The sequence below is a fragment of the Falco rusticolus genome, chromosome 3, assembly GCF_015220075.1.
Source record: "Falco rusticolus isolate bFalRus1 chromosome 3, bFalRus1.pri, whole genome shotgun sequence".
NCBI lineage: Eukaryota > Metazoa > Chordata > Aves > Falconiformes > Falconidae > Falco > Falco rusticolus.
This window is the reverse complement of record NC_051189.1, coordinates 107,846,557-107,972,480: the sequence shown is the minus strand read 5'-3', so window position 1 is coordinate 107,972,480 and position 125,924 is coordinate 107,846,557. Positions and strand designations below refer to the sequence as shown.

Here is a 125,924-nt window from a genome sequence, read left to right as displayed (position 1 = left end):
AGAATGCTTGGAAGAACAGCCATGCCTCACGGCTGCTCAGAAGTGGGGAGGCTGATAAAATGGAAAGTTCTGGTATCCCAGAAAGACATTTGATGTATCTTTGGGAAAGCAATTTCCCCACGTCCTGTTACCAACAGCCATGTAACAGTGGGATCAGGAGAGGATTTTCTCATAGGTACTTTCAATGGGCAGGTTTTTTTCTTTAGTTACCTCATGACTTGGCCATTGAACTCATTGCTGCTTCAGATAACCAAGATAGGTCTCTCAGCTTAAGTACTGAAAAAACCAGGAATCTTTACATCTGCCCTGAATAGAGAGAACTACCCCCTAGGCCCTTTACTAGTTTTTCAGTCTCTGTAGCCTGTGAAATTGGAGGATCAGTCAGTTACAATGCACTGCCTTACTTTACACGTCCATAGAATGTGTTCCCTGATATGCATCGTAGTGACACGACCGATCTAGTAATTTTTGTTTGCTGTCTAAAGCCACGGCTAACCGGCACCGTGTAAATATTTTGGATGTACAAAGGCAGAATTTGCTAACCGTGAAGAGCTTACTGTCACAAGCACAAGATGCATCAAAGAAATCATTGCCAGGTGAATAACTGCAGGAGTGTCCTGTGGTCTCTCCTGCCTGACTACCTCCTAGAACAGGGGGCTTCAGGGAACTGAAGGTGCTCGGCAAATCTGCCTGGCACCTTGCTCCATTAGCAAAGATACAGCCAGGATTCAGGGCAATTAAAAGCCACAGGGATCGGTAAAGAAGGAGGCTTGGGAGTGTTACACCCAAGTAGGAGAGAAGTGGGTGAACCAAGGGGACTGTGGCAGCCTTGATCTGAGCGGGCTGGAAGAAGTCAGGCACGGGGCTGAACATTTGCAAAGCCATAGGGAAGGAAATAATGAATCTTTAGGCTGTTGTTGAGGAAGAAGTAGCAGCTGGACAATCACCTTGAAAAATGCATCCCATGAGTAACAGGTGATGTAGCTCAGGAAGCCACAGACACATCTTCTCTTACTGAGCCAGGGAGCAGCATTTATTAGCATGGCTATTGTCAGTGTTGGCCAAAGACGAGGCAGAGTTGCAAGGTGCTCAGTGATGCTGGTGAAGCCATTTTTCATTTATGCTAGGCAAAATTTGTGTTCCAGGCACTTACCTGAAAGGCCTTAGTTAGGATTTTGGTTTTATACTTTTTTTAAGCATTAATAAATATTGCTGAACTGTATTTACTCTTAAATTTTTAAAGTGTATTTCTTCATTTTGGGGGAATGCAAAAATTAGGTTTGGGTTGGGGTTTTTTTTTTTTCTTTTCTTTTTTGGGAGGGGCTTTCAGCAAAAGGAATTTGGAATTCTGAGGAATTCTGAGGAAGAAGGATATTTGCTGTTCAATCTATAGTGAATCTCCATCACTGATACCTGAACGTGTTGCAATTATAACTACCTGCATGGGGATGAGAATGGTGACACTGAGAAACCAGATCACCGTCCCAGGGCCCTGTTTGTAATAAAGCACTAACTGATCACATGTTTTCCACAGCCTGAGCTTGCACTTAAACCAAAAGATATCCTTGACCAATAATCCTTCAGAGATCTTTTTTATAAGAATACAAGGCATTGATGCTAATGTCTTGGCCAGATTTAGTTCAAGTAATTGTATCCTGCCTTCCTGAATTCCCTTCCAATTCCAAGTGTATATGAGAGGCATCGCTTCCAGGTCTGAACTATGAGCAATGTCATTTGTATTAAAACAAATTAAAACGTTGCTGCTTCCCAATCTAAAAGTTCCATTTCATTAATGGATGAAACGACGTAGGGGGGGGTTGGTTTCTTTTTCTCATAAAGTGGCTCTTTGTTAATCTTTGGCCAAAGGGCAATTTAGAGGTTCTGTGCGTTTATCTGTTTTTCTTATTTTTGGTTCTTTGTCCTTTTGTTTTATTGCTTTAACTACCATACTGGCTTTTGTTGAGTAACTTTCCTTCAGTGACTGTTTTGTCACTATAGTGCATGTTTGTTTCATAGTATTCCAGAAGTATAGTATATTATTGTCTAGCAGAACTATATTATTTTGTAGAATTGCCCAAACCCTTTGATTCTCTAGAAGACCGATCCTCATAAGTGGGGTTTTTTGGGGTTTTTGTTGTTTTTTTTTTAATGGGAACTGGTAACTTGTTCACAAGTAGCTTCAACATGACTGATGATCTTGAGTTCCAGAGAAGGGCTGTGATGGTTCCTGAATCTCACTGATTCATTGTTGATCATGAGGAAATCATCCAATTGTTTTGAAGCTCCATTTTTCTTCTTGTGTAAAGAAAGGGTAATATTTATCGAGCTTTACTGAGAGCATGCATGCTTAATCATTTGGTGAGTGGCATCTATTTTGAGCTCTCTGGACTAAAGGTTCCACATCAGCAAGTGCCAAACATGAATCATAATCTTTGTTTTCCATAATCACTGCTGTTGTGATAATGATTAATGTTGTTCATTTATAGGCCAGATTAGCATTTCCAGACATCATACTTTTTGTGACTTATTTCATTTTCTACTGTCTGAATTGGAGAGGCAGCAGGCAATCAGACAGCCTTAGGTGACCCAAATAAAATGACAGGCAATTTAGCCTAAGCACTGATAAATAAACTTGCTGAAACCAGAGCTTTTTTCTCTTTGATTTCCTCCCCTGCCTGGCTAAGGACGGGTGTGACCTCCTTTATGATGATTGACAAGGAGATAGTATTACTTAAAAAATAATTCTGACATGTTTCTGAGTCAGAAAGAGGAAAGGTCAGTCCTCTTCCTTATTTATTCCACCAGTACTAGGTAAGGAACTCCATCACCAGGATCCAGTTCCCATTTACCTCTCTGTATTTCCCAAACGATAATTGGTACACGGCCATCAGTGGCCTTCGAATGACATCACCTTAAGATGCAAAGACAAATAGTATGACATGCCAGTTTCTCCTTACTGTTCATCACTTTCACTGCTTCCGCATGCCCTTCTTTAGTATTTGACATTTGTATGATTTCATTGCTCTTTGTATCCAAAGTGCAGCATGCCTCGTATTAGAACGTTATTAAGCTATTATCTTGCAAGATGGATGTATGCCTTCAAAAGCCATTATGATGGCTGTGGTTTCATTGCTGCTGAACTTCCTTTAGAGCCAGGCAATCTCTACACAGATCTCTATAGATAATCATTCTTCGTGAAGATCATTTGCAATTTCACGGCAAGTTTTTCTGACAAAATATTTTTTCTTAACTTGCTTGAAGTATTTAGTCCTACAGGGAGATCCTGGCTGAGCTGACCAGTGGTTTGTTTTCTGGTGGTTAGACACAAAATGAACCTCACTGAATGGGCTGCTTCGCTCAATATGACAAAATTTGCTAAATTTGACAAATATGCCTCTGCCTCAACTGAGAGGAATTGTCTCCAGTGCTGACAGGAGGATTTGAACCTTTCAATGATAACATGTTTCCTTTAAAGAGCTTACTAAGCGAGAGAGTGCCTGCTAAACTTAGCCTGAGCTGTAAATCCTTGCTCTCCCACTCTACCTTCCGATCTGTTTTTTCCTTGATGTCCATGAAGAGAAACTGGCAGGCACTGAATGCCACCAGAATTGTTGGAGCAGACAGGGTGTAGAAGCACATGCAGTCTTCTACAGCCAGATTCCGATCAGTCCAGGTACAGGTAAGCAATTCACTTACTGATGCAAACTTTTGGAGATGCTGCAGCCTTGCAGGAAGGCACACCTTTGAAGAGGAAAGGGGAAGCCTTTTGGAACTGTTGGTACAAATAATGCTTCAAATCTACGTCTGCCAGCATAGTCTCTGGGTAATTTAATAAGAAATATATGCCAGCTGGATTATCAGAAATAAAAGCAAGGCAGCATGATTTCCTGTGGTGCCCAGAATAACGGAATGGTGTTCCATCTCACAGTTTACACTGAGTACTCATGGCAGTGTGTCCTAGAGAGTCTTCCCCAGAGGTTTGCTCAGAACATATTCTGAAACCTGTAGCAGGCCAGAGGTAACCTACTTTTGCTCATCCCAACAGAACACACACACCCCCCATTCTTACCCCTTTTGTAGCTCCAGTAATGTGTTTAATCTGTAGTGCACAAGTGTGTGTAGTACACAGTGTTCTTTGACAAAGGACTAACCTAGCTGCAGTGGCACAGGGGACGTCTCGGATGCAGCTTCACAGGTGATTGCTGCTGCTCTGTCAAGTCAAAGTCAATGGTCAGATTTTTAATGGAATCGAATATGAAGTTGGCGTTTGCTGCCAAAACCTGCCGGAAGACTCCAGTCAAAGATGCCGGGGATAATAATGGGGGGAAACTGGGTCTTTTATGTTAAGACACTTTTCAAAATGAAATCATACAAAATGCATTACTTGCATTGCAGGCCTGTGTGTGTGACAAGTGAATGCATTCCCTCAAGCTGGAAAGAGAATTTCAGAAAAAAAGATCAGGTAAAGGATATACGCCCTCATGATGAATATCCACTTCTGGAGGCGTATTACATGGCCCGCGTGGCAAATGCAAATTACACGTGTTCTTGATCTATAGACCTCCTTATGACAAATAGGTCTGGAAGTGAAAATAATCTTGATCTTATCCTTTCATGCTGATGGAGTGAGAAGAAAGTCTGTTATCTTAAGCAATGGGCATTGCAAGGAGCTCATTTGATGAGGCTGAAAGCTAGAGGCCAAAATATATGGGATCTGATGTAGGCAGCACCCCTTGCATATTGTGGGAAAGTATCTGCAGGATTGTTAAATGCACAAAGAATTCTGTCACCTGTTTGTCTAATACGGGAATACGCACTGATCATCTTAAAATATCAGATGAGATCTAGGAACATCTCTTAAAAACATATTTTTAAATATTGTAGCATGACTACAGCCCTGTTGCAATTAACAAGCAGTATCAAAGCAATAGTCATCATCATGCTTACATGGCAGCTTACATCATCAAAGCTTTATACAAACACCAATTAACCCTCTCAACAGTGCTGCAAAGTGTCATTATGACTGTTTCAGGGATGAAGCAACAGAGAGAGAGAGGCAGAAAGATTTGTCCAAGATTGCACAGCAAGAGAAGAGAAAAGTTCAAGAGTTTAAGGCTCTCAAGTTGGTATTTCTTTGTCCATGTTGTGGCAGACTCTGCCCTTCTCTGCGGGTGGAGTTTTGGGTTTATTGCCATTGCTTCTGTGGTTCTGGTGGATCAGGAAAATTGAATTATCTTCTTGTTGCATTTGGTTTTCATTTTGGTTGGGTTTTTGTTGTTGTTGTTTGTTTGTTTTTTTAAATGAGCTAGACTGGACACAATCTGCTGGCAAGCCGGGACCCTCCAGCAAACAGGACATCGACTTTGAACAAATGGTTGTGGAAAGTTTGGAGACTTCTGCCTTTGTTTGGGTTTTCTGTGGTTCTGATGGGTATATTCAGCGAGGAAAACATCACTAGGCCAGTTTAGCTCCTTCTGGTGACAAACCATTCCTGATCTGACTTTTGGAGGTTGCTTGGGGACTTCTGTGGAGGGTTTCTGTTAGCGCTGAACAGACAGGTCAGACCAGGAATATTTGTGCTATTCAGGTGGACTGATCACTCCACATTACTCATGGTGAGGTACGGGTCGTGGTAGTCACATGGCTCAGCATTGGCTAGTAAAGCTTTCCTGGGCATGAAAAAAATGAAAAACAGGTGATTAATAGCAAATCTCAGGGCTTACTGGCTAAGTGCAGTGCTTTCCTTGTGAATAAGCACGTCCCAAATATCAGAGCAAGCAGACCTGGAGCACGGGGACATTCATGGGTCTCCCAGATAATCTGCTGCAAGTTTGAATGAATCAAGAGTAAGTCATCTATGCAATCCTTACACCAACCTAGCATCTTGGATCGCCTTTGGCATCATTTAAAGGTTACAAAAGTATATCTTTTTTTAAAGCCAGGTCTTCTCTTCAGCCACAATGCTTCCCTGCGGGTTTATCTGTGTTCAGAGGTTATTACTGTGCTTTCTAAAGCTTTCAGCACTGGTAGCCCGAACGGAGCTGTTTGTATGTTTGCCGTTGCGGCACCAGGGCTATGACTTTTCAGTTACCAACTCAGGCATGGGTGGAGCTGTTTGATGAGAAGGTGAAGGAATCCTTCAGAGGTTGCTGATGGAAAATAGGGGATTGCACCTGAATTTAACCCAAAAAGCATCCATCTAAAGAGGTATGACAGCTGACACAGCCATTTATGTAATAGCTGGTTTCAGTTACTGATTTGCTAATGACTGTTTTGCCCTTGCGCAGTTTGTTCCCGGTTTCTTCATCCCCCTCCTTCCTAGGTGCCATACTGTAGTGCCTCTTCCTCTTGTTGACATCTGTTCTAGTTCCCAATAGGAAAGCCTGAAGTTATTGGATTGATTAACCCCACTGACTTGCTATCAAGCATTGCACTGCAGTTTCTTTCCTGGGTACCAAGAGGAGTGGGGATCACCAGGGGAGATCCGCTTGCCTATTGCCAGAAGACAGGAGCCGAAAGTACTATCTACCACTTTCTCCAGCAGCTTGGACAACAGCATGGGGAGATTTGGGCATCATTTATGATGGAATTATGGTATCTGTGATTGCAGGATGGTGGCATCTTGTGTGTCCACAGAACAAGAAGCTTTTACTGATGTTCTCCAACCTCTGCCAGTCCTGATTGCATCAGCATTCCTACAGATACTGCGTCTGAGCTGGAGTAGGATAAAAAAAAAAAAAAAATCCACTGGCAAGCAGGATTTCACCAGCCTGTGAATCTTTGAAATTGGCTGAGGGTTTAACAGGTCTGAACAGGTGGAACAGCATCTATGAAGGCTCGTGACTAAAGAAACAAGACCAGAGAACAGGAAGAGAAACAAAAAAAGCAGGTGTTATCCCAGAGGGATGACAGGAGCTGCTACAGACATCTTACTCAGAAAGGTGAGTGAGTGGAAATGAATGCTTGGTCATACTGGAAGTAAGCAGGATTTTGCTACTGAGGCTGCATTTTTAACCCTATGCGCCTCTGGTGGAGGCTTCATGGAAAGCAGGGGTTATGTGGGGCCTCTTCGTAACAAGGGGTGTAATTAAGGAGTATTTAAATGGCTGGTGACTAGCAGAATGTGCATGTCCTCATTGCTGTGATTTCTGGGTTTTTGTGAGGATGTGCCAGCCAGCATTAGTAACCTTGCTAACTCAGGCACGGCTGGTGATAACACCAGAGTGCTAGCAGCTCAGCGCAAGTTAAGGAGTGTTTACCAGTTCCTTGAGCAGGTTTGGCAGCCTTTGCAGCTGCCTTGGCTAGGTGCAAACCAGTGCACAAGGGACGCTGAGGTACACCAATGCTATCCTATTTCTGCAGGCATAACTCACTGTGGTTTCAAGATAAAGATCCCCTCAGCCACGGCTCAAAGCATCACACAATCAAAGCAATGAATGTTGGCATTCCCAGAGGAAATTTTGGTGAGCTTCGACACAGATTCCAAGAGAGGTGGAAAACACCTGAAAAATCAGAGTCAGTTTAGGACCATTTGGGGCAGGATCAAAAGGAGATATTAAGCAATGTTTGGAAGGTCTCGCGGGCAGGGACTGCCTTTGTTCTGCCTCTTGCATAGGACTGAACTGAACAAGCTGTCAGCACCTCCATAATACCTCGCAGTACTGCTCCTTTCTCCGGTAGGACAGCAGATTTACAGACAACAGAGTAACAGATTTGTGTTCTGCTTTGAAAAGATGACAGAGTGGTTCTGGGCGAGTAAGAACTGGGGAAAAAAAAAAAAAGAGAAAAAAAAATACAGGAGGGCAGAGCCAGCTGCGTGCCAGTTCAAGTCCATGCACAGCCCAGCCAGCCAACACATGGGAAGAGGAAACACGGGGAGTTGAGTTTCCCTTTTCTATAGTTGCCCACAGAAGTTTGTCTGCCTTTGAGTGGGAGGAGGAATAGACTGGCTCATCCAGTGGCCATGAAGAAAGCACTGGGAGGGAGTTTCCACACAGCCAGAGGAGGCAAGTCATGCTGATCTCAGAGAGGAAGACAGGGTTGGTATGCTGTGCCCCGTGTAATGAGAGAAAATGTGGGAAGATGGTTTAACAGAGTAACCTGGGGCATTCCAGAAGAATAAACGCCATCCATGCAGGAACAAGTGACGTGAGTAAAGCAAGATTTGCTAAAAATCAAGATTAAACCGTAGCTCTACAAAGCTTGCTGAATGCAGGAGGGTGCAGGATGTGCTCCGCATCCCTTCCAGTGCAGGAAGAGGTGGATGCCAGAGGCTGAGAAAAGCAGTGAAAAGAACAGAATAAAGAAAAACCGTGGGGAGCCTCCAGAAGACGCAGGCGAGTTTAGAAAAGGAATGCAACACTTCAGTGGGAGAGCGCACGATAATATGAAACAAATGCAACGAGGGAGAAAGTTAATAACTGAAAGAGAGCTTGTGTGGTTAGTGGAGAGCAAATTACAGTGAAGTTCAGGGTGGTGTGGCAGCAGGGAAAGCTGCTGCAAGGGTGGTGGTGGTGGGGTTGCCGTGTCATTTCAGTTTGCTGATTTGTTTTAGGCCTCTCAAGGCAAACAGGTTTCAACCATGACATTTTAAGCCAAAAAGAGCGTGATTTACAAGATGAGGAAAAACACTTTTATCTGCCTGGTCAGACTCCCCTCACTGTAATTCGGTGTTCTCACAAAAGTCCAGACACTGTGGCACCTCTTGTTTTGGACATTTAAAACGCTACTGGGCAAAATACTAACATTTGAGCTCTAGAGGACTAGCTGGTCACAAGAGGGACTAGCTAGAGATCATCACTAAGCTTTTATCACCCGTGCCAAGTCTGCACTATGATCAAGGGTAGCGTAGGGTCAAGGTGGCCGTTTGGACAGTGCCTTGAATATGTGACAGCAAGGTAAAAGCTTAAAAGGAAAAATGACGGAATTCCTTTACCTGTACCGTCTTTGTCAGGGAAATGGGATGTGACTCCATTCATCTCAACCGGTGAAAAAATTGCAATTCGGGGAAAGGAGCTTGAAAACGTGCTGTGTGGGAGGAAAGCACGACACGTCCAGGGCTCGTATTCAACCATGACTTTCGCTGCTGCTATATGGGGCGTGCGATAGACTTACTCCTTCCCACCATTGCAGTGCTACAAGCACCAATAAACATTTTCTGCCCCACTGAAAATAATTGGAGCATAGCCTTTTTGCAACCTTAAAGGACTTTCTCATGACTGTTATCTCCATAATCTGTTGCTGTATTTGGAAAGAAACACCAACTTACTTTTTTAACCAGCAAACGAGTTCTCTTCCCCTCTCCTCCCAGCTCGGGATACAGGATGCCAAATCAGCAAGTGCCGACAGAAACGGCATCTTGCTTGAGGGACAGCGTCGTCTGCACATCCAGTTCTTCTCCATTTCCTGCAGGAAAAATTCCTGGCTGGCTCGGAAGGTATTGTTCTGATGTGTCGCCAGAAGATCTCTACACTGAGGCCTGCAGCCATAATGAAGCAACAGAATTTGTCTTGTGCATGTTCATTGTGCAATAATTTCATTGTCAAGGATTTATTGTTGCCATTTTCTATTGCACAATATAAAATGAAGAGAGAATGAAGGGTGGGGGACAAAGAAATGGACGTGACAGAATTAGGTTTTCAGCGTTCTGGGGTTTTTTAGTGAGAATTCAACTATTTACTTCTTCACCAGTGACAAGGGACTCTGCTATAGCTGTTCAAGAGCCAACTGGATTTTTTTTAGAACAAAAGTTTAGTTTTTACACCTCAAAATACTGGGTATTTTTAAATCAGAAATATTTTCCAAATATTTTCTGTGACATTTAAAATGAAAGACAAAGAGGGGTAAAACACATCAATAGCAGCTGTCTAACAGCATTTGCATCTTTTAGAATAATTGTTCTAAAATTTGAGGTGCATGTTCTGCATGTTTCATTTTTATGAAGCAAAATCCAGCATAAAGCAATTGTTAAAAGCGTAAACAGGATTTAAATCAGTCAAAAGCAGAAGAGTATGTTTCCCCCGACTTTTGTCCTTTCTCTCCTTTGTTGTTTTTTTTTTAAATTCAATTTCACAAGAAATTTCAATTGTCTTTGCAAATGACAGTATTTCGCAACTTCAAATGTAATAGAAAATCCGGTTCCAGCCAATTTGAAAAGGCAGGCAGGAGCTCTGCCCGTCTCATCCGGGGCTCTAAAAATTCTTCATATCCAGAGTATTAATATTTTCATACAACAAGCTTCTTGCAAAACCATCGCAGGGCTGTTTTCCACCTGGGCAGATGTCAGTACTAATTATACGAGCAATCTGATGTGCTTGTGTTTTAGCAGTCCCAGAATCTGCTTCTGCATTACTTAGGCAGACTTTTGCAAGTCTTGACTGAACAGTATTACAAAACAAGGGTGTTCTGATTTAAAGTGAGTATCGTGGTGGATTTAGTTTATTCAAGTGTCTCTATTTGAGGGTTAAATTCTTAACGGGTATGGGATAGCCCACTGCAGATAAGCAATATTCTTGGAAAAGCAGGAAGGAATCCATTGCCACGTGTGCTTTAGACTGAGTAGCTGATCACTTTGGATTACACGGAGGTATTTAATTCCTCAAGCACACCTGTGGACAACTTAATGGCTTCAATTACTAATGATCATGCAAACCTCCGGAAACCATGAAAAGGCAGCAGAAAGCTACTTCCTTGATGGGAAAGTTCAGAGTGGAAAGAACTTTACAGGATCCATGGGGATTCCCTAGGTATTTGCAGAAATTATAGCTGAAAAGCTATTCTAGCCATGGCGGGGGGGGGAAACAACAAAAAACCCACCTCCCACCACTCAAACCAACTTTAACTCAAGCATAACCTTAATTTTAACTTGTTTGTCCAGTTCATTCGGTTCCTATTATTCCCTGGATCATGCTTTGAATAATTTGCATGATCTGTTGCTGAAGTCCTGCCCCTTTTGATGTCATCCATTCGATCCATATAGGCTGGACAGCTCCAGATACATCCTCAGTTAGAAAAGGCGACACGAAAGCTGGGGACCAGGACTTGCCTCCTGGTCAGGATCAAGCCGAAGGCTGAGTTTAGTGGCTACTCTAAACACTCAGAGGTTCCGCCAAGGTACAGTGGGGTCTTTTGCCATTTTACTGTGTATTTCTGTGTATATATGTGATGGATATGTAGCTATAGATTCCTATATGCTTAAATATTTGACTACATGACCTTCGTGTGTGTTTAGTGTGTGTTGAGCTGCTGTGAGGATAAGGAAGATACACCTGTTTACCACCGCTGTGTAACTTCCACTGACTTTCTTACAACCTGCAGCCTCTCTCCAGGCTCTGACCACAGACAGGCAACTGGTCACCGTTGCTGTTACGTGTTTGAAGTCCCCAGCTGCAATTGCTATGTTAAATAAATTAGTGGTAGGCTGATCTGGGAAACCAGTAGGGAGGACGTGCTGTAGCCTGTGTTTTGAAAGATTCCCTCTGGGCTGTGTTTTTTGGTTGGTTTTTGGGGGTTTTTTTGTCTGTTTTTTGCATTATCATATGCTTTTTTCATTCTAGTTATGTTAAGAATGCAGATTCAAATGGTATGAACTAACTAGCCATAGCCTTAAAAGCCCAGTCAGGATGTCTGAAAACTGTGGGTTGTCTCTGAAAGCCATAGTTTGAATGTTTACAGGTGGGGTTTTAAGGTTCAAAATTATGCATAAAAAGGTGGGGTTTGTAGATTTGATTTAGCATTCACTTTTGGTGACTGTTATCTTTTATTCTACTTTTTCTCGTAAGGGCAAGGCTGACTAGTGAGATTAATACAACACTAACAAATTAAATTTTCCTGGTTTGGTTTCACACAATTTTAATTTCTACCTTAAACCACCATAAACATTTAAGGACTCATTCAATATCTTTCTTAATGTACTCTGCGGGCTTATTTGCATTTATTCTCATCTAAACAAAATGAGAAAGGAAGAACTGAGTGAGATGAAGGTTGAACATATAATTTAGCATCTGAGTTTAATCTGAAAAATGTGTAATAGGAGGTAGCAAGACTACCAGATATTTGTTTCTGGAGTTTGCCACAGATCGTCCTTTTTGGACTGGAGAAGGATTCGGATGTAAAGCTGTAGCTGTAAGGTTGGCTGGTAAAACTGGTAACCAGTGGCTCTGTGCAGTCGGTGTGGGAGCAACAGCTTAACTGTATATGCACTGCGGGAAAACAGTGTTTCCTTGTAGCAAAAGTGGAATCGCTTCTTTCCCGCTTCAATTTTTTTATCACACAGGTTTTCTTTTAATTGTTCATGCCCTTTATTGAATAGTTCACTTGGCTTGGGCTTCCTGTACTTGTTCAATGGCAGCTGTAGCTAAGAAATTTGAAAAACCATTTGTCATGTTTAAATATAAAAGTTTAAAAGAGGTACATATGCCTTTGAGGTTTTTTTTAATAATATAGAATATATATTTAATATATTTAATAATATATTAATATAAAAATACATAGTATAATATATAAAAATTTGTATTATTGTTAAACAATATTCTTATGCCCTTTGAAATAAAGCCATGTTTTAAAATGAGATCTAGCTGAGGATGAAGGCATTGCAGGTCAGGGCTCTGGTGTGTATCAGCTGAGCTGCAGGAACCTCCCCAGCACCTCCAGCTGAGCCACCACCAAACACTTCAAGGCTCATAACTCAGTAGAGAGCCTGAGCTTTCATTTTGTGATCCCATAGCCCACTCACAACAACTCTTTAGTTATTTCTGTGCTCCCTGTCTCGGCTTCAAACCCTGTTGCTGTATTTATAAGGTTTTTATTTGGAGTTAAGGTTGGACCTAAGTGTTGCACTCGGTAAACTTCTCTTAACAGCATAATAGGTAGGGTGATTCAGAGTGCTGCAATGTTGGAAACTCACAGATTACAGGACTTGATGTCACGTTCAGTAAGTGGAAGTATGTCAACATTAGTCCAATGTCCCCAGCTGCTACTAAACCTAGGAAGATGTCCTCAGCCTGTGCTGGCTAAAACGTATAAGCATAAATGATAAATTCATGGTCTCATCAGTATAAAGTCTGAAATTATCTAGAATAGCATAGCAGGTGTTTTACTTACTGTGACAAGGGAGAGATGAATTTTGGTTTCCAGTTGTGCCACTCTTCTTGGGCGGTTTTCAGTTTCTATGCTTCATTTTTGTGTCTGCAAAATGGTAAAAACCTGGAAGAAGGTATTTATGTAGGAGACAGGTGGTAAAATTTCTGTTAATAGCAGTAATCAATATTTCTGTGGTCTTTGGAAGCAATCCAAGAGCATTTTATTTGAAGTAGTATCTGCAATGCTTCACCCACATCCTATTTTGGGTAATCTCCTCTGTGGTTTCAGCCGAGGTGGTGGTTTTCCCCACTTTCTTTCCTGAACGCCCGATTCTGCTCATCTGAACCGTGCAACACCTACTGCATTTCATCTTGGAAGAGGCTCTGTTTCAGGGATGACAGAAATGAATCCTGTTTTACCTCCGTTCTGCAGAACGGGAGATCACACAGCAAAAATTAAAACCAAATCCTAATATGTCCCTTGAAAGTCAGATTTATCCTGATTCCTTGGCGTAAGGATGAAGCCATATGGCTAGTTCTGAGGCACGTGTTTCGTGCCTCGAGCCCAGCACGTTTCACAAGCAATATACTCGTAACAAAAAATTAGTTACAGACCTGTATTAATGCCCGACGACAACGTTTCAGAATTAAATGCTGGTCCTTGGTGTTCTTCGAAAGAACACTACACACCCCTTTGGCTGCAAACTGCTCGGCAGCTGGTGCATTAGTCACTTCACCTTTGCATACCCGTGCTAACGGGGAAGTCATAGTGGAAGTGCGGCAGCACGCCCCGAGTTACTGGGGCAGCGCTGCGCGGGATGTTTGACCTCTTGGTTGCTTCCCTGTGTCCAAACTCTGGAAAGACGGATGAGTCTCACCTCACAGTTATTTTCAGTTTTGCTCATAACAAACTCATCGGTGCCCTGTTTGAAAGAGCCCATCGGTTGGCTGTGGTCTTTCTAACATGCTAATAAGATTTAATTTTTTATTGAACAGAAACAGACTTAAAGGATGGAGCCGGAAGCGGCAAGAGAAGAGGAGAAGAAAGAAGGCTTGATCGAGTTTTACGATTCCTTCAAGGATATGTTTGAATTCTTCTGTAAGAACACAACGATCCACGGCACTATCCGCCTCGTGTGCTCGGGCAGCAATAGGATGAAAACAGCTTTTTGGACTCTGCTTTTACTTGCCAGCTTCGGCATGTTGTACTGGCAATTTGCACTGATGTTCAGCCAGTACTGGGCCTACCCTGTTGTCCTGACCATGTCAATGCATTCCGAGCCCAAGATGTTTCCAGCAATTACCATCTGCAATCTGGACCCATACAGGTAACCTGCACTCTCCCCTTGGCTGCAGCCGTATCTTTACGGTCCACGAGGGTTCAGGGAGCATCAGCATCCTTATGGCTGCAGCCCTGGGAAGGCTGAAGGTAGAGGGAGGTCTCTGTGCCTCACAGAGGTGGAAAGGGACTATTGTTACTTCCAAACTGGTTTTAAGATAAAAATCTTGTTGGGAATTGTGCAACAGCATGTACAATTTATTTCACACACTGAGTCAGGATAGAGGGAGCTCTACCTTGTGACTTGGTGCAAGCTGCTAACTGATTTTATGCTCCGATAAAAACAGCCTTTCCCTGAAAAACATGGGTACTTTGTGGTTTTATTCCTAACCGGACTACGGATTTCTGGAACCATGCATGTTAGAGCTTATTCTGCTTGGTTTCTCTTATCACAGAATGGCTTTAAGGAAACAATATACTGTCTGTGGAAGTCTGTGTGGCTCTGCTTGTCAAACAAGGCTCACACGGTAGCAACAAATTATTGAGATGTTTCAAATTACATACTAAAGGAATTATGTAATTTCCTTTGAATAATTATTTAACTGGCTGACAGAAAGGCTAGTTTGTGCACAGCTACAGGTTCTGAGGTTTTCAGTGGAGAATCCAGCAACTGGAAATTCACCTTTGGAGCTCCTAACAAATAAATTTATTGAGGTTAGGTATGCTAAGCATAGGCACTGTGACTGCTGGCTTTTCTCACACAGACATCAAGGTCCGCAGAGACCAGGAGAGCAGCCTTTCCATAGGTGCTGTCACGGTACATAAAATGAAGTGCTTTGGTCTAATAGAAAATAGGTTTTCACAAATAACTAATATTTCTTTTCCTTGCAGGTTTGAACTGGTTAGTGAACATTTGGTTCAATTGGATCACATGGCAGAGGAATCGATTGCTTTTTTGTACGGCATCAACGTATCAGCCAGCTTATTCCACGTGAACGAGAAAAACATCCACGTGAAAGACCTGTCAAGCATAGGCAATCTCAGCAGATCTAGCTTCAAGCTGAGCCAAAACTTCTCACTCTTGAGAATGCCTGACCACAATAACAGGGCAGGGAAGAAACATTCCAGCGTGGGCTTCAGGCTGGTAAGTGCATGTCCTCTTTGGGATTTTAACCTGGCTACAGACAGGAGCGGCGAGGGCCGGCTGCTCCCCCAGGGATGGGGCAAAGGAGCCTGCCGGCAGGGCAGAGTGGGAACCCATCCCATGGTACCCAAGCAAGCAAGCAGGGAAAGCTCACGGATGGTGGCTGGGTCCAACAAGAAGTCCATCTCATCAGACAAGTCCACGGTGATGAGGCAGGTTGAGGATCAGCTAGCCCACTGGATCAACGGGGTCCACGGTGAGGCAGGAGCACCGCAGGAGCCTGGCTGGGATGCAGCAGCTCTACCCCCCAGCACAAAGAGGGGCTGCTAGCCCTGGGCTGGGCTTAAATGAGCTCCTGAGCCCATGGGCAGAGCCCAGGTGAGGCTGCTCAGGGCCGTTAAGGCATAACAGGGCACTCAGAGCCCTGACATCTCACTAGGTGCCCTCAAAGAAGAAAAAAAGAGTGAAAAAAAATATTTCAGTGCTGTGTAATGACAGCTTGGAGAGTCCACCCCTGCCTCTAACAGTCTGTGCTGATTGCTAGGATTCTTGGGATGTGAAACAGCAGCAACATCAATGATCTTACACAGCCCACCCGCTTGTAAAGACCTTCTGGCAGGGACAAATTCGGTAGGGGGTGGTAGCAGCAGGCTATGGAAATCATTGTACCCCTTTCCAAAAATACACAAAACATCGAGGCTTCGCAGGTGAGCCTAGAACGGACAGAGAAACAACAAGGGAGGGTTCCCTCGGTGTCTTAACAGCTGCGGTACTGGGGGCACTAGAAATGCTGCAGGTAAAAAAAAAATGCAATAACAAATCCAGAGGATGAATACAACAAATACGTATCTGTGACTTTGGAGAAGAATGGAAATGCTTCAGGTTCTTCATATCAAAAACAGGGTTAGTGTAGGTAAGAGCAGAAGCTATGAGAGAGAGATCAATGTGGCTAGAAAGGCCAGCAATTTTTGCCTGATTATAATCATCTTGCCCTATCCTGAAGTCCTTCACCAGGCACACTGCCACCAGAATCTGGGGGTGTTCATCTGTCTAAGGCCTGAGAAAGGACAAAGAAAGTGTCTGTGTCTTAGGACGTGGTTCATGATTCATGGGTTGTAGAGAATTCCCACCAGCCCTGTCCTTCCTTCTCCCAAGTTACTTGAGTTTGCCCGTCTGCTCTCTCCTCCTGCCTCTTTTCCCCTGCACTTATCCCCTCCAGGTGAAGCAGCACCCCTATATTCAGCTTCAAGGAGAGAATGTGCTTAGCATGTAACAAGATGCTCTCCAGAGGTCCCTCCCATTCAGTGACTCTTTGATAAATACAATGATCAAAACCTTTGCTTTCTGGAAAAATAGAGGTTCCCCTTGCCCCTGTATCCAGTATTGCCTTTACCCCCAACCCCTGTTGTCCCGTGCTGAATGGCTCCATCTCTTCTTTTCTTCCAGTGCGACGCCACAGGTGGGAATTGCTTCTACAAGACGTATTCCTCCGGGATGGATGCAATTCTTGAATGGTACAGATTTCACTACATGAACATCATGTCCCAGCTACCAGTTATAATCAACATTTCTGATCATGAGGAGCACATTGAAGATATGGTCTACTCCTGCCAGTATGACGGGGAGCCCTGCAGACCCAGGTATGGTATTTTTTGAGGTGTTCATTGAGATTTCAGCAGAACTGAAGGGTGGGGGGGACTGAGCTGACCCCACGCCTTCAGCAGTGCAGGCGCTGAACCTCGTGGCGTACTGCACCGCCTGGCCCTTGTTGGACATCTGACTGAAAGGAAGAACAGCCTTTCATGATCGGAGCACGGGGCTAGGAACCTGGAAATTCGTGTTCTCCCACGGCTGGCTTCTCTGGCTGTGCGTGAGTGTCTTAGGGTGGCAAAGAAACCCAAGAGAAATTCAGCAGGAATTAAACCTTTAGTGGTACAAAGATGCATTGAGTGGTAAATGGTGAATGTTGAGCTGCATGGGAGGAAAGGAGCAGGAATCCTCAGCTATCCAACAGATGAAAGTGGGATCTCTTTTTGCTGTAACTATGAAAAGCAGGAGGGAAGTGGAAGAAGGCTCTCATGACTCAGATGTAGCACTTGGCCCCTGAGCACAAGGATTGTTCTCAACTATTCCGCCCGAAGAACGCGGTGAATACCAAAAGGGTCAGGTGGCCTTTTGCATCCGTTTGTCCCTAGAGGCAAGGAAGGGAGCCTGCTGCATGCACCGGAGGCTAAGGTGTGACACCGTGTTCCTGCATGCTTACGGTCTCTGCTGCTGGAAGCTCTTGCAGCTGACACGCACCACCCAAGACAACGCTGTGCCTCGGGCACGCGAGCCGTTTGCTGGCCTGCTTGCTGTCAGCTGATGACTTGTACCAAGAGCAGTGCACTCATCGATGACACAGAATAAGCAGAAGGCAGATGGAAGTGGTTTTCTGAGCACTTTCAGCAAAGAGGAGAGGGGTCCACAAAGTTTTTTGTAGATCATTTTATGAGTTAATGGCCTGGTTTAGCTTTGCTGGAGGCACATTCTTCTGCACTTAGTGTTTCTGATGCTCTCATGTAATGTGTCTCCATCTGTGCACTTGGTGGTGAGCATCGTCACTTTTGTGCATATGTTTACCCAATTCTTCTGTGAACTGGCGGAATGTGGAGGCTGACTTGGCCAGGAAAGGTCAGCATGATCATAAGTGGTGTAATTTTAAGAAAACAAGGAAAGAGAGGATCTGTTTCTTCTATTGATTAGAGCACGGAAATGGTGTTTCTCCTACTGATTAGAGCACAGAACTTCAACCTGCCTGGTTGTTGGAACAAGCAGGGGAAAATTTAGTCTACTGGGTGGAAGGAAAACAGGTCAGAGCTCTGAATTTGTCTCCTGTGTTTGCTGCTCTGGCTGTAACCTTAGGTGAGCAATGAACCCCTGGGCACCTGATTTTTTTCCTTGTCTCCAGTGAATTAACAACTCTTTCCCATAGACACTCCTGTACCTACACACACACACACACAAATCACATCCTACATAGGAGTAGAAGGATTGCTACACTCAGAATTAAACCCCATCAAAATCTCTTTTGATTTCAGTGACTATGTTCACTTTCACCACCCAGTCTTTGGAAGCTGCTATACTTTTAACAGCAAGGGAACGGACTCTTTTTGGACAGCTACAAAACCAGGAATTCCTTACGGTACGTTATTTGGCAAAAGGTGGGAGGAAGAGCTACAGTTAATATCGTTTGGCTATGGATTAAATATGTCTTCTGTACGTGACTTGCTGACATTAGCCCTCTCTTCTAGTCTGGTGGCATAAATTATATATAACCATGTGTATATAATAGCCATATCAGCTATTATCCTCACTGATATCAAGCAGAATATTATTTTAGTTTTCAAGCAGAGTGTTATTACAGTTTTGGAACAGCCTCGGGCAGTCGCTACCTGACCACTCACCAGGTCTCTAAGGAGAAAGAATGGCTCTTGTTCAGTCCTGAGAATTCCAGATGTAGCAGTATTCCTACTTTGGCTCAAAACGAGTTGTTCTAGGCTTCCCTTTTCTGTGGTTTGCAGGCCTTTCCCTTATCCTGAGAGCAGAGCAGAAGGATCACATCCCACTCCTGTCTACAGTAGCGGGGGTGAAAGTGATGATACACAACCACAACCAGACGCCATTCCTCGAGCATGAAGGCTTTGACATCAGACCAGGCATTGCAACTACCATAGGCATTCAGCAGGTTAGCCGCTTGCCCAAGAGCGTTGTTTCTTTTCTTTCTGGCCGCGGAAAGCTGCGAGGAGCTGAACACTGACTCATATGACAGACTTGTGCGACGCTTATGTTCGCTTCTTGGCTGCGTGTGTGTATTTATGCAAGCCCCTTTTCTCTCTTCACTGTGCTCAGGTTCCCACGGGTAAAACAAAATTATTCCAAATGTGCAAGTGGCCTTTAGGTCCTTAATACTTTGGGGACTGGTTTGTTTTACACTGAGCCTCTTACACCTCTGACATCTCGTTCTTACAGCTCTACGCAGGGCGCTGCGTGTGTATATTAGAATGAGAACAAATACTTGGAAGTGATTTAGTTATTTCGACACGATGAGTTACAGCTTGTCAGCTGAACCATAGCGACTGACCACCTGCACCCTCCTGCCTTTGCCCTGTTCATATGTTTTATATGCATATGTATATGTTTTATTAGCAAGATATAGCTCATGTATTACTACACTTCCTGTCCTTTATATGATGCTCCATCCTGATCAGTTTTTATGGTGATGGCTAGGTCCAATTACAGCTCCTAATCACTCAGGCCTCTTTTCTGTGTCCACAGGATGAGGTGAATCGCCTGGGTGGCAATTATGGGAAATGCACGACTAATGGCAATGATGTGAATGTTAAACTCCTGTACAACAACTCCTACACCCTGCAGGTACTGTCAGAGTGGCTGACTGAGGCCCCAGCTTCTTCAGAGTGGATAAATAGCTAGTGAGTCACACCTTACTCTCCAGAGAGCTTTTACAAATCAGCAAGTTCATTGCTGGAGAGAACAGAGAGATTCACGCCCCTCTGAAAAGCAGCTGACAAATGGGGTGTCACAACTTGAAATGTGTCTTGTAAGACAGAGTGGGGGTTCCTCAGTCCCAGACACTGGGGCTCTTCCCTTCTGGTAACACAAGAGCCATCAGGCAGTGAGACGGTGGAGGAGCCAATCTGTTCTCCTAGTACGTTCTTGGGCCTTCAAGTTTTTATTTGTGTCAGTAGTTGCTCCTGGCTCTAGATGTTTGGGCTGTTTAACTGAGATGTTCCCAGGCGTAATGATAAAGGGAGCTGGGGAAAATTCTGTCTCGCTGTGTTCAACACTATTTTCAGAGGTAAAGGGATGAAAAGTGAAAGCCTTTTCCATCATCATGCTCGAGTCATGGCTGGCATCTTTTTGCAGCAACAGAATCCGTACGGTGTCCCCTAGGAGCTGCGTGCTGCAGACTGGAAATTTAGGCACTTGAGATTTTCCAGCTTATCCAATCTTTTATGCTTTCTTTATTTTCCAGGCTTGTTTGCATTCCTGCTTTCAGCACATAATGGTTCAAAAATGTGGCTGTGGCTATTACTACTACCCGCTGCCTCCCGGCGCTGAGTACTGTGACTACAATAAGCAGCCTGCATGGGGTAAGGGCAAACGGCTGCTGGCTTGTCCCGGTCGGAAGGGGACACCGTCCTACAATACTTGCTGCTGACGGGACTCAGGTCACTGCCCTGCTACTTGGTGCCTGTTTTCTGCTTAGACTATTTCCTCACATCACTGAATCCAGCCAGAGGGCAGCCACCTCTCTGGGCGTTTGCATGGGTATCAAGAAAACATCTTGATGCTATCAAGCATCCCATTACAAAGGGCGTTAATACAGCGTTGAGCTCTTTCATGTTACTGATCTTGGTGGCTGTGCTGGTGTAAAACAAAGCTTTGAAGAACTTCTCTGGGTTTTCTGGATGTCCTGTCCTCAGCAGATCCTTCCAGGGAAGGCACCTGCACTACCCGGAACCATCCTAAAGTGACACTGAGGCAAAGCTGGGTCTCTCTGGAAGGGTTCTGTGTGCTCAGGAAGGCCACGTGAGGGCAGAGGGTTTGGTAGCCTTCCATCTGGTAGCCTTCCATTCCCTGAGGAGATGTCTGAGCGCCTTCCTCCCCTTTCTTTCACCAGGTCACTGCTTCTACCAGCTGTACAACAGGCTCAGAAATCACCACCTGAATTGTTTTGACCAGTGCCCCAAGCCTTGCCGGTAGGTCACAGAAGGAGAGCACAATAAACACCAGCTTGCAGAGGAAAATTCCACCCGTGGAAATGTAGGGAACTTCATGGAAAATGTATGGAGCGGCTGGCCAACTGGATCTCGGCATTTGCTGAACCAGAGGTTTCAGTTTGGTGTTTGAACCTCAATACTGAGAAAATGAAAACAGGACAGCATTAGATAAGTTAAAGAAAAAATCTGTGTGTGCATGACAGCAGAGAGGGAAAATTATTTTAGTCACACCGAAATATTTTATTAAGCCCAAACCAAACTGTGTCATTTTTCAATCTATATTACTTTTCTCCATTCACCTTTATTGTTGTAGGTCGATTTCAAAATGGAAAGACATGATTTTAAAGCAAAATATCTAATATTTGGGGGTTGAATGCATCAAAGAAAAGTTGTCAGCGTTTTGAAACCATTTTAGTTTTCCTCCTGACCTGAAGAATTTTCAGGCAACCGCTGGGTTTATTTTCTAAGCTGACTTACAAAGCTTTTTCCAAGGTTCTCAGGAGCTGCCGCCAGAGCTTCTGCTCTGGGCAAGTCGTTAGTATTATTAAACTCCTTCTTCTACTCACTTTGAAGTAACAAAAGTCATAGTGATCGTTACCTCCGTTTTTATCTTATCAGGGAATCGCTGTACAAGGTGTCTGCCGGGACAGCTAAATGGCCATCAGCCAAGTCTCAGGTAGTCCATACAGACAGCTGCTGTGCTCAGATGGGATAACTGTGTTTACTGGGGCTGTTGGGACATTGAAGTTAAGGGTGAAAACTCAGGCAGCAGCAATGGAAGCAGCAAATAAAGCAACCTGGTCCAAAACCTGAGCCCAAGGGAATGACCCTGTAGTTGAGATGCCGGACTAAGATGCTAGAGAGGTACCTCTAACTCCAGTTCTGATCCAAACGTCCGTCTGACCTTCAGCAATTCACCTCACTGCCTTAGTTCCCACCTACAAAACGGTGTGAATGACTTCTTCCAGCGGGTGCTGCGGTCTAACAACCCGCTCATCACGGTTTGAGGGGCTGCAGGGCTGCGGTGGGAACTGAGGCAGCGCGTGACCTCTTGCCGTTTCACACGGTCTGACGGTAAACGGGCATTCAGCCTGTGCGACCGGGGAATTCATTCCCGTGAAAGAGGCGACAATGTAGCTGTAACTACAACCGATACATTTTAAAAGAGGAAATTATTTGGTGGGGTTGCCATTAAAGGCAGAATTTAAGCGCCAGAATACTGTACACACCGAAAATATCGGTGTTTCCCTGTTAGTCTGGCAAATGTAGTTACCACTTGATAGCTCTCACGGTGTGTCATAATCCAGTCAATTACATCCTTTTTTATTATTTGCGGTAGTAATTTTATTGCTTATGAATGCCACATTTACAAAATATTAAACGTCTAAAAACTGGGGAGACATGATTGCCACTAACGTATAGATATACTCTGCTGCAGGACTGGGTCCGCCAGGCTCTGAGGCATCAGAAAGGGTATAACTCCACCAGCAACAGGTCAGTCCCTGCGGGAGGGTGCTCCTCTTAAAACTATGGATTAACTCTTCATCCTTGCAGAATTTGTAGACGTTAGACTGGGAAGGGAGGACAAGAGAGCAATGTGCAGGGTCACCTGATCCATGTCCCATCTTTCCTCACCGCGCTGCAAGCCAGTCACTTCGGTAACCTTTTCCCAAGCTCGCGTTAAACACCCTCAGGAAGAAAGTTTGAGTGAGTGGGGAAATCTGTGTCCTGGCAATCAGCATGTAAAATCCAGATGGGAATGCCAGCCGGCCCTTCCACCAGGGGAATGACACGTGGAAGTCCCTCCGTTGCTAACTGCTCCCTTTCTCCAACGCAGGAAGGACATTGCCAAGGTGACCATCTTCTACCAGCAGCTGAACTACCAGTCTGTGAACGAGTCGCCTCTACTCTCAGTAAGCTGCCCTGCACCAGCTCACAACACGGCTCAGTTAGGGTGTGCTGTGTATCGTTGGAGCCTTATTTACAGCCCCCGGGGTGGGATGATTTTTCAAAAAGGATCTTGAAAACGTCACATTTTAACACAGTCACAACAAATTGCTCCCCCAATGGCCAGCAGCTAACTGACCTGCTGGCAATATGCCACCATTTGATGTTCCCAGAGCTCTGCAACGCAACCCTTTGATTCTTTCCACAGGAGAATCTGCTTCTGTCCAGCATGGGAAGCCAATGGAGTCTGTGGTTTGGATCCTCAGTGTTGTCTGTGGTTGAAATGTTTGAGCTGCTTATAGATACGCTGGTCTTGTCTCTCCTCTTCTGCTACCAAAGGCTGAGGTCAAAGAAGACATTGAAAGTAGCTCGCACTCCTACCATCCCCAGCATGAGCTTGACTCTGGAAAACTACCGAGTTGTGCAAGAAGAAGCTGGAAAAGCTGACGATTCTGCTCATGATCACCCTTCTGGAGTCACTATTGCCATGGACACCAGCACTGACCTGCATCTTGCCCCACTCCCCAGCAAGGTGGAAATGCCAGAGGTGCGCCCAGATGTGGTGCTTAATGGATATGGGTGCACGAGGGACAGCTCTGTGGAAGGGGAACGCAGTAGCTGAGGCTGATGGTGTGCACGGAGGAGTGGGAGACTTGAAACTCCCCTAATGCTCAGGTGCTGTCAGAAAGGTTGTGGACAGAAACATTCTGGATCCAGGATCTGCGAGCACCTACACCCCTGAGCTTGGCAAGCCTCCCCCAGCTCATCCCAGTTGATTATTAAACCATCCGTCTGTCCTGGCTTCAGGCACCGTGTGATGCTCTTGTGTTCCTGACGAGGCTCTGGGGAGGGGAGAAGTGCGCTTCTGCTCCCCGGACCGTCCTCATTCCTAGCTTTTCACTTTTAAACCCCGGTGAGGAAATCAGCCTGTGCCTTAAGGCAGGCCCATCTACATTTCACAGACGTACTCAAGAGCAGAGCCAGCCCGGCTGTCAGCGGAGAAGTTCCCAGTGGAGGCTCAGGAGCGGGTGCTGCTATCAGTCAGTGGTGTCCCGAGGGTGACAGAGCAGGTGACGACAGGAGGTGGCTCTGATGACAGCTTTGCTCCCGAGGCCCCTCTCTGTCCTTGACCTACGACTGTTGCACATTGAGGACAACGCACAGAATGATGCTGCTGAGATGCTTTTCGACTTAACCCGGATTATTTCAAATGAGACTTACAATCTTAGAAGAGAAGAAGTGGGGTTGATAACTTTTTTTTATGTCACAGGTGAAGCATCTGATTTATTTAGATTAAAACAGTGCTGCGTTTTTGTTGCAGTCCATTTATAAACAGAGATGTTTTAATGTTAATATTTGACGGTAACTTATGTGTACATAAAATAGCACATTTATTTTTGATTATGATGCTTGCACAGGAGCATTTTACTCTATTATAATCTTGTTTACGACTTTCTGTAGAAGACAAGAGTTAATAATAAATCAATGAGCTTTGTTTTGTAACTTTTTTAAATAATAAAATGCTCTGAATACAGGCTGTGACTGGGGGTTTAGTTTGCCTTTTTTTTTTTTTGCTTTCAACCAGTATTTGAGTTTGTTACTGCCCACTTCTTATTTCTAGGTGTTGGCTCTGGAAAAGACTTTTTCAAAACACCCAGACTCACTTACAGAAGTGTAAATGCACAAAGCCAAATCACAAAATGAGTTTTGATTCCAGGCATGGAGGTGGGATCCTCGTAGCCTTCAGTTTGCTGCTGACATCATTGGAAGCCGAGCATCAAGATGCTTTTGAAAGTCTTACTTTTGTTTGATTTGCCAGATGATTTTTTTTTTATTTATTTTTTATTCACAAGGAGAACTTGCAGAGATATAGACCAAACCCGAATGAACTGTGCATTAAAGCATTTAACGCACTGGCCAGGTTACAAGGAATGGGAGCATGTGGGCTCCTTCAGTGCGTGATTCAGCCTTTTCTCTGGGTCTTCTGCCCTGGGAAATACAGCTTCTTTGCTGACTGGCAACAGTGATTTTATGCAATAATGCAGTCCAAGGGACCCTGTTGAGAAAGGATAATGTGAAGAAAAAAAAGCACTAAGGACAAGAAAGAGAGAGAAGGAATTCAGAGTCTAAGCAGAGCATCTGGGCACACCCTGGGAGTGCAAAACTCCGGCAGGCGCCATGCAGGCATGGATACACACATCTGTGTGCATACACATACACTTTGCTCTCAAAAAAAGCCCCTCTCAGAATTCCCAAATCTGTTACCACTGGGCCTAAATGGGAAAGCTAAAGGTTAGCTGAAAAGAAATAGCAGAAGGAATCTTTATACTGGTCCTGCTGCACAAAAAAAAAAAAAATAAATAAAAATCACTGCAGAATTCTGTATCATGTAATGGAATCGCCAGGAGGAGCCAGGTTTGGGAACGGAGGGGTGTGGGATCAAGCAGCAGCATCTTGTTCCGTGGTCAGGTTTGGAACAAGAGGGATGTGGCAATCCAGGACAGGGATCTGTTAGCAGGGGTGTGTGCTTCAGTTTGTACACGTGCAGACCCAGAAGAGCGAGGGGTGTTGCAAGCCAGGAGGGAGATGCCTTGGCAGCACGGTGTGCGAGTGGGCAGGAATGGCTGTGGTACAGAGGGGTAGGGCTGGAAGAGAAAAAATTGCGTGGGGTTTGCTATGGGGTGTTGAGAAAAACTGCTTCGCACCTGCTTGTGCCACCTTTAGTAGAATAAAATAATGATTTCTAAGCTAGTGGCAGCATGAGTAATAGGCACCCAATTCAAAGGTAGCTTAGAGCAGTCTTCTCTGAGGGTGTGGACTAATTTTCAGCTTAGGAGCTACCTCTTTATTACAGAACATTCCCGTAGCCTGCTATAGTTGAGAAATCAGCCACACAAATTTTGCACTAGGGTCACACTTCAGTGCCTGAGATCATCACTGACACATCTGTCCTGACGGGAGCTCCTTATATCAGAGCCATGCGCTTCCAGCGTGGAGCAAAAACCGAGGTACAAATGGGAGTCATTATTATACTCAGAATCACACAGCAATCTGTAGAAAGGTATAAGGTACGTGAAGGTGTATAAATTCAGAGCCCCAGCTCCCTACTCTAGCTGCCAGGCTATTCTCCCCCGATGGAAAGCTGCTATGGCTCTCACAGAAATTTAAAGAAAGCAGCAGGGTGGGTCGAGCCCCTTCCCTGCCACAAGCTCCACTATCACAGCACTCTCAGAACTATCAAGCTGCAACAAGGCTTTTACCATCACATCCCAGGTTAACTTCAATAACTAGTTAGCACACCTTGCCCTAGCACAGCCACCGATCCCCCCCAAGTTCATCTACCGCTCGTGCTGTTTCTTCATCCTCTTCAGGCCAGTCCACCCTGCTTCTTGCCTCTGCTGCATCCTTCTCCTTGTCTCTCCTCCACCCAGGGCTGGCTCTCACTCTCCTCCCGCTGCTTCCTCCAGGCCTCTCTCCATCCAGAGGTCCTCCTCCATGCCCCTCAGAGCTATTTAACTACTTAGCAGGAACCAGCCACAGCGGCACCTTATCCACGTCAGCCAACCCACCGCCCCTGAAGCCAGCCCACAGCTGTATATTATCAATGTTAATTAACCTGCCTTCATTCCCCTATAATTCCCTACAGCTGCTCAGCAAGCTGCTCTGTGGGCCTCAGCAGGAGGCTGCCAGCAGCCCCCCAAGCCCATCACCTGGGCTCTGCCTGGCCGGGGCAGGGGGTCCAGCCCCCCCGAGTCCCACCGCACTGTGCTCGCCTGGCAGCATCTCCCCCGGCTGCCAGTGTCTGGGGGGGCTTGTGGAAGCTGCATTCTGTTGTCTGGTCAGGGAGGTGTTTGAGGGCTTCTCTCTGAGGAGAAACACCTTGTCTGAAGGGCTGAGATGTCTCTTACGTTGCCACACCGCTCATGTGTTTCATTGCATTAATGAAATCAGAATGTGTCTTAATCAGATCAGACAGAAGGGCTACCAAGGGAGTGAGAATCCTGCGTCTCTTGGGGGGGAAAGTTCCTTTAGCTGCTTCTTTTCAAGCCATAAACCTGTGCCAAATGAATTTCATATTTTAAACCTTCTCATACTAAAGTGCTTTGCTGGCTTGTAAAGCTCTAGAATCAGAAAGAACGAGGAAATGTCCATACGAAGAGCAGCCAGCCCCAAAGCTCTTTGGACTAACGGCCCTCAGCATTGCCCACGGGCAGGTGGCAAGGGCTGGTAACGCCAGGCTCACCGGCAGGCAGGCTTCCACCCGCGGCTGCTGGTTTTGGGCACGGCGATGCTCAGGAAATCTCGGAGGTTTGTGCCCACCGCAAACCCAGCTTGACCTACCTGGTACCTTCTGACTCCAGTCACTCGAGCCCCTCCTCCCACTGGTGGGACTCTGCCTGTTCCCACCGCCCCCGGCAGCACCGTCCTGTGCGTACCAACGCATCCACCTGGACTTCTGCCTCGCAGCCGCTCAACTGCTGTCCCCTCCCAGCCCCCGCTGTGCCCACGCTGTCACCCCCTGCGTGCATCACCCCGGCTTCCCAGCATTTCCACCAGCTCCCCACCGCCGATGCCCCCCCACCTTCCCTAAATAAAACGTACTCCCTTTCTGGGAGGAGAAGAAGAAGAAGAAAAAAACCCACCTTTCTGCACTCTATAGAAATCAGGTGGCTTTCCTACGAGGACAACACAGACTCATCTCCCCAAGGTTTATTTAGGACGAGTTTGCTGTTAATTGCTAAGCACACCTGGCAGCACCAGGGAAGTGGGTGCTGACTGGGCTGAGCTCCAGTCTAGACACCAGCTAAGAGCTGCTCCTCCTCCTCCTCCTCCTCTTTGATCCCGACTTAGTTCTGACACCAGTGGGCTGGTGGCAAAGTGGCACTTTGGTAGCGGGAGAGAGAATTTCCATCACCTCCTGCCCTTGGTAAAATGATGAAACCAGCCTTCCTCAGTGAGCTCACCACCCCTGCTGCGTACCGGTGAGATACTTGCTCTGGCAACACCGAGGTGTAACTCCGATTACCAGAATCCTGTTGTAGTAAAGTGTTAGTCCCGGATTTGTGAAGATATTTAAGCATTTAATCCTCTTTAACTAAAGAAAGAGTCTTTTCGAGATCTGGGTTTCTGTAATCGCGTTTCGGTCTTCAGGTGTTTATTCTTGTGAGGCCAGTGAGACCCCAGTCTCCATTTTAGACAGTAAATAGGTGGTAAAATAAAGGGGTGGCAGAGGGGGTCAGTGACAGGGTGGGAACAAGCCACGTGTCTCCCAAGCTCTGTGCTTATGAATTTACTGTGAGACCACGCAGCTCGCCGTCCATGAATGACCGTAATGCTGCTGATTTCAAAGTATCTTCCCTGTTTAACTCCTCCACTGAGCTCATCACTTGGGATCTGTTTGTCCCTCCAGGGAAAAACAGGGATTAATCCACAATTTTCTTTTCCTGCATTTGCTTTCCATGCTCAGTACGATAGAAATCACAAGGCCAGGCCAGTCTTTCTTCTTCTTCTTTTATTGTTCCGCCACAGACACACAGTATGAGAGAAGCCAGCAGGGAAGGTGCACCCTGGTGTGTGGGACACGGTGGTCCATGCACAGAGGACCCATATTTTCACCTGGTGCAGGGTCTCCTTTTAAAGAGCCCATAACACACCAAGCACGAACTGATCCAGGTACCCTGAAGAAAAGTGAACGGGTGGGTCGGGGCGGGTGTGTGTGTGTGTGTGATGTGAGCCTGTCACCTTCACCCCAACCTTATTCCAAAGCACCCTCAAATCACACCATCGCAGAAACCCAAGCAGAAATGCAGAGTATTTACGTGGCATTCCAGTCCATTCACTGCCATAAAACTCAAGCTGTGGGTTGCAGAAAAGAAGGAAGGGGGTTAAGAAGGAATGGTTTTCTAGATCCAGTTAATACAAGCAACAAGGGAAGGCATCCTACGTAAATAAATCAAGCCAAAGGAGGAGGAGGGAGGGAGTTTATCTAGATTTTTATTAACAGTGTTTCAAGAGACAATAGAAGAGAAGGGAGGGGGGAAAAAAGGCAGACACCACAGCAACAGGTTTTAAAATTGTACAAAGATAATAACATACAGAATATCTGGTTCCATAGTTACAGTCAGTACAGGCTGTGTAGGGAAAGGGGGAATTAAAAAACATGTTACAAAGTTGTACTGAAAGCAGGCAAGTGAAGGAGGTTAATAGGTTATAGCGTATTTACAGCAAGTGTCAGCCCCTGGCGCAGCAGCCCAGCCATCCAGCGTGTGACGGGTTAATATTAATTAACCACACCGCAGCTTTGACTTGGCTAAAGAACTGCTTTCTCGTGCTGTTTCGATAGGAAGGTGCGGGAGCCTGAGCCAGGAAGAGTTGGCTGGGGGTCACCCCCAAGGTTTTCGCTCCAGGCTGCCAGCCCGCGTACCCCTGCGGAAAGGCTTACTCGATTCCTGTGATCCAGCAGGTCTCCCGGCCCCGGGGAACCCACGCAGACATTCGTGTGCTGCTGGAGGGACATGATGGGTGGAAGTCAACAGAGACATCTCTACAGATCTGTTGGCAACCTGAAGGCAACCACCTGGATGCTCCCAAAACGTCACCTGTCGGAGCACGGGGACATACCAAGGTGCTCCCTCGTGGTCCTCACCGCGAGTAAGGGGCCAAGTGCCGAGATGTGTTTGTGGAGCAAACACTCCTACGTCAGCTAGCGGCTCTAACCATCTCGGCTGCTGCACTAGAACCACACCTGGTCCTCCTCGTGCCTTGGAAACTCTCTTGGCTACTACACCCACCTCCGTCCCTCATTCCCTTCCCGTAACCACTCAGCTGCCCCATCTTCCCACTAACCCAGCGCTGGGCATACAGCTCACAAGGGATGGACCCCAGCCCAAATTCCCTACAAGGCTGAGGAACCAGCAGGCAGACTGATATGAATCACATTCCTATGGAAACAGCACTCTGTATTTTGGAATCTAAAAAAAAAAAAAAAAAATCAAAAAAATCTTGTTTCATCAGAACTCCCACTCTCCCTTCTGCTCAGTCACGCCTTCCCCACGCCCCCTCCTCCATATAACAGCACCTCACTCACATGCACACTCACGCAGGCATCTGTCATCTGCTAACCAACGGTTCCATATCACATTTAATCCGTTCATCCTGGTTTGTCTTTGGTTGAAAGCAAGAATGCTCGGGCAGTGAGGAGAGAGAAGTGGGCTGAGGGACGGTCGAGCAGCGCAGGGACAACCCAGCCGTTCAGCCGTGGCCACCAGCTGTGTTGTGGCCATTGGACAGCGAGTTAATCAGTGCATTTCGTTAGGAGGTCCTGGGTTTCTTTTGCATAAATAATGGCCATTTTTGCTGGTCTGAGAGGTTACTGATCTACGTCGCACTGATCACAGTCTCAGCTTGTCAAATCTTTTTCGTTAAAGACATAAATTCTTCCAGTTCCACGTCTTTCTTCTAGACTGCTCAAAGAAATTCCCCATTGCAGAGACTATCTCAGCGACAACAGTACTAAAATAACCTGAGGCTTCCCTGGATGACACGTGGAGAGGGAACACAGAGGGTGGCAGATCAACTTGCCAGCAACCTGAACTCATCCCATTTGGAATCAGAGGTTCAAACCTAGACTGCCTGTCCAGGCACTTGGTTAGAGGGTTTGGGTCAAGTCAAACAAAAGCTAGGACAAGTATAGAAATATTCACCCGGATCTCAAAAACTCAAAAGATGACAGAATCTGCGTGGCTGAGGCAATGGTTTGGCTCCGTTTGTGTTGTGGCAATGCCTGGCATGTTGCTTTCTAGACAAAGGCAAATCTCCTCATGTTAACTGTGGTTGCAAACCAAGTTACCGTCGTATAGGTAACATACACACTCTTGGAAAAGAAGAACGAAAAGAGAGTAGTTTTGGCATCAGATATTTCAAACAAGATTGTACAACACAAATACAGCTGTATTTGAAGAAGGAAAAAAAAAAGAAAGAGTTCAATATTGAGTCTTCCCTGGAGCCTGGTTGGCTGTTTACTTCGCCAAAACCAAATTTTCCGTACAAGTTCCCCACTCTTCCTTCCAAACCTCTAAGCGCACACACACACACACGTACACCCCAAGCAAATAAATCAAATAAACACAGAAAACAGTGAGAAGTGCCTCCTTAGCATTTTTTTTCCTGGAGAACCTTATTGTTTTAGAAACTGCAGGATGTAGTAAAGTGTTTGATTATATTTCAAACCAGAGGCATTTAATGCCTCATGATCTGTATAATGAGAATAGAAAAAGGGGGGGTGGGGGTGGGGAAGAAAGGAAAATCATGGGGGGGGAAAAAGGCAGGTTTTGAAAAATATTCCCTAACAATGCTACAAAAAAAATCCTGACATTAAATACAGACAAACTGTATTGAATAAAAATTGCACTAGTCCTCTGGGCACATCAATAATAAATTAAATACTTAACAATTTCACTGATTAAAAAAGACAGCACAAAACCCATAACAAAAGAACATAAACCCCCCCAATACTGTATGTAGGAAAAGTGCACAAAGTTGCTTTATACATTGAATCTAAATAAAGTACCAATACATGTTAAATAGATAAATTGTCTTGCAAGACACTGCTTTTTGCTTCAGTATTTACATATGCTTGAACTTCATGTACTTCAGCAGTGAGTCTGAGCTTCAACGGACATAACTGTACACGATTTTTTTTATTGTCGTCATGAGCCGCTAATGCTGACGGTGAAATAAAATGACCCAAAGTGGAAGCCATGTCTCTAGTTCTCACTGGCTTACAGAAAAGGTCGGTCCTATTTCTAACTCCTCATAAAAAGCTGGAAAACCAGTTGGGGTGCTTGAAGGTACATGTGAAAAACCTCGCTAGGCAATGATGGTGCTGGGATTCGTTAACAGAATAGGACCGTGGCAGTGGTGAAAGATCTATTTTGCTTTCAGGACCTCTGCAGCACCCCGAAAGATGCCAGCTCCGATTCAGTGTGGCCTTTTGCTGGGGGAGGGCACAGCTCGAGGGGATGTCAGCACTGACAAGTGTCTAAATCAGTGCAGATGAGTACAAAAGGGGACAGGATTATCAAAGAGAACTCGTTACCGAGGTTCCGTTCCTAACCCGGGGAGCAGAGTTCTTGGCTGAATACTGGTTCCTGTACTGAGCACTCCAAGCCCTGGTCTGGATGCCGCAGGGCGATGGGCATGATCCAAGCATGGCACAGCCTCACCGAAGTCAAAGACGTGCTGGAGGGCTTTGCTGTGCCGCTGGCAGGCTCAGCACCACCGCTCCTCGCACCGGCCAGCAGCACCCAGCACCGCCTGAGCTCTGCACGGAGCACGGGGGTCTGCGGGGCATTTCACACAGGGCATGTATAAGACTACAGATTTACTCCTGAGCCCACTCAGACCGACAGCAACGCTGCCACCAGAGTAAGTGGGCTCAACTGACGACAAGGCAGGGGTGCTAAATGGGGCAGCAACGCACAAATGAAGGCACCACCCTGCTCAGTGGGGAAGCCCATTTAAATTTAGGGTGACCTGAACCAGAAAGAAGACGAACTCCAGCACAAAGGACCAAAAGATGAAGCTCCATGAGAACATCAAGTGGTAACCTTCTGTAATCCTGCACAAGAAACAGCGAGTGGGCAGCAATGCCAGCTGTACCTTCACACAGGTATCGGGAAGAGATATTTAACCTATGGTATATTAAACGTAAACTGAAGGAGACCGTGTAGCAGCACTGCAGCCACAGCTACGCACATCTGCCAGCACCCGGTATCACTTTCAGGGACGTGATTCCGGAGTTGTACGAGGGAGCTACAATCAGAACATGGGCCCTACGCAGGATGAAACTGTCCTCGGAACTAATACACATCCTGGCATTCCTCTGAAACCCAACTGCAGTGATGATGACATTGTAGGTCACAGCGCTTCATCCCACAGGCAGTCTGGAATCGCTCTCGAGGGCGCCAGAGCTGAACAGGGCACGAACAAACCAAGCAACCTGCCCACTGCTGAGGGCACGTCCTACAGCTTCTGCTCCGAGCAGAGTTGAGAGGGAGTAGTGCCCGCTCAAAGACTACAGGGTAGTAGTAGACTACAGGCACTGGAGGGCTCAGAAGGGAGAACGCATGTCCCGCTCCAGCCCCTCTGCGTGCGGTGAACTGGCAGGTTCACACAAGCCATGAGTCACATCGTCCTGGCACAGCAGCAGCAGCAGCAGCAGCAGCAGCAGCAGCAGCAGCAGCAGCACGCTCTGTGTACAGCACTGGGCTCCCAGGACAGAGAGCAGGGTGATGGAGAACACCACAAAAGGCGTCACCAATGATAAAAAGGCTGATGGAGCCAAGCTCGTTAATTTTTATTTTCCATGATTGGTGGAAGGAGATAGTCAGTTACTTAAGGAAGCGTGACAGGTCTGGGGGCAGATTTTGTGCTGCTGTCGACACGCAGCGGTTTCAGCACAGTCACTAGGACCATTTGGGATCTGCAACAGACTGAGATCAGAACTTGGCACTTGGTACCGTGCATCCCAAAGCTCCAGAGGGAACAAGAATGAATAAACAACAAGATAAAGATGGACTTCAAGACCCAGACCGCACAGACAGAAAAACTGTGGTCTGGCTGCAGCAAAACTTGGGACAGCACTTTCCTAAGGAAGCAGGGACTCTCCCTTGTCCTGACAGGACACCCTACCAGAGACCAAGTGGAGTTTCTTTATCGTTCCACTTTTCACTGCGTGGGTGGACCACGAGCTGTTGGTTCAGTCCCTGAGGGCAGTATCCCGAGGGAAGAGCTGGATTGCTGCTGCTCCAGCATCTGAGTTGTGTCACAATTGTGTCAGCAGGAACAAACCTGCAAAGGTTTGACCTTGGATGGGCTGCAGCACGACAGCAGCCAGCACACAAAGAAAGGTGTAGAAATCACATGTGGGTTGGACGAAAAATAACGCGACCGTGTCTCACTGCTGATGTAACACAGGAGGATGGGGAACTCTGCCTGGTGTTCTTGCGTTCCTTGTGAGATCTGGATCCCCTCGAGATCCCAGCAGGACCCGTAAGGCACTATGGCCCAGCCTCGGAGCCAGCAGCCGAGGTGCCCAGGCGGGTTAAATACGTGGACTGCCAGCCACGAGTCCCGACAAACTCTGATGTCAGCTGCAGCTGAGGGAACTTTGCAGAGGCTCTTAGAGGAGCTCCCCTCAGCTTGGCATCCAAACTCCCAGCCAGAGGACAACCTGCCAGTGGTACACATGCTCTGTAAGCCCTCCTGAGACGGGATGACGTGGCTGCAGCATCCCCGCAGAGCTGCTGTAGCACGATGCCCAGAAGAGACCGTATAAACACAGCAACAAAGTGCTCCAAGTAGAAACACATTCCCCTACTCCAGCAAAGAATACAAGAAGAAGGAAAGAAACAGAAAAAAAGAAGATTCTGCCGGTCATTGGAATTGGAGAACTCAAAAGCCCCTGGGCCAGCTACGGAGATGCCCTACTCACATGCTTCAGCGTGCGGGGGGAGAGCACAGAGGGATACACATGCAAGTAGATGTCTCCTTCACACAGGTGCTAAGTCAGAAATCTGAAGTGACCAGGAAACAAACCGAACCAGGGTCAAATCGCATCGTGCAGCCAGCCATTCAGGCAGTGGGAGTTGGACGTGGCTTTTCTTCCCTGACACAAAGCCCGTCGCCAGCGACAAGCTTCTCCCAGCCTCAAAAAATTAGCACTGCTGCTTCCATAATGCCATGCAGATCGCATCTTGGCCCAGGAAGCAGGCGAGCTATGGCTTTGACCAGCTAACCACCAAGGGCAAACAAGGGGGAGCGTGGCTGGTATAGTCCTGAGAGCAATTAAGGTGAGTAGCCATCGCTCTCGATCCTACCCCTTCCGTCGTGACGTCTGGAGCAAAACCTCTCTGCCCCACAAAACAGCCTGTTCCTGACTTTGAGGTCATCTTTTAGTTCTCTAAACGTGCCCCAGCAGCTCCCAGATGCTGCAGCAATCCCGCGAGCGAGCAGGCTGCTGGTCACACTGCCAGGACAGAGGGCTCCACGTCAGAATCCCTTCCAACCAAACTGTCCAGACGAGGACTCAGTGCGTGGGACCTACACTGAAGCAGAGACAGGTTCGTCTGATCGTATCGTTGGTGGGTTTCTCCTGGTGATAGAGGGTTTCCTTTTCTTCTCTTTTTTTTTTTTTTTCTTTTCTTTTTTTTTTTTTTTTTAAATGCTAAACTCATCTCCCATACTTTCCACACACTCAAGTCCACACGCCATGGTCTGTAGTTATGCCCTAGGAATCTCCTACACCAAATCAACCATCCAGTAGTCAAGCATGAGAAACGCTAACAGGAAAGACCCCTTTTCCTTCCTGCGTGCATCTCAACCTATACGTGCAGGCATCCAAAACAGACCAATCTGCAAGAAACACCAATATACCAAGGACGGGGCTCTCGGGGCTTCTAGAAATTCAGCCCAAATTCAAGACAGCAAAGGAGACGTGGGGGAGTTGTCACTAACACTCATCTATATTAAGGCTGATGAACTCCTGTATACACTTTCTGTACTGCAGCTCGGTAGGGCTGTTGCTGGGATATTGACCTGGTTGTCCAAAGGGACCTTCTGCTTCTCGCATCTCCTCGTTCATCCGAGCCAGACGCAGCCTAGAGCGAAACAGAGAAAGCACAAGGGAGAGAGGTTTGATGATTCCTTCCCCCAGGGCTCTTTACGGGCAGTGCTCCCGCAGACACCGGCTGCACTTACAGGGTAACGATGTCTGCGTTGGCCGCCTGGACCGCGATGCTGAGCGGGTCCTGCCCGTCGCCATCCACCGCGTGCTGATTCGCCCCTCGCTTGAGGAACAAGCAGACCTGACTGCAGAAGGGAAAGACAAGACCGTGAGAGCAGAAATTCCAGCATCCCCAGCCCACGCCACAGTGGGCAGAGGGCAGGACCCTTCCACGGGCAGGCACGGCTTCACTTGTGCGGCTCTAGATCAGGGAACGCTGCGGCGGCACGGAGAAGTGGATGGATCTAGAGGGGCCCAATTACCCCCCGTCTTAAGGATAATTGCCCCCCTGATGATAGACAATCAAGCTGCTGATTTATATGTGATATAAAAAAGCATTTGCAAATATATATTATTTGCAAATATGCCAAAAAAAATTTAAAAAATTTGCAAATAAGCAACCCACCCCCAGCCAGCTCCCTTGCGCACCCCGGTGCTAACGCTGAACCTCGGTCCAAGGGTGATGGAGCACGTCACGGCAGCGTGCAAAGGACTTACCCGGTATGGCCCAGGTACGTGGCATGATGCAAGGGAGCTCGGCCTCGGCTGTCTCTTTGGTTAACATCTGCCCCATTCTGCAGCAGGAATTCACAGGTTATCAAGGAGCCCTGGCAAGGTAAAGGGGAATTTTCTAAATACGTTCAGCCAGCAGCACCGAGAGGATGCACGAGCACGTGGCAGGCTGTAAGTCGCCCACTGTCAGCGCACTCCGAGCCAGAGTCAAGACCTCACATTTCCAACCCTGGCCTCCCAGCCACTAGCACACCATACCCCCATCACAGCTTGAATCAGAGGAGTTTTGTTCTCATCTTCATCATTCACCCAGTTGATCTCAGCACCATGTGCAAGCGCTTCTGCCATGAGAGGCAGGTTTCGGGCGTGCGCTGCCTTGTACATCAACAAGCCAGGATGCAGCTCCCTCAGGTCCTCCAGATCCGATGCCTCCTGTTCGATCTCCGCTTCACCGCTTGACTCCTCCGACACCTCACACTCTAAGGGGCAGAAAAGGATGGAGATGACCCAAAAGCTTCTGGTGTTCCCTGTTGTTGGCACCAGAGAGCACCAGATACCCACCTTCCTCTGTCACGCTGTCCACCACAGAGCCAAACACCAGGATATCAGTGCTGCCGTCCGTGCTGCCTCCGAGCCCGCTGTCACTGCTCAGACCTGCAGGGCCAACAGAAGACAAACCAAGGCCATTTTAATACACAGGCATTCCAGTACCAGGCACAGCTGAGACCGCAGGGGAAAAGGGCTGCGCAGAATGTCACACACACATTGCACCGGGCACTGCTGGCACGGGAGAGGGGGACCGCTATCCCATTTAGCCCCACTCCATACAACTGCCCAAGGAAAAATTGCAAAGCCTTATGGTGTCCATGTCCCCACGCTGCCCTTCATGCAGGGATGCTCCAACACTGCCCTGGCACTTTGGACGGCTGAGGACAGCCCTTGCTGCAATCCATGAGGATGCTGTGACGGAGACTGGAGCAGAGCAGCAGCAGAGACAGCTTTGCAGCAGGTTGTGCAGTGTCATAAGCAAAGACACCCCTCTACTTTTACCACTAATGATCTGTTTCCACTCTATCCATGCTCTCCCCAGAGCTTTTTGGTTGTCACTGGGGCACTTGCCAATACATTGCTCTTGTGTCACAGATTATTGACAGTGACTGGGCCAAATAATACCAACAGTGTGTATCTCAAGCCAAACTTAAAGCATTGTCCGTTGGCTCACTCACCTCCACAGACATCCCTGCCCTCTCCCCGCAGTGCTTCCCACCTTCCCTGTTTAGCTGGTGAATGCCACAAGACAGCTGACTACATACAAGAAATGGAGCCACGAAGAGATGAAACAACTTGTTCAAGGACACACAGTGTGTCAGCGGCAGAGAATCTTTGCACTTTTTCCAGCTTGTACCCAAAAGCGGTCAAAAAAATGACAGAAAGGAAGAAGCATGTGCAGGAATCGTCCCTGCAGGAACAGGGATGGCACATCACCTTTGTCCTGGGGGACGCCTGGCCCCCTTGGAAACTCTGGCTGGATTCAGCTTCTTGCTGCTTTTAACTTCCCAATGACTGTAAGGGCGGGGGGTGCCTGTCCTCCAAGAACTCAGGAGGTTAAGTCCCCACGACCTACCTCAAGACCTACCCTCACTCAAACCACTGCGATTAGAAAGAAAAAAACAGCCAAGTTGTAGCTGACAAAATGTTTCTAAAACATGAGCAGAGTCGTCTTTGCAAAGAGTCGTAGCAGGAAAGCCTGCAAGAACTAAAGATCTGAGCCTGGAAAACCACAGCAGAACAAGACACCTTAACCTTAAGGCTCTCTGTTGAAATCTTCAGAGCAGCTACAGCTAGGTCCCAGATAACGAACAGTCTCTAAATTAGTGGTCCTGAAATCAGGGCTCCCAAGTAATCCTTCAGCACTGTTCAACAGCCAAAGAAGATAATGAAGCTACAACAGGAAAGGTCTGAAGTGGCACATCTCAGGCATATATCTTTTTTTTTGGATTTGCTGTCAGAAAAATCCCTGCTGGTTTCTGAGGAACGCAAACGTACTGCTTGGTGAGACTACACTCTCTGTCACGTCAGTACAAGTAGTGTGGCTCCAATGAGGCCACGTGGCACTACTCTAGATTTACATCAAAGCAAGAAAGGAGGATCTGGCTCATATCACATTAATATTAACGCATCAAATTCCCAGTTCTGTTCCCACTGAATCAGTGATAAAATTCTTATTCTCTTCCACTGGAGCAAGGCAAGGCTGTTGAGCAACTCTGAAGTCCCACATCTCCCAGGTATTGTTTCTGTGGACTAGTAATGCTAAAATCCTCGAAACTGGAGTAGCCCTCAAGGCACTAATTCAGACAAGCACTAAAGCACCTTCTTCACTGATACCCAGAGACAACATGTACTTGTAGGAAAGCCTGTGGTTTTCTGCTGTGCTGACTCAGGACTATAAATACTTCTCTTAAGTTCACACAATAAAAGCCAGCTGAGCTAGTAAGTTTTAAAAAGTTACCACTCCTCAGCTCCATATGACAATGGACCCACGACTAGTCTGTGACCGGTGTGGGACACCTGAAGCAAACATTTCTTGCTTCTTATTTGCCATGAGATCCCACCTGTGCAGGATTTGACCCTTTAGCTCATCCGAGGGACAGGTGTTCCTTTAAGATGTAGTAACTTGACTGCTGGAAACCCTAGGAAGCTTTTTGCCTTTCAAAAGCTTTTGCCAGCCTCTTTGCCACAAGGGACAGGTAACGTATGGAATTCACTCGTTTGGCTGCAAGAAAATACATAACTGCCTCTGACGCTTGGTGTGGAACAAGTAAAATTTGGGTGTCTCTTTTGCTGCTAGCTGCCAGAGCGTCACCTTACCTCCGTCCAGGAGGAACGGCATACCGCTCCCACCGGGACCAATGCCACTGCCACTCCATGGGCCACCTGTTAGCGGATGCTGCATAGAGATGTGGCTGGCACCTAGAGGAAGGTGGACGGAATATGAGGGGAGTTCATCGTCACAAACACAAAAAAAGAAAAATTGTCCGCAGTAAGACTTGCTAAAAAAAGGAGAAAAAAAAATTAAAAGCCAAAACAAAAACCAGAAAAAAAGCCAATGGAATGCATAGTCTGGGCGTAAAAGACGTTGGGAAAAAATCCCATCCACCAGAATGCAAACACCAGGGACTGACTGGATAGGATATTAAAATAATCAGTGCAATAAAAGAGCAACGGGTTGGAATTTGTGCAACTAACTCCCCGTCACTCTTCTGAAATATTTACCCTCTCTCCAGTGAGGCCGATACCGTGCCTTGGGTCTGGTGCAATGCACATGCCCTAGAAGAGCTGGGAGGCCAAGCGTGCCCGGAGCAGACACTTTGTACTTACTGCGTGGGCCAGAGCCAGCCCCGGTGTCGAAGTAGGAGAAGAGAGAGTCCAGCTCGTCAGGGCAGAAGAGGGAATCTCGACGGAACTTCCTCTCCAGCGTAGCTGCTATTTTATACAGCAAGATGTTGAAATACATAGTTAATAACACGCAAATGAACAAGCGGGACACATTCTACAGCTGTATTTCCACAGGCTGAGCTTGCCTGTCCAATGCACCCCACGTGTCCAGTGCCATACTCATGCCCCTGTACACCAAAACGTGTAACACTGAGCTGACCACAGGTGGTGACACGCCGCAGACCGAGTCACCCCACAGCGTTTTGAGCAGCCGGAACCCTTCGTATGCACGGCCTCCCTTACAGACCAAGCAGGTAAAACCACAAGGATTTGAAACTTATTAAAAAGCAGAAAGCTGGAATACAAACAGAAGTGCACAAAGCAAGCTTAGAAGCTGCTGGATCACCCTGGTGTAATAATCTCCTCCTTTAGCCACACGAACCTCCTTAAACAGATGGAAAGCATTAGGAAATGGCTCTAACGACCTGTCAACTGTGCAACAGCATGTTTGCTTATGTTTCTGGAAGGCTTGCAGATCCTAGAGAGAGACAGGGCTGCACACATTCGGGCAGCCGCGCACACACCTACGAAGGGCAGTGGGCAGGTGAGCCCAGCTCACTGGGGACCGGGGCCAGGGGGGTTCCTACCTGATGACAACATGGCTGGTGACGCGTTGCCTGCTTCGTGGCGGTACTTCCTCCGAGCCGTGGGTGCTTTCGTGGTGCTGTTGTGTCTCTGGCACTTCTTCACGCACCAGCGTCGAGGTTTCCGCTCGTTCTCTGTTAGAGCCTCCCCATTCGGCAGCTTCTTCAGGAATTTCTTCTCCACATACTTCACTTTGATCCAGGCTTCCTTGTCCTGCCTAAGAGAACACCAGTGTAAAGCTGTGCACAGGGTCACACAGTTCACCTAAAGCAAACAGCCACAAGGAGATGGAGCTGCTCTGGGTCATTTTTTCAACCTGGTTCGGAGTCCTAATAATCATTGAGGCCTGTATTAAGCAAGGAGGGTTTCTCAAACCTGAAAATATCTCCCATTTCAAAGCAAAACTAAGAAGTGCAGGGTGCAGCCAAGAGTGGAGTGACACGTTCAGCCCTAGGCAACACCGTAGCTTCAGTTACAGGTATTCAAAAGGTCTCAGAGCAGGCGCAAACCCAGCAAGCCCTGGTTCCCAAGCACGTTTCACCAGGTTGCTGGTTGGTAATACCCCACTGGCCTTTCTGAGAGCCAAGCTCAGGCTAGCTACAGGGGGAGTGGGTTGGCATAGGTGCACCTGAGGTATTTTGGGCCAGCCACACTCTTAACCTGGCTTTCCGGAGAGCGTAGGGTACTGGGTTTGCTGTGTGGATGGAGAGCTTTCCACAGGACTGAGAGGACCAGTGTGCGCACTCGGACTCACCTGGAGCTCCCTGCTGTTGGTTTCTTAAGTCCCAGCTCTTCACACTGCGCCTCATAGATCTGATTCATGGTACTGTTCCCCAGCTCGCACATCAGCTGCAATACAAGGGAATGAATGAAATCCTCAGGGAGGAGTTACCGTCCCTCTAGACTAGCCTGCCACCAAGTACGACTCCCTCCAAGCCCACCACATGTCTATCCCTGGCTGTTAAAACCCAGCACTCACTTTCAGTAACTCTGGCTCCCAGGAGTCCAGTGTGAGAGATCGGACCTTGGAGCAGTGAACACCCAGGCTCCTATTTATGCAAAAGGAAGAAAACTGATATGGTTACATCCCTCAGAACAGAAGTTCTCACCTGCCATAAGACGAAGAAGATCAATCCAGTTCTTACGTATTTATCTATACAGATGTAGCTACAGCAGCGAGTTTTATGCCTGTGCATACACAGATGTACCTGCACACACACAGGTACCGCAGCAAGCGATTACTTTTGGATCTATCTGTACAAACGTTATAGTCAGTCGTAATTCAGACCCCACCGTTTTTCCCAGCAGCTTGCAATCCGTCCCTGGCTGGCAGCACAGAGCACACACGCACGCAGTACCTGTGAATACCGGAGCACTCAATGCACAGCAGAATGCCCAGGTTGATACTGGCCCAGCGAGGATCCGGCTGACCACAGTCACAGCACTGGTCATTCCCAGGGATGCTCTGCACTCTCTGCAAGATGGTCTCTCCTTTCACACTGCGCTCCCGGGAGTCAGTAGCAGAATCAATGCTGCTAGTTGATGGGGAAGCAGTCCGGTCCAGTCTCTGCAGGGAAAAAAAGGGTTCCAGGATTCTGCAAAGCACTGTGGAACGGACCAGAGCTTTGCATAGCAGAGGGATGGATAGGAAGCATTACCCAAAGAATAAACTAGGCCTAGTTTAATGAGGGCTGTCCTCATTAATTTGTATTGTTGCCACAAGACTGTGCTGCAGCCCAGCCCAGCCCCGGCAGCGCGGGCAGCATGCAGACTATTGTCTGGCAAACTACTTGCTATCAAGTGCCTTGCTTGCACTTGTCCCAGCTAGGGAGCAAGCTCTTCCCAAGGGAAGATAATTCCTAGGGGAACATCAATCCAGAGTGATGGCAAGCAAATGAAGGTGTCAGGACAACACCGATCTGAAGCCTTGCCTTCCCCCCAGCCCAGATCTATAAGCATGGCTTTGGTTAGTAAATGATTGTTGCTTCTGAGTTAGCACTGACACCAGCTCCCCTCCTCGGGAGCAGAAGAGTATTTCCAAATGGTCCACCCACACTGGACCTGCCACAGCGCGAAAGCCCACTATCAGGGCTCTGAGACACAATTATGGATCTTTTGTGACACCCTCACTCACTTCAATATAGTAGCTGTCAGGACTCTCCCGGTATGCAGAAGCAATGCTAGCTTGAACAGCCTGAATCCAGGCCTGACGCAGCTTCTCCGAGTCAGCCTGCAGCATGCAGCTCCTGCCAAGGAAGGAAAGGAATTGGAAAGAGCAAAAGGACAGGGTGCATGTTTTGGTCAAAACTGTTGCACTTCATCCTCAGCGTAGATGTTCCAGTGGGGGCAGCATCTTGGTTTGACAGGTAAAGAGGCAAAAATGAATCCTACAAGCTTGCGCTGTCAGAGGTGTTCCCTTTTAAAAAAGTCCAGGCAGGTCTGCTAGCTGCTTTGAAAAGCTGCCCTTTGCCCATTTCACTGTCTAGATGTACATTAGGTATGCATGGCCAAGCTCTGGCTTATGCTGATGTCTCACAAACTTCACGGGGAGTCTGCAGTACAGGCAACAGTATCTCCCGATAACATTTAACAGCCCAGGGCAGCACCTGCTCAAATCTACGATCTCTCACAGTTCCGTGCACAGCCCAGCTCCCCTGAGGATGGCCTAGGGAAGCCACCAAACTTACTTGGTAGGTGAGACGACCTCAAAGCAAAACCTCCTCTCTATGTCTTCACACGGCTTGACAGTACAGAGCCGCAGGTCCTCCACCACTACCGTGAGGGCATCCTGGAAGGGTGAGAATAGGTGGCTTTGTTGGCTCCCTGAATCCCTGTCATAATCAGGCCTCCCAGAAAACTCCTTCCCCAGCCCTGCTGGTTAGCATACGTGGAGTCTAGAGAGAGCCGAGCCAGCCCACCACTGGATAAGGAGGGCAACAGGAGGGGGTTATACAGAACCAAAGCACGGGACAACACGCACGTGAAGCGGCAGGCTTCGCGGGGACTTCAGCTTCCTCTGCTGAACGTGAATATTTACATCACCAACACCATCTGCTGCCACTTAGTTCTCAGTACAGTCTAACTCTGGAGCACAGTAACACTTGAACGGGCTTGCTGTCCCTCTGACCCAATCCCCCTCCCCCACTCCTCCCACCCCATTCCCTTGCCACGGTGCAGAAGTCCCCCAGCAAGGTAGACCAGGACACCAGACAAGCTGGCTAACCTGCCAGTATCAGCCGCGGTAGCCTCACTGACCTTTAGCTTTTTCTGGTACACCAGCTGACTGTTCTGGATGGAGAACCACCTCCTGAGGGAAGACAGACACACAGACATCAGAAGAAGCACCCAGCAGAGCTACAGAGAGGCATTCTGCTCTGTGGCAGAGCAGGATAGCTCTCCATTTAAAAAAAATAAAATAAAATAAAAAAGCGTAGTTTGTTCCAAGAAGCTGGAAAGTAACATCACAAGAAAAGCTCGCACGTCTCCAGTGCCCTCCCTCGGAGGGCAAACAAAGGATTTACAGCCTTAAGGAACGACTCCTGGCGCCGAGATGCTGCGATGGCAAGTGTTCTAGATATGTCAATGTAAAGCAAGAAGGAAGCAAAGACAAGAAACAAAGGAATCGGGCAGTCCCATCTTACTGCCTACGATTTCTGGGGCAGAAGGCTGTGTGTGCAGACTGACCCTGGCGCAGGTAGTAAATCCAGTGCCTGTGGGACATGTTGCACTCGTTAGGGCATACTTGCATACGTGCACAGTGGGCGTACTTGACATTTACTGGCTAAGTTGGATGACTCGCACGTGCCATGCCAGATACAGCGTGCCTACTGCCTCTCCAAGCAGGCTGTCCTAAGGCAAGCCAGAAATCCCTTAACATCATCAATAAACTTCCAGGTAGGAAAAAGAAAAATCCACCTCAGAAAACCCTGCTGACTGGCAGCTCTACAAACACCGTTGGAGAAAATAATAGGAATGGGTTGCACATCTTGCTGTTTATACAGGCGATGCTACCCACCAGGCAGGTTTTTGGGACAACCTTCAGGAGGCCAAGAGATGCTAAAGGTCCTGCTCCCTGTGGCTGCGGTATGGACAGGTGTGCGTGAAGGGAATCTGCCTTCTTAGGAGGCAAGAAATCACCAGCTAGCAGCTTTCCATTAAAATACAAGTGACAGAAGGTCCGTGCGCTGCTTATAGCAGAGGTAATTCCCCGGTGTCTTAATCTTCGGTGCTAAATCCAAACCCCCGTCCCTCCCTCATCATTCTAAGATACAAGCTAAGATTTAGCAACCTGATCATCTTCATGGAGGGCAATGGAAACGGTTTCAGGAATACCTGAGCATAAAGAGTCAAAGAGGCTTTGCAGCAAGATGTTATTTAGAGCATGTATTACATTCTCTGTTTGCAAAAGAACGAGGCTCCCTGGGAAAATGAGACAAGACAGGGTTCTCTTTCTTTTATCATTGCTGAAACGTTAAACAGATAAAAGACAACAAAAGGACTTGACATGCCTGGGGAGAAATGGGAAAATACAGGTAACTGGAGGCCATCCCATCCATGTGGGAGCCCGTTTTGATGAGCTGATATGCTTCTGCATCATTCTGAGATGCTTTGACAGTAGCAGTCTATGCTCCAGGAGCTCTGCTGTCACACCAAGCTGGGCAGAACGTTTCTCTGTCAGGTTCTGGTCGCTGCTGCTGCAACTCACAGCTGTGCTCTCCTGCTCGCCACCCCAGAGCAGGCGCTTCTGCCTGGCGCTGGCTCCCAGCCCCACGGATTTTGCCGTTCTCTCTGCCTGCTCCCTCCCGCTCACACGAGGGGGAGGCACTAACAGTGAAGAGCTGGGTGACGGAGAAGGTGATGAGTAGGCTACAGAGCCGTGAACAGCCTAGACAGATATGGCAAGGAGTAGGTGGGACTGAGGAGAAAGAGATGCCTGTGGGGAGGCTACAGGCTCTCCATGACTGGAATGTAGGAGGACAGCTGGGATTTGGGGGACACTGAAAACCTGGAGCCCTTGACACTAACATTGCTTCAGACATCAGGAAAACCAGGAAGTCCCAGACGGTCATGGACAGGTGCCCTTTGGTGGGACCCACGAATTCACAGCCAGGGTTGCTGCTCAGAGAAGCGAGCTGCCTGGAACTGTTCCTCTCTATCACAAGAGTCAAGCACAGGTCTTGACATTAACTTGACAAACTTTGAAACGACCTGCTACTCCACATAAACCAGTGGTGTCAGTGAAAAGAGCCATGCTACAGACCAAGGCTTTGCTTAGGAAACAGCAAGCAGGAAATTCTAAAAAAGATTGATAAAAATTCAGCTAAGATACCCTTCCAGTGCAACAGCTTGTGAGCACGGAAATCACAGAATCATTTAGGTTGGAAAAGACCTCTGAGATCATCAAGTCCAACCATTACCCCGCACTGCCAAGCCCACCTCTAAACCACATCCCTGAGTGTTTTTTAAACACTCCCAGGGATGGTGACTCCACCACCTCCCTGGGCAGCCTGTGCCAGGGCTTCACCACCCTTTTGGTGAAGGACTTTTCCTAATATCCCATATAAACTCCGCCCTGGTGCACCCTGAGGCCATTCCCTCTTGTCCTGTCTATTATCTGGGAGAAGGGACTGACCCCCCCTGTCTACAGCATCCTTCCACGTAGTGGTAGAGAACCAAACGCTGATGCACTGTGTTGTAGCTGCTGTTGTGGTTTCTGGTTCCTCCAAGCACAAACTTAGTACTTAACTGTCAGGGGACTGGACAGCCTGAGGGGTAACAAAATTCTACCAGATTTGACTGGAATCTCCTTAGTACTAGGGGAAGCTTCAGAAAGAAGGAATCACTTATCTAACCAATGCAGGGATCTCTAATAATTTCAAGTGTTTCTTCCATGCAAATACAGGCAGTTTCTGTGCATAGCACAAACTGTTCACTGAACCATTTAGTGTTTATTTATTCCAAAGTCTAACAGCAGCACATTTCAGCCTTGCTGGGGTGTATACACTGAATGTATCCCACAGCCAAGTAAAGATCCCTTAATACCGTATCATCTCCCTGTTAGGTGAGATGAGGAAATGTAGGTCCAGAAGGCATTGATCTCATGCATTAGAAACTCACGGGAAGAGCTTGAATCCTTTTGCACAACCGTGTATGAAACCCTCAAGGGAAACTAAACACACAAATATCGAGCAAGGCTAGAACACGAAACCTTTGCTTCCACTTCCCCAAGGTCTCTGGCAGCCGCAGAGACTCCTGCTGATTGCAGGAGGCATGTGTGCCTGGTATTCCCAGTGACCTATCAGATGAAATATTTATAAATTATTAAGAGCACGGTCAGTGCCATTTCTCAGCTCCAGCAGCACAGTTGATATTTCCAATCTCGCATATCTCCCTGCCTCAAAACAGACAGGTTTGATACCCATGCCATATACTGCTGCATTAGGGTATTTCTCTTAATTGTTATAAATTTACAGCTTCCCTAGGGCAAGACGTGATCTGCAGTGCCCCATCATCCCTACGTGGAACCTGGTCATTCTTCCACTGTGGAAGGCACACCTTTTTTTTTCCCCTGGCATCTGCTAAGATGCAGCAAAACATGAACTGGCTCATTCCATGATGCAGCTTAGGAGAAACCTACAGCTTCACAGAAAGGAGCATACCTGCTTTTGAACAGGAAAATAATAATCATATAGACTACACAGCACTAGCTCTTTTACTGATTAACATATGTCTCCAACACACCAGTATCAAAGACTTGCTGGCTCTGCAAGCTCAGCACGTGAGTTATAATATGCTGGTAGAAAATTTATGTGGTCTTAAAACATCAGTGCAATGAAGCGGATTCTTACTTTTCTTTTGCTCAGAGATGACTTCGCGTAGGGCTACATTAATCTCTTGAGATACTGCTTCTCTCAGGAGCACTTACTCATCTGCAGTTATGCTAACACAGCTTCAGGTTCTGATCTTACTGGCAGCTGACAGGTTCTGAGCAGAATCACAGTCACTTTGGTCGAAAGGGACCTCTTCAGTCCAACCCTCCTGCTCAAGCAGGGCCAGGCAGAGCACTGCCCAGGACTGTGCCCAGGTGGTTGTTTAATATCTCCACAGACGGAGACTTCACAACCTCGCTGGGCAATCCTCACAGTGAAAAAGCAGTTTCTTGCGTTCTGATGCAATGTCACATTTTTTATATGTGCCTCTTTCCCTGTCACTAGGCATTGCCGAAAAGTCTGGCTCTCTCTTCGTTCCCTCCCATCAGGAATTTGTACACATTGACAGGGTCCCGTCCCACCCCACCCCCGAGCCTTTCTTCTCCAGGCTGAACAGTTCCAGCTCTCAGCTTTTCCTCATATGAGAGATGTTCCAGCCCCTTAATCATCTTTGTGGCCCTTCACTGGATCCCCTCCACTAAGTCCGCATCTCTCTTGTGCTGGGGAGCTCAGAGCCAGACACAGTACTCCAGATGTGGCCTCACCAGCACTAAGTAGAGAGCGAGGACCACCTCCCTCAACCTGCATGCAAAATGCTCCTAAAAGAAAAGCCTTTGTATGCAAAAACTATCAAACCAACCTCATTTGAACTATTTAGCTTTTAGCTACTTAGCTCAGAATCCTTCCAGTGGTGATAACAGTTGCTAAGATCTCACTGAAAGTTAAGTGTGCTGCTGTGGGGGCAGTTAGCTGTATGCAGAGGTTTAGCCCAAATATCAAATGGAATATGAGTTTTACTCACCGATTCCATGTTTTGAAGGCATTGCTAGCTCTCTTGAAGAGGTAGCCTTCCATCACCACTCCATTTGGGGCATCTACATTAAACTCCACCTTTGAGTCATCACAGGAGAAGTCCTGCAAATAGAAAGAGACTGAGACTCTAACATGACTGCACTCTCTAGGACCAAGATGGAGATGAGCCTAATCAAAACATCAAGAAGAAAAAAAAAACATCTACGTCAAAACGCGAAGGTTCAGGCAGAGCTTTCAGAGCATATCCCTATGCCTTAGTGCAGGCGTGAACAGCAGTCACAAATCATCCTCATTCCAGCAAGCTTATCTGTTTGCAGGGAAGTGTTATACATGCTTTATTTCCCCCTCTGGTAGCTGATAAGGAGAAAGGCAAGTTGCTTATCATCATGAGGGCTAAAAATTCCCAATATTTGGGTCAGTCTAAAGCAATAAAGGTGCTTTTCACTGGCCAAGTGAGTGAGCAATGCTGCTGCACCTCTCTGTTCTGCAAGGAGCCAGGAGCAGAACAAACCCCAGCTTCTTTACACAGGGCGAACAGGCATAATGATTTCTAGAGGGGAAGACTTATCAATTCCATTTTCATTAGCTATCATCATACGCCACCTCCAATCTGAGCTCACTCAATTCTCTATGCTATGCTACCAGTCAGAGCTGATTTTTCAGGTTTGCCACTGATTCATCAGATAGATCTCACGGATTCTGACAGCTGGCGAGCAAGACACAGAGCAGAGGGAATAGCAGCTGCTCTCACAGAACATGGGATCCTTTTCCCTGGGGAATAGTCTGCCTCCTTCCCAAGAGAAACTAGGTCATGAAACCTAAACGACTTTCCCCTCTAACCTGCGGAATTAAGGCACATTGTCTCTTTGCACGCTGATTCCACTCCAATGATGCATGCTACCCACACCTCCCCCTCTCTGGAGTGCAAATATTTCTCCCTGTACTACTTGGTTCAAAGACAAAACAGCGCAGTGCAAACAGCCCCATTAAGTTAAGTGCCTTTCCTAGCTCAGCGTATGAAGACCCTTGTGATGCTGTGTTGCTAGGCAACATGCACTTCACTCTCATTAAGATGAGTTATTTTCATGTTCAGAGATGCAAGCTTGCCTGGGAGGTGTCACAATAATAATAATACTACTGATACAGAAGGAGGAGATATAATGGGACAGGACTGAGTCATTCCTTGGAAAGACAGCATGATGCCCAATTAGACACTGGAAACTGCTATAAGGCACCCAATTAAGAGTCCTGCTCAGCCCTAAATTTTCTTGCCATTAGAGGGTGAATCCCATGGGGGTCCTCTTCTGCAGATGTCTTTTATGTACATATTGCAATCAAAGGCTCGAGGGAATTTTCCTCTAACTCACAGAGAGTTACATCTGTGATTTTTGCAGAGCCGCTCCACAGTGACAATTCTACAGTCAATGCGAATCCGCGTTGTCTTGCAATAAATAATTCAAATATCCAAAAACGTGGAGCTTGTTGAAAAGCGCACAGCAAGCGTAGGGCCGAACCCTTCCGAGCACATCTTAAAAATGACCACTTAGCTGGATCTTGCTTTGTAGAAGAGGTAAAAATAAGGGGGAGGGTCTAAATATCATCACCTGACTTCTTCAGCTGTCCTTAGATAATGAAGCTGTGTGACGGTAAGAAGGATATATTGCCGATGAGTGCGGGAGGAACAGATGGGCCATATGCGTCACTACAGTAAATCCACTAAAAACCAGCGGAGTCAAGCCAGGTGTGAATTTAACCTCGCTGAGGCTGTATTGTATGACACCTCTCTACCGACCCGAATGGCTCAAGCAGACGAGCTGAAGGCGCATGGGTTGTTCCTTGCCTTTGAAAGGACTCCACCATGCACCAAGCCCAAAAAAGAGAAAATGACACACAAAACCCACCAAGTGCATATGAAGCTAAGAGAGAGCCATCTGGATGATGTCCAAACATAAAAACACATTACTGGGAAGAATGGCTTGTGTTTGTATTTCTCTTCCTTGTCTCGTTGGTTAGGAAACATCCCCAGGCCAAGTGCTGCTCATATTTTTGCTGGTGTAATTCCTGAGCAACTCCACTGCTATCAACAGAACTACTGAAGGGCAGCTGAGGGCAGAATACATTGACCTGAGTTGTAAGTGGGTTTTTGCTTTCCACTTGCTGGTTTGAAAGCGTCTGCATTAATATCTTTCTTCTCATCCCTATGGATATGTCTCTTGGAACGTATTACTTTATATAACAAAAGGAGAGATACGAGGGATAAGGACCAGTCTGCCTTTTACGCCCAGGGCACGCAGCAGTCTGATCCTCAGGGGAACTTGGTTCCATTCCATCCTACGCTGCTTGGAAGCACCTGAAGTCTTTGCTCCAAAATTATTGAGAGTGTTGAAAGGCTAAGTAAAGGGGAGAGTGAAAAAAATCCAGTAATTAACCCCTTGATCAGTATCATTTTTCCTCTCTCAGCCAGGCAAAGGCCAGAAGAGGGATGTACAGAAATGGCCTGAGTAGCTGAAAGGCAAAATCACAGCAAGTGCAACTGTGAAACTTCCAGCACACCAGAGCAAGCTTAAACTACAGGCTTAATGGATTCCTAAGCACATCATCTTGCTGCAGCCCACAAAGGGAACTTTCTTACCACAACCACTGAAAAAAGGAGAAATTTCTGGGAAAAAAGTTACAAGAACATCTGTTGAAACCTGCTTCCAGGTCAAAGCTAGCTTAGAAACTGTCCGAGGGGATGGATCACTTTGCCAGCGGTGTCAAAACATCATGATAGTGTGTGGCCACAGCTGGATGCACGCAGATGGGTGACAATGAACGCCCTTACCTGGGTGGCCTCCCCTTGGGGTGTCCCTCTATCTGTTCTACTCACTGACACAGATTTTAACCCTGTTCTTCCACAGAACTGAGTAGAAAGGTCCTGGCTGACAGGACACACATCACAAACTGTGCCCCCCGCCAGTCCCTCTGTGACCCTCACGGGGAGGCAGGGCACAGAACTAGGAAATCCAACCCTTCCAGCCCCGCAAGCCAAGCCACGATGTCTGGAAGGTGCTGGTGAAGAAGGAACACGTCACCCACTCCACAACATTCCAAGTAGGTTTCTTGATTCAAATCTTACCCTTGATAAAGCAGGGTAAGAGAGTGAACATAGATGATTTCTCTTGTCCCCTCTTTTTCCATTTTCTGCTATACATGAGATTGTACCTTAAATGAGATTATTATTTTAATGCATGATTTTAATAAACTACCTTTTGCAATGATGGGAAGCATTTGGTAGTGTACATGGAGTAGGCGAGTCTGCTCTAAATGAGTTTGGACTGATTAATTAAGCCTGCATTTAGCACCTCGTTGTCTCTGTAACATGAAAAAAATGCTTGACATGGGAAACGCTTCGTAGGATTGGGATCTGAATGGCTTTGGCTGCAACCGCATACACGGTCCAGATCAGTGACTGTGCTGAATCACACATGGGTAAAATAAATCTGACATGTTCCAAAAGAAGAAATCAGATCGCTGTCATCACCTGCTTCTCTTTCCTTCACTGGTTTTCAGTCACACCAATTTTGTCTCACTGTCCCATCCCCTTCCCGGTCCTGTCACTCTGAGTTTACACACGAGGCTGCCTGGGAACTGATATTCTTTTAAAAATGACATCACAATGGTTTCCATGGGAGCACACCAAATGATGCTGAAGCAACAATGAAGTAACACACTCCAAGAGACACATCCATAGGGATGAGAAAAAGGACATTAATGCAGATGCTTTCAAACCAGCAAATGGAAAGCAAAAACCCAGCACAGGCGCAAACAGATCCATGAAAGAAAAAAGAAAAGGGGGGGGGGGGGAGGGAAAAAAAAGGAAAAACCCCTATTTGAAGGTTGCCTCATGGCCCACTCAGTTAGGAACTCCCCCGTCCATCTCCACACAGCACACCCGAAGACTGCTTGCATTGCAGACGCCAGACAAACTCTTCCGATTGCTCCTGCAAAGGAAGCATTTTGTGCAGAGAAGATGGCTGATGAAATGAAATAAAACCTCCAGCTTCTAATGTGAAAAGCGAAGGTGCCCCTCATCAGCCTGGAATCCTTGGCAGGGGGGAGACTTCAGAGTAAGGAGCCCTGCCCAAAAGCACACCCGCTGAAGTAGGAAAGTCTTGTTTATGGGCTCATTCCCATCCCAAAGGGAACATCACCTGGCTGAGAACAGAGAGAACCTCTCTCTAAAATACCAAGATTTCCTTAAAATTCTTTGAAATACAATCACTGTGGCAATGGCCCTCCCTGAAAAGCCACAGCATTACTCCCTCAGTGCATCAATGCAATGTGGACATAACAACACTGTCCTTTTCCGTACAACATTTTGATTTCTACTGATAGAAAATACTGTCAGAACCAGGCAATCACGACCAGTGAATCATTACAGTCCAGGTGGGTTTAGATATTCAGAGAAATATATCTTATTACCAAGCTTCAATGTTAATCTCTTTTCAATCGATACCACTTAGGGTAAGTGACAACACACGCGATACATCCTTTCCCCCACAGAAGACAAAGGCTTTTATCCAAAAGTGCCCTCTTTAATTATCCAATTAGAATTTATAATTTAACAATAGTATTATGTATGCTCCCAACAACATCATGTATACATCCATGCATTGGAAACAACTTCTCCTGGAGGTGAGTTTAAAATTGCATTTGACTAGTTCAGCTATTCGGTTCTGAAGGGAACATAATTCAGAGGAATATTCACATTCCCTAAAGACGCACGCACATCCCTTCCACACAAACACTGGTGCATGCAGTCTGTTCTCTTCTGGTGCCTGAATATATTTGGAGCTTTTCTCTATCTGGCTATTTTTACCTCTGTGTATATACTGCGAACAATCCGAGACCCTCAGCAGCAGATGGAATTTGGAGGAGGGCTCCCCCACCTACACTCCGCTCTGTGCAGACAGCTTTCATTCATTCTGGCCAAATCCCATTTAGAGACCTTTTGTTTCTTGAATTTCCTAATGCCAAACGATCTCCCTGCTCTGCAGCTTGCCAGCAGATGATGCACAGAGCTCCATGCCCTGCCCCAAAGCTTTTCCAAGCCAGAAACAGAACCAAGCACGTTTGCTTTCATAAAGCTCTACTTGCTTTTGGGTCACAGCGGCAAGGTCCTACACCACAAATCCTCGCCCCCCCCCAGGGAAAAGCACCCTCTAAACTTTCTCCCCAAGTCAAAGCAACCCTGCAGGAGTCTCCTTACCAGGAGGTATTCAAGCCTGCTGAAAATCTTCATGATGCCAGCTGCAAGGGAGGTTGTGCTGCTCTTGCCTAGAGAGAGCAGGGAGCAGCTCTGCGGTTCTCGCTCGCTCTCCGTTCGCTCTCTAGAGTAGCATCTCTGCTAAGCACCGTGGGCTGGCAGGGAAGGAGGGATTTCTTTTTCAGCCCCTTCTCTTTTACCCCTCCTACTCCTTTTTGGGAGCTAAAAGCTCTGGTGGTGGCTCCTGTCAAAGCAAGGGGCACTACGAGAAGGAAGCCTGTCCAAGGAAGCCTGCTGGCCTCTGGGGACCACCTGCTTACCCCCTCCTTGTGCCTCCTATTCACAGTCAATCAGCTTAGAGCAAGGGCTAATTATCATACAGCTGTCACGGAGGCACAGGAGGGAATGGGAGAAGCCAGGCAACACAGAGCCAAGTTGACAGGAAGATGCTCACCGAATGCCTCCCTGACCTTAACACAGGCAGGCTCGCCTGCCTGTAGCCGGGTCGGCTTCTCCCAGCTTCTGGAGCAGAGCCAGCCTTTGGGCAGTGATTCCACTCCTGCTCCGCTGCAGCCGCAGAAATGAGGGTGTTGAAGTGCCATATGGCCCCCAGTTGATTATCTACCAGCTGGACTGAACGAGGCAGAGAGGTCAGCCTTGGCACTCCATCCTCCCTTCCCATGCAAACGGGCAACAGGAGCACAGCTGCTTCCCCGCCTGCTCCGGGCTGGGGAACAGGCAGGAGGCTGCAAAGAGGTTTTTATATAGATAACTCTGTATCCTGCCACTTGCACTGTGGCCTGTCAGTTTTGGTGCAGTGGAAGGATTCAAGAAGGTCAGGATCTGTGAGGGAGGACTGGTTTAAATGCTACCGGTTTCTCTATTCATTTCCCACTGGCAATAATTCCTAGGACTGTGTGTTCTGTGCTAAGTTCTCCAAAATCTTTCCCCTCAGTGGTCCAACCTACACCAGGTCCTGTGTGTCTTTGTGCATCCATCTGAAGGAACTGAGCCCACCTAAAAAATACGAACTCATCACATCTGTGGTTTAAGACAGTGCAGTTCAACATGCAGAAGCAACGTGGGAAGCTACGAGACCCTCTCCTCAGCCTCCTCCAAAATGTATCGCAGAGCACGGTCCTCGCACACGTGCATCCCACACACAGGAGAAAGGCACCCCCAGCCTTCATCACGCCGAAGCTCTGCACAATGGGAAGATAACCCAAATGTTTATTGTAGGTTTATTTATTTATTTTTTAAACAAAAAATATTTAAAAATGGGAGACTCTTCCTTCCTGCTCACTGATTTTATTGGAAACCTTTTTGTATAAGCAAGTGTTATTTTTATATGAAGTGTGAAGCCGCAAATGGACATCTTTAAGGTTTTGGAGCTGGGAAGGCAGGGAGTGCCATGGTTAAAATGACAGCTTGAAATGACAGCTGCCCTAGAAATCTGCCCCAAAGGTGGCAGATGTTCCATGAGGGAAGATGGGGAAAGGGTGGCACAGGAATAAAGCATCTAAATTACAGTATCAAAGAAAATATTCAAGATTTATGCTGAGTTTTTCTCTCCTACTGAATTTATTTTAATTAAAACAATAATGAAACAAAATGCCATAGACCATTTCCTTATGAATTTGGCTTTTAAAAGGCTGCCCTCCATGCCTCACAAAGCTGCCCGAAGGCTATTCAATTCCCTGTCTTTGGAATCTGGGCAGCTCTCCCACCCCAAGAACACTTCAAAATGTATTATTTCAACTAGATTCCCTTCCTTTCCGTCATGCCTTAGCAGGCTGTTCAGGGAGGACACTCTGTTGAGGTAGAAAGGATAATTCTGACACCACTCTAATGAAGCACAACTAAATCTCCAAATTTTTCAAGAGACCAGAGGGTATTCTGGGCTCAGCATGAAGACATATATTCAAATACGTGCTGTGCTCCCTTTGGAGACGGCAAGATGCTCACCAGATGCAGAGTGCCATGCTCCATCGCAAAGGGAGGAGCAACACTGACTCCGAGCAGCTGAAAAGCTGTCTCCTAGCACTTTAAATCCTACATTGCAACAGGGATGCTCAGCTCTCTTACAAGCCTACGGACCCAGAGAGCCACTGCTCTATGCATATGTATCCCGATGAAGAGTAACTGCTCGTCCTCCCTCTTGGAACCTGTCCTCTGCTTCACCCCGTTAGTCCAGTCAGCAAAGCCACGAAAAGGGATTTAACCGAAATGCACTGTGCTAGAGAGATTTTTCCATGTTTCCTTGAATGAAGTCATCACTCCAGCAGAGCCCCAGGGGACCTGAGGGTTCAGAAATGGATTTACCCCTCCCTCAGAACACTTAACCAAAGGCAGCATATGCACAGGGCATGTCTGTCATTAGCTTTCAAATCTGGTTATGTTTCCATTTCATGGGTTATGACATTTTTGAGAGTAAGCATTAGAAAGGAAACCATGGCCACTTTGATTCCTCCTGTTGAGAAGTATTGATCCCCACAAGTGCCTGCCAGACGGACTCCTCAGCAAACCCTACGCAGGGCTGCGTTCGTGAATGGTTCTCTCTTAGGGCTCTCTGAAATCCCTTCTTACTACGCCCACAGCGTGTGACAGCGAGTGTCAGAGTGTGCTGTGTATGTCACAAGTCCACCAACACCCTCTGCCAGGAGCCTCCCACCAGAACTGTGGTCCTCAAAGCCCCCCAGGCACTAAACATGCACCGAGTGCCAGCCAAGCACTGCTGCCACTGCAATACTGACCTCTGAGTCAAGACTGACCGCCACACAAACAGAGGGACCTGAAATCTTATCTTAGCACAGGACTGAAAACACCTTTGATGAGGATGAAATCCAAATCACTTGAAACTGGGCTTTAAAATTCCATCTCCAGTGTTCAGGTTACACCACCAATGCTATGACAAGGTTTCTTTGTTTTGCTTTCAAAGGCAGGACTTCATAAATATCCAGAGCAGCAAAGTGTTAATTCTGAGAAATGAAGATGCCAGAAGAAGGAAATACATGTGGGTACTCACCTGTAGGAGGGTCTGCAGGGGCAGGTCAGCAATCCATGAAGAAAAGAAGGAAAAGAGAAAAAAAAATTAACTGATGTTTCTGTAAGCCTTGGATTTGGAATCATTGGTCCAATCCAATGGTCTGGAAAATCAGAGCCCATGTTAACCAAAGATGCCTCCTTACTGAAGGCTCAAATTTTTTTGATAATAAAGCCTATTATCTTGCCAGTTCATGGTGGTTACCCCCAACTACAGCAGGTGAGAAGGCACACATGGTGGGTTACCATAGCTCAGCTGAAAATAACAGCTTGCTCAGCCATGGCAGCTCTATGGCTTGGGTCCCCGCAGATCTTCCCAAAGTTACGCTGCTCAAGGCTGTGGCCACGTCATGTCACAGGAGCCAAGCAAGAATCATCTGAGCTGCAGTTTGGAGCACACTTGCAGGAAAGAAGTTCCCTGCAGCACACTACTCTCTCAATAGCAGCATGGAGTCCTGCCCTCTCTCCCCCACGACCCACGAGCATCGCTTCAGTGCGGTGTGAGCTCCCCAGGTACGAAGAAAAGGCTCTGCAGCAAGTCCTGCCTACGGGGACCAAAGGAGTGCTCATTTATCTGCTGGGTGCTGTAGCAGGGGCTCTGGACATCTGGTTGGGTTGGGCACTCAGGCACGGTGCCATGCTGCTGCCTCACCACGGGGCAAGGCACGGGAGAAGCGTTAGAATGGACACATCAATACGGCAGTAGCTGCAGGTCATGGGGCTTGCCAGATAAAAGCTAGCTTGCTCAGCCAGAGGAAGGATGCAAGACTAGGGGAGAGAAAGAGAAAGAGAAGAGAAGAGAAGAGAAGAGAAGAGAAGAGAAGAGAAGAGAAGAGAAGAAAAGAGAAGAGAAGAGAAGAGAAGAGAAGAGAAGAGAAGAGAAGAGAAGAGAAGAGAAGAGAAGAGAAGAGAAGAGAAGAGAAGAGAAGAGAAGAGAAGAGAAGAGAAGAGAAGAGAAGAGAAGAGAAGAGAAGAGGAGAAGAGAAGAGAAGAGAGAAGAGAAGAGAAAAGAGGGAGAGGAGTGCTCTGATCTCTCCCCAAAAGCAGCTCTGCTGTGCAGTCAAGTTACTTTCACAGGCAACTACAAACAACTACAGCCACTCCTCTATCTCAGAGCCATTTATAGAATATGAACCTTTGTATCTTCCCACACCCTCAGCAGCACAGAGGGAGACAAAGCGTAGAAGGCAGGCTTGCTCAGAGGAGGAGCAGGTCAGCGGCAGAGCTGGGAACACAGCCCAGGTGCCCCGAGCCATGGGGTCCTGCCTGTGTCCCTCTCCCTTGTGTACCTGGATCCGTCAGCAGCTGAAAGCCCTGCGTTCCGTCAGGCTTACCTACTACTAGCTAGGTCTCCCAGTGTCCATCCGGTTATTACTTTCATCTCAACAACTTCTGCTGTGACTGCTCCAGGCTGTCAAAGACTAGCCCAGCCAGGCCCCTCATCAGGCAGCAGTTGCCACTTTGAGCCAGACAACCACACTAATGGAAAGAAGTGCTGCTTGCACCAAGCTGCAGCTTCAGGACTCACCCTCTGCTGTATCAGTGCATGCTTGTGCTCCATCTCCCTCTTCTCCACTGCCGAATCGATCACCAGCTGGTCCAGCTAAAGGCAGGGAGGAGAACAGCAGGTACAGAAATCAGGAAGGAGGTTTTATTAGCCACCGTCCATCTCTGCTTCTCTGCTCCGGGATTACACCAGCCCTACCTAATATCCCGAGTCCCCACAAGAGGGGAAAAGGGCTGTGTTTGGGTGTGCACTGGAAGTAACCATAGCTTTTGGCTGCCACCCCATAATGCAGCATGGCTCATCCAACAAGCATGATGCTCGGACCACTCCCTGACTACCAAGTACAGTAGCTGAAAAGGGAAGAGGATGTCCTCTCAGGGTGAAGGGGTACGAACAGGCAGGTCGAGTCAAGCATACCCCTGGCCCCTCACCTCTGTGGCTAGTTTCTTCATGTAGGGATCCAGTTCGTGGAGAAGACTGTAGCCCTGCTGGAAAAAGGCGTACTGGGCGTGCATGAAGGACAGCATCTGGGGAGGGAAAGGATAGCAAGGTCAGAGCAGGTTCTGGGACAAGGCGAGTGTGAGAAGTCCTTATTATCCCTTATTACCCACAAAGAAGTCTCTTCAAGGTCTAACCCTTTCCCTTCCCAAAGCAATCTATCTGTTAGATGCCTCTCCCTCTTCTCCTTTCTTCCTCTCACAAATCCTTCCTCACTGTCAGGCAACCCCTGGTGTGAGCATAAAGCAGTACAAGCAGTGTCCTTCACCCTCAAAAGTCCTCTCCAGTCCTGGCCTGTGGAGCATCCTGCTGGTCCTTCATTCTCCCCTCGTTAGCATACCTGCAGCCCCCAGAGCAGTCCCAGACAGTATCTCCAGGGCAGACCGAGGAGTCGGTATGTCGACCCATGCAACCTGAAATGGAGAGGGCTGCCTTTCATTGAGTCACTGAGAGCAGCCACAGAAAACAGAGAGCGCCCTTACCGCATCCAGTATTTCAAACTTCTTCTTGGCCTGGAGGACATTGATCTGTGAAGGAATGGAGATAAAACTCTCAGCACTCGCAGCGTTAAGCAGTCTGGTGTGGAGATCCAAGTAGGAACAACTTGCTGTAGTAACCCTAGCAGCAAACCACAAACTATTCAAGGACACTTCCAGAAAGTTAAGTTTTTGAAAAGACAGTCCTGGTGAGTTTGAGGCAGAATAAAAAGGGGAAGAGCACACGTGTACTTTCTGACCTGGGCTGCTACTGATTAAGGTCGCTGCTAGATGTCTGCCTGTACATAGGCTGACAGCAATGACCCCAGAGTGCAGTCTGGCATCACATGAAGGAGATAATTACTCTCTCAGGTCACTGCTTTGATTTCTCTTAGGCTGAGAGGTACCAGTTCAGTAATCACATTCAAGCCAGCCAGGAAATTGTGGTACCTGTTAGGGGCTTATATTCCCAGTGTGTGCATCCTTTACACACCCATTTTTCTTGGAGAAAAGTGTATGGCTGACTGCCCCAGAGACCATCACATTCCTTCCACACAGAAGCAGCAGTAGCTCAGGATGTCCTGTGCCAGCCCTGATGGGCTTGGGCTCCTGGGGTGGAAGAAAAGGCCTTCCAGCACATTCAAGCTTACACCTCTTCCCTGGTCAGGGAAGAACTGCAGTACCTCTTGCAACAGCAAGACAGCATTGCTTTGGAAATGCACCCTGCTACTGCAAAAGAACCAGTTTGGAGCATTTACTGTGATGAGGGGAAAGCCTGGACATTCCTTGAGCTCTCCAGCAGGTGCTTAGCAGAGTGGCTGTAGAAGCTCGTCTTTGACTCCTCACAGTTCACTGCCTGCATCTTTGATCGGCGAAGTCCCACCTAAAATCCCTGCCATAAAACCTTGGGCACAATACAGCAAGGTGCTACATCCCAGTTCTTTCTCTCTCTCCAGTATTGTTCTATGCCACTGGGACAGTGAGTGCTGACCCCTGCCCCCCACAATCACGCAGTTTTGGAGTCAACAGCAATCTTTACCCTGAAAGGAAGAACAGGAAGACTGGAATAATTCAGTATTATGAGGTATGTAGGAAGAACAAGAAAGGTAGTATCTGTTTCTAATGTTCATTACTCTACCAGTGAAACTATAGCCATCACCATCTCTTGGGCACGAAGATAAAACTATCGCAAATCCTCTTTAACTGGGGACAAAGGCAAACTCTGAGAGACCTAGTACATTTCTCTGATACAGGGCCATGGATCTGGAAGTGAAAAATATCCTTAAGAATTAAAAATAATTTAAAAATTTTATGTAAGGCCTGAGCACTGGCCAGGAGAATATAATTTCAAAAGGAAAAAAAAATTAATAGCACATAGTTACAATAGCTTGCCCATAGATTCCATGAGTTACACCGGGAAGTCTCACAAGTGCTGCAATTAGCGCTGAAGAAACTGTCAAAAGCAGCAGAAGGTTTCAATGGGGATTCAGCTGTCAGTGTCACAAATAATGCATTAGCATGACAGCACACTGGTTCCAGTGTGTTAATAACTCATTTAGAAATGCAGCACCCGTTTGTTCAGAAACACTTTGCTAAAGGAACAGCATCCATGAGGCACACCATGATCCACCTCCTGACTGTGTACTAGGCAACGTGGTCATCAGCTCCAGCAACACAGGAGGGGAGACAAAGTAGTTCAGGTATACCCCCAACCTCCTAGAGACCTCCTTAAAAAAAAAAACAAACAAAAAACAAAACCAAAAAAACCCAAAAACCTGAAAGTAGTAGTGCTGCTTTATAGCAACAGTTTCACTCCACAGCAGTAACTCCTCCGGGCCATGTATAGCCATAAACCAGTCACTGTAATAATGGAAATATGCTACATATTACAGATATAAAAGAATAAAATGATAACTCTCATCGCTATATCCTTAATTAAATACCAAAGGGTACCTGGACAAGTTCATGTCTATGCATTTTAAAACTGATGGGTTTAGTCTGGTAGTTTGCAGTGGACCAGCAGGGAAACCTCCCCAGCATTGGATCAGCACGGTCAAGGAATTCTTCCTCTTCCTCAGGGGAAGAGACAGAGGGAGCTAACCGTAGTGTGACCCTGCCAACAAACACAGTTGCATCCATATCTAAATCCTAAATGCAAAAAATTTCAATCCTAAAGGAGGATCAACGACATGCATGATTTATACTCCAAGGGGAAAGCATTGCCTTTCCATCCGCGGCTGCCAGAGCATGGGACTTCAGAGACTGCCTCACGGTCAGACACAACATGTTGGCAAATGGCCTTAGATCAGTGCTACAGGAGTGACAGCTAGTGGAGACACACAGGGATCAATATTAACAGTGACTCTGGCTGCTTGATACACCTATTGCTTGAAAGGACAGACCTGACATGAAGCCTATGAATGATTCAAAGAACGATCTTTGACCATCCTGGGGGCACCAAGTGAGCGTTCCCACAGGGAATGTCCCTCTGGGAAGAGAATGCAGCCTAAGGCAGTGTGTTTAATTACTCCTACTGAAAAAAAATTATTAAAATTTCCCTTTTCAGGAATGCCACAGCATTTTTAGGAAGGAGAACACGTCACAGACCTGAAGAGTCACGTCAGTGCCATGCACAGGTGTAAACACAGCTAAGCACACATTCCCACACAGACGCAGCGTAACGCAGGTTGGAAGGGACCTGCAGAAGTTATCTGCCCAACCGCCTGGGCAAAGCAAGCCTGACTTCAAAGTTAGACGAAGTGGCTCAGAGCCTGGTCCTGTTGACTGTGAATCTCTCTGGGTCCCTCTTCAGCGCTGCGTTAATTCTGAAAACTGTTTTGCCTTCCACTCAGCTAGAATTGCCACTGTCGCAACATATGTAGCTACGCACCACGCACATACGTACATGTACACACATACATCCACCCAGATGGGTATTTGCACATGCACACACATCCCTCTGGAGTTTCAGGCACAGACACAGGTACACACACATGGATGTTTACATGTGCACACAGATCCAGACCTTTGCCCTTCAGGACACGTAGGGGCAGACAATGATTTGCAGAGAACACTTGACAGCATTGCGTTCTGTCTCTCACTTTCAGTAGTTTCATGACCCTGTTTTACCAGACTCTCGGGAGAGTTCAAAGATCAAAGCAGCTAAGGATTTGGGGAGGCACCTCCACTCTCTTACACCACTTACATTGACATCCTGTGACTATTTCAAGCAGATGTGATCAGCTACAGACCTCAGCCCCACCAGGGAAGGTCCTCTCATCCCAGCACAGCCTACCCTTCCATACAGACAGGCTGGATTATGCCAAAAGGCAGCTCAAAGAACCCTGGGACCTACTGCAGCATGGGGCTTTGCTGAGCTAGGCATGGGTGCACAGCCGCACCCCTACACCCACGCCGAGAACTACAGCAAACCTTGGTGGTTTCATGCTCCATCACACACCAGGAGTAAGCACTCCCTGCCACAGGGGGCAGAGAGAAAGATGTCCAATGGATTAATAATCCAGTACCCTTTGGAACCTGGTGGTAAACACCTACTTGCCCCCACTCATCCCTCAACTTCTTCATTTCCTACAGCAGATTATTTAGCAATTTGCTTGTGGTGTCTCGTTCCGCGCTGGGAGATCCAGTCAGAGCTGGGGCACAGACACCAACCTGCAACACATAGTCCAGGGCCAGGTGGCGGAAACACTTTCTTGTTATGGTCAAGGTGCCTGTGGCCTCTTCCACTTCATGGGGCTTGTGCCGAGGTGCCTGGGCATTCTTCACTAGTGAAATCTCCATGTCTTCTCGCACCTTGTCAAACTGCTTCTTGGTTTCCTTGAATTTCCGGACATCACTGGAACACAAAGAAGAGGAGATGGTGAGAATCATCGTTACCAAGCAGCCAGAATATTGCTGATCCCAGCAGAGGATGGAGAGGTGCAACCAGGTACACTATGATCTCTCAGACATCCTGCTCCAGAGGCCACTGGGATCCTAGCCCACCCCACCAAGCTCCACCGTGTCCAGCTGGACAGGCTCCAGATTAACTCCAGAGACAGCTGGTAAGGAATTATATTGAACCTTGCATACTGCCTTCAAAGCCTGAAGGAAATTCTCCAAGGACAGCATCCAGAAAGCCAGGCCAGATGGCATCCAGCCCTAAAGATAGCCCACAATTGTCCTCAGAGTAAGTGGGGAGCAGAACATTTCGGAACTTACCTGTGAAAATACAAGTTTCACATTTCACTTAGAGAAAAGAATAAAACCAGTTACTTTTCAAATTCAGGACAGGGCATTCAACTGGGGCACCCAGGCCATTCATGTGCATCTCTAGCTGATTCTGCCTTGTCTGACTGTAAAATCCAGGCATTTGACTATTCTTTTCCCCTTGTATAATAGGCACATTTATTAACATTTGCATTGGGAAATACATGCATTCACAGTATGAACTGTCGAAGGGTTTTTATGCCTAGAGACCTCACATGAGATCAGCGGTCTGCTCTGCAGGGGCAGAGGGGAGGCTACAAAGACAGAGCAAGTGGTAGACTTATTTTTTTCAGTTTGTTTTATCATTTTTTTTTTAATAAAATAGCAGGTACCATTCAGGCAGGACTCAACTTAAGTTGCATGACCACAAAGAACTGAACACATCAATTCCTGAAGCTCAGCTCTTAAAAGTGGCCTTGGTTCCTCAGGAGCTGGCAATAACAATGCTGCTTTACAGCAGCTGCAACACACTTATCTTCTGTCCAGGGGAGCTCTGTTTACCTCAATTATAAACTGTTATAACTGAAGGTAGTTAAAAACTGTTAGTAAATAGTAGCGCCCACTTATTCTTTGCCCTAGGGAAGATGAAGAGCTTCAGTTGAACGTGACAGTCAGAGAGCAAATGCTGAACTCTGCCCTGTGGCAAACTGTTTGAAGTTGCATATACTTCTGTAGGGATCAGCCCTTGGCCAAGAGAATCTACCATGCGACAGGTTCAGCAAGGATAAATTAACACGGAGGTGGCTGGATTCCTGTCCTGGTGGTGGTTGTTGCTTTGCCACGTTGCCCTCAGTGTTCAGGGCTGCCCAGTGACATGGCCATCTAGCTCCACTCGCAGGAAAATTAACAGGGTCACTTTTTGCATTTTTGGGTCACTTGCAGCAAAGGGCTGTGGGGATTTTACAGAGCTTTTGATCCAGCTTTGGAGAGAACAGCTTCCTCTTCTGTGCATATCCCCCATGGAAAGGAGCAAGAGTTCGGAGCCACGGTGGAATTTCCCAGCTTTGCTCTAAGCCAGGCTGCAGCAGCATGACTGCAACCTCAGGAGTCAGCTCCAAAAACCCTCCTACTCAGCAAGGGCTGTGGCTTGGAAACGTGCTAAAGCAGACACAGAACATTTGGCTACTGGCAGCATGGGCAGGGCAAGCTGACCCTTCCTACATGTACCATGTAAATAATCCAGGCAAAGACCTTGACGGCTGGGGGACAGGGAGGGCAGGTTAGAGGGTGAATGTTGCCCTCAGATCTGGATGAATCACCATGCAAGGGCACAGTTCCCCCTGTCCCTTTATTCCCATCCTCAGCCAGGAAGTCACAGATTTGCTCTAGCTGGATTATTCAAAAATAAAAAAAAAATAATAACATGGATTATTCAAAATGGTCCCAAGGGTAGAATTTATTTTCCAATCAAGGGTGGGAGCAACACAAGTATCAAGGCACCAGGGCCTGCAAGTGCAGAGGTTGAGCAGTACAAGTGTAAAAAGATGAGGAAGTTGCAAAGATGCTGAAAGGATGACAGACCCAAAATGAAAGTGAAATTCTCCTTTCTGACTGCCGGCCTTAAGCAGATTAAATCTGAGCTCATCAGAGAAATAACTACAGAGAAAGTGGGGGTAGGGTGACTGCTCAGCAAGAAGATGGGGATGAGGAATGGGGGGGTCAGCTAGGGACCCCCTCCCTCCCCATCAAACCACACAGCTGCTGAGGGATTCACAGGCAATTACCAGTTCCCATGGTAACCAGCTCCTGCTTAGCTGAAGCCCTGGGTTGCCTCTCTGACCTATATTCAGCTGACATGGGATCCAAGGTACCTGCCCTGGGGACAAGAGGCACTCAGAGGAACATGGCAGGGACAGCCTGCTGAGAGCCTTGATCTCAGTGCAGGCTGGTCCCATCCCATTAACTTCCCAGCTCTTCTGCACCTCAAGCCTGCCACGTGCTAGTTCACATCCTTCAGATGCAATATTATGCATTGCTCACACCAGGGCATTGTAAACCTGCTTTCCATTAGCAAGTAACTCTGAAGCAGCGGCCAGGCTCCAAGCTGAAGGCTCAGTGATGATCGGCTGCTCCCTCCACATGAAGAAGGGCTCTCCTGTCTGTCATCTGTCGCACCAGGGGAGGTTTAGATGGGATATTAAGGAAAATTCCTTCACTGAAAGGGTGGTGAAGCCCTGGCGCAGGCTAACCAGGGAGGTGGTGGAGTCACCATCCCTGGAGGTGTCTAAAAACCACATGGATGCGGCGCTCAGGGACATGGTTTGGAGGTGGGCTTGGCAGTGCTGGGGTAATGGTTGGACTTGATGGGCTTAAAGGTCTTTTCCAACCTAAATGATTCTGTGATTCTATGATCCTCCCAGACAGATGCTCAGGTTACTCCAGAAGAGAAGGGCTGCTGTAATTTGGAATGACTAAGCGTGATCCGTATGGAGCTAAGAATGTAGTAATTCTGCTGGACCCCGAAGTCACTGGGCAGTAAAGTTCCTTCCTTCTGCAAGCGTGCACTGCTTTTAAATCACAAAGGAAACTCTGCATCAATTGTAAGACAACATACGACACAGAGCTGGCCCTGCTCTGCGGGGATCTGAACTCTGGGGTGTGTTTGACCTAGAGGATTGGCTCCACAGATGAACTTCACCAGACTTCAGGATGATGCTCTGATCTGGAAGCATGCCTCATGTTGAAAGCTGGAGAGGGACTTTTTACAAGGGCACATAGTGATAGGACAAAGGGAAATGGCATTAAACTGAAAAAGGGTAGATTTACATTAGATATTAGGAATACATTCTTTACTGTGAGGGTGGTGAGGCACTGGCACAGGCTGCCCAGAGCAGCTGTGGGTGCCCCATCCCTGGAAGTGTTCAGGCCAGGCTGGACGGTGTTTTGAGCAACCTGGTCTAGTGGAAGGTGTCCCTGCCCGTGGCAGGGGCGTGGAACGAGATGATCTCTAAGGTCCCGTTCAACTCAAACTGTTCTATGATTCTGCACTGTCCAGCTTTAACTATGAGCTGGCAATAGGATGAAGACATCTGGTTGACAACAGAGCAACCAAATGATAGTGTAGCACGGTGCCAGCAAACAGCACCACACAAACCAGATCCTTTCCTCTGCCCTCCAGTACCTCTTCTGCTCCAAGCTTCCGCAGTTGTGCAAAGCTTGCAGTTCTGATTCTAGTGCACATAGAGAGGTGCAATGGAAGTTGAAGAAGCTGAAGACCAACCTGGTTAAGACAAGTACTCACTCTTTCACGAAATTGTGCAGCTGCTGCCGGACTGACCTCTGAGCCTGGTCAAACAGGATCTGAAAGAAAAGAAAGGGAAAAGAATATCAAACAGTGTGGCAACATGGAAACATTGAGGAGTCAGAAAATCCATGAACACTCTCTAGGGGATTCAGAGTGAGGGACTCCAGGGCTTAGCGCTGTCCGTTATTTGATCGCTATATAACGGATAACAGCTTTTCTCTGTAGCTACAGCACTCCGTTACTCGAGCAGAATTCCTGCACTGCAGGTTCCACAGCCTGTGCCAGGGCTCTGCATAGCACAGAGAGACCTATGCCACCAACACACCTTCCTAAGAGGAGTGTTTGTAGGAGCAGCTGCCTTCACAGTCCCTACTCTCTCTCTCCACAGCCTCGCATTTCTCCTTTTGCCAGAGGAGGGCACTGCCAGCTCAAGGCTACTTCGGGCAAGAAACGGGAGCGATCGCTGGAGGTGCTTCACAGCCTGATGGTACATCACACCGATGATGTACGCTGAAGGTATGTCACACACACTGATGAACTTGGGTGAGAGATCCAAGCACACAATATAAAGAGAAGCTTCGTTTTTACAAGTCTTTTAAATTTTACTCTCCTGCCTGTGCTTCACAAATAAATGGTCCCAAGCCCATCACTCTACACCCTCTGTCCATCTCATCTCCAGTCCTCCCATCTTTAAGAGGTGTTTTCCCCCTACTGCTGTGTCTGCTCGGCTTCCTCCCATCCATCTGATGGGCACGATTACTAACAACTCCGTATTTCACAGGATGACACAGCATTTGGGCTAACAGGCACCAGATGGGGAGAGGCTTGCAGACCACATAGCGACTGCAGCAGGATGTACGTATCGTCCCAGGGTTACAGAGAAAAGCCACTGGCACCACGGCAGCCAGCAAAAGTGGCCCACAAAGAACGGATGGGGCTCCATTTCATTCCACCATCAGGAACACATGGCCTGGGCACTGGCCCAAAACTTAGTGATGCCCTGAAATATCACAGTGCTGGGCTCCGGCATCACTACAGCTGTTCGGCATGAACAACCCTGGCTGATTTGCTCCTATTTAATACTGTGTCCTGAGCAGCCAATTTAACCTCGAGAGGTCCTGGAACACACAACGGGAACTGTGTCTGTGTTCCTGAGGATTCAACCATCATTTCCCAGTCCAGCATTGGCCTTGCCTTCTCTCCTGAAACGTCAAAAGCCCTTTCGGAGGAGGCTTTGAGCCCACCATGTGAGGGACTGTTCTCAACCAGGGAGCGAGAGGCAGACACAGGACTAGGTTGAGGCAACTTTTCTCAGCGAGCAGACTGTACAAAGCCCTTTGGATCAAAACAAACAGCTTTTTCAGTTTGCCTTTTTTCCCCTCCTCCTTGTGGCAAGCCTGGATTTCCCAGTGGGAGCTTTTTGGGCAGCTTCCCTTGACACCCCAGCCACCACCTCTCCTGTCCCTCTCTGGCCACCTTCTCCGCTTCACTACACAGTTCAGGTAAGACCCAGAAGCAGTGAGCACCTCTGGGTCTCCCAGCTTTTCCAGGAAGCAGGAAACATCATCTGATCATCAGAACATTGACAGGGCAAAAGAGCTGGCATTGCCTAAAGCAGCAGCTTTTTGTGAGGAGGTGGTGGGTTAACCTTGCCTGGTTGCCAGGTGCCCACCAAGCAAGACAGTGCCTCCTCAGCAAGACAAGGGGAGAAAATCAGATGAAAAAGCTCATGGGTTGAGATAAGTACAGGGACATCGCTCACAAGTCACCATCACAGGCAAAACAAACTTGGCTGGGGGAAGATGGATTTAATTAATTGCCAATTATGAATAGAGGATAGTGAGATACAAGAACAAAACTAAAACTGCTTCCTCTCACTATAGCATGGTTAGGATTCCCAGCCTGAGCAGTACTCTGTCCATGACACTAAGATCCTGGCAGGCACTGCAGAGATCTGACATGGGATACACATCATGCCCCACAGTAATCTACTCGCAAAAACACCCCGGTTCCTTCCTGACCCTTCCTTCCAGTGCCAACAGACTCGTACAGGCACAGATGTCCTCCCTACCGAAGATCTCCTGCTAGGAGATAAGCCAGTCATGCTTTGGACGCTGCACAGGTGTACTGCTCCAAGCAGAATGCCAAGCACCCTGCGAGGACGCGGCAGCGCTGGCTGCAGAGCCTCGAACGCGTTCATTGTGTGTATCGCTGCAGCCAAGGACAGAGCAAGAAACATGCCAGGACTAGCTGAGTATAAACAGCCACGAACGGCGTCTAAATATGAACAGATGCAAAGCAAGGGGGGAAGAAAGAAAACCCCAAGACCACCCAGCTTTGTGTTTTTACCAGTGTAAATTATTTACTGCTCTTGGCATCCAGTTGCTCTCTCCAACAGCAGTCCAAGAGGCGTTGGGCTGCAACTTTTTCCAAGGAGCAGCTTCCCCAAGTGATGTTTGGGCATGGACAGTGTTTCCCTACACTCGTGATACCGTGCGGGGATAGGCAAGCAGCAAGAAAGCCATCTGCTTCCCACCTGCACCTACACCTGGCAGGTTTCCATTACTGGTTTCCGCCAGGGTGACCCATTTGTTAAGGATCAGGGAAAGGAAGGGACACTATCAGGTCACACTCAGCACTGCAGACAAGTACTCTGGGACGTTCTGGGGAAGAATGGATTGCAGGGTACATAAAAATCAAACCACACAGCTCAGGAACAGGGCTTCCTCAGCTTGGTAAGTAGCAAATCTGGGCTACACAAAGCTACAACACGGACAGGCACCGGTGTGATTGAAGAGCTCCACAGAAATGCAGGCTGCTCCCTGTTGGGTGATGACAAGCAGATACCACACCAGGCAGTGCTAGTGTGGGGCACCTACCTCCACCTTACCATTCCTGCCTGGAAAAACCACCTCCTAGCTGGTGCCTTCAAGTACTGCACTGAAAGAAGCAAGCAAAAATCTGCTGAGCACCCAGGTCCACAGGAAAAACGGAGAAAGGTACCAGACCAGGCAGATCACCCTGGAAGTAGGATACTGCCCTCGCTCTTTTGTGGAAGCAAGAAAGGCTCTGCTCACCAGTGCCTAGCTGGAAAAAAAAAATCAGATGCTTTGAACAGGGCAAGTGAAGCATCTACAGAAGGTCTCTGCCTCTAGCAGGGAGGCACTCTCCCAGCACGGTGCTGCCAGGCATCCGTGCGATGCTTGGCAAAGCATGGGCTTGTTCTCCGGCTGCCTAGGAAGAATTAACTAAGGATCCAGTCCAGGTCTAAAAACCAGAGCTCATAAAACTGCTCCTTACTGAAGCTGTTTGCTGAGAGGGTGATCTCGTGGTGATCATGAGCAGTATTCCTATGCCTGTGGTACAAGGACCTTTCCATGTGGAATTTTAATGTGAAAGTATCTGTATCAGAACAGGAATCTGCACAAATGAGGAAAACAGGCCATATATATATATATATATGCATATATATGTATATCTCCGTCTCCGGCTCTATCCATACTCCTCTCCCCTGCTCTGGTTATCCATGCATTGAGCCCCACAGCACTCTGATGGTGCCCTTCCTTCCAGCCTGAACTGATTTATATAGTGCAAGCCTGGGGCAGGGAATGCCAAGTGGTTTTGAGAGGATATCGGTAATGAAAACGCTTTTCCCTGAGAAGCATCCTATGATACCAGCATTATTTTTATTACTTTTTCATTAATTTTGCCAGGCAAGATCACCAGGGGAATATTTTCAAGTGTGTCCTCCATTCAATTTTCAACGCAAAATAAATAAAGCTTTAAGAGGTAGAGTTTCAAATAAAAACTCATCCCTTGGCTTTTCCTCCTTTCCCAGACATACTTGGAACAAATAATTCATTTTAAGATTTTCCAGACCAAATATCACCCCACCCTCGCCCTTAGCTTGCACCAAGACATGGGAAGTCCTGCCTATGACTCACCCACATCTGGCCTGAGGAGGGTCAGCGTGATAGAAGGGAGTTAACGCAGCTCTCACCCAACAGCAGCAAAAGGCTAGATCCTGTATTTCACTTTCCCAGCATGGGCTTCCGAGGCAGCTGCATCAACCCAAACCCACCTTTGACAGGGGGCTTAGGAATTTCCCTACGAAATAAAGCAAGTTCAGCGGCCTAGGATGTTATTCCTTGAACTGCAAGCCCAAGATACATCAGAGATCCAAAGGGATGCCACTGCTGCAGCACTCCCACATGACCCCCTCCAGCACTTACAAGAGAAGAGTAGAGAACCCACCAGGCTGCAAAGCAAAGTAGAAGCTAAAAAAGAAGTGAAATTGCCTGGCTGTGAACTGCTGCTCTCAGCACTTACACGCATGGAGCTCAGAAGTAGGACACCACAGCTGCTCATGGGAGCAGTGCTTGAGTAGAGATTAAAGGTGCATCTGTGGTGGGAATTCGTCAGGGAGCAGCAGAGGCCGTTGGACCAGGAGCTGAAGAGGAATAACGCAGGGCAGGGGCTTCACGAGCCGAGGTTCCACCCCACCAAAAAAGAAGGGCAGGTTCAGAGACGGTGGCCATATTCCACCAAGATCATCAGTGAAGTCTGTGGTGATGAATCACGTCCAAGGCCAGGCTGGGACGTCAGTCCACATATCAGGGTCAGGCCCAGAGATTGCCAGGCAGATCCCTAACAAGGCAGGTCCAGCATCATGCTGGAAAAATCAGTTTCTAAGTCGGGATCACCACGGTGCATGGTTGGGTATGGCTGAGCTGGAGACCTGTGCTCCTACAGCACAGCTCAAACCAAGGCTGAAGGCCTCAGGCAGAGCTCCAACGGAGTGCCCGGGGCTGGAGGGTATGGGTGGAGGCGGCAGTGAAGCTGGTGCAGGCTGTTAAGGTCTACTAGAGAGCCATAGCCCAAGATGAGCTCAAGATCACAAAGGGAGTCAGCCCTTCTCCTGCAACAGCTGGCCCCAGATGATGAGACGCAGGGTGTGGAGCTTCCATGCAGCTGCCTGACACATGGCCAAGGGCAGCTCTCCCTTCCCCAGCTCCTCGATTCACCACCCCGGCCACAGCGGTCAGGAGCTGGGTGAGTCACTGCTCCACACTTACCTCCCTCATGGCCAGTCTGGAGGCCCCGTTCTCACCGATGTCCCCTGGAACAGTCTGGGGGACTGGTTTGTGTTGCATTTCAATGAGCATTGGTTGGTTGGTGGTCTGGGAATCAGAGTCTGATCCTCTTAGCCAGTCTTGGGAATGCTGTCCCATCAGCAGTCTCCCACAGAGTGTGGCTGCGAGACGAGGCAGCTACAGCCAGGCTGGCAGGGCCACCTGCCCAGGTACACAGGTACAGGTACAGGTACAGGTACAGGTACAGGTACAGGTACAGGTACAGGTACAGGTACAGGCTGCCTGCCCAGGTACAGGTACAGGTGCAGGTGCAGGTGCAGGTGCAGGCACAGGTACGGGCTGCCTGCCCAGGTACAGCTGCAGGAACAAGTACAGGTGCAGGTACAGGTACAGGCACAGGCTGCCTGCCCAGGTACAGGTGCAGGTACAAGTACAGGTACAGGTACAGGCTGCCTGCCCAGGAACAGGTACACGTACAGGTACATGTACAGGTACAGGCTGCCTGCCCAGGTACAGGTGCAGGTACAGGCACAGGCTGCCTGCCCAGGTACAGGTACAGGTACAGGTACAGGTACAGGTACAGGCTGTCCACCCAAGTACTGCTTGCTCAGGTACAGGCTGCCCTGTCAGCTCTCTCTCTGCATCTGCTGGGGATCAGAAGTGACCCCGTAACAAACCCACAATCTCCGCGTGACCCCCCGTCAGACACCCTGCTCCCCAGAGACCACCCATTCCGTCACTGGTGGGACGGCAGTGCCTTTGGCAGCCTGCCCTGGCCTCTCCTCCTCCCCTCCCCAGCGCCCTGTCCTGCTGCAGGGTGGCAAAGGGGTTTCTCCGAGACCTGGGTGCTTACTTGTCCTACGGCATGTCTAAGCAAGCTGCTGTTAGGGTGTGCCTGGCAGAGCTTTGGAAAGAGCACAGAAACACCGCTTCAGCTGCTCAAGTAACAAAATAAAACGCAACACTGACAGCACACTGTACATTTTTCCCTGCTTTCATATTCCTACAGTTTATTTCTCTTTCACTGCAGCTCCTACCTGATTATAATAACCTAAGGCGCAGGAGGGCCAGCCAGAATTCAAGCATCCTTTGTTTGGCAGGAGATGCTTAAATGACTTTTATTCCTGCCTGGCTATATGATTTGGTCCTACATCTCTTGAGGAATGGCCCGCCAGATAAATGGCACCCACGAATGGCATTCCACCCGTGATGCCTTTGTAATACAGCTCACTTGAGGATCTGGAAAACAAGCTGACAACACTACTTCTACTACACATTGGATGTCAGCACATCCTAACTTGGGAACCAAGCTGATGCCGAGTCGCACAAAAAGCTCAAGAGCTCCAGTTTGTGCTTAGATTAAAGGACATTTGTTCCCGCCCCTTACATATTACTGAAGCGGATCGTCGCCCCTAACTGGAGAGCAGATATTCTGGGAACTGACAAAAACCTAGTCTTCCTGAAACGCAGAATGCAGCACTGAGCTGGACCGGTATCAAACCGCAAGGGCAGCAGCTCCCTTAAGTCTTTTAGACCACTCTAATGTCATTGCACTAGGACACAACGGCAAAACTCGTGAAGCCACGGGATGACAGAAAGCACCTCCCCTGCCAGATGGTAGTTCTGCAGCCACAAACGATGCCCCTTGCTGGGGTAGCCTGATGCACCTGGACCCTTCCCAAGCTCTGTCAGAAAATGCAGGTGGTCCACCCAGCCCTGTGGAGACTAGGCAGCGTGGAAGCACTCTCCACTTTCGCTTCCTTCTTCCATCCCCCTGAACTCCACCACTACCCTCCACCCACCACATCTGCCATCTGCCTCACTGACTCATCACAGCTTGGGTGGTTTTTCTTCTTGTCAGCAGGAAACGCTTCCTGGCTCGCTCGGCATAGCTACATCTCCCCTGCAAGCTGCTGCTGCTCCTGCTGGAGGATTCCTGTGACGTAGCTACAGTGATTTACGGCAGACAGGAAAGCTTAAGACTTAAGGAAGCTCAACACAGCACTGCCTGGAGTAGGGCTGATGAGGGCAATGTTAATGTTACATCTCCTGAGCTGCAAGTACTGGGTGCTGCTGAAGATGCACTTAATGGGCTCGAGCCAGAGCAACCCTGTCACAACAGCACTTCCACTTGCATGCTTCCACTTATCTTCCTGATCGCACAGAGGGAACTGCATGCTTGGGAAAAAGCCTTGATGTGTGAATGTGACAAGGCTGTGCTGCAGATCCTGGTGTTTCTTTCCAAGGGCAACAGGCTGGTGGGAAAACTGTTCGCCATTCTTTGACAGAGCCAGGGGTTATTGCATCCCCATATTCACTGCCTCCCACTCTTGTAAAACCTGCAGTCTCTCCTTCCTTGGAGAGGAAGCTGTCCCTTGGAAGTGGGTGCTGACAGCTTTGAACTATCTATAAGTTGTACATCGCTCAATCTGGACAGCTAGTCAGCACCAAGAAGCTGGCATGGAGCATATCCAGTTGTCTCGGCTTTAGAAGTCCATGGAGAGGATTACCCTGCCTTCACAAGAGCTGATTAGGTACATGACTGCACTAGAAAAAACTGTACCTAAAAGCAGGGCAGGGAACTCTGACCTAATCAGAATTTTGCAGGAATAAAATCCACTTCAAGTCTAGGGTTTAACAGTCTTTGGCAATGGGGTTAAAAAAATATGTGAGCTTTTGCACTGCTGTAATTCCAAACACCACTGCCTAGCATTATAGTATAAATCCAATAGCCCATAATTATCATCTACCTCTCCAGAACCGATGGTAACTTTACACTCCTTTATCTGTGAGGAAACCTTGTTACACTCTGCACTTACATTCATCAGATTCTGTAAAAAGCAGGAAAGGTGGTTTTCTCACATATGACGGCCTGGCAGATTGCTACACCTTTCAATCTGTTTCTTGTTTTAGGGAGGGTGATAAGGAGGAAGGAAGGAGGCAAAAACCACACAGGTTTTGGAGCTGCCAGCACAGCATCTGTCTGCAGACAAGCAAGGAGTGTTTCCAGCACAGAAGAGTACTTTGGCAAGCCACAGTCAAAATTTATTACTCCAGTGTGGCATGTAGTGAGGAGGGGGGGTCACAGGGGAGACTTCAGGTCTGCGAGCAAAATTCCAGTTCATGCCACTCAGGCTCCTGTGAAATGGAATGGTTCACTGTGGTGAGCTGTGCAAGGCTCAGGCATCCCTGTCTGCCACCCACTGCTCAGAGGTCGCTGGAAACTTGTTCCCTGTTGCAGCACAATCAGACTAGTAGACTGCAACAAGGCTTGCCACCCTGCAGCCTCTAACCAGTGCAGGGAAGGTCCCCTGATGAGATGCTTCAGATGGGCCCCGTGCTGCAAAGGCTGCAGCGTTTCTTTTAGAAGTTTCTGCAGAATATCAGCCCATTCTGGTTTTTGGCACAGGCTCCTGGCCACAGGTAGGGGAACGACAGAACAGAACAATACAAATAATGGGGCAGACCACAACATTTATTGGAGGGAAGTGCTCTGGCATACTGCAGTGTTTACACAGTGAGGAGATGACCCCCTACTTCCTCAGGATCTCAGGTACAAGGAATTTTTCACGAGTAAGATTTCATTTTCACTTGGGAAGTGCAAGCTAACACTGCAAAGTTGTCCAGGTGCCTCTGTTTCACTGAGTCCAGTGGTACTGGGAGTACGAAATACCTCTGAGACCCTGCACCTCTGCCCTGTGTGTGTTTGGTAAAGAGCCAATTACCCTAAACACTGTACCTTTACAAGTATTAGAGGTAACAGCTGATGCTTTTAAATTCGTAGCACAACTGACAACTGCAAGACTAGAGTCCATAAGGAAAAGTGGGGCATTTTGCTTTTGGAACACAGGCAGGAGTCACAATCATTTCTCATCGGGTATTTTCCCCCTGCACAAACGGAAATTTTAGGTCTAGGATGCCTTAACCCTTAGATACCTAATGTAGCAACAGTACAACTGAGGTCAGGACACTGAACTGCTGTTAGAAAAGATGGGTACAGGAATTCTGTGGACCTACACACTGCCATGACTGTTAGGAGAGAGGAATGACAGCCCCCTGAAGCAGAATGCAATATTCATCGAGACACGGTACGGTCACCAAGAGGAATACATGCACAGCATCCTGCCTCGAATCTGATCCTGAGGTGACATGGCAGCCAGCAGGACCTTGGCTTTTCTGCTGATGCTGCTGTCAACATCTGCAGCTGCAGTGATGCCTCAAGAGGTCAGCATTGTAACATCAGTAGGAAGCTCTTTTTCAAGCCACTAAGCATACGTTTCTGAACAGAACATCCTAGGAAGCCAATTTCCCAAGACACTGGAAGGCCATTTTCCCTAGGCAGCAAGCAAAATCAGCATCCCAGCTAAGCAGTTGGCACGTTAGGGAAATACATCCTCTGGAGCTGCCAGGGCAGTGCTTTTCCAGCTCACTAGCCAAATCACACAACCAGCTAGAGCCATTAGTCCCTTGACCTCTTACTCAATCATAATTACCTACATTGGTTCATTTGAGCCATCTGACCTCTCTTGTCTCCCCTACAAAGCCATCCCCAGTAAAAGAGCTGCCCAAGCAAGCCAGGTTGAGCAGTCACCACAACCGGCCACAGCCAGGAGCCCAAGCTTCTTCAATACCTAACGGGTAGAGGCAGTCACCTCCAGAGCACAGCTGAGAAGCCTCGGACCACAGCTTCATGAACCTTTTCAGCTGGCACAAGCCAGCACTGCAGTCAAGAGTTCCCTGTCTTTGTGTGGTTGCATCGTGAAATGGCTTTAACTAAGCTAAAAAACCCGGCTAGTCTGGACGCAGCCCAGTGTGTGTGACCCTGAGCCACACTAGGGAGGGATGACAAGGGTGCTGGAAAATGTTAAAAATGGAGAGAAGGGAAGAGGGGTGGCAGGACTGCCTCTCTCTGCTGGCTGGAAAAGGTCAAGAAACTGCTCAGGCTAAAGGAACTCCTGAGGGACACCAGCCTCCGAAGTGGCAACTCACCCCTAAGGTGTGAGCACTTTCTGCACCGCTCCACTTGGTTCTGCAATGGTCCCACAGCTTTATAATTTCATTGCTTTCCTTTCTCTCCCCGAGCCAAAGCAAGAAGCACAGATCTGAACAGGGAAGGGACTGCAGAATTGCTCCCTGCACCATTAGCTGAAGCAGCCTGTGGACTGTGGCTGAAATCCTCCACGCTGTTCCCCATGGAGCAGTGCTGCTCTCTCTCAATATGTCTTAGAAATTTCATTATCAGACAGGAGTCCGACAGTGTTTCCAGTTATAACAGTGTAATTTGTGTGGCTGAAGAGAATTTGAATCCCAGCACCTTTAATCTCACAGTATTAAAACTGTCCTCTTTTCCCTCTGCCTGTCTACCTTTCCTTGGTTTCATCCCTTTCTACAGTTTGGGCAAAAATTCTACTACCTGGGGTATTGATTCATCTTTTGGACAATCCTGGTATTTACCTGGCAATGAATTAGCAGAGCTTCTGTTAGTCGTTAAGCCTGTGTGTCCTCCCAATAGCCCCTCAGAGACAGGAATGCACTTGAAATGCTTTTTGCAGATATGGAAGCTGAGACATAAATGTACAATAGTCCAGATCCATAAAGGTATGGAGGTTTCTAACTTCTATGCATGCTTTGACATGAGTAAGTCATTAGCCCAAATGCATGTGGTTAAGAGCAAAAAAAAAAAAGGCAGAGAACACTGATTCCAGCTCTTCTGAACTCAACTCTCTCTTTTGTCATCTGTCCTCTAAAGTTGCGTTGAGTGATTTTTTTTCCTCCTTGTGCATTAAAAGGAAGGTGGGAATGCTCTGGAGCTCAGTGTGCTCATTTACATTCAAGCAGGTTTTATGCTTGGATTTTGCTGAACTAGAATCAGGACATCACTGGGCCCCGTACTTTAGCAATAAAACTATAGAACAAGCTTTTCCAACCGATCTTTTGGGGATATTTTCCCTTCTTTTTAACTTGTTCCAGTTGTACATACTGTCCTGGCCGCATTCCTAGAGTAAGCACTGACAACTGTTTCATAGCTGAGATCCTCAGACACCGACGAGCCAAGATACACATACACGCACACGCAGAGGCACACACAAAGGAGACAGCAGAAGGCACTAAAAATAACTCAGCGAAATGAACAGCCGCCGGAGCGGGCTCGGGATGCAGCAGTCATTCCCAAGCCTTTTCCTGGAGAGGGACTCACGCTGCTGTGCACCAAGGGAGGAGGGTGCTCTCCCAGGGCTGAGGGGAGGGAGGATTTAAGCACTGTCTCCCCTTGCACATGCTTTGAGAAGCCCCGAGTCACACGTAGCGGGGAGCTCAGCCCTGCTGACCGGGGTGGAGTGCAGGGGAAGGGTTAGACCACATCAGCTGGGAATGTGACGGCTCTGGGAAGGGTCCTGCTGATGATGAGTTGGCTGAGGCAAGAGCAATCCCAGAAGTGGCACTTTTGGCAGGGAGCGGGGATCCAGGGGAAGCTGCACAGCTGGCGCAGCAGAGCTTGCGGACAGAATTCTGCATCTAGAGGTTTCTGGCTGGGACTGCTTCCTCACGGCTGGGCTGCACGCACTCCTCAGCCCAGCCCCTATCAGTGCAGCTGTGATGTGAGCCCTGGTATGGAGGGGTAGCTTCTCAAGGGTTCATATGCTCCTTGGCAGAAAGACCTTCCAATTGCTGAGGGAATTTGAGCAGCATCAGACAATCAGTGTTTGACTTTCTCTGCTTCGAAACAAACACACCTTTTCTCTGCTGCTCACGCTTGTTTCATTCACTCTCTCCCCACCAACAACATTGCTGTACAGCTGTCTGTTCCCAACTACTAACAGTCCTAGGAGAGCTGTGTGTGCAATACCTCTTTTCCCTGACATTTTTTACTAGGAAACAGTCGTCCCATCTGCTTCATGAAATAATTAAATGGACCTGATGCAGCCTCTTCTCCAGCTGCATGTGGCTAACTTGCGTCCCAAAAGCAAGCATCGCGCCTAATGTACTTTGACAGGGGCTTCATGGTATAAAAGTGGGTCAGTCCAGTGCTGACACTCTGAAGCTTCCTTCACTTCAAAGCACTTGTGCTTTAAGCTCCTACTGAGTTACAGACTTAAAACTGTGGGTCTGGCATGGAGCCATCAAGCACGAAGAACCTTATTCTTCTACGAGGTTTACAGATGCCATGGCTGGGATGTTTGGGATGGAGAAAGGGCAGATTCTAACCCCTTGGGCTCTGTTAATGAGACACGGGCAGCTCAGCAGAATAGCCATTGTCTGGGCATTTCCCTCCTTTCATCTCATTGTACTGTTAATATGTCCTGTGTTAGCCTTAAACACAGAGCTGCACACAACTCACTGAGTCTTCTCCCAGCATCAACTGACCACAGCAGTCCGGCCAGTTTGATTCACTCACAGCCTTGCTGGTGTCCGAACATCACAGATTTGAATGCCAAGCTTCAGAGGTATTCCACATCTGCAGCAACAAGGTTATACATGCAGGCTGTTAACAGCCAGGGTCTGAGTTGCCAGAGCGCCTCAGGACCCTGTCTGCCCTCCCTACAAAAACCTGCGTTATCCGAAAAGAAGAACAAGGCATCTGGAGTGCGGGACCTTCATGAGCTCTCCTCTTCCTCTGATGAAGAGGTCTCTAACCTCATCCTTTTACATACTTCTTGTACATCTCTGCTCTGAAATGAGCCAAAAGGCACCCATGCAACAGTACACACCCTTTCACCGAGTGGCACCTCCTCTGTAAGCCTGTGGAAATCCGATTTCCTAGCACACATGATGCATCAGGGCTGATCATGGTGAGTACACACTCACAGCTCATACAGTTCAATACTGTTGCAAGAGGCAACAATAACCCGCAGCCCTTTGCTGCTCTCTTGGCTACGTGATGTGCAGGGACTGGAACCCAAGAGACAGTCCATTCACGGACCCCACCTTCGTGCAGTGGCAAGTAAGCCAAAGACCGGAGACCTTTCATCAGTGCTTCAAGAAAGAAGTTGCCATCAGCACACAAAAAGACAAGAGGAAGAGGCATCTTACCATATGATAGTTAATCATTTCCTGCAGGCTGTCTCCAAATTTGTCGAGGCACTCCTGCAAAAAAAGGTAAAGAGAACTGGCAGTGAATAGAAGCAGCTGCCCTTCATTCCCAGGGGTTCAACGGCTGAGAGAGATTCTCATTTAAGCCACTGAGGAGCCACTCCACCATTTGGCAAGGTGGCATTTCAGAAATGCCTGACAGTGAAGCCATAGGCTCCCTGTCCTTTCCAGTTTAGTGCTGAAATCAACATGTCAGCTGTCGCTTGTGTAGGCTGGTTACCCGTGCTTCCTAAATAACTCATGCTTACTGACCTAGATTCCAACAACCTTGCCAGCACTGTGGCTTCTTAAAAGTCCAGTTCTCCCTGCAAACAATGAATCTCACTCTGACCTTTCAGTATTGCGTATCAGATGGTCTCTACATTCCTCCAAAATTAAAATTCCATACTAAACAGCTACTTAAACAGTACAAGGGTCTTGGACATACGGTCCATTCGCGGTATCAGGAAGATTAAGACTGCCCATCCCTCAGTGTGTCCCATGCTCCATCCCCCAGGATGACTTACCGAAATCATTTCATCCTTCTTGCACTGCTGTGACAAGTCCCGGACTCCGCTGACAAAGTGCTTGTTCGTGGTGATGTAGGCTTTGCCTGCTTCTATCATCCCGCTGCATAGCTTTACCAGCTGCGCAAGGAGAGAGGCGTGAGCTGACCACATCAGACCCAACTGCAGCCAGGCAGGTTTTAATCTGCACCAACCCCACAGCCCAAGACCTTTAGAACCGGAGCCATTCGTGTTCCTGGTGTGGCTACATTAGCAATCCTGCCTGCACATGGCAGAAACAGGGATGCAAATCCCACTTCTCCGGTACGTCATGCTGTCAGGGTTTCGCTTGTCACTTAAGAACAACAGTTGCAGGCTGTCCCCTGAGGACAGATGAATCAGGGCAGCCCATTTTTTCCAGTGGGTTTCTACTGCTCGTTCTATCCTGAGGCATCAGGACTGCAATAAAAGGAACCTGATTACACAGACTGACTGGGGAGAGGTAAGACTCCTTGGTGCTGGGTGGAAGTGAAAAGCTGTCTAGAATCTCCCTGCTGGGAGCGTACTGCTCTTTGGGATTGTCAAGTCTCTGAACCCAGCTGGCTGTTCTGTATACTTGTAGAGCCTTGTTTTGCTCTTCCCTTGGAATGAAGGGAGCCAGCATTCAGCACTCTGATGGTTTTGTATCGTGTTTTCCTTAAACCAACTGACCAGGACTGTTTAAGCTGTGCCTGCTGCATGCAGCCAGGGAAAAAAAAATCAATGTTCCCTCACACGCAGGTTAAACCATCAGGATTTAGATACCTATGAATCAATTCCCACCATTCTGCAGCCCTGGGAAACTTTGCTGAGACACTGTAAGGGATCACAGTGTGTCTCTCTGGACTGCACGTGACTTAGCGCAGTCTTTCTGATGGACCTGGAAAGAGCTTTGTTTGGAGAAACGTTAACAACTTTAAGCAAGCTACACACGCTCCGATTCTCACCCCCAGCCTTCTCAGAGTGAAGTTAACACTGAAGTCACCTGGAACTTGCAGCAAAATGGGCCAGCTTCCTCATTTTGGAATTAGTTTGCTGCAGCAGAGGCATACATCTCCAGACAGCCTTTATCCACTTCTGATAATTTAACAGCTGCAGGGAACATTCCCAGACTTCCTAGCCACAGCAAAGTGCCTTAGCATGCCTGGAACTGGCTGTAAAGATGGGAGCATTAGCTTAGCCAGAGTTCCTGGCCATTAGCCTATCTCCTTTCAGCCAAAGCTCCTTGTAAAAGGTTACACTAAACAACTTAAGATAAATCCATAAACCAAAGGCCCAAGGGATCTGCAACAGTAACAGCTGGCCACTGAGTAAAAAATTTTAATATTTTGGTTGGTTGGTTTTTGTTTATATCATCACTGTTCTAGGCTTTTCAACTAAGTTGAAAACTTCAGCTGCTGATAACAAACAACACTTGGATCTGAAGTTTTCCATTCTCAAAATCCAAGAGCTTTTTAGGGATATTAATCTTACTAATGAAAAATGGCTTTAGAAATTTTTCCCCATCAACCAGCCTCACCTACAGGCTGGGAATGAGCAGCTCTCAAGTCTGGCTCGATACCAAAGCCCCACTGAAGCATGATGTGCTGGTTTTGGCCTTGGTGCTCATTTATTTATGTAGCCACAAGGCTTTGGGGTCTAATCTATATGCATGTTTTGCAGAACAAGCTGGCTTGCCTCTATCTGCAGTTTTGTAAAAATATATCTGAGTATATCTGAATGTATAAATATATATGTAATACAAATATACAAATATAAATATCATCACACGTGGTATATCTGTGTATATGTAGTATATACAGTCTTCACTCTTTCACACTCTCATCCTCTCCTGTCCACGTAACTTGACAGAAGAGCATTGGATGCTAGCAGGCTATCCCGTCCAAGCCCAGAGAAGAAAAGCAAACAGATGCAGTTCCTGTCACATCTGGAGCCCAGACGTACACTAGGCATTTGGACAGATCCTCTGGAAAGGAAATCCAGCCTATTCTGCAACGTGGCGGTTTCTAGCATACCTCTGTGCAAACACTTGTGGCCAAGGCTGTGTAGTAGCTGAAGGCCATTCGGCACAAGCACACTCCCAAGGGGAGCAATGATGACTTTGCTGGTGGAGCACAGGGCAGAATGAAGGAAATCCCCCTGAAACAGAACCAAGCCCAAATCTCTTGTTCCCTTGAATGAATCATTGACACCACCCTTTACCTCCATTTCAAACAGGTGTGAAAAAGTTAACTGTTTATCAGCTAGGTGCTCAGCGGCACAGAAAAAGGCAGAGAAACAGTCAGTCCTCGCCAGCTTGCTGCTCTTTAAGAACTAGTCATGACAGTTATTTGGGTACTACTGAACGACATTTACACCAAGCCCTGAAAAGGCTGCCCTGGGCTTCCACCCAGCCTGGACACGGGAGGGGAGCTGCGCCATCCAAGGCTGATTTTTCAGGGGGGTGACCGAACCTTGTCCCAAGTTACCCTCAGAGAATTAATTTGAACTCCAGCCTCACTTGCCTGATAAGCCTGTTGCTGACAGTAACTGAGCCAGCATTTTGCATGACCACTCATGTCTGCAACAGGCAGGGAAAATGATGTATGCAAACAGAATGAAATGTTGGCCCACTCTGCACTTCCAGAATATCACCCCATAACTGCTGTCAGGGGAAGACCAAAATTGCATGAGACTATTGTTTTAAATGCAGTCCTCACCCAAAGGAGCTCAAATCAATTTGCAACAAAGCACTAACAATAAAAAGCTGAGAGCTCTGAACAGCTCTTGTACTTCCAGCCTACTCTCCTCGCTCCAGGATTGTTCCTCACACCAAGTTGTCTAACTACAGGGGGCACTGGCAGCAGCAGTGCTAGAATCGGAGCGAGTTTCTCCCCACGCTTTTTCTTTAGAGCCTTAGTTTAGAGGAAAACAGATAACCTAAACCCCTCTGCAGCTTTCACCAGTGAGACTAGTTAGCTTGTGCAGATCACCATTTCAAGCAGCTTGATTAGTAAATAGGTTTTATAGGACACAGCTTTGCCTAGGGCTTGTGACTTCAACAAAGCCCGTTTCTACATCAGACGCAGGAGTTTTATCCCTTGCTGGCTTTGGGAAATCTCGCAGACAAAAAGCCAGCAGCTCTTCTGGCTCCTCTTCTTCATTTTACACTGTTCTTGCTTAGAAACAACTTGGCTGGTGGCTCAGACATCAACAGGAGTGGGGGTGGAAAAGCCGCCTTCCAACATAAAGCCTCTGACTTAGACCCAAACTACCAACTGGATGTAAAGAATCGCCAGCATAAATGCAAAATGGCCAAACTGGTCCCTGAGAGGAAACTTCCAGCGTCAGATTGCAGCTGTGGTGCACAGCCTGGCTGAACATCAGACAGCAACCACCACCATCAGTCTGAATCTGGTCCCTTGTTTACCTGCCAACGTCTCCTTACACCCCTGAGCTGACGCAGCGGTGTGTGGACTGGTAAGGGCTCCGACCCCACACAGCTTAATATCACAAGCAAGATGGTGGAGAGGGGAAACAGCACCGAAATAACTTGCCAGAGCAGGAGAAGCAGTGTCAGTCCCCTGAGTTCCAGGGGCAGCACAAGAAGGCCATCATCCAGCATTGGGAGCCCACCTGGACCTCTTGTCCTGACTCCTTTGGCAGTCACGAAGGAGCCCTGACAGGTCCCTTTCAGCAGAGGGACACGTGGCCCTGCGGACAAGCCCAGTGTCCGACACATCAGTTTCCTGACAGCCTGAGATGGGCTCACTTTTTAGAGGAGACTGCTGGGGCCAAACTCCTAAGCAGGAACTCATCAGCCCCTCTTCAAACCAATGCACCAAGCTGCCCCACCTTACCTTGTCAAGCTTTGCCTCTATCTCCACCACATCTGTTTCCACTTCATCAATGGTTGCCCTGTAACGACAACAGCGAAAAAAAATAATTAATTGATTGCTTTTGATGACTGGGAGAGAAGCCAGGAGGTCCCGGATGACTGAAGATCAGAGGGACTAAGGCATGTGTGCTGGTGGTGGACAGGAGGAGGGATTCACGCTTCCCACTTTGGAGTTCCCCGCTGCTATGTAAACTCAGGACTGACTGACTCGGGAGAAGGATCGCACCTCATCAGGAATAAATTCCACAGGGCTGGGAAAAGAGACAGATATTATGCTATCTTCTGTCAGCGGCATGGGGAAATTCAGGTGTGCTGTGGCAGCCACACGCAGCAAACTCATTTAGTGGCCTTGTTCTGATTCTGCAGGCAACGTTGTTAATTGGCAGTAATGCCAACTGACACAGAAATAACCACTGTTACACCTTAGCTATCCAGTTGCATCCATCAACAACACAAATTGCTTACTTCAGTACCACCAAAAAACATTTTCTAGGCTATAACTGTGCCTGAAGTGCAGCCACATGGCAAATTATGTCTTTTTCACCTTAGGAACCATCACTCAAGCAGAAACACATCTTGGTCCTTTTGCGGTTGAACACCTTAAATCCCTTTCACACATGTGGGTCTTTGCTTGCATACGGATAAATCCGCTCCACGATTATCTGATCTGTTTTCCTTCCACATCACTGGACAGATATGACAGTAAGAGGCTATTAGAATCCAGCTGCAAAGGTCACCGGGCCTCCCTCACAAAATGAAATATTAACGTGACATCAGTCATTTCCAAGAGGCATTCCCGGGCTGAGGCACGTGGTATGAAATGCCTTTTTGGAGGCTGAAGTCTGACAGTAAGCCCTGTAAACCTGAGAGCATTCCCTTGCAGAGCTGCTCACTGCTGTATGATGTCTACACTTGGACGGTCGTTTCTTTAACCACACACCTGGAAAGGTGCTAAGCCCCACACCACCCTTCTGCACCAAGGATATGCAATCCAAATGTCACTGCAAAGAGCTTCTTAAGTTGGTGGGCTTGTAATTTATGTTGGTTCCTGAAATATTACACTCGGGCTTTAAAAACATCCGGCACTGAACATGTGCCAGCTGAAAGAACAGGAGGGGAGAGATGTGACTTAAAGCCCCGTGAATCCATACTGCTATCTCAGCAAAAGGACAGGGCACCCACAAACCAAAGGGAGCAGCAAAAGTCCTGGAGGAACCATTACCATACGTAGTAACTCCGTGCCGCTCAGGCTCTTGGTGTCTTCAGCGAATAAGGGAATGATGAAGATAGTGACTGTCTTCGCTAAGGGACATGTTTGTAAGAGAAGGAAGGATAAATTTAAGAAGCAAGCCCAACAGGTCACAAAGCTGGGGTCTAAATCTAAATTTCTGCCAAGCTGAGGAAGGGTTCAGGCCAACAACATGGTACTTGTATGCACCTTACAAAGACTACACATAACCAAAGCAGCACAGCGCACTCAGTAACATCTATTCTAAGCATTCTTCAACGGGAACAGGCATAATATTTTACACAGGTGAGTGCAGTCTCCATCTGTAAGCTATGAGACCACCAACGTTTGCTACAGTCCTGTGTAATCTGGGTGGAGCACGGAGGAGAGTCTATCCTCACACAGCACTGGCCTCAAAGAACGTGAGTCTCGTCTTGATGAATCTAAATTGGCTGCATATTCAAGAACCATGATGGAACAGCTGGAACTTTCCTCCAGATACTCCTGTCTTCCCCTTCCACTTCTCTCTTGCTCCCAGATGATATCATTTACAAGCAGAGGAGTCTCTCCTCCATCAACGCCCCTTTCCATTAAAAATTCCTTCTAGTCTGTGGTTTGACCATGCTGCTCCCAGCCAGGGAGGGCAGAAGGGGGATGCTGGACACTTAAAGGCCACTTGTGACTCCACTGCTGCCCTTTCCTCATCTGGTTTCTTATAATGCGTGACTCCGAAGAAGAAAAAGGGGTAGGTTTACTGTTACTAAATGAGCTGCGATGTTCTTCAGCACCGCAACCCTGCCAGTGCTGTGCAAGGAAAGGATGTGTCCCTCCTCCCTCCATCCAAGAACTCTTGATGTCATCTCAGCAAACAATACTCCCTACATCTTAACGTAAGCAGAACATCAAATCCAGAGGAAACAGGCTAGGTTATTCATCACCACTATATATGGCAGAAGACAGCCTGGAATCTGCTTTCATTCAAAAATACAGTACGCAAGAAAATACAACTACTGCCTGCAACTGGCTCCTCCACTTCCCGCCATGCGAGGACAAATAATACTTATAAAAAAGCTGGCTGCCTGCTGAGCACTTTAAATGAAGGACATTTGTTACACCTTCCCTCGCCCCACACATCACTTCTTTCTCCCTAGGCCCTTAATAACCAGACAGCCTTCTCCTTGCCGGGACACCCGGCGTAAAAGATGGTGAGGCTGGAACTTCAGACAGAGATTTCACCGACACTCTCCATCTCAAGCCAGCCCTAGCAAGCAAAACAGGAGGGCAGCCGAGCACTCTGCTTCTGCAGGGAGCAAGCCCTCGGCTCTCTGAAGTTGCAGTAATACAGCGTGGCTGCTCGGGAGTGTGCTTGATCCCTGGCCTCCTCCTGTATCTGCAAGGAAGCTGGCAAGAAACCAGGGCAGAGCAGGCAAGACAGCAAGAAAATCTTCATGTTCCAATTGACCTTTTTCATCTGCAGTTCCTTAAAACTGTAGATAGCTAGAGACTAAATCTGCAGCCACCATGGTGGGAGCAAGTCTTAACGTATAGGTCATATTTGTGTAGGAATTCACTGAGACAACTCCCCGGCAAGGAATACTTCTGTGCAGAGTCCCAACTTCGCTGCAGTTGCAGGGCTCTCAGTTTCCCTTATGCAAAGGAAGGGAACCGGTTGCTGCAGGTTTACAAGCAAGTATAGTTTTCTATAATAACAGCAGAAACACCAAGTATAGTGCTTTTTTTTTTTTTTTTGCACTTTTGCGTTTTCAGGAACAAGCTCTGTCTTGGAATGATGCTGTAATGCTAGCCTTTGCTTTCTGCAAATAGCTCTCTGTCCCACCACAGGCACTTGGAAAAGAAGGAAACGCAATAAGGACATTATGGACTAACACAGACCCATGTCCAACCCCAGCATTGCCACTACTGTCTTTCCAAGCCCTGGCCTGACTCAGGGACTCCTATAACGTGAAGCTGCAATGGTACTGATAGGTGGTGGCTTAGGTCCTACTACCCTAGAACCTACTAGAGAAAGATCCAGTCTGTTCACGGAAGCCATACGACCAGAAGAGATGCTGCGAACTCTAACAGAAGGGTCAGACAACAGATTGATGCCATTAGAGAATGAGGGACCCCTGCCTGAGCACAACAGACGTGTCGTACCCTATTTCCTTACTGTGTTGCAGTGCGCACCTGACCAGGCATCCCACTTTCCTTCTTCCTGCTTGTTCTGTGTACAACTGGTACCCATGCCACTGGGCAGCAAGGGGCTTGCCCAAAGAGAAACTAAAGGAACAGATCTTATTGCAAAGCTCCTTTGACAGTTCACAAAAGGTTATTTTGGAAGGTGTTTTTAACAGTGGTCTTTTCATCAGCTTGAAAATAGGAATTTCTTTACTTTTCAGTCCTGCTGCAGCATTCCTTTGAACAACAGCCCAGCCAATAGGGAGGTTTCATAAAGTGGCTATTGACTTAATTCCAGATAAAGATATATATAAACAACTATTTTCTCCCTAATTAGAGAAAACTCAGGTGTCAGTATGGCCATCTTCAGCACAAACACCACCCACAAGAGTATTTCAAAGCTTTGCAGTATTCTCAGTGTTCCTCATAAGCTTCAAAAGTGTCAACTTGCAAGTGTTGGAGGAAGACGTAAAAACTTAAGGCACCGCAGAAGGGAACAGGTGACTTCTAGAATACTGGATGTTCTGTCAGTGTCCTGAAACACAGATTGACCAGGCGGCTGGTTACTGCAGTGTCAGCACAGCTAAATGACTTTGCCTTTCTGTAGCAGTGGCAGAAAACGCCATCGTGAAGATTTCAGTCCTCTGTGCCACAGCAACAACAGCCCAGGAACCTTCTCCAGCAGACTGAAAAATAAGTGCTGGTTGTCCTTTCTTTGCTTTCCTCCAACACTTCTTCCAAGCTCTTCCTCGAGCAGCCCTCTGGGAGCAGCCTCTAGAATCCAGGCAGGAATCTAAACTCCTTCACCCTCCCATCAAAATCCCAGATCAAAACAGAAATCCTGGTGACTCGCTATGAAAGTAAAGGCCTTTGTGCCCTGGGCTCTGGCCACCATCGATCTGCTACCAGCTCTTTGAAAACACAGCCAAAAAAGCAGCTTCTTTCTCTCTAATAACGCAGTGCTCAAGCTTTACTGCAACACATATGGCTGCCCTATACACATGGCAGCCTGGCTGTGCCAGGGGCAAAGCTTTTGAAAGAACTGGAATAATTAAAGAGTTTCTTTGAGGCAATTTTTTTCTCTTGCAGCTATTTTTGTTCTCTGGGTTTGGAAGTCGTGTGCCTTCATGCACTGCACTCTTATCGCCAGATTCAATTTTTCCACTTGGTTTCTTCATGCTTCTGATAGCTGGACATAATAACCAGCTTAAAAAAAAAAAGAGAGCTGGGATGTCTGGGGATGCTTTTCTTTTCAGGAAAGCTAGAGCAGCCATTGTTTAATCTGCAGACATCAGCTAGAGGCCAGCCCAGCAAGGCCGTCTAGCAGCATATTTCCTGCCAGAAGGTGGAGAAAGCACCTATAATTTACTCCCCGTTTTTATCATAACTTAAGAAAAGGAGTTGATATATTTGGACTCTGTGTGGAGGAGGAAGACATTTTGGGTCTGGTATCCACTAAGGTATGAATACAATTGCCTATGGCATGAAATTTGACCTTTATTTTTGGTGTAGAGACTTGATATAAAAGGCTCCAAGCGTTTGATTTCAAGGACAGTGATCTCAGGGACCTATTCAGTTCCAGGACTGTAGTGGAGTTCCAGCTTCATTACAGGAAGCAAGGATGATCATTCATCCATCCTTTCCAGTTACATGGTGCTTTTAGAGCTGAGTGAAGTCCTTGGGGAGAGGAACTTAGGAGGCTGAGATGTGACCAGGCATAGTGCAGCCATGCATTCATCTTGGATAAACTAAGGGATAGACAAAAGCACATCAGTCCTCAGTCAAGCGCCTAGCCCCGACCCTGCAGTGCCTTTTCCCACACACCTGGTCTTGTTGTTTTTCTTTCTGCAGCTCTGGCCCTTTGCTTCTTAGAGAGCAACAGAAGTTCTCTAAGGGCTGGGAGAAGGTTGGAGCAGAGCAGCAGTGTGCAAAAAGAGAAACGGTTCAAATTCCTCCCCCCCTTCCCTACCTTCTCCTCGTCCCTGACCAAACGATGCCACTGCAGGGCCTGCCATGGCATGGGAGAAACCAGGGAGCAAAATCTAGATGTAACAAGTGCTGACTCCTTTGCTCACAGACTCAGGCTGTCCCTCCCCAAAGTGATGTGTATGAACGCCAGCTAACTTCGTTATGATCTGTAAAGAATTACCAAATTCTTTAATACTTGATTTCCCACCCCTCAAGGGTACAACATGCCTAAGGCCATCCCTTAGGAGTTTTGGCGTTCAAAATGTCCTTATCCTGCTCACTGATGCCGTTCCAGAGTCCACTGATCATGTTTTTCTGGAGAAATAACAGGTTTCAGTGCAACTGCTTACTACAGAACACAAGGGCTAAATTCTCTGCCAATTTCATTCCTAAATTTAAATCCTCCCACTGTTCCACCAGTGTGTCATAGATATAAGACAAAACCCTTTCAGTTATACAAGCAAGCTGAGGACCTGGAATAACTCCACAGGGATGAGTAATGCCACCTCAGCACTGCCGATCCCACTGCTCCATCCTGGAGGAATGCAGAAGTGAGGTGAGCAGGCATGGCAAGTAGCACATACGATCCCTGCTGAACCGACACGCTTGCCATGCCCACAGCACTTGTGACTTCTGACACAAACAGAAAACCCCAGGCGCAGGCAGCAGCTGTAGTGCGTACACGGGGATGCTTGGCACTTAGGGCTCACATGCTCACCCAGTTGGAGGCATCTGGCTAAGAAACCAAGTGATTCTGACAACAGAGAATTGAATCCTTTCACCCAAAAAAAGTAATATCCCAATTGCTGGGCAGCTAAAGGCTGTGTAGTCATGTCCTGGCTGGGTGCCCTTGGTGTTTCCTGATGCTGTGCTCTTCCTGCTAATGCTTTTCCAGGCCTTGGGCTATTTCCGTCATGAGGGGAGAGAAAACAATCCACGACCTCATCTGCTAGTCGTTCAGTGCAAACCGGAGCCCCTCCAACTAAAGAGGTGAGGCTTGAGTTTCCTTGCTCAGAGAAATCAGTAATTCCCCACAGTCCAGAGGGTTTTGCATCACAAATTTTACTTTGTCCTTTAAAGAAGCCATGCAGAAGCATGATTTTTATGTGACAAAAAATCTTCCCAGAAGCATTTTTCTACCCCTTGGGGACAGGAATAATAAGCTATACTGCTATCAGAGAACAGGGTCCGTGGCCAGGACAACTCTGCCTTTCACCTCTTGTGGCATGGTGCTACTAACCTTCATGAGATGGTTCCAGCCAAGCACCGGGAGAGTAATCGCCTGCATCCAAAAAGTGATCAAAGCAAGAAAGTCCCACTGGCAAACTGATGCAGAAATCGAGTTGTCAGCATCACTACAAGCTGAGGCTGGGTGTAATTGTGTGGCTGCCTAGAACTGCATTTTATAAGCTGTGCTTGGAGCGCAGTTAGAGGGACAGAACTGGTAGAAGAGGACGGACAAAACCGGAGGGGAAATGACAAGCTGACTCAAGCTGACTGAGGGGCACTGTGACAGGTCAGCCATAAAGCCCTTTTTTAAGGTAGATTATCATTAGTCACCATTTGCTTCTGACTGCTGAGTAACAGTCTTACAAGAGATGGTTTGTGAGTGGAGCCATGAGCAGGCCTAGGAAAGTTGCTATTAGCTGCCATCGAAGTCAGCTCTTAGCCTTGACTTCCTCATTGCTCACTGATAAACATTTGCTTTGCATTGACATTGCAAGTATTCAGTGATTAATCCATGTTTGGCAAACTCCAGGGGATCCCCAGGTGACAGTCACGTATTCGATTAATAAACCTTAGCATTAAACAATATCACGTTACTAACCAGCTTGGGCATGAAGTGATCAACAGACATTTCTCAGAGAGGCCTGTCTGCATTTTTTACATTTCTTTTCCTTCATGGTGGAATAATGGTCATGATTTTCTTGAAATTTTTTGTTCACTGAGTGCCTTTGACACACACACACACACGTCCTACAGGAAGGCAAGTAAAGCAGAAATCCAACACCAGACTAGGTATTAAAAAGTAAGAAAATGACCTCAAAATGCTTGGTTACCTCTGGCAACTCTATGAAGAGGAGAACCAAAAGAACATAAAATGTAATTCCAAATTATTAGCTGCTATAATAGCAACTACTTATACTTGCAGCTGTCAAAGCAACTCAGAAAGCTGACTTAATTAAACATGCCCTTCTTTTTCCTTGGGAAGTGCATTTGGTTTCCCTCACTTTTCTGGCAAGGAAACTGAGGCACGAGAATACAAAGACTAAGATCTTTTTTTTCAGTATTGAAGTTCAGAAAATCACAGGGCTATTTTCTGCATGCAGTCACCAGATTACAGGTTGTTAAACTGGTCAAGTAAAGGGCTCGTTTGGCCTAGAGGACATTTACATACAAAGGCTGTTGCATTCACCGTCTACAAAAAAGCTGCATTTTTACAGTCAAGCATGTAAAAAGCACCTCGGAGGCTTTTGCTTTCCAAAGGGCCCTCCGAAGGGTACATCTCTTTGGGGCCACACAGTTTTGCAGTGCATGAGCTGATCCTGCTCCAAGTGATATCAGCAGGACAACGTGGGGTCCAAGCCAATTCCCATTGCAGCCATCGTGGAGATATCCCTTTAGCTCAGCAGGAGCAGGAATGTTTCTGGAGCGCCTGCTTCCCTCCCTCTAACTCCATCGGTGCCAATTCTAACTTGGGCTGATTTGCGACTCTTACATATGTGATCTAACTGCTACATCGTGTTACCGCTCCCTTACAAGCTGTCTGTATCGCCCTGCATGAAACCCTCCCCCAGTTGGAGAGAAGGAGAAGGTGTAGCCCTTGAACTCTGAACAGACCCCCACCTGCAGGCCAGCTGTTCCAGCTGCTGGCTGGGATGCACGCAGGCTCCCGCAGTTTCAAATCCCTCTTGCCTGGGATGAGTCATACACGGAACGGGAGCACCGCATTCAAAGCAGCGGGTTTACCTGGCGCCCCACCTGAACAACACGCCGAGTGGGCTGATGAATTCCTAGAAACCCACCTCGCACCACGAATAACTGCAGGCGCATGTGCAGAAAACCTGCCTTGCCAGCAGCAACAACAAAAAAAACCCCAAAAAACCAAACAACTTTTAAACCAATAAAAGAGCTAATCCATGCCTTACAATGACAATTCCTCCACAGAAACATCTTCTGTGGCCAGGCAAAGGGCTGCCTCATGAGCCTAATGTTTTTGGAAGTGAGCCACTGGCATATCGAGATCAAAGACAATGTTATTTAGCCACCTGGAGCATTCAGACCTCTGTTTAATATAGCTCCAAATCAGGCTCCTAAGGGCCCTACTATGTCACTAGAGAGATGTTCAGGGTCTCCTTTAGTTTAACGCCGTGGGACAGAATGAAACCCGCGCTTTCCAGAGCTCCAGATAGGAAACAGGAATTCCTGGATCCTATTCCTGATGGCCACCGCACACACGGAGGCCACTTCCCACAGTCTCTCTGCCCCACTATCACTATTAAAAGACTGAGAAAAATTAATCCTCCCCTCCCTCAAAGGAGTGTTTGGAGGATTTCATAAATAGTAGTTGCAAAATGTTCAGAGAGTGAGGCGCTGTAGGTGTGCAAAGCAGAGTTATTATTTATTAAATCTGACTGTGTTCGATTTGAAATGGAGTGAAAACAGCATCCGCCTTGCTGAGATTCGCTCTGCCCCTAACTAGCCAAGGATGTTTGGCATAGACACAAGTTGTTTCTCATTCAACTCCTTCTTCCAGAACCATCAGCAGCCTGACAAGGTCACTAACAGCTGCCAAACTGCCTTCCAAAGGAGCACAGACTTTCTCTAGAAATTAAAAGGAGGTGAGTGTGTTCCTTCAAGGAAAGAGGCCTGCAGGGGAAGATGGGATTTTAAGTTCTGCCTCCACATCCTCATCTTCTGCAAGATACTGGACTTCTGGAGGTTTAAACTGAGATGAAGTAACAGCCAAGCACTGACTACTACTGACTACTGGTCACTCTTTGGAATTTTTTTGCAAGAGAGAAGAGCGCTGCTTTCATTGCACGGTGAAATACGCTGTGGGTGACCCTGCAGCAAGTGCATTAGTTTCATTTCCTTTTGTGGGCTGTTACTTAATATAAAAAAGAGAAAAATAAGGAACCTTACACAGACAGCCTCAACAAGACTCTTAAAGCAGTTACTAACGTCCCTAAATATCTATCTGAAAGCTTCTGTGCTCTCTAATATCCACTGTTTTTCCTCCTTTCTTCAAAAGAATAGGTATACTTTGCATCTCTGTCAATGCGAGCAGACAGCACCATGGCAACAGCTCCATGGTGACAATATCCATGACAACCAGATCCTGCAACTGCGATGGCTTCCCGTTCAGAATGAGAGCTTGATTTCCATGGCTTTTTGCATTTGCTCATGGAAATAGCATGGGACCAGTTAGGAGACACTTAAGCATAGCCAAAGGTTTCTGAGGGTAATGAGCAGAGCATACAGGATAGTGCTGGAAACCGTAAATTCTAAGGAATAATCAAACTGGAGAGTGTCATTAAAACCAGCTCAGCATCCCATCTCGGCTGGAGAGCAAAGAGAGACTAGGTGAGATGCTTTCTCAAGGCTACAGCCGCAGCAAGCGTGTAGTTCTCACACACAAGGCAGCGGAGCAGCCACGCCAGCAAACTGCCATTTCAGACACACACACACACACAACATACTGGAGATTTTAATCCCTTTGCTGGTGCTGGTTCTGCCAGGCTCAACAACCCACAGGAGCATCTCCCACAGGGATCTGGGAAGGGACTGAAGAGCTACCCTGGATGAGGACATATACTCCCTCCATTAATGCCAGCCACTTCTGAAACCACCAGCTCTCTGAAGACTTGAACGGAGCCTCCTATGCTCACATGCTCCACAAGTTGTGTAACTTAGGTGGGAAAACTGAGGCACAGAAAAAGGGCACTCGTCTTGCCGAACTTCCAGAAGCAAATAAGCACAAAATCCCCATGAATTCTGGTCCCTGTCTTCAGGTGGACTCCGGTTGGAAGAGTCATCCTAGAACTGGGAAGAGGGATGGCAGGGTGTGAAACCAACCAGGAGTCGGGAAAAATACATGGAAACCAGATTCCATCTATAGGAAACCTTCCCATCCCCAGCCCACTAAATCCTGTTGCTCTGTCAGCTAAGTGTGGCTCTTAATACACCCAGCACTAATCCATCCCTGCCATGCCCACCAGGCAAACACCACTGCCCTCCCCCCGTTACACACAGTAGTGGGATGCCTAGAGCTAAAAAGTGTTAAATTGGGATTAAGTTGCACCTGAGGCTTTAGTGGCTCCCTGGCTGATGTTCGGGGTAGTAAGTGCTGCTGCCATCTGCTTCTCCTTTGGTGCTTCTCTATTACCTCTCCCAACCAGCCCTTCACCCCAGCTACCCATGTGGGGCAGGCACAGCCCTGCCACGCTGTCCCTTGAAAAATCAGCCGCCACCACTTCTCTCAAGCTCTGTTGCACAGCAATTTCTAATCAAACCACGCTTGCCCATCACATTTCCACCAATCTGCCGATCCTTAGCCTTTGCTCTTCCACACCTCCATTCATTCTCTTCAGAACACCTGGCTCTCCACATGGTGGGGGAAACACACACACACACACACAAAAAAAAGATTGGCCTGGATAATTGAAAACTCTGAGGAAAGTCAAATCCAATGTATTACTTTTCAATTGTTGCCTGGGTTTAAGTTTGCTGAAACAAGCTGCCTTCATAGTCTTAAGTCTGAGATGCACAAATTAGTCACAGCACATGAACAACACTGTCCTCAGTTGTCTCCCACTGGTCCCTCTTTCCTTCCAGAGTGGAAACAGTTCAGCCAGATGTTGAATCCCTTGGGCCTTAGTATCCATTGTTCTTTCATCAACAGCAAGATCAGGACAAACTAAATTAAAACTCAGTTGCGTAGAAGACCAATGACTCCAGTAATGCTTAAATTGTATTCCAGAGTAACAAGTTCTCAAAGTGCGAGTTTCATTTCTCTTTCTGTGGATCAATGGCAAAACTCTGCATTTAGCACCAGGAGGATGAAATCCCATCTTTCTTGTCCTTATGAGGGTTCCTACTTTTACTGATAGTGGTCTGGATCAGGAGAAAGTGACATCAGGGCAAGCGCCCCTCCATCAGCCCCTGAGCCTGCTGCTACCTGCTCGCACCCATCCACACCAAGCTTCTGAGCAGGTTCATTGGCTTCCTTCAGATTCTTGGGTAACACAGCTTGTTCCCTTGTCTCCTTGTTATTTATCCCCTTTTATCCCCCCCTGCAAGCTCCCTGCCTTCTGTTTGTGTGTAGGGGTGGGGGGAGTTCCCACAGTCCCTGCTGGCTGCAGCACTCTCTCTAACAGAAAAAGTAAATGTTTATCTGGTTCTTTGGTGTGTATATCACTGCTGTGCTTGCAGCTCAGTAGAGAAGTCCTGGTGCAGCTGGAGTTAACGCCACAGAATACCGTAGTCCAAGGGTGGGTCTAACTAGGCTGGAGAGAGTGATGTTCAGGGACTTGGAGCAGGAGCCTGGGAGCCAGGGTTGTATCCTTACCTCCGGCTATGACTCAGTCATGTCATCAAAAATACCTCATAATCGCTCCCTGCCTTGGCTTCCCCGTCTGTAAAATGGAGCCGCTTTCACAAAGCTGCACTGTGAACTCGACTTAATGACAACTGCGCCCCATTCAGAGACCTTCAGATCAAAGATAGTGTGAACAGATTACTGTTAATATGGCCAGAGATTTATTAACGCATCCCCAGTGCTGACAAGTCAATAGCCTTCCCAAGCATAAACGCTCAACACGGTGCAAACACTGACCCAGATTTTCAGTAATTATGCTGGAAACTGGCACATGCGAAGCTTTTGCTCTCTGGCTTTCAAGTCAGCAGCGTTCACGTAAGCAGAGGATATACAGCTACCTTTTGTTTCAGAGCTGTGCCTTTCCTCCCACCACTCAGTGTTTCAAAGTATTAGCAAGACCAGACCACAGACTGTTCTCTTTTTCCATCCCCAAACGGAGGTCTCTGCTGCTGGAGCGCAAGCAGCACGTTTGCTAGGTGCAGAGCAAGGTTTGAAACACTCCACGGCACTTAGCTTCTGCCCAGGACAGGGCAGTGCTGCTTGTAAATCCTCGGTGACTCACTGCTCTACAGAGTGAACACAGGGACCACCACGGAGGCTGGCAAAGACCACGCTCCTGATGCCAACAGTGACCTGTCTGCAAGTGAAAGGAATTCCCAGAAGACATCAGCTCAATCGTCAATGGAGAAGGGAGAAAAGAGCTCCTTCCTGACCCTTCCAGTGACCAGGCGGTATGAATGATGGCGTTAGTGTACTTCATCTGAGTGTAGGGACACTCACATATTCCTAATCATCTTGACAGTGAGAATTTTTACCCATTTTCCATCCCCTCACTAAACGAGGATTTTTTTTTTACTATGTCCACCATTCCTGCTAAATGTGTGCACTTCGAGTTTCTCATCTTCTTAGAACAACAGACTCAAACAGTGCAGCAAGAGGGAGCTTCGTCCTTCACAAGAGTCAAAACATGGAGTTGCAGCTCAGTTCGCAACAGAGAGCACATGTGTGAACCATACCAGGGAGCAGCTATATTGCTGCGTTGTGCTGACCCGGACAAGGCTGCTGGCTTGCAGGCAACAGCCTGGCTTGAGAGGTACAAAGGGCTGAGAGCTGGGACTTGTTATGCTCAGTCACACAGGGCATGCCAAAGAAGCTCATCCAGCCAAATCACTAGTGACATACTCAGAACTGCTCTTGCTTAACCGAGTTAAGGAGAAAAGTCCAATTTTACTAGAAAACATTGACTTCCTTCCTGATTTCTGTCTGTATAAGGAACTGGCTTCTGGTGCTGCAATCTCATGAGATACTGGTCTTCACAGAACTGGGACCCTGCTTGCCTTGTCGGCATGGCTCGCTTCGAGCATCCACGAAGCTGCTGCCCCCGACAGTAGTCCTTGCAGTAGGCTGGCTCTGGCAGTGACAAAAATCACAAGGCACCAGCAAGCGACAGGACCCTCAGCATAGCACTGTGATACCTGGAGGAGAGAGGCTCGCTGAGGATAAAGTTTGCTTTTGACGCTTGAGATCTCACCACACGGCTTCAGTGCAGGTCACTAAAGACCTCATAGCCTCATGCTCCATGTGGGAAGACTAAGGCAGAGGGAAAAAATAATCACCAATCACACGTGCTTACACAGCAATTCAAGGACAGGTGTGAGAGCGCTTACTCCCAGGACACTCACTGTTCCATGCTCTGATGGCAATAGCCAGCCAGTGAGAAAGCTACCAAAGGTGCATTAATTAGTATTGAGGCCTTCACTGGCAAAGGCAAACTCCTGGAGCCAGCCAGGGTTTAAAGGTCATGCATATGTAAAGTCCTCAAGCAGATACTTGACTTTAAACCCGTCTCCCACTCTCACCAAATTCAATGGGATTTCACATCTATGCCTAGTGCTCAGCACAGGCTTCACCCAGCTTGCTAAGTTGGAACAGGAATCAGAGTGAAGAAATGTCTTTGTAAAACCAGTTGCACTGGTATAGCGAGCAGGATGAACTAGAACCAGAGATATATCCAGCAAGGAATAAACTAGGGAGTTAATGTTGTGTGCTGTTACACTTAAACCCCTGGGTGCCTGGCTGGAAGACATGGAGTGCCTCTTGCTACACTGGGTATGTGAAGCACTCACAGTTTTTTGTAAGCTTGCTCCATCTGCATTACTCAGCATGAAAGAGCAATTTGGTGCAGAGCACAAGAAGTGTGCACACGAACAAACTGAAGTCCCACAAAAATGCCAGCCACAAAGCAAGTGTTTTCATCACAGCTGAGCATCCCAGGCTAGCCTAGACAAACTGAGGAAGAGTTCTTAGCCCAAGCCACAGTAGGTCAAACTGCAGGTTGCCAAATTTCTCTAAAAAAAAAATTTGTTCACTATGCTTTTATGCAAACAAACAAACAAACAAACAGTAAAGCCAGGCATAAAAGTAAGAATGAGGTATTTTGAGGTCTGCAAGACCACTGTGTCTCTCTCATTTGTTGTACTGCCTAATGCAAGGACACCACGGATATCCTTGTCCACAGAATGGCATTGCTTTGTGACTCTAGAAGACACACTTTCAAACACAATGTATCCTAAAATAAGAAGCACAAAATCTTTTTTCATTTGCCTGTGACTGCTGGGCTTTTCTCTGGAACAATTAAGTCTTTGGTTTCTGTTACCAGAAGCTGCAACCTTAAAAAAATTACATGTCACAAACTAATCATCTACTCCTAATCCTCAGCAACCTAAATGAATGATTGCTATGGTGCAAGAGGTGAATTTGGCTAGGAAGTGAAAGCAGACAGCATGGATCTTCTTGCATGAGACACTAAGACACAGCCCCACACACTGCTGCCACAAATATCATCCTTAATACTAAGCCAGGAAGGCAGGACACACACAGAATTGGCATATACAGTGGTAGCAGGTGGCTGATGAATCGCAGAATTGACTGTTAAATGTCTTAAATCGCATACTAAATGTTTACCTGCACAAGTGATGAATTAGACCCTGCAAATGAAGGCTGCATACCTTTTCACTAATCTACATCAAATTCGTAAGAACACAGAGGAAAATCTTCTGATAACAGTAGGGATTAAACAGCTTTTTGGTCAGAAAACCAATCTGGTTTGTGCAAAGTAGTGCAGCCTTGCACCTTGCTGGTAACAGTGTGGAGTGGCAGGTAGACTCAGGGTCTGTGACTCACTAGAACTCCACAGAAAAGAACTCCACAGGGAAAAAAGCACCACTGGCAGATGTTAGGTGGACTCCGCTATGCTGCACAACCCTTCTGCCTTGAACCAGAAATAGCTGGACTGCAGATGTGTGCAAGATTTTGTTTAGTCTATCATGGTTATTGCTGCGGAGAAAACTTTGTTTTGCTCCTAAATATTCATTCTCCCACACACATGCATAACCACAATGCACACACACACACACACACACACACAGTTTGGCAGAAGATGTGGAGCCTGCTTGTTTGAAACCTAGACCTGGAATACAAATGCATTTTGGAGAGACCAACGGGAGCCAGAGAACAGCAAGGGGAAAAGACACATTGGCAATAACAGGACATGCTGCAAGTCAGGGAGGGGAGCCAGGGAAATGATGCAGGGAGGCAAGGGTAGCCTAGCAAAGGGAAGTGCAAGGAAGCAGGAGAAAAGTGCTTTTGCTGTCTCTCGGGGCAGTTTTAGTTCATACAAAGTCAGTGGGAAGCACTGCTGATTTGCACCAGCTGGGAATCTAGCCTTCAGCACTGGTTCTGCATCCCTGCAGCCAAAGAGGTTTGCCATGAGGCTTCACTACATCAGGCCTTTGCTTCCCATGCCCCAATGTGGTCCTCACCCGCGGACACCAACCGTGCACCTGGCCTGGCTCTGAACTGTTCTCCCCTCACAGCCTCTGAAGCGCCAGAAGAGAAAGAAAGGGCGACTGTGATGGGGAAATCGCATACACAAGCGCCAAGCAAGGCAAACGTTCCAATTTGCCAGTGGCAGGTGTCGCTTTGCTGCAGTGGCAGTGATGGATGTCACCCTGCCCTCCTAAACACAAAAACACACACACTCACACTTCATCTCTTGTTCCCATTAGCTCCGGAACAGACAACCACACAGGGCCTATTCTACTGGCACAGTATCATCTTGCACTGATTGCTACTTGTCCTCTGCCTTGACGGTGAATTTTGAAGTCATTAGCTGCTAACGGCCCTGCGCGTGGAGCACAGGCACGCTGGGGGCTGCAGACAATGCCCTCCCTTGTGGCCGCCACCACAGGAACTCCATTGTGTGCCCCAACACTGGAGCTGTGTTCCCCTTGGCCGCTGCTCCACGATTCTCCCCGCTCTGCGAGATTTCCCCGTCCTCTGCCAAAGCTCAGCCTCACTGGCCTTTTCAGTGCTGGGGTTTTGCTTTCCATTTCCCGGCACAGCACTATTGCCAGCGCAGCTCCACTAGCAGGGGCAACATTCCCAGCTCTCGCCAGCACCCGTGCCCACAGTCACTGCGTTCTGCTGGAAGTATGGGGCCCCAGATCCTCACAGAACCCCTGGAATTCTCCCTTGTGAACCCCAAAAGGAGTCCGGTTTGCAAGAGGTATCCGGCATTTGGCACTCCTCACTGTGACACTTGGGACCAGTCTTTTGGAAGCGTTTCCTGCTCATCACGCTGAGTCATTTGGCAAATCGACCTCCCAGAGGTTCAAGTGCATTTGGCCCTGCTGCTCAAACCCCACTGTAAGTGAAGTGCTGTGATACTAGCGAGAAAGGGAAAGCTGAAAACTGCTAGGATAAACATAACCATCAAAATCAATGGCAAACTGGCAGAGGAATTCAGAGATTCGCAGTCTGCCAGCAGTAGGGACAGTGAGGGCAGTTCACTCATACTCACGCTACCCAAACCAAAACCCTCCAGTTGGTCACAGTCCACGATCAGCTCTGGAGCACTGGGAACACCTCTCCTACAAATGGCAGCCACACGGAGATGGGGTGGCAGCCCCCCATGCTCTCCGAGCACTGGCAGGTCTAAAGCACTGTGCTGGTTTTGGCTGGGATAGAGTTAATTTTCTTTGTAGTAGCTGGCATGGGGCTGTGTTTGGGATTTGTGCTGGAAGCAGCGTTGATAATTCAGGCATGTTTTCATTATTGCTGAGCAGCGCTTACACAGAGCCGAGGCTTTTTCTGCCTTCCAGACCACCCCACCAGCGAGCAGGCTGGGGGGCACAGGGAGTTGGGGGGGGGGACACAGCCAGCACAGCTGACCCCAACTGATATCCCCAAGGGATATTCCACACCATAGGACATCAGCTCAGCAATAAACCAGGGGGAAGGTGGGCTGGGGGGCTGCTGCTCGGGGACTGCCTGGGCATCGGTCGGTTGATGGTGAGCAATTATTTTCATTTGCATCACTTGTCTTTCTTGGGGTTTATTTCTCTCTGTTATTTTCCTTTCACCAAGATTTTTTACAAAGTAGTATTATTATTGCTATTATTGTCATTATTATTAACATTAATATTAATATTATAATAATATTCCTATTATTAAACTGTTCTTATCTCACCCCATAGGTTTTCTCATTTTTACCCTTCCAATTCTCTTCCCCCATCCTGCTGCGGGGAGGCTGAGCGAACGGCTATGTGGTGCTTAGCTGCCGGCTGGGGTTAAACCACAACAAGCACATGACAGAGGAGGTCAATGCATTCCTCCAGCCTGCAGACAGGGATACATGGGGACCAAAGTCACACTGTCACCTCCAGAAGACCAGCAGCAGAGCAGAGCACCCGCACCGTCCTCCTCCATCTCAAGCCACCTAACACAGATCCTGCCCACTGATTCTACCTTGCCAACATTTGCCAATGTCAAATGTTTCTGTTTCCAGACAGAAGGAACTCTTTTGCCCCTGAAAGCGTGATATTCAGAACGACACTCTCCTGGGAACAAACACTGATGCTCTTTTCATGTGCACCCTGTCTTAGCACTCTGATGACATCTCCTTCACCTTTGCAGCAAAACTAAACTTCCAGCTTGTCTCAGCACAACAGCTTTTTTTGAAAGAAGTGGACCTATGGTACATGGAAGACAACAGTAAACTTGACATTAAAAAAAGCCACAGCCCACTGCAAAGTACTGCAGACTGGGAAGCACTGCGCAGTAGATCCAAACTATCCATGTTTCAACTCTGCGCGATGCACCAGTCTCTTGGCATACAGGCTTCCAGTTAAAACCACCAGTTTCAAAGCAAATCCCTGTCAGAGACACAGTCCTTGAACCACTGCCCCAGCCACAGAAGGAACAGTGTCCCATTATCTAAGGTAGAGAGAGCATCTCCCACTTTCATCGGATAATCCCTTAATTAGTGTGGCCTCTAAAATAATCCTATTGAACGGTTTAGACAGCACAGTTTAAAACAAGCCATGCCGCAGATCCCAGGGTAATGGACACTATGTCATTCTAAGGTGTCTTTGTATTAGTTGATTAGCTTCCTTTTGTATCTGCTAAAACAGGTTGTGCCCCGGCCCTCCCAATCTTTCCACAGCACTAACAGGCTTTTGCTTAATACATTATAGCTTGCTGGATTTAAAGGCCAATAAAGCTCTTCTGACTAACTCATAAGACCGCACAGGGCATTTAAAAAAACATGCTGGCTGAAAGCTTATTTTCCAGAGTAATTCCCAGCCTTCACATGAAGCTCTCAAGACAAGCAACAACACTAGTTCCATGGGCACTGGGTGTTCTTGCTGGCCCACACTTTGCTTTTAATGTGAATCTGTTGGGGAACACGAGCAGGCTGCATCATCTCAAGCCTCACCAAGCCCCGCTCCGCATGCTCGGAACGATCGCATTTGCCAAGTTTCTGCACAAGTGCGACGTGCTCTATATGAACGCTATATGCTGGCTGGCTCGTGGAAGGTATTTTCTGGATACACTCCAAGCTGGCACCTACAAACAGCTTGCAGGCAGCACCCTTCGCAAGGAAAATCATTTCAATGCCAGAAGCTCCGTCCTCCCTGTCGAGGGTGAAGAAGAGGACGGGGATTAAGAAATTAGCTTGGCCTCTCATAGAGTGGAAAGAAATGTTGTTAGGGATTCATGAAGACAGATAAGAAAACAATTGTTCTTATCCAGTGTTTTGGGGACTCAGGGATACATGTGCAGCCTTAAAGCATTAAGAAATGAATCCTCACCATGTCCTCCATCAACAGAGAAATCAGGGTCGCTGCAGGAATTAACTGAGGGGGTCTGGTGCTTTAGGCAGTTCAAGCCCTGCAGGTCAGGCAGTGCTCCATGAAATCAAACTTTGTATGTAATGCAGCATGAACTCTTGGGAACAAAAGAAATAAAACAACCTGTCCTTTGTGTTACAATAACAGTTATTTTTGTCTTCTTCCTCTTTCTTAGTGCATACATATTTATATGTGCACTGCCCTTTTAAGTGCAAACACTGGGCAGTTCTCAGAGGGCAGTGTCTGGAAAGGTTTCCTCCTATTGCCAGAAGAAACAAATGTCTTATATGAGAGAGATTGGCTGGGGGGAGAGAAGGGGGTTGGGTTTGGATTGGGTTCTGAACATCTTTTCTCTCCCCTCCTCCCACTCCCTTTTTCTTCTCTGATTCACAGGGAAACCACAAAGCAAACTCAAGACTGAATGAGACTTGTTTTTGTGAATGTTCTGGCTTTCTCTTAGGACGTTCACTTCCACCCCCACTAGCCTAAATCTCCTCCATTTAGACCAGCCCAATAAATTCAATGAACTTCCACAAGCGTAAACACAACTAAAACCTGGCCTGCTATTTCATTACCATTGCAGAAGCCACTGGAAGTTACATTGATCTACAAACCCAAATTTTAATGCTCTTGTTTGGTCTGATGTTGTTTAATTTGGTTGAACTTAAAACTTTTCAAACTCTTTAAACATACTGACTTGGCGTGAGGACAGCCTTACATGACCAAAAGCCCAGAGTTACTCAGGGCTTTTAGCTGCATAGCACACGGAGTGCATCCCTCCACCTCTCCACGTACCTATTCCAAAAGGCAACTAGCAAGTACATGCAACATAGCATGCATTATGCGATCTCTCCACTTGGTATTTTGCTATCAGCACGTCATCAGAAGGCTCTACCCTGCTTCAATGCAAAATCCAGCAGAACTAGCTAAAAATTACCTTTGTTGTTGGTTTGGTTGGATATTTCATATACTTCAGCCTGCGACTACTTGATTTTGGGATTGAAGGGATTTGTAAAAATTTCACAAGCCACTCATGTATTTCAATAGGCACTTAAGTGCCTTTAAAATTCTAGCCTTGGATCATCAGCTCTAAAATGAGATTAATTCCCTATCTAACAAAGAATTGTACGAAGAAGTCTATTAATGCTTATTTACACGGTCTGGATAACACAGCAATGCACTAATCTGACAGGAAAGGTGAAAGAAACTTCTGCAAAGTGCTGGATGTAACTGATGTGTTTTAACAAATGCTTCCCTTCCCCGTGAAACAGGTTCTCCTGCTCAGGGCTGAGTAGGAGTGACTACACATCAAAGGCTTTGCTTACTCAATCCCCAGAGCCAAGAGCTAACTCCCTGCTCTGCCGCGCAGGATGGCACAGAATGTGTGAAGTGTTCCATCCAATGTAGAGCCGCCTGGGAATTTTCTGGAGAAAAAAAGTACTTTCTGAAAGAATGCCTTGGCATTGGGAAGCGCTGATTTATCAGAGTGAAACATTTCATGGGACAGTGTTGAGACTGGGAGTATCCATTCTGGAAGGCAAAGATGGACCAGTATGTTCTGCTTCCACCACTCTGACACGGAGCTCCTTTGACTTCTCAGTTTCACAATAGAATCTGAACCCAGCTGGAAATGGAATGACAGTTTTCAAATGAAAAATTCCTTTGGAATTTCATACCACAGGATTTTTTGGACCGATTTGTCAGCCCATTCTACCTCTGAAACAAGAACAGGAAAAAAAAATTACAGAAATTCCTACACACCTAGCTCCTCACACAGCCCCAAAGAAAGCCCAGCCCTGCCCTGTGAACTGGCTCCACGTTGCAGACTAACCTGTCACACAAACGGGGCTAATGACTGATTTTTGTAATAAGAGCTGGCAAACACAAGAAAGATTTCACACCCTTCTTCCCATGAATGGGGAAGAAGCATTCAATTAGGAACACTGCCTATTCCTTAATCATTTCCTTTGTGTGCACAGTTATTAATATCTTTACATGACTAGTCAAGCCACAGGCTATGTTTTTCTGGACTTGTCTTGGCTACTACTTAATGCTTATAAAATACATACAGAAGCCACACCCATAGAAAAATCAGGAAAGAAAAGGAGGCTATTTTTAGGACTACTTGCAGTAGACAACTGCATTCTCCAAGCATACTGAAACCCCTATATATATGATATTATACAATGTCACAGAAAGAGACTATCACACCTCCAGTGACTTTCAGTAGATAAGGCAGGTGAATGGCAAGAGAAGTGAAGAGAGGCATGGGAGAGGTAATGTGACCCATGGAAGTGAAAACAAAAGGTCAACACCCAAACCAAGAATAGAACTGATCTGCCTAATCCCTTATCCAATACTTCGCACTGCCTGACAGATAAATATAACTCAAGACCTCTGTTAAAAAAATGAAAGGGAATCATCAAATGCAAGCTGGAAATAGTATGTCTTGCAACAAGACTGGAAGTTGGGAAGAAAGCCAGATGTTCTCAAGGCCGCAGCTGGTCCATAATGGACTCGACAATATGCATGCACACACCGTGTGATGAAACGGTGCAGGGAAAGCTGAGGAGAAGCCCATCCCCTGTCCACCTTGCACCTAGCACATCTGGATTTTGGCCTTTAAGTAAGAATACAAGACAACAGGAGAAAAGCCAAAGCTGGGAGGAATTGTCAACCCCTCAGTAAAGTCAGATGACAGCACTGCATTGTCCTTGCTTTGGGAATGAGATAGCACTTAACTAAGTGCTTGTCCTCACTGACCACTGAGCTCTCGTCTGCCCATATAGTAACAACAGGAACCAAACCACTCCAGATGTTGGCACTAACCTTGCAGACAGGGGTTCCTGCTTCACTGTAAGACACATCTTGGCCCACTTCTGCTCTCAGCTGGCTGAGCACCTGGAACGAAAGGATGTCATTCCTGGCAGAGCAGCTGAGCTGCCTCCTTCAGACAGGCATCCCCAAGCAGCCAGTTCACAGCATCTCTAAGGTCTCTGCACAGCCACTCGCCTTCTCCCATTAGAGAACGAGCTGAATCAGTGGAGAGGGGATGGGCAGAGTAATGCTATTTATATCAGCCACGGTCTGAGTGAACATCTCCATCCACTGGAACGGAGATTCAACTGCTTCTGATTTAATTAACAAAGGCCTCATTTGCTTTGGGAAGCAGGACCGCTGCCTATCATTACATCGCTTAAAAAGGCCTTTTCTTCCACACACGAGCAGAAATGGAAATATTTTACCATGTGCCTTGTTCAAAAAGAGGGAGTAGAACTGTGCGCTGAGTGAAATAAAACCACATGTGCATTCAGCTAATACGAGTTGCTGGCAAGATGTAAGCACAAGCTGGATATCCACCTGTAGCGCCAACCATCATGGCCTGCCAGCAGTGATGCACAGGCTAACCACATGCCACGTCAAGGATGCTCTTCAGACACCGCCACCTGCCACACATTTTTGGGTTGTACTTGGAATGCTGAGTGGTGGCAAGGGAAGACTTTATGGCCTTTCATAGCCGAGAGGTTATGTTTGGAGACCCTGACCCATGGACAGCTCATTGAGAAGTCTATGAAGACCCCTGTTTGCAAGTATTCCCCATGCTTGCCCAAAAGGCAGGGAGCCCAACAGGTCTGACCGAGAGGTGTGTGACAGATCAGCATCCTCCACGCAGCCGACATCCTCTCACTGCAAAGGGAAGATGATGATGTAGAGCCCTGAATGAGATGTCCTGGAAAGAAACAGGCCAAGGAGACAGAGTTCACACAGGGAGGAGTGCCTGGTTTTGATTTGAGGCTGAGTCAAGGCCAAGCCACAGCCCTGGATTCTCAATCACTGAGATCACACAAGCCTGACTTGGAAAACAACTGGCAAAACCTCCTCAGAACTGGTGACTGTGACACACCAACCAACCCAAAAGGCACTAAATTCAGCCTTCCAGCCAACCCAGCACCAAAGGGGTTTTGATCTGGCCGTTTGTATCCTGAACCATCTCACAGGGCCATTCTCTAACAGGACTTTGCCTCCATCCCAGACACAGGGATGACCCAACGGCACTACAAAACCATCACACATTCCTGGAGGATACGCAGGAATAACACGCAGTATCCCAGTTTCTGTGTTCTTTATCTTCGCGTTTCTAAGGCTCTCTTTGTGCAATGACTAGTTTATTCTCAGATCGGCAGCAGAAGGGAAGGTTCATTCTGCTTGCTTGCCAAGTCTTACATGGGCTTTGCTCTATTTTCTGAAGGGTTTCTGCACATTCAGATTATCTAAAATAAAAATCACCTGGAATAAGAAGTAGATGGCTGCTCTTCGTGTTTGACAGCACCCACGTCTGTGCTTTTGCTAAGTGGGAACTATGGCTGCAAAGATTTCTGCCGGGTCTGTGGCTCCCCATGCTTTCAGCACTTCAGCAAGGCAGCCAGTCCCTGGCCTGTCAGCACAGGGTAGCTCTGATCTTTCCTAAAGCTTTGCCATCAGCCTGCAAACCTCCATGAAACCCAAGACCTGTTGCTACTAATCTCCGTTTCCCTTTCTGCTCAGAAGTGACAAAGCAGAACACAACTCCTGCCTCACATTCCTCCAAGCCCACAGGAAACCATAAATCAGAAGAAAAGCATAACATCCAGAGAGAATTTGCAAAAGGCCAAACACTAGGATGGGCTGAGGGGCTGGGGAAAGGGAACAGGGAACCAGTAGAACCAGCCACAAGGTGAGCACTAACCCACACCTCCACCTTGGCTGGGAGAGATCCTGCTCCAAAGAACAGAGGAAAATCGAGGGTCAGGGCAACTAAAGGTCTTCCCCTCTTCCAAGGGAATGCATGCATACATGTATATCTATATTCTTCATTTTCTTCCCACCCACCCCACCCCATTGCCTCTTCCGTAATTACGCAATAATAATATAAAAACTTTTAGCAGGAGAGGGTTAAACCTCCCCGAGTGTCACCCTGGGCAGAGCTCTCAGCTGGCTTCAGCTGTAGCTCATGACCCTGCCAGGAGACAGGGAAGGGGAGGCTGCCTGCGGGGTGGGAGAAAGAGCTGGGAAGAGTTAGTGCTCAGAGGGAGGTGAATGAGCAGCGCTTGGGCTGTGAGGTGCTAGCTTTGTTCAGCTCTTGAAGCCCACGGTTTGGAGCACCCCAAAGCAACCCTGCAAGGTCACTGTGACCTGCCCGGCCACGAAAGCATGGCCACCACTGACCTCTGAGAAATTAAGCTTGCTTGTCTGCACTCGTCCTGGGAGCTTGGACGGCACAGGGAACTGTGGCTGGTTCAGTTTTGCTTTGCAAAGGGTCTGTTACAGCTCTGCATCCTTGGTGGGATCAACCAGGTCTGCGGCCAGGTAATGGGAAGTGAACTGCCTGGCAGGTCTCCCCAGCTTTGTGCTAGAACCTGCTCTATCTTCCTCCCATCCACCCTGATGACTGTGGTTCAGGCTGAAGCACTTCTCTGTGGCTGAATGAAGCAAGGATCTGCTTCATTTAGAGGTGACTCGTTCTGGTCAAAATGACTGAGATTTACTCTGGCCCAGATAAATCTATTTATAGTAAGTGTTATGCTAATTCCATATGCCTGGGCTGATCCACTTGTACTCACTGGAGCAATAATGCTTTCTGCTACCTGTTCCTTTTAACTACTTCTGTGCAGCTCGCAGCCATTTTGTCCTCGGATCATCAGCACTTACTATAAAGTAGATGTGCATTTCCCCTTGCTTCCCTTTCCAGTGAACCATATAGAACTCCATTTCCTGCAGCCCTGCTGATCTCCTCCCTGTGGAAATCGCTGGCTCAATCCAAGATCTGCACTGTGTTTTTAATAACTGGGAGAAACCTAGGTAAAAACAGAGGATGCAAGTAATTTTAAAGCCACTCATATTTAAGTAACTTAAAAAAACAACAAAAACCAACCTGAATTGTTTTCATTACCTTATCTGAGGTTCACGTTATGTTTTGGAAAGAGTAATTAAATTCCTGTCACTCTTGTGAACTAAGGAGTGTGGAGGGGATTTTACTCATCGTTAAAATGCATCTGTCTTTGGGATAAACTGTACCAATTGCTTAATGGAGAAATGGCAATAGAAGAGCTTTTTTTAGTGGTTTGTCTCTCCTATTTTTGTTTCCAGGATAATGGAATAAGCTGTATTTCTAATCTTGACTAAAATCTCTCTACAGATGGCTATAAGCATGATGCAGATGTGGAAGGTCGTGCCAATGCTTTTTGATCCTGGAAACACGAGAGGGTTTTCTGTAGTAAAAAAAAAAGAGGTAGAACAGCAGAAGCTCAGATGATATAAGTGGCACCAAAATGATTCTGAGATGCAGGGTCCTCATCCCTCTCCTTGTCTTATTCTCGTTTGTTCTTTAAAAAGTTCCACTGAAAAATTTCTTTGCAGTCTTTCAACGATTGCTCAAACACTCGACTTGTCATCAAATCTATCTGCTTCAGCTCCTTTCCTGCTACAGAACTACAAGTAGCTAGCAGAGTCAGCTCTTCACTCCTCATGAAGTCCCCAGGGCAGTACAGTTAGAGATTGCTGGCTTGTCTTGCTGCGAGATGGGGTTTGGATCACTGGTTTGCTAAGGGCAAGCTAGTATAGCCAGCAAGTGACATCAGCTTGCTGTTCCGCTGTTAAGAGCAGTCAGAGGTGGTCTCAGCACAGCTTTTGAATGCTACAAGACCCTCCACGTAGATAAACAATGTAACTATGGGAAGTAACATCAGAACATAAAATACAGATTGCCCAAATCTGCTTTTCAATGGTACATGAATACAGATGTTTTCCTGGTATTTGGTATTCTATTTTCTCATTTTTTCATGGAGGTTAGATGTAGGTATACAACCCCTAAAACCATTTCCAGTATGTGTGCTCCTGGGTGAAGAGATTCTGTGCCTAAACTCAGCTTAGCTCTAGCTTTGGGAATAGTGTTCATAACATTCTGCACGTTTTTGTACAGCTACTGAAATATCCAAGTCTTTGCCTGAAATGTGCTAAATGTCAGTTTATGGCTCTCATCCTTTTACTGAGAGGCTGGAGGTGTATGTTTGGACAGAGTTTTGAAGCAAGATGAATAAGACTTCATCTTTTGGTTGCATGGTGCTTCATTGACTTTAAATCGGTATATACAATGACAGATACGGCTTTTATGAACTCTGCTATACATACACAAGTATAGGCTTTTTCCAGTATTGCTTCTCATCTATGCTCAAATTATTAAAAGGCCCATCAGAATTTATGAAATTATTTGAGTTTACCAAGTAGTTTTCCCATACGCTGAATTCTCCATCACTACGATAGTGAATTTGAACTCCTGTAGAATCAAGGCACTAAGCAACCTGATCCAGTTGGAGCTGCTCGGAGAAGGGCATTGGATTAGATGACCTCCAGAGGTCTCTTCCAACCTACATTGCTCTAGGATTTAATGTCTTAAAGGTGAAATCCTTCCTTAGCTCTTTTAATGCACTCCTTATGTAATGTATCTCATGATGACAGGTTTCCCCCAAGCTTCTCTTTTGTAACCCACACCCAAACGTTCAAGGAGGCAATAGCAACTTCAGCATCTGGATCTCTCACTGTCCATCCCTGGTTGATCTGCAGATCATAACGTCTACATAAAGCAGAGAGGAAATACTATACAGAAGGCAGTTTACTTTTTACCACTCATCATTACAGTCTAGAGGGGAAATTTGACAGAAGTTGCAGCAAACTATTTCTTACTCCTGCCCACAGTACTTGAGCGGCTTCTCAAATCCTGAGGGAACAGGGAAGCAGCCCAACAATGTCATGGTACTTTTAATCTTCCAATACTGCTATTTCAGTATGTGTGAAAAGGAGAATTCCAATAGAAAACTGACCCAGTGAGCGTAGGTAGATCAGGTCAGGAAATAGCACGGAATTAGACTACTGCCCTAGGGTAGTGTCTCTTCTCTACACGGCCTTTTGGGTGGTTTCAGACCAGCAGTATGCAGAAGTCTGTGCAAACCATGGTAAAACCAGTAAGGAACATTGACCTCTCGGGGACTCTACAGCCTGACTGACAGTAAATCGGACAGTTGACTTTAAAAAGGCACCATCCTAAGGGCAAAGGGGGTTCTCTGCTTGCCAGAGCGGCCAGGACTACCCATTTCTTGTTCAACGTTGTTCTTGTCTCCTTTAGTTCACTGAAAGTCATTTCTCAGCTAAAACGCTGAGCTGAGCACCTCAAAGTGATGGATTCTCCATGTGGACCATTTCACATGCATTAATGCTGATGAATTGGCAGAGCAACTGACAAAGATCATCTGGTACCACACAGCAACTTCCACCTTTAGCTCATCAGAGCATAGCACTATTTCTGCTGAGAGCTAGTAATTTTTTTGGTTATCAAACTGAATGGAGCTCTACCTTCCTTTCTGCTCTCAATATTTGTTTGGCAGAAGAATGACACAGCTGCAAGATCCAGCCTCTCTGGTTCGATGTGCAGTAGTTCCAGCACCACATCTCTAGTACACTTTGAGAATAGTCCAGGAAGAGATACAGGTCTCTGCATCTGCAATCTGCATGGACAAGTGCACTCCTGCTGTTCGGTATTCTCCGGACCTCTCTGAGCAGCTCATCATGCAGCTCAGTTCCTGGAATGTCATTCACCAGAAGGATGCAAGAGAGGGCTTTGAGCTCTGGAGAAGAAAGTATCGTTGAGAGACCCACGATGAGCAAACTAGGTGAGGCAGCAGCCATACCACAACACACCGGTCAGTCCCACTGCAGCGTGCAGCCAGAAGGTGACTTCTCCTGAACCAAATTCCCGGCCCTTGCTTTGTGCTGACCTGAGCCTGCTGTGTCTCCCACAGAGAGGACACGTGCTTTATTTGACCCTCACGAGCTAGTTCATCCACCCCACAAGTTCCACAAACATGCCTCTAGTGAGACATATGCCCAGAAACAGGGATGTTGACGACCAAACATCCTCCACGTTCAAGACTTCATCAGGTGGGTCATTTGCACTTTCCCAGGGGTGATATATTTTCTTCCCTATACACTTTGATCAAGCTCACCAAGCGACTTCAGAGGTTGTTTGTCTGCTCATCGGAAGACATTTCTCTTCCTGGGTCACAAGGATTTTGCAGTGGCAATATGGAAACTGCACAGCAAAGACTGAATACAACAATATTCTTTCCTGAGCTGAAAAAAGAAACATTATATGGGCATGTGACTCTTCAGATGACATTTGTTTGCTTTCTTTTACAAGCAAAAGGGATTTATGAAAAAAAAAACCAAAACAAAACAAAAAACTTGTATCAAACCATTCTGTCTTCTCCCCAAATGAACTCAGCAGCATCCGTTTACCAACAGGGCTGGACAAGTTCCAGCGGGCTTTGTTGAGACTTCCCCTAGTCCATAGTTTAGCTCAATCCACCCTCCCGCAGCAGGGATCTCTCTCAGCACTAAATGCTCCTTGTTTCTTTTTTTTTTTCTCTCCCTCCCTTGGGCCTTGGCTCAGAACTGGAGCTCCCCAACCTCTATGCTCCCTTTGTCTCTGTCTGAAAGGCTTTTCCTGTGTCGTGTCCTGCCAAACACAGCAAAGGTCTTGCCCTCCCTGGCAGCAGAAGTGCTGGAAGTGCTGACTGACCTGGGGGCAATAAGGGAGGTTCCTTACCCCGTCCTTGGCCCTGGGAGAGCTGGGTGTCGCTTACACCCTCCTGGAGGTGCCAAGTATTTTTTTCTGCACCCCAGTGCCACAAAACAACTGTTTTTTTCCTGTAGAGTTACTTACCAATAAGTAACACAACCCTTTCCTAAAGGGATGAGAGTCTGTGGCTATGCTACTTCAGCTGGTGCGGCATGGAAGCTTGTTGGGGGAAATATGAGTAAGTGTCCTAAACACTACTCACCCCTTGCTTTTATTTATTACTCTCCGGGGTTGGGTATGGGACCGCTTTTCTAGCTCTGACTGCCTTACACCTCTTGAGAGGGAGCAGAACTACTGTGCTGCGGCTGGGGTATTAATTCTCATGTAAAGGATTAGTATCTTGGTCATCAAGCTTTAGAAGAGGACACCAGCTACATATGGCCACATAATGGACTGTCACCTCCCTCTGAGCTAGTAAATCATCCTTGCAGGATGAACCTTACCATCCTGCTGCATACCTGACGTTGGCTCGGACCCTGCTCTGGACATAGGATGGGTAGGCTCATATACAAGGAGGAAATTCCCAAGCTCACACAAAAAGCCAGAATGGTGGTAGAGGGAATCACTGGGCAGGAAACGGGGACCAGTGCTGCTTGGAGTAAAATTAATACGTCCTCTGTACTCAATGGTGTGGCCCAGGCAAGGGAGAACAAAGTTGGCATTGTAGTAACAGGCCTCAGCAGCAGAAAAAGAAATGAAGCACAAAGTCAAGGGTCAGAACAACAGGATTCAGCCCTGCAGGATTCACAGATAGTCATCCTCCATACTGAAAATTCAGTTAGAAACTGCCGCTTCTTCTTGATCTCCAGGCATCTCACACACCTCATCTGAACCGCCCCCCCCCCCCCCCCCCCAGTTCAGAACAGCAGGTAACAGAGAAGCATGGAGTACTAAACTATGAATAATTGTGATGAACACAAGCAAAGATTAAAGTCCATGAGGCTAGATGCTATAGCATTTTGACTTCTGAGAGAAGCCTCTTCCCATCCCATCAACATATGTATCAGCTTGGAGTTTTGCAGTGTCTCGGTCCTGTTCACTAGTCTGGCATTGTCCCATCGTCTTATGCATTATCTCTGAATTCAGATGAGTCAGTGGTACATCAAGAGCTTGCATAATTCCAAACTCCTCAACTCAATCTGGCAGAACTGGTTTTATTACACTCTTTGAACACTTAAGGTAGGCATCTTTCTACAAAGTCAGCTTGCTGCCTTCTCTTCCTCCAACCTCAGGTAGGCTGATCTCTGCAAAGCTGAGAGCACCAGCTGAAGTGCCAGCCTCCAGATGGTGCAAGCAAGAAAAGCCAGGAAGCCTGTGGGAAGAGAAACGTGTGGGAAGAGAAGTGTGTGGGAAGTGGGAAAGGGAAGGGAAGGGAAGGGAAGGGAAGGGAAGGGAAGGGAAGGGAAGGGGAAAGGGGCTCCTGCTATGTCAGTGCTATCACAGTGGCTGCTTCCCACATCCTGGGGTGAGGTCACAGTGGGGGGACAAATCCATACTTCCTGCCAAAAACTGGGTTTATCAGAGAGAACAAAGGGGTGATATTCTGGAAAGAAATTGAGCTGTGGGAAACAGCATTGTTTCACTGAGCTACAATGGAGCAGGAACAACTGACATGCTTGAATAGCCTTCTTCAGAATAGTCAGAGAGATTTCTGCAATACCCCGACATGGCAAATGTAGCAGGACCAAGCCAATGTTTAAGCTTGTATTCTTCTTAAGTGCATGGGCATAAAATGGCCTTCAAGCTAGCCACAAGTGTGTATATATGCATAACCTAACTTTTCTTTGTCGTAGGACTACAGACAAATCCCTTTTAGCAGCTCCCTATGTCAATGGAGATACTTTACCGTAGCAATATATGCGGACCATGTCTGTAAAAACTATACACGTAGTATGCTGTATTTTCAGCCCAATGGCCAGAGATTTAGCAGATGAAACCATATGTCAGTCTCCTCTACGTTACTGTTAAATACAGACCAGCACAGCTGCCTGGATGCTGAGAAAGGACTACAAGCTATACGTCTGTATCTCTGTGCATCTCAATGCATGCACATGCAGGCCATACAGCTAAATTTTATTCCCATAAAATCTCCTCTCACCTTATCAATAGGTAGATTGTATCCAACGCTGCAAACACTGCATGTGCACATACATATTTACACACATGTTCACACATGCTGTTTCTATCAGCAGTAGCATTTAATGAAGAGTATGGAACTTATTAAGCCCTGCTGCAGGGTGATGGAGCAGGCTGGGTATGCAGAGAACGGATTATCTCACTCTCTGATATTATATAATCTGTTTAGACTGTGCCACTTTATGCTTATTTAAGGAATGAATGAGCACTTCACTCTGGGATGTGCCACCCATGAGTTCTGACATCATCCCTTTAATCCACTGTAATGAATATACTGCTTTGCTTTTTAGCCATTCCCTCGCTATACCCAGTAAAAGTTCTGTACTAGAACAATTACTCTCAGAGACTGCGTACATGTGTGTGTGTTATTCCACACTGAATCAAATGATGGTTAATTATATCAGAGCAATAGAATGTTCTCTGCTTCCCTCAAGAAGAGACCTGGCACATAAGCATTAAGTAAACTTCTCCTGCAGATAAGGTGAAGCATGACAAGAACGTAGGGCGTGCATGCGCACACTGCTGTAAACGTACCACACTGCATTTGGTCCACTTTGTATTCAGTGGATCAGTACGGGCTATTGAAAATACATTTACAACCTTTCCATTATTTTTTCTAGTTGTTTCTTCCTTCCTATAAGTCAAAGTCTCTATTTATTCCCTTCTTTACAAAATGAGAGGCCAGAGGAGACAGCACCATGCAAAAATAAAAAGATCTGTAGATGCACTGCTTTAAAACAAACCCTTTCCAGTAAGGCAAAACACGTACCCCGCCAAGTGAAAAGGATGGAACATTTTGCCAAGAGCTTCGCGTACGGGCAATTATCTTGCCTCATTTTCTTCTTTTGGGAGCAGCAGCTCAGAGGAGTAACCAGCTCCTGCAGCAACACGTGTGGCTTACTCACCACTTCTTTGACCTGTGTTGGTATTGTCTCACCTAGTTTGTCAGGGCAGATACATGCATGCCTAGCTCTGTTCATATGCACGGGACGGGTGGCAAAGCCAGTTTCCTACCACCAAGCATGTGCAGGAAGGAACCCATGAAAACTCTCCTCCAAGCCTTCTAGAGGAATGGAGTCTCCAGCATACCCAGTCTGCTTTTCTAATCTGTGGCAATAGAAGTAGAAACACTTTTTCCCTTTCTTTTAGCAGCTCGCACAATGGGCAGGACATGAAGCAGGATGCTTTTTCCTTGCTGGTACACGGCCAGCCACGATGGGTGTTGTGACTGCAGTTGTGGGCAGCTCCTTCTGGGCTGAGGGCCAGTCTGGCTGCAGCCAGGCATGGATGCAGCGGAGTTGCAGGAAAACAGCCTCCACCCTGCTCCCTCTCCTGTGGGGTCCTGCAGAGAGGAAGGCTGGCAGCTAACATTCTGGCTGCTGTGTACTGAGGGGTAGAGACACAATTCACCTCCATGCAGCCTGGAAGATCTACACATCTCCCGGGGATGGCAGTTAAGACACATAGTCCACCCCCCTGGCCTGGGGCTGAGGCATGCAGACCCCTAGTGCAGGGAATTCCACAGCTCCAATTCTTTGTCTTACCCACTCCAAGATCTTAACAGAGCAGGCTCTGCAGTGCCTCAGAGAAGATAAAGCAGCAATTAGAAAGCTACTGGCAGGTAAAAATCTCAACCTCCCATACTGGCCATGAAGCCTGCTTCCCTGTCTCCCTTCAAGTCTGCAACCGCTGGTCAAAAAGGGAACTAATTCTGCTCTCGCTTCCCTTTCCTTTCCCCACAGGAAAAGTTAGCATGGCATCATGTTAGCATGAAGGATAACCTACCTTCTTTTTTTTCCCCACTTCCTTTCCTCCCCCGCTCATCTTTAATGCAAGCTTTACATTAGACAGGAACCACATTAATTATGGGAAGAGCTGACAATCTGTGTGTGTAACAAACACTTGGGAAACAGTGGTCAGGAATGACTGTCAATGTCTGAAATCAGAATACAGCCCTGATGTACAAGAGAACTGCAAGTGAACAAGCACTCCTGGCTCCAGGGAAACATTCTGATCTGTCCCCAAAATTCAACCGAACTCGGATTGCAGGTCTGTTTCTAGGACTTGTTTCTTTATCCCAGATAACCAAACTTACAAAGCTAGCAGTAGCCTGTTTTTTTAAGCAAAGCCAGTGCTTAGGAAGCCAGAAAAACTCATGGTTCCACTGGCTTTCCTGCTGCAAAAAAAATTAATATTATGGATGAAATTTCATAGTGTTATGAAACCAGGTTTTAAAGAGACCTTTGCCATTTCAGAAAACCTCGGGATTCCAAAGCTCTTGTGCTGGGTTTTCATTCCTCCCATTCCTGCCCTTCCACTGCCCCTTCAGAACAGAGCAGCTCAGGACACTTCAGAGTCAAGGCTTTATGGGGCTAGCAGTTTCAGGTAGCTTTTCGGTGCAGGAATTAAAACTTATTTTGCAATGGCTACAGGAAACTGCTAGGTGGTGCGAAAACTGGCTCTTTCACCAGCCCCACGTATCTGAACAGGAGGAGCTAGGGACCTGTTTGACCTGACAAACTATGTGAAACAGTACGGACACAGCCTAGAGACAGGTGCATCCAGACCCAAAGTCACTCTCGTAGCTCTGATTTCAGGTCTTAGCCTTCGTGCTGTTCCTAACCTAATCCAATGTATACGCTTTCCATCCCGAGTTCATCTGTTGCCCGCTCAAGTCCCAGTACCAAACTGAAAGTCTCTGGTTTCCTTATATCTACTACGTGACTTGGAAAGGGGTTTCTCAGCTCGCTGTACCTGTGTTAGTAACCCCAGGATACGGTCTCTTCAAATCAGAAAATACTGTTTAACTGGAAAAAGGGACTTGCAATATCCCCCAGGATACAACTCAGGCATTGTAGCGGAATTTACGATGCCTGATCCGTGCATTAGCAGATGAGACAGTGCTTTATTCCTTATCCAGTGATTATAGGTCAGAGACGAACTGCCCTACTGACAGTGCAAAACTTTGCAGAAGCACCCAGATTAAGAGAGGTTGTGTCACTGATAACATGGATAACGTGCAACAAGCTCAGGATGTCTGGCCCAGGGGAGGCCAGCCAGAGAAAGCTGCCAGATGCGCAGTCCGAGCTCCTCCAGGCACAGGATTCTCCACCATGCTGTTGCATCCCTTCTCCCTGGCCGGACTGGAGAGCTGCCTTGACGATGCCACTGAGACCAAAAAAAACCAGCCTGACTCCAGGAGCCTGCACTGCCTTCCTGTCTCTGGGAGGCAGACCAAAATGGTGGTAAATGGTAAATGGTAAATGGATGGCTTCTCTCTCACGAGCTGGGAAAGGTCCCTGGTGCATGCAGCAGCAGCATGTTGCCCTACTTTCTAGCCCACCTCCCCTCGGAGCCCAGCGTGGGAATGCCATGCTTTCCTACCTAAAGGGATCACCAGAAATGAATGATTAATCAGTCAGTGGTGATGGCATCACGTTACTGAAGGTGCTTTGCCATCACAAACATTAATTACTTCACAGGCTCTTGACTCAGACACGCAGTGAGACCCTTCCATCCTGCCCCTGTCCCTAAGCTAAGGAAAATAAAGCAGAGGAGCTGTTGAAATAAATAAAAGGGACTTTCCTCCATCGCACAATCGCTGAGCGCCAAAGCAAGCAGGAGCCCTCAGCCCCGGGGCTCCCCATTCTCCGCTGTGGCTAGCAGAGAGCCTGGGTTCCCTTCAGATGAAGGCTCGACACCTTTGTTTCCCATCACCACAAAACTGGCTTTGTGGCACCTTTCCAGCTTCCTGAGCTTCAGCACTGTGTGTGACAACAGGCTCTGACTTATCCCTAGAATGCAAAGCTCGCTGGCTTTGCAGTAACACACATTTCAACAGGAGCCTGTCTAGAGTCCACATGAATGAGGTAACGCCAAATAACGTTTCATTGAACTCTTATTCTACGTGCTCACTTGGCCTCACTGCAGTCCTTCGAGGACCAGGGTTGGAATCCAGAGACACTGCGTGGTGCCATGACAACCAGCAAAGCACAATTATCAAGACATGTGGCACTCTCCGAGGAGGGATGGATGCGTCTCCCACAGATACTTTCAACAGCACAGATAAGCTAGCATCAGCATCTCTGAGCCACATTACCTCTGGGTCTAATTACCCTCTTCCACCGCAGGGTTACTGCTCTTTCGGTTTTGTCATCTAACTTCCAACCCTCTTACATTCTTTATTACAGCTAGAAAACTAGCCACTAGCAAAACCCTGATCTTGGCTTTCTCAGTGGCTTTCGGCCATCCCAACAGGACAAGGTCTACAGTTCCTCGGGGTGTTGCCCCCCAGAAGGCTCTGGGGGAAAGCAGCCCAGACTAACACCCTGTGCATGTGACAACCGGAGTTTTACACTTTGCAAAACTTTTCCTGCAAAACCATTCAGGTGGAACAGCTTACTCCTTACACTTATCTCATGGCAGCCAGGAGGAGAGCCACGGAGAGGGAAAAATGTCAGAAGGCCATCACCAACAAAAGTGATGATTTCCATCTTTGTGTAGCCACACACATCCCAGCCAGTAGAAAGACAAGAGAGGAACAGCTACTGAAAATGAAAGCAAGCAACTTCCAACTCAGAAACTAATCTGTTGGGCAACTAGAAGCATTTCAAAGTTTGCAGATGTTCTTACAGGGCACGTACTATTACAAAGCAAGGCACAATACAGGAGTGATATTCCTGTAACAAACTCAATCATCAAATTACGAAGGACCAAAATTTCCCTGGCCCGTGCGCTATGCCATGAAACTTATGAGCTATAGCTGTTATGAGTGTCCTGAGAGACTGTATTTCAGAGTTTAGCATCATCCACTGCAAACTCACAGCTCCTTAGTCTGGACAGTCTTATCTTGGGGAAAAAAAAAATATTTAAAAATCCCTTTTCTGATTTTGAGAGTTGGGATGGATCAGCAGGGTTTTAGCTTCAGAACCTTGGCCCTTTGGGATACTCTGCTTACACAGTTCACAATTCACAGTTACTAAGGAAACTGCTTGCTAAAAATTTGGCATGAAATACCATTTATGAAGCCAAGCCAGAGATCTCACGTCAGTTGTCACCCAGTCAATTCTCTCATACCAGGGGATTTTCCCTGTCTACACACTGAATAAATACCTTCAACTCTGCCCACAGTAATGCAAGCTGAAGGACTGCAGCTTTTTCCTAAGTACTTCAGGATTCACATGGTGGTTTTGAGGACAGGGAACCTCAGATTAAGGGACTTCTGCTTCCACATACTTCTGTGGTACCACCTACGGAGGAAAAAGAATTGTACCACGCGAGGGTCCCGCTGTGAATGGGATTCACCTGACACAAGAGCAGCTGAAGGGTAATGCTGCCTCAATGGCAGAGGAAGCCCTTTGGGTGAAGTTGTCACAACTACAGTTGTCACACACAGACAGACACACGTCTGTGGGGAGGCACCAACCTAATAGATGAGGGACAGATGCCACCATGCCCCAGTACAACTCCGGTAAAGGCCAGATTTGCTTCTATATTACTGACTTGGGATGACTTTAAAGGGATGCCAAAAAAGGGGGGGCAGAAGCCAGGAGAGGAAACAAAGCCTCACTGCACTCGGAAAGCACCACGCTGATGCACAGATATTTAGGATCTGGATGGAGAGGGTGGACTGCTGGAACTGGGAGAGCATCTCATGGCTGGTACTGCGAGGAGAAGTAACTATATGGTGACATCTTTGACTTCTCCCTCTACATACTTCAGACTCTGACTTTAGAAGTGCAATAGTCAAGAGATAAGAAATAGGATAAATAAAGACAGGTATTACAATTGATATAGATAGTATCATGCTGGTTTTGTGACAGCATCTTCTCTCTCGTGCAACTAAACCAGCAAGTGATGGCAATTATGCTCATTAGTCTCTCATTCAAAAAGCTCTCTACGTAGGCATATATTCATGCAACTGCAATCAGGACCAGGGATCTTGCTTACATAAGATGACTTGTGTAACAAAAACCAATTTCAAATCAATGCATGTGCTCTTTTTGTTAAATTGATTTAGTTAAATAGATGAAGATTCTTTCTTCGGCTGTTCTGGGCGTAATTTAAATTTGCTTTTAAATAACTTAAGCTAATAAGTTTGGCTTACTTCAAACTCCATGTCGATGGCACGCAATGTCAACTGACACAAATCACACAGAAGCCACTAAAGATTTTTTCAGCAGAGGCCTTCACCAACACACATTTACATAGCACCGATGCATTAAAACTGGTTATGCCAGCTTTAAAGTTGTCTAATTCAATCTGTTACCAGACTTAGCAAGATCAAGTTGACTACTGATTTTAATTTTTCCCCTTCTGTTTGAAACACCCTAGTAAGAGTTAGAAAATATTTTCTAAAATGTACATGTTTTTCCACTTTCTTTTCCTCTGGCAAATGACAATTTTTTTGTCTTGCATCTTTCATGGAGCTAGAATTACATGCCTGCATTTTTCCCTGCCTAACGAGAGCTGCAATAACACGCAGACAGTGGTGCACACTGCTAGAAAAACCATCTCTGCCTATGTCCCTGGGTCACTGCCTGATGACAGCGCTGCTCCGGGGAGCCCTGTGCATTTCCGAATTACTGCCTTACAGCCATCCAAGAGGCTGCAAGGCACGGGGGAGGTGAAGACTGGCACCCCTCAGATCTGGGCACGTACGTGGTCTTGTGTATGCCCCAGTTGCAGGTCTCCCTTTCCTGCTAAGCAGCACAGAGGTTCCTCCGTGGCCTGGGGCTTGGATGGATCCAGAGGGATGCTGTTAGCTGTCTGTTCCCTCAGGTCACGGCAGCTGTAAGGGCTCCTCATGAGAAGATTCCAGCATCTGAGTCACTGTGCTACAGTCAGCACGGCACCTCCTGGCTCACCCCACTGACACGCAGCCCGCTCCGCAGTGGGTAACCCTGACCTCACAACTCTGATTAATAAGGTTAGTTAATAGCAACAACTACAATAGCAATGTTAGTTAAGGAAATAACCGCTTATTTCCTTCCCTTGTGGGAATTACCACACAGGCATTTCGGGTTTTCTGTGACCCACAGAGTGCTACAGCCAGGTCCAACTTCCGCAGTTTGTTCCCACTCTTCCCTTGTCCTCCTGACTGTTCTGAGAGCACATTTACACCCAGAATGAGTAACCATGTCCCTACCTGTCCCTTAGCACGAAATGAGTGTTCCCTGAGCGAGGAGGGAATAAAGGTTGGGGGTAAGCCTTTGGAGCTGGCAGTATGCCTAAGGACTTCCAATTTGCAAGAATGAGCCAAAATTACTCATCTAGCACTGTTGCTTAACAGATCTGCAAGGGTAAGGGCAGTAATGGGTTCTTCTTTGCATCGCTCCAGACCACTGGCTTCTGTGACTGAGTGGAACAAGTCAGAAACACGTTCCTAGATTTCCCAGACTACTGCTAGCGAAACAGAAGGCTCCGCGTGTCAGGCAGATGAAAGCCACAATATCTATCGGGGTTGCATTCAAATGTGCTAGAACTGGTCTTTCAGGATAATTATACCTGTTTACTGGAATTGAATATACATGTCTCTACAAGATGCCTTACAGAAACAAGGCTTATCAACCCATCTACAGAGCTACACATGATCAAGTAACGAAATCTTTTAAAAACAGAAGTTTTCTTTGTAGCAACTGGCCCCTATATAATGGGAAGCAATGATGGATGGAGCGTATATTGAATATCGATTTGGAGTGTTTTGACATGTAATTGGATTTGACTCCTAAAGTAGACTAGTTTGGTAGCCTTATTATGGGATGCTTAATACAATGTTTGTTTATGCCTATGTGTTATTTTTTGGGTTTTTTTTTTCCTCCCTGTGTACCACAAACAGAAAACAATTTGATTAGCTCGAAGGTTCACTGATGAGGAGAATAAACCAATTGTAAAACATGGCACAACCCTTTGCTGGCAAGCGCAGAGGGGCTCTATGCAGCACTGGGTGCCAGCAGGAAAGGGAGGGCGATTCCCAGCTAAGGGACTGGTGTGGGAAACCTGGATTACATTTTTGCCTCTTCCACAGATGTTTCCTATGGCAAGGGACTTCACCTATTGCTGTCTCAGTCTCTGTTGAGAAAGTGTGGATTATATGCTACGCTACCTTCTCTCATCTCATTTTATCTGTATTTTTTGTATACAGTTTAACTTGCATGGCATTTTACTTTTTTTATAGTTGTAAGATTATAGGGAGATGTTAGTAAGCATCTCTGCTACGTACTATGGAAGATGTCCTGTCCCTTACAGGTATCTAATGATTCTCTTGTATTAGAAATGAATAATTGTAACAGAAGAACTAATTAAAGAGTCAGGAGGAAGAAAAGTATACAAGGATGCTAAAATCTATACTGCTTGAGAAAGTCTGAAGAATTCTATTTTGTTCTTTTGTGTGTGTGTGTGTGTCCCATAGGCCTGCTAATGTCAGTATTTTCTCACTGTTCGAGGTTTTCGTAGTTTACGTATTTCCCTGCTATGTATATTTCAGACCTTCTGAAATACACAGGCTTACTTCTCTAGTCTAATCTCTTGTTCTCCCTGTAACAGGCAGACTGTGTCTGGCCATTTGGGAAATAGTTCATAATTCCATGCTTAAATAACTGGCTTTTGATAAAGGTCCAACCCAGTGCTCTGAGAGCTGTTTTGTTTTTATGGATGGAGCAGACAGAGCAGAATGATGTTGCCTGCATACTAAGAAACTTGGCCTGAAGCCCACACACACACCAAAGGCAAAATAAATAAATAAACATATCAATCAATCTTGACGTCACCAGGAAAAGGGTCACTGCCATGTGGAATGAGACATCTGGACAGTGAAGTCACTGCTCTGGAAGGATGCCACTGAACAGTTCACATGCTCTGCGGCACAATAGATAAAATGACAGTCAAACAAGAAAAGGGAGGGGGCAGATAAATTCTAATTGATGCCAAGAGAACAGAGGTTTAAAGAAGGAGCTTCACACCTTCTGCAAACCTGTCCATGCATCTAACTTTTTCCTGACGAAAAACTCCCATGATTCCAACGCCAGCCAGGCACAGAAACAAGACCAGCCTGTCATCTCACATGACACTGCCCATCACACTTTCAGAACCACCTTTGGCACAAGAAAGAGCAGGATCTTACCGTGCAACCAAAATTAAAACGTGTGGAGGAAGACCCTTTCCACAGCCCTATATATCCCCATATGCAGGGATAAAGAAGATGCATGCACCCAGGTATTTGCGTTACTTGCTGCTGTACACAACCACACACAAAAAATCTAACAGTTGTTCAGAATAGCAACAGACCACGGTAGCCTTTCACATCAATATTGCATTCCAAGAGATTATTTTTAAATGCAGCTCAAGGAAAATGCAAACCGTTCTATTTCATAAACACAAAGGTTTGGAGAAGGAGCAACAAGAGACGTCTGCAGGGAAGGAAGGAGAGACCCCTTGTAACTCCTTCCTCCTTACACACAGCACAACCAACTTGCAGAATTCTGCAGGCTATTGTCTTTCCTTCCCTCTGTCCCTACCAGGCACAGCACTGAAGCAGCAGGAGATGGTTAGCTATGGAAGCTCCGCTTTCCCCTTTATAGCATCAGGACACCCCAGCCCATCCAGACAGCTAGCCAGGATGGATGCTCCTGGCACAATGGAGCATCTGCACCCAGACCGTGGGGGCTCCTCTCCAGCCCTGGGCATTTCTGAAACGGCCTGATTTTAAATGCAGCGCAGCCAAGACGGCGTCTTTGTTGTCATAGCCCGGATTCCTTCAAGACTGCTAAAAAAATCCACCCTCCGAGAGACGGGAATGCGACTGCATGGAAACGGCTCTATTTCTCCGCACTGGCTCCTTTGCGGTTTAAATCAGCGCTGCCCAGCTGCCCCCCCGAGGGCGATGCCAGCCCCGTTACCAGAGGGACCCGGCGCTGTCTGCCGGGCGCTGGGATCGGGATTTTTTCCGCCGGGAACGAGCAGGGCAGCGCGGCGCGGAGGGCTGGCCACCGCCGGGCACCGCCTGCAAGCCGGCGGCATCCCGGCCGCGGCGCCGGTAGCCCCAGCCCTGGCGGGTGGCGGGGGTCGGTAGCCCGTCACGGGGCCCGTTCGCTCCCCGCGGCCCCCCGGTAGCGGCGGGAGCGCTGAGCAGAGCGCGGGGGCAGCCCGCTCTCTCTCCCCGCTGCTCCCCCGCCGAGGGCTGCGCCACCGGGCTCGGCCGCTGCTTACCGGAACCGGGGCGAGTCCTTGATGCACTCCTCGAACTCCACCGTCATCCTGCCGGCTGGGCCCGCGCAGCGCTCAGCGCTCAGCGCAGGAAGCGCATCGGCCGCCGGCAGCCGGGGACGCGCGGCCGAGCGCCCGCCCCCCGCGCCCGCCGCACACGCGCCCGCCGCCCCGCCGGGGGGAGCACCGCCCGCTGCCCCGGGGGGAGCACCGCCCGCCGCGCCCGGGGCTGCCCCGAGCCCAGCCGAGGGGGCCCCGCCGCCTCCCGCAAGGCGCTGCCGTCCCTTCTCCCCCCGCCTCGGTTCCCCCTCGCCGGTACGCGGCGGGGGCGGCTCGGTGGAGCGTGTTTCTGCGCTGAGCCGGCGGCGGTTGCAGGCTAATTGCCTGCTGGAGTGATTAGCTGGAGGTGCGGCCGGTCGTTTGCACCGAGGGTCGCCCCGGCCGGCTGCGTGCACCGCACAAAAAAAGTCAAGGCTGTGCGGGATGCGCAGGACGATTCTACACCAGCAGTGTCAAAAGGATTGGCTTCA

At 47.4% G+C, this 125,924-nt stretch overlaps 2 protein-coding genes across 5 annotated transcripts; one reads left to right on the top strand and one right to left on the bottom strand.

The window, feature by feature from the left end:
- The first annotated feature begins 14,085 nt into the window (after positions 1-14,085).
- Positions 14,086-24,797, top strand: SCNN1D (sodium channel epithelial 1 subunit delta). The gene is made up of 12 exons (XM_037380777.1): positions 14,086-14,407; positions 15,250-15,502; positions 16,949-17,142; positions 18,583-18,686; positions 19,066-19,229; positions 19,820-19,918; positions 20,538-20,655; positions 21,186-21,264; positions 21,904-21,961; positions 22,724-22,779; positions 23,123-23,198; positions 23,441-24,797. The coding sequence occupies exons 1-12, from the start codon at positions 14,091-14,093 to the stop codon at positions 23,852-23,854; spliced, it is 1,932 nt and encodes a 643-aa protein (XP_037236674.1). The 5' UTR covers positions 14,086-14,090; the 3' UTR covers positions 23,855-24,797.
- Positions 24,798-29,204: 4,407 nt separating this feature from the next.
- ACAP3 (ArfGAP with coiled-coil, ankyrin repeat and PH domains 3) lies at positions 29,205-125,547 on the bottom strand. Of its 4 annotated transcripts, none has more exons than XM_037380912.1 (25): positions 125,398-125,547; positions 84,180-84,237; positions 80,323-80,442; positions 79,757-79,810; positions 66,633-66,691; positions 62,795-62,978; positions 59,129-59,173; positions 58,580-58,675; positions 58,170-58,244; positions 56,625-56,636; positions 48,341-48,453; positions 43,865-43,916; positions 43,297-43,397; positions 42,744-42,855; positions 41,968-42,176; positions 41,589-41,658; positions 41,364-41,458; positions 40,612-40,826; positions 39,908-40,012; positions 39,398-39,499; positions 37,091-37,183; positions 36,788-37,008; positions 36,515-36,624; positions 35,992-36,102; positions 29,205-35,891 (listed from the first exon to the last, which is right to left on the bottom strand). In XM_037380912.1, the coding sequence occupies exons 1-25, from the start codon at positions 125,442-125,444 to the stop codon at positions 35,744-35,746; spliced, it is 2,607 nt and encodes an 868-aa protein (XP_037236809.1). In that variant the 5' UTR covers positions 125,445-125,547; the 3' UTR covers positions 29,205-35,743. The 4 variants fall into 4 exon arrangements, with proteins under 4 accessions (XP_037236809.1, XP_037236810.1, XP_037236811.1 ...); XM_037380913.1 differs by having other exon boundaries at positions 39,908-40,009; XM_037380914.1 differs by lacking the exon at positions 39,398-39,499 and having other exon boundaries at positions 37,091-37,192.
- Between the last annotated feature and the right edge of the window lie 377 nt (positions 125,548-125,924).

What these genes read in the sequence shown, in the direction of transcription:
- ACAP3 (XM_037380912.1), bottom strand. Translation starts at nt 125,444, where the DNA reads ATGACGGTGGAGTTCGAGGAGTGCATCAAGGACTCGCCCCGGTTCCG. An exon ending in TAGAGGCAAAGCTTGACAAG is followed by an intron (nt 80,443 to 84,179) that starts GTAAGGTGGGGC and finishes CTCCTTGCGCAG; the next exon opens with CTGGTAAAGCTATGCAGCGG. An exon ending in TGATTCAAGCTGTGATGGGG is followed by an intron (nt 36,625 to 36,787) that starts GTATGGTGTGCT and finishes TTACCTTGCCAG; the next exon opens with GGCTCCTTGATAACCTGTGA.
- SCNN1D (XM_037380777.1), top strand. Translation starts at nt 14,091, where the DNA reads ATGGAGCCGGAAGCGGCAAGAGAAGAGGAGAAGAAAGAAGGCTTGATC. An exon ending in GGGGAGCCCTGCAGACCCAG is followed by an intron (nt 17,143 to 18,582) that starts GTATGGTATTTT and finishes TTTTGATTTCAG; the next exon opens with TGACTATGTTCACTTTCACC. An exon ending in CAATAAGCAGCCTGCATGGG is followed by an intron (nt 20,656 to 21,185) that starts GTAAGGGCAAAC and finishes TTCTTTCACCAG; the next exon opens with GTCACTGCTTCTACCAGCTG.